General features: G+C 46.4%; 12 protein-coding genes, 2 long non-coding RNA genes and 2 pseudogenes across 19 annotated transcripts; 13 read left to right on the forward strand and 3 right to left on the reverse strand.

The window, feature by feature from the left end:
• The first annotated feature begins 30677 nt into the window (after positions 1 to 30677).
• On the forward strand, positions 30678 to 32525 carry LOC120651510. 2 transcript variants are annotated; one of them, XM_039929004.1, is made up of 4 exons: positions 30678 to 30974; positions 31059 to 31162; positions 31252 to 31344; positions 32097 to 32525. In XM_039929004.1, the coding sequence occupies exons 1-4, from the start codon at positions 30738 to 30740 to the stop codon at positions 32143 to 32145; spliced, it is 483 nt and encodes a 160-aa protein (XP_039784938.1). In that variant the 5' UTR covers positions 30678 to 30737; the 3' UTR covers positions 32146 to 32525. The 2 variants fall into 2 exon arrangements, with proteins under 2 accessions (XP_039784938.1, XP_039784937.1); XM_039929003.1 differs by having other exon boundaries at positions 30680 to 30974; positions 31252 to 31336.
• Positions 32526 to 33686: 1161 nt separating this feature from the next.
• LOC120651511 lies at positions 33687 to 35603 on the reverse strand. Its single transcript, XM_039929005.1, has 2 exons — positions 34830 to 35603; positions 33687 to 34729 (listed from the first exon to the last, which is right to left on the reverse strand). The coding sequence occupies exons 1-2, from the start codon at positions 35324 to 35326 to the stop codon at positions 33922 to 33924; spliced, it is 1305 nt and encodes a 434-aa protein (XP_039784939.1). The 5' UTR covers positions 35327 to 35603; the 3' UTR covers positions 33687 to 33921.
• A 4202-nt stretch (positions 35604 to 39805) lies between these two features.
• On the forward strand, positions 39806 to 42476 carry LOC120651513 (probable NADH dehydrogenase [ubiquinone] 1 alpha subcomplex subunit 12). Its single transcript, XM_039929007.1, has 5 exons — positions 39806 to 40008; positions 41077 to 41103; positions 41193 to 41284; positions 41615 to 41724; positions 42075 to 42476. The coding sequence occupies exons 1-5, from the start codon at positions 39920 to 39922 to the stop codon at positions 42234 to 42236; spliced, it is 480 nt and encodes a 159-aa protein (XP_039784941.1). The 5' UTR covers positions 39806 to 39919; the 3' UTR covers positions 42237 to 42476.
• Positions 42477 to 42894: 418 nt separating this feature from the next.
• On the forward strand, positions 42895 to 47244 carry LOC120651512 (D-xylose-proton symporter-like 2). Its single transcript, XM_039929006.1, has 14 exons — positions 42895 to 43068; positions 43245 to 43393; positions 43769 to 43847; positions 43959 to 44018; positions 44132 to 44198; positions 44299 to 44423; positions 44546 to 44647; positions 44729 to 45097; positions 45323 to 45370; positions 45846 to 45908; positions 46116 to 46196; positions 46320 to 46418; positions 46635 to 46772; positions 46918 to 47244. Exons 1-14 carry the CDS (start codon positions 43024 to 43026, stop codon positions 47044 to 47046), a joined length of 1554 nt encoding a protein of 517 aa, XP_039784940.1. The 5' UTR covers positions 42895 to 43023; the 3' UTR covers positions 47047 to 47244.
• Positions 47245 to 53455: 6211 nt separating this feature from the next.
• On the forward strand, positions 53456 to 57446 carry LOC120648017 (prostatic spermine-binding protein-like). The gene is made up of 2 exons (XM_039924801.1): positions 53456 to 53743; positions 57108 to 57446. The coding sequence occupies exons 1-2, from the start codon at positions 53456 to 53458 to the stop codon at positions 57444 to 57446; spliced, it is 627 nt and encodes a 208-aa protein (XP_039780735.1).
• A 2305-nt stretch (positions 57447 to 59751) lies between these two features.
• Positions 59752 to 65687, forward strand: LOC120651514 (CSC1-like protein At1g32090). Its single transcript, XM_039929008.1, has 11 exons — positions 59752 to 60254; positions 61968 to 62120; positions 62271 to 62406; positions 62624 to 62725; positions 62854 to 62973; positions 63083 to 63163; positions 63400 to 63740; positions 63845 to 64090; positions 64308 to 64632; positions 64730 to 64963; positions 65070 to 65687. The coding sequence occupies exons 1-11, from the start codon at positions 59938 to 59940 to the stop codon at positions 65445 to 65447; spliced, it is 2433 nt and encodes an 810-aa protein (XP_039784942.1). The 5' UTR covers positions 59752 to 59937; the 3' UTR covers positions 65448 to 65687.
• Positions 65688 to 66677: 990 nt separating this feature from the next.
• LOC120651515 lies at positions 66678 to 72465 on the forward strand (annotated as a pseudogene).
• Positions 72466 to 75979: 3514 nt separating this feature from the next.
• Positions 75980 to 78906, forward strand: LOC120651516 (choline-phosphate cytidylyltransferase 2-like). Its single transcript, XM_039929009.1, has 8 exons — positions 75980 to 76294; positions 76746 to 76859; positions 77438 to 77533; positions 77626 to 77668; positions 77759 to 77914; positions 78014 to 78082; positions 78239 to 78349; positions 78500 to 78906. The coding sequence occupies exons 1-8, from the start codon at positions 76098 to 76100 to the stop codon at positions 78596 to 78598; spliced, it is 885 nt and encodes a 294-aa protein (XP_039784943.1). The 5' UTR covers positions 75980 to 76097; the 3' UTR covers positions 78599 to 78906.
• A 2084-nt stretch (positions 78907 to 80990) lies between these two features.
• Positions 80991 to 85622, reverse strand: LOC120651517. 5 transcript variants are annotated; one of them, XR_005666219.1, is made up of 7 exons: positions 85230 to 85622; positions 84956 to 85025; positions 84683 to 84745; positions 83931 to 84022; positions 82786 to 83741; positions 82378 to 82432; positions 80991 to 81524 (listed from the first exon to the last, which is right to left on the reverse strand). It is a non-coding gene; the product is annotated as an uncharacterized LOC120651517 (long non-coding RNA). The 5 variants fall into 5 exon arrangements; XR_005666220.1 differs by having other exon boundaries at positions 84956 to 85030; XR_005666217.1 differs by having other exon boundaries at positions 83555 to 83741; positions 84956 to 85056.
• Positions 85623 to 88653: 3031 nt separating this feature from the next.
• On the forward strand, positions 88654 to 92324 carry LOC120651518 (plastidal glycolate/glycerate translocator 1, chloroplastic-like). The gene is made up of 8 exons (XM_039929010.1): positions 88654 to 89316; positions 89412 to 89727; positions 90229 to 90490; positions 90580 to 90695; positions 90844 to 90953; positions 91066 to 91243; positions 91685 to 91814; positions 91926 to 92324. Exons 1-8 carry the CDS (start codon positions 88951 to 88953, stop codon positions 92074 to 92076), a joined length of 1629 nt encoding a protein of 542 aa, XP_039784944.1. The 5' UTR covers positions 88654 to 88950; the 3' UTR covers positions 92077 to 92324.
• A 672-nt stretch (positions 92325 to 92996) lies between these two features.
• On the forward strand, positions 92997 to 94711 carry LOC120651519 (probable methyltransferase At1g29790). The gene has a single exon (XM_039929011.1). It carries the CDS (start codon positions 93135 to 93137, stop codon positions 94362 to 94364), a length of 1230 nt encoding a protein of 409 aa, XP_039784945.1. The 5' UTR covers positions 92997 to 93134; the 3' UTR covers positions 94365 to 94711.
• Positions 94712 to 96144: 1433 nt separating this feature from the next.
• On the forward strand, positions 96145 to 100106 carry LOC120651520 (26S proteasome non-ATPase regulatory subunit 13 homolog B-like). The gene is made up of 7 exons (XM_039929012.1): positions 96145 to 96224; positions 96338 to 96568; positions 97446 to 97892; positions 97985 to 98065; positions 98473 to 98669; positions 98751 to 98850; positions 99557 to 100106. The coding sequence occupies exons 2-7, from the start codon at positions 96422 to 96424 to the stop codon at positions 99740 to 99742; spliced, it is 1158 nt and encodes a 385-aa protein (XP_039784946.1). The 5' UTR covers positions 96145 to 96224; positions 96338 to 96421; the 3' UTR covers positions 99743 to 100106.
• Positions 100107 to 105370: 5264 nt separating this feature from the next.
• LOC120648716 (protein MAIN-LIKE 2-like) lies at positions 105371 to 106273 on the forward strand. The gene is made up of 3 exons (XM_039925403.1): positions 105371 to 105488; positions 105562 to 105770; positions 105842 to 106273. The coding sequence occupies exons 1-3, from the start codon at positions 105447 to 105449 to the stop codon at positions 106221 to 106223; spliced, it is 633 nt and encodes a 210-aa protein (XP_039781337.1). The 5' UTR covers positions 105371 to 105446; the 3' UTR covers positions 106224 to 106273.
• A 12-nt stretch (positions 106274 to 106285) lies between these two features.
• On the forward strand, positions 106286 to 107281 carry LOC120648718. Its single transcript, XR_005665056.1, has 2 exons — positions 106286 to 106791; positions 106913 to 107281. It is a non-coding gene; the product is annotated as an uncharacterized LOC120648718 (long non-coding RNA).
• Positions 107282 to 122555: 15274 nt separating this feature from the next.
• LOC120648018 lies at positions 122556 to 129068 on the forward strand (annotated as a pseudogene).
• LOC120651521 (cellulose synthase-like protein D1) lies at positions 128684 to 133202 on the reverse strand. The gene is made up of 4 exons (XM_039929013.1): positions 132241 to 133202; positions 130975 to 131791; positions 129840 to 130895; positions 128684 to 129746 (listed from the first exon to the last, which is right to left on the reverse strand). Exons 1-4 carry the CDS (start codon positions 133128 to 133130, stop codon positions 129039 to 129041), a joined length of 3471 nt encoding a protein of 1156 aa, XP_039784947.1. The 5' UTR covers positions 133131 to 133202; the 3' UTR covers positions 128684 to 129038.
• Positions 133203 to 139892: the final 6690 nt, after the last annotated feature.

Raw genomic sequence — 139892 nt, forward strand, 5'->3', positions numbered from 1 at the left:
GTGAAGTTGTTCAATTCTTCTTGCATGGCTATCACCCAATCCGAGTCCTCAAGAGCTTCCTCTATGCTAGTGGGTTCAATACAAGAAACAAACGAGTAATATTCGCAAAATAAAGCATGCTTAGAGCGAGTTCTTACTCCCTTAGAAGGACTATCAATGATTTGACCAATTGGATGATCCTTGGAGATGCGACCATGCTTCACTAGCGGTACTTGCGTGGATGCTTGTTGGGGTGGATCATGGGTGACTTGTGCTTGTGGTGGAACATTTTGCTCTTTTTGTTCTTGGACTTGGGGTGTTGGCGTTGGCACATTTTCTTGAGGTTGTGGATCATCTTTTTCTTGATCTTCATCATCTTGGGGCGCCGTGGAGGTGCTTGGTGTAGATGAGGAAGGTCCTCCCCCTTGATCATTACCTTCATGCACCTCTTCCGGCTTGATACCCCCAATGGACATATTCTTCAACGCTTCATCAATCTCGTCATCACCTACATTGTCATAGCCAACAACCTCCTCTTGGGAGCCATTAGATTCATTAAACTCTACATCACATGTTTCTTCAACTAACCCGGAGGTTTGATTGAATACTCTATATGCTTTGGAGTTTGATGCATAACCAAGAAAGAAACCTTCATCACATCTACTCTCAAACTTACCGAGCATTTTCTTCTTATAGATGAAGCATTTGCAACCAAAGACTCAAAAGTAGGATATATTTGGTTTCTTCCCGGTGATGAGCTCATATGGAGTTTTCTTGAGGAGTCGGTGGGGATACACTCGGTTGGATGCATGACACGCCGTATTGATTGCTTCCGCCCAAAATTTCTCGGACGTGCCATAATCATCCAACATTGCTCTTGCTAGAGTGATGAGTGTCTTATTCTTTCTTTCCACCACTCCATTTTGTTGAGGCGTGTAGGTGGCGGAGAACTCATGCTTGATGCCCTCTTCATCGCACCATTCTTCAATCTTCATATTCTTGAACTCGGTGCCGTTGTCACTCCGGATCTTCACAATTGGGGAGTTGTACTCCCTTTGAGCGCTTCTTGCGAATGTCTTGAAGACTTCCGGAGTTTCACCCTTATCGCCTAGAAACATGACCCAAGTATAGCGTGAAAAATCATCAACGATTACTAGGCAATAGAGGTTACCACCAATGCTCTTGTATGTAGTTGGACCAAAGAGATCCATGTGTAGTAGCTCGAGCGGCTTGGAGGTAGACAGCATCATCTTGTTGGGATGATGTGTTGCAACTTGCTTCCCGGCTTGACATGCTTTACATAACTTGTTCTTGTCAAATGTGACGTCCTTCAAGCCGGTGATCATCCCTCTCTTGTGGGCTTTCTTGAGGTTGCTCATGCCAATATGAGCAATTCTTCTATGCCAAAGCCACCCAAGAGACGACTTGGTGAAGAGGCATGTCATGGTGCTTGTTTGCTTTGAAGAGAAATCCACCAAGTAAATGTTGTCATGCCTAAACCCCGTGAATACCAATGACTTGTCTTCTTCATGAGTTACTATAACACCATTCTTGTCAAAGGTACACGTTAGTCCAAGGTCACATAATTGAGCAATAGAAATAAGATTAAAACTAAGTGCTTCTACAAACAAAATATTAGAAATAGATAAATCTTTAGAGATAGCTATTCTACCCAAACCTAAGACTTTCCCCCTTGAGTTATCACCATAGGTGACATGTTCATGATCGCCGGGGTCTTCAAGAGAGGTGAACATGCTATCATTGCCGGTCATGTGTTGAGAGCCAACTCCCTATGCTCTTTTTTAAGCTTTTTGTGGCTCTCTTCAACTTTCTTAGCAAGTACAATTGACTCATTGTGCTTTTTGAGCAAGTCATTGTACTTGCCAAGCAAATCGGAGTGGGCAAGCTCTAACTTGGCATGAGTGCTCTCAAGAATCTTGACTTTGCCCTTTTCCCTCTTGATAACGGATGTATACTCATTAATGAGGTTAGTGAACTCATAAGGGTCAAGCTCTTCATCACTATCATTGTCACTATCCACCTCACATACCTTTGTTTTACCTTTTTCCATGAGGCACATGGGAGGTGGAGGTAACGATGATTCTTCATTGGTGAGGGCGATGGTGACGATATGTTCTTCCTCATCACTTGACTCTTCGCTTGATGAGACATCGGTCACCCACTCTTGTTTTTCTACCAAGAAGCTTCTCTTGGTGTTGTCCTTTTTCTTTGGGAAGAGCTTGGTCTTCTTGTCTTGGCTCTTCTTTTTCCCAAATTTCTTGTTTTTGTTCTTCTTCTCATCTTTATCATCATCGCTTGAATCATGGCGATGCTTGCTCTTGTTGTCCTTCTTTGTTTTGTCTGGCTTGGGGCAATTTGGAGCAATGTGACCTTTTTCTCCACAGTTGTAGCAATTTTTGTTCTTGACATCTCCCCATGGCCGGAACATTCTTCTTTTAGGGTCAAAGTTGAAACTCTTCTTGTTGATCTTGTCATTTAAGCGTGTGAACTTTCTCATCATGAGAGCAAGTTCTCCATAGCAGCAGAAACAATAGGTGCCTGCTGAACTAGTTGAGTTTCAAGCATCTTGTTGAAGCTTAGCTGCTTCTTGATGGCGATGGAGAAGCCATCCATCTTGGCATGAATGATCTTCAAGGATTTTTCATCGGCAGCCAACTTCTTCTGAATTGACTTGTTGATCTTTGCTTGGCCGTAGACAAGATCTCTCAAGGTAGGTTGGTTAGAATTAAAATATATAATTTGAATTACCATTACCTCCTTGATAGTATGGGCATGGTTGAATCCACCCTAGCCTCCTTGTGGACAATTGTGACAGAACCGGCCAAATTAAACCGGCTTAAGTGCGCTAACTATCATTTTAAGTATTAATCAAGCCACCGCGCACTTAAAACGGTGTAATCCGGCAGCCTACTAGGTTAAGGATCGAAAACACCGGAAGTCTCACCCGAAGGCGAGCACAGATGATTACATGCAAATAGAAGTTTCTCAAATTTAAATTACAAAATAGAGCTTAACAAAATGAGTTTATCTAAAATATCAGAGTTCAAAAAGCAGCGGAATTTAAATAGAAGTTTGATTCAAAAACCATGATACTACGAAGACGTGAGGATGTCACATCGAGCCCACCAATGTGAACTCTGGTTAGCTCCAACCAGCAGCAGCTACCTGAAAATAGGGTAACAACAAACCCTGAGTATATTAATACTCAGCAAGACTTACCCGACACGGGTATACTTAGCCCACTATCTAGACAAGCAAAGTTTTTTGGCTCTGGAGTTTGTTTTGCTGAAAAGCTACTAATACTGGATCATTACTTTCAATATTTTAGCTCAATTTAAGTTTATCAAGTACCAACTAGATTTGCCTGAACATCTAAAAAAGCATGGTTGATCACATTAATCTTTACAGAGTACCACAAACATATCTCATCACACTTCTCTTCTCATTTTCACTTCTTTACTACGATGTGACACAGTGACCAAGGTTCTCTTAACCGAGAGAGACGGCGAATCGATCCGATTTAACCTTGCAAGGTGGGCCTAACTCACACGACACGTGCAGCCACGCCGGACCACATATGTCAACCGTTCCCATCATTACCCCGACGTCTGAATCACGCCTGCCAAAACCCGGGTGAAGGGTCCCTCACAGCGAACTCCTAGAGAAATAGGAGGCGACATACACTCCAACACCCGCCATCATCCCACTCTCAGAGGAGCAGGTCGCGATTCAAAGTATCGTTGCAAATCATGTATTTAGCTTACCGGTTTCGACTACCTCCTACTTCCGGCATGTGGTTAGTACTGTTCAAACTCGGTCAGCAATGCCAACAATAGTACGGTCCTCAATCGACATAGGCGGAGGCTTACTTTCCATCAATTTCATATCCAGAACCAATTCATCTCCGCCCGGTCTTCATTTCTCTTTCCTCATTGAATCATTCTCAAACCACATTGCCACAAGTAACAAGATCTTAAATCTCGTGAGTGACAGGAATCACTCGACTTCTACCGAGATCCTACTTAGCAGAGCATTTCTAACAACATCTGCATACTATTATTGACCCTCAGGTACCTAGGGAGAACATGCATACTAGAGTTCCATACAACTCCTAGAACGTAAATGCATGAAATATTTAAATAAACATTAAATACTTAAAATTAGGGTTATGCTCCGGGGCTTGCCTGGGATAACACTTAGTCAGTGTTCGTACTAACAAGGCCTTGGGCCCTTCTGACTTTGAGCCTGGTCTTCGGTTGCTCTAGCGGGTTCTTTTCTCTTCAGGATGCATCCGCCCAACACCGTCTTGTGGTTCGATTCCGTCAGGACGTGCTCCACGTCCACACGTGGTACATCTAGCGTACCTAAATGAGATGCTGTAAGGATCGATGGACCAAGAGGGGGATGAATTGGGCCTTTTTCAAATTTCTAAAACAAGGTAAAGCAATCTTAACCTATGCAATACTAGTAAGGCTCAATTCACAAACCGGCTAGCTAAGCAAACTACACAAGCTTACAAAGATACAACTAGATATGAAACTAAGCAAGGTAGAGCTAAGCTATGATCTCTAAGGTCAAGCACATGATAAATTGCATGAAAGTAAGTGCTTGAAAGTAAAGAGTGGGCAAGAGACAACCGGATTTTTTCCCGTGGTGTCGATGTGTTGGCACACACCCCTAATCCACGTTGTGACACTCACTAAGAGTCTTGTCACCTCCCAAGTCACTGAGACGAGGGCGCTCACAAAGAGTCTTCGTTCACCATCCCGGCGTGGTGGAGCTCAAGCCACGTACAAAATTTTTCAGGCTCCCACAATCGTTGGCAAGCTCCGGAAGAAACACCTTCAATCACCATGATCGCCTAGGTGCTGCCAATCACCAAGAGTAACAAGCTAGGGCCTTCACTTGAGCAAGAACCGATCACCAAGAACGGATGCACACAAGCTTCTCTCTACCCAAGTCCTTAGTCTTGCTTCTTGATTGATTGAATGAACAAATATGTGGAAGATGAAGCTCAAGATGGCTCTCAGCAATGTATGAGTGTAGAAATGTTGCCTGGTGTTAAGAGTGTGCAAAATGACCCATTGGAGGGGTATATATAGGCAGCTCACACGAATAGAGCCGTTGGAGAAAAGCTGCCAGAAAACTGCGTAGCGCCGGTTAATCCGACGTACCTCCAATAGTCAGCGTCGGTTTAACCGATGAATGTAAACTGCCCCTTCTGAAAACTAGCCGTTACAACTTGGGCAGATTAACCGACGTATCATCGGTTTAACCGGTGAGTGTAGTTGTCCACTGATCAACTGAAAAACCAAGTCTCTGGAAAACTGCACCGATGTTAACTCAAACCTATCGTCGGTTTAACCGGTGAGTACAACTTCTGAAATCCTTGGAAAAACCATCTCACTGGTCAATTTCACCGACGTCTTAATTCAAACAGCGTCGGTTTAACCGGTGTATAGAACCTTGAAACACCCTGGAAAAATCAACTCTGGATTAATGCACCGATGTTAAATTCAAATACGTCGGTTTAACCGGTGTATTGACTTGTCCAGACTCTGCCGACTTCGTTTAACCGACGTATAGAAAAATGAAAGCGTCGGTTAAACCGGTGTATAGACTTTTTCCTGATTTTGCCTTTTCTGATTTGAGTCTTGAATGAAATCCAAATATTCTTGAGATATAAGTTGAAAACCACTTATTTGAACTTCTTGAAACCTGAGTGACCATAGTGTGCATCCATTTTTGATTGGCCATGTCAATGCTCAAGTTACTTGGCCTTAACCCCTCTTAATAGTGCGATCACTACAAAACTATAAAACCTATACTAACCTAAGTGTCCTTCTCAACCTTACGACACTTAGGACTAGAAAGATCATTAGTCTTGTTATAATCTTGAGTTGAATACCGAGATCGCCTTTTTGAATAATGAAATTGAGGGGCCACTTTTGACATATGATCAAATGAACGATAATGATCTATTAAGCTGCATAAACTCATTAGTCACAATAATGGTTGTCATTAATCACCGAAACATACCTTGAGGGCCTAGAGAGAGCGAGAAAGATAAAACAGTATAAACACAAGCAAACTCGAAAAAGGACCAAAGAGCTCAACGGCTCAAACGAAATCCATAGATATGTCTCAAACCACAGCAAACTCAAGCGACAAATGTACATATTCATGAATTAACATCAAATGATATAAAACATCAAGGTCCTGATAACTACGAGCTCTCTCTAACTCTACCCTCCCCGTGACTCCAACTCCCCCTGACTCTCTCCCCCTTTGGCATCAAAGCACCAAAAAGGCGAGCTACTGGTCCGGCTGTCGCGGTACGGCGAGGAAACGGTCCGGGTCATCGTCGTCGTCGTCGTCGTCGTCGGACGGTGAACCCTCGGTGATGGATGGGAGCTGCTCGTCAGAGCTGACTGGGGGTGTAGCCGTCGTGGAGGCTCTCGTGCTGGCACTGCCTGGAAGAGGGTCCGTAGAAGTGGTAACCGGCTCAGCAGAAGATGTGTCAACATCTGAAGTAGTAAGTGCTGAAGCTGCCGGCTGTATCGACTGCTGAAGTAAAGAACCCTCTCCTCCTCCCCCCTGAAGGTAGTGTCTGTAGTGCGACGGGGAGGGCGACTGACTGGACTGCCGAAGGAGACTCCTGGAAGAGTGAAGTCGCTGGCAGTGGTGAGAAGAGTGGACGACCGGCAGACCCAAGTAGTGCGGACATCAAGAACATGGTATCCGGTGTCGCTGAGGTAGCTGGAGCTGCAGTAGGGGCTAGAGCTGGAGTGACTGCAAGCTGAGGTGCTCCAACACCCTGAAGGCCTGGCTGTCCTGGCTGCTGCGGGATGAGTTCGGTGTGAGTGTACAGCTGAGTAATCATCCTGAACATCACCATCATCCCCTGCTGCATCTGCTGGAACTGAGCGTCTGTCCTCTGTGAAACTCTGTCGATAAGCCCGACAAACCGCTCCTCCGCTGCAGCACGCTCTCGGGCGGCTTCCCTCTGTATTGCTGCAAGCTGAGCCTCATGGGCTCTGCTGGCCTCCTCCTGTGCTATCCGATCCTCTCTCTGCTGAGTTACGAGCTGCTGTAGGAGAGAGGTAAGCTCGGACGGCTGAGTCACCTGGGACTTTGTAACAGTAGCAGCTGTCGGTGACTCTGGTGCTGGCTCTCTGGACCCCCCTGCCTCGTGGTCGTGACTAGCTGGGGCTGCTGCAGGAAAGTACTCAACGTCCTCGGAGGAGTCTGACTCAAGCTCAGACCAGTGTATGTCAAACCTATCGTCGGTTTAACCGGTGAGTACAACTTCTGAAATCCTTGGAAAAACCATCTCACTGGTCAATTTCACCGACATCTTAATTCAAACAGCGTCGGTTTAACCGGTGTATAGAACCTTGAAACACCCTGGAAAAATCAACTCTGGACTAATGCACCGATGTTAAATTCAAACACGTCGGTTTAACCGGTGTATTGACTTGTCCAGACTCTGCTGACTTTGTTTAACCGACGTATAGAAAAATGAAAGTGTCGGTTAAACCGGTGTATAGACTTTTTCCTGATTTTGCCTTTTCTGATTTGAGTCTTGAATGAAATCCAAATATTCTTGAGATATAAGTTAAAAACCACTTATTTGAACTTCTTGAAACCTGAGTGACCATAGTGTGCATCCATTTTTGATTGGCCATGTCAATGCTCAAGTTACTTGGCCTTAACCCCTCTTAATAGTGCGATCACTACAAAACTATAAAACCTATACTAACCTAAGTGTCCTTCTCAACCTTACGACACTTAGGACTAGAAAGATCCTTAGTCTTGTTATAATCTTGAGTTGAATACCGAGATCGCCTTTTTGAATAATGAAATTGAGGGGCCTCTTTTGACATATGATCAAATGAACGATAATGATCTATTAAGCTGCACAAACTCATTAGTCACAATAATCGTTGTCATTAATCACCGAAACATACCTTGAGGGCCTAGATGCTTATAGATGCACCAAGGCAGATGTTTGAATGCATGGAAGTGCAGTAGACGATACCGCAAAAAGGACAAGCAGGGTAGGCACAAAGTCACGCTAGGATGGGCACAAACATGATGCAATGCAATGCGATACGATTAGGAATAAAGACATGACTGGGCAATCATTTATCGAGCAAGCACCGCATACACACTCAAAAGGCAAACTGGGTTGGTGCTACAACACGAGACTTCATTCAAGTATTTTAGCCTGAAGTTTTTCCTACTAAAAAGCATTACTAGCTTGCTTAGAAAAGGCTAAGTAAGGATATAAAGCAAGAAAGAACAATTAGGACAATTTATTTAACCAGCAAGTCACAAAAGTAAATTAAATAAAAGCAACCCATGAACTAGTTCTCAAGAGGTTAACATAATTTATACAGGACTAACACAAATTGTTGGAATTAACAAGCAATCATGATTTTCCAACATTTATTGATAACAGGAGGTAATTAAATTAACCCCAACATGACATACAAGATAACTTAAATCAAATCATTGCAAGCACTCACCAAATAAGGATTAGCCAAACCTATCTAGCTAACAAGAGTTAATATACTTCACCCAGAAATGACATAACTTGATGGATTGAAACATGCAGAAAGGAATTGCTTAGCAATGCTTTTGTAAAAAGAAGTTATATGTGGAAACTAAACAAATACAAAAACTTAACTTGCAGCCATGTTTCAGTAACAAAAAATTAACTGGCATGATAAAATATTGGTAAAGGGTGTAACAAAAAATTATTAACATTTATCGATGACAGAAAACATTTATTTTAGCCCTAGGATGGAAATCCAACAATAATAGATCCACAAATATGCACCCAGGCTATGCAACTGAAAATTTTCCAGTGAAATACACATGCAAAGAGTAGGCTACCACAAAATTTTCAGGATTTTTAGACAAACAGAACAACAGATACATAATAAACTAGATTAAACACAACCCAAAATTTTAGCAGGGGCAAAATTGACATCTCACATGCATGAGTATTTTTCCTCTGTAGATCTTGATTTAAGAAACCTAAAAAAATTTAGTTTGCATTTTTCTATTTTTTCTATGATTTTTAATGGATTTTAGAAGTTCACTGTTTTTAAAACTAAAAAAAGAAAAAGACCTTTGCAAACAGGCCCCTAGAAACTTGCACCGGGGTGGATGAGGTAGAGGGGACCTAGGGCTACCTCTGGGTGGTTTCAGCGCGAGCAGAGGTGGCTGGAAGAGGGCACACCAGTGAGGATAAGGGACGGCGGCGGTGGTCACGGCGGCGGCGACGCTCCGGCGTGGCTGGGCGGTGGTGGCCGGGCCGACGAGCATCAGCGGGGGACGGGGAAGGTCGCTAGCGGGTCAGTGGGGGCGGAGGAGGGTCGGACAGGTGTCACAGAACAGTCCAAATAATACCGATCAAGTGCACTAATTAACCTTTTGACTTAAAACTCCGCTACTGCACTTCACCAGTACACCCAGACTGCCTGCTTTAACCAAGATCGATTGCACAGGAACTCTCGCCAAAAGACGAGCACAGGTGATTACAAGCAACCAAGGTTTCAAACTTAACTTACAACCAGAGTTAAACAAAAGTCTTCAAAATTAACTTACAATAAAGTTTTACAAGCCAGAGTTACATTTCGAATACAGAGTTTAAACGCAGCGGAAATACAAACAGGTTTGAAACAAGCTTCAAAATACACTACGATAAATAACGTCGATGACCAAAAGACGAACTTCACATCTTGCCCACTGATGTGAGGCTCACCTGCCTTCACTTCACGGAGAAGACGGAACCCACTCGACCGTCCAACCTGGAGGAAGAGGCTGACCACTCCAGGACGCACTAATTTCCTCGAAGTTCTCCGGAATACAACCTGCTCAGAAGGGTTACAACCAAACCCTGAGTATTCTAATACTCAGCAAGGCTTACCCGTCTATGGGTATACTTAGCCCATTACCTAGACATGCACAGCTCTTTGGCTTTGGGTTATTTGCTGAAAAGCTACTAAAACTGGATCCTTACTTTCGATATTTTAGCTCCAATTGTGTTGATAGCTAGAAACTAGGTTTGCCTAATTCTCTAGAGCACACATGGTTAATCATATTATCTTTTCAAGAATAACAACAAAAGTCCAACTTTTCTCTTTCTGACCTTTCAATCCTTACTACGATGTGACGCATTGACCAAGGCTCTCATATCCGCGAGTCACGGCGAATCGATCCGATTTAACCTTGCAAGGTGGACCTAACCAACACGGCACGTATATGCCCCGTCGGGCTATACACACCAACCCTTCACATATGCACACCGAATAGGCGAACTGCCCTGCGACCCGGGACTGCTAGCCCCACCGATACCAACGAAGGGTCAGCCATGAGTTTCTGTACTAGCTCCACTGGTGAAGACAGTATCAAGTCCGCCTACCGGTGCGCATATGATACTGAGCTTACCGGTTTCGACTACCTCCTACTTCCGGCATGCGGTTAGTACTGTTCAATCCTCAGTCAAAGGGCCAACAACGGAACGGTCCTCAATCGACGCAGGCGGAGACTCAACTTTCCTTACTCAAAAATCATATCCAACTTTACCTCCGCCCGGTCTCCATTTCCATTCTCATAGTATTAAATTCTTACTTTCTTACTGAAGTATCAAACCTATATCTTGCGGGTGACAGGAAATCACCCGTCTTCTACCGTATCCTACTAAAGCATGGCAGTGCTATCGACCTATCATGCTAGGAAAAGACCGGGTATCCTAAAGATAATGCATTCAAGGTTCCAAGTAACTCCTAGAACTTAATGCACAAGTACTTAAATAATACATTGCATAAGCTTTAAAGTAGGGGTTATGCTCCGGGGCTTGCCTTGCAGGTCAGCAGGGTTAGCGGTTTCTCCGGGAGCTTGATTAACGACTTCTCCTGGCTGCGGTTTTCCTGCGAAAGGCTCCTGGACCGGCCCGGCAATCAGCTTGTAGACGACGTCGGTTTTAGCGTCTACACGAATAAAATATGCCATGCATGAAACTCATGAAATGATGCAACGCAGTGCAGTAAACATACAAGAAAGCATGGATAAAACACAGCCCTAACTATGGTTCAAAAGAGATGGTTCAGCGCTGAGACGGGTTCCTGGTTCAAATGTCTTTTAGCCTGAAGTGTTTCCTATCAAGCAAAAGTTACTAAACTCGCTTCGAAAGATTTAAATACCACCCTAGAACAACATGGATCAACTTAACTAGGGATTTGTTTTGTTGCAAAACACATGCATGCATGAAAGAATTAAATACAACAACTATAAAGAAAAGAGCCTAGCTAGGATCAAATTAAAAGCAATACTAACCTGCAGGTATGATCAAGCCACAAGAATTATCAGAATAACAATGATCTTGGTAAAGCATGCCACATAAAAATCTCCAACATTTATCGACGATGGAAGGCATTTACTTTAACCCTAGCCAGTTAAACTAAACACAATTAAACTTACACAAAAGTGCACAGCACCCACACCTGAAATCTTTATAGAGGATTACACATTCAAAGATTAGGCCACCGCATAAATTTCATGATTTTTAGACAACAAAACAGCCGATACAAAATAATCTAGCTTAAACGCAAACCCTAAATTTAGCAGGGGTAAAAGTGACATTTTTCATGCATGAGTATTTTTCTACTGAAGATCTTGATTTTAGAAACTTAACAAAATTTAGTTTGTATTTTTGGGATTTTTCTGCATTTTCCTACAAATTACCAAACTTCCACTCAAATCACACAACAAGAAATCAAAAACCACCCTAAATGGAGCTGTGGGCCCCACCCGTCATCCAAATAAAGAGAGAGGGGGCAAAGCTCCCCTGCTCTGCTCTGCCGCCTGCCCCGGCCCGCACGCCGGCGGCGCGCCTGGCGCGCGCGCGGCCGTTGGCCGGCCGGCCGGCGGGGCAGCGCGGGCGGGCCCACGCGCAGGGCTAGAGCGGCTGCGGCCGAGCAGAGGCGCAGGTGGGGGCGGCCCTGGGCGCAGGCGGAGCGGCGACGGCGGCAAGGGCAGAGCGGCGGCTTGCGGCGTCGGCGGTGGCCGGCCGTTCCGGCGGCGAAGAAGCAAAGCGGCCGCGGGAGGGAGCGGCACGAGGTTCAGGGAGACGAGGCGGCCTTGGGGCGCGCGGCGACGCTGCACAGGCTTGCGCAGGGTGGTCCCGCGGCATGAGCACGGTGGCGGCATGGCGCACACGGTGGCGCAGCGGCGCTCCGGCGAGGGTGGTACCGGAAAGGGAGGGGGAAAAAAAACGAGGAGCTAGAGGAGAGCACGAGGAAGCTCATCGGACCTTCGATTTGGGCGGAATACGGCCGGAGGTGGGAGGTCGACGACGATGGCGATGCTCGGCGGCTCGGTAATGGCGGCCGGGGTTCTGGAGCTTCGATTCGGCCCGGGATTGGCGCGAACGAGTTCGTGGAGGGACGGAGGAGCTTTGGGGCAAGGTCACGAGGCTTGGGGCGCGGCGAATCGGGCGGGGGTGGCGAGGATGGCCGTAGCGGCGGACGGCGGCGAGGCTCGGGCGGCTCTGCTCCTTGCTGCGCTATGAAGAAGAAAGGGAGAGGAAAACGAACACGGCTCCGGGAGAGGGATAAGGACGACGCTCGAGCGCGGTGGGCGAGGTTCGCCGACGTCCGACGCGTGGCGTCGTCGTCGCTGTTGCCGTCGGCGCGCGTACGGCGTCGAGAGCACAGTAAACTAGATGACTTCATTTCATTGATTTTGACCAACGTTTGACCGCCCAAAACTTGAAATTTCATAAAGCAACTTGAAATTTGATCAAAAAGGAAGTTGTAGAGAACAAGATGATCTACAACTTTTATTTTGGGCGCAACTTGATTTGAAGCTCAGATCAGAGACAAAAACGCGATCGAACACTGCTAAATCGATGTTTACCGCGCGAACACGATTTACGCTAGCGACAAGATTAACTCCTAATTAGCGAATCTAAGCTCATGATTAGCGCTCAGTAACACTGGGGTGTTACAGTCTTCCCCCCTTAAAGGAATCTCGTCCCGAGATTCATGCGCGTAAGTGACAGATAAGGAGGGAAGATGTTCGTTAACCAAGGATATTAGCACTATCCTAGTCTTACCTTTCCCAAACTGACTTACCTTCGGAAACTTTCTTAGGGGTAGCGCATTCAGCGTGAACCATCCCTTCTCGATGGTACCATGTGCCGGACTCGTTTCTATCGCATTGCTTATTTGACCTCTGACCTTGTGTAGATGGTTCATACTGTGCAGCTAACATCCGAAGCAGATTGCTTGAGTCGCCTCCCGACATACGAACACTGGATAGTATCTTCGCCCAGTTCGGATTATTAGAGGTGCTATCCGAATTCAGTGGATCTTTCCAAGTGGATGAACGGCAGTCCCGGATAAAATGGCCGTATTCGCCACACTTGAAACAAGGTTGACACCCGGTGCAACGACATTTCTTCTTTGATCTCATTGAGCTCCGAACCGGTGAACGAGTTCTTGCTCTCTTAGCTGGGTCGACATCAGTAGTACTCCTAACTTGCCTTCTACCACGTGGAGAGAATTCTGTGCATGTAATTTCCCATCCACTCAAGTCTATGCTGCCTGCGCCGAGCTTGGGAGTCTGACAATCTACCTGGTGATCTTTAAGTCCTATCGGAAGTCGCGATGGTGGCATTAAGGAGTCCGGATAAACATTCTGCGTCTTTTCTTGCTTCCAATTTATTTCCGGTCTGGGGTTAGTATATTCTTCAAGTACTTCGCTGTGCTGACTTTTCTTTTCTTTGGAGCTGCTTCGTAGACAAGGGCGGTTGTACATCTTGCAACAGTGGCAAGGCTCAAATTGCCTCATTGGTGCTTCGGTTATCACGACGTCGGAGGGTAGAAGGTTGATGTGCCCCTGACCAGGGTCCTTCCTACTACTTCCCGCTGCATACTCCATTATTCACCTGAGAAACAGAATTAAGTGGAGACATCTTTAGCAGTAAGACAACTTCTATTTCGGGAGGACCCACACAAACCTCATACACATAAATAGCTATACACAACATTGCATACACGAGTTTCTAGCCCAAACTAAGCAAGGTCGTTTAGGGAACTCAAGATTACACATGCAGTCCAAAACCATAATTTCCTACTAAGGTGAAAGGAACTTCCTCTAACCAGAATTCGCACTTGCTGAGTTTAGCATACAGCTGATGTTCCCTAAGACGCTAGAGTACTATATGAAGATGCTGAGCATGTTCTTCTTCTGTCTTGGAATAGATTAAGATATCATCAATGAATATCATGACGAATTTATCCAGCTCTGGCATGAACACCGAATTCATGAGATACATAAAGTAGGCTGGGGCATTGGTTAATCCAAAGGACATGACCAAATACTCATAAAGGCCATAACGAGTGGAGAATGTTGTTTTTGGTATATCCACCGGTCCGATTTTGATTTGATGATAACCAGATCGTAGATCTATTTTTGAGAATACCTTAACTCCAGCTAGTTGATCATCTCGGTAAATTAACCAAGGTCCTTTGTCTACCACATCTTGTAGTCTTCTAGCATTTTCGTCCATTAGCAGTTCTTTGAAAAATCAATCCCCTTGGTAACTTCGGAAGAAGGACTCACTAGATTTAGGTCCGGTATAGATATTTCTAGGCAGAACGGCGAACGATAGATGCGGGGAATGCCCATGAGGAGATATCACACCGACATAGTGGTATAAGGGATCATAATTAGCACTCTCCATACCAGCGTGTGTCGAGTAGTACAAGCATGTGTTGATTGCTCAGAGTAGGCTCTTGGTTTCATTGCGGTGCCGTCAGGCATACTTCCAACGAGAATCTCTTGTAGCACATATAGATCGTGCATGTATAAGCATTACAAGACGGAGGGATAGCAAGGAGGCGATCCAAAAACGGGGCATAACATGAGAGCAACAGGGATTAGCTGCCACGGACTGCAGGAAATAAGATTCTTGCTTAAGCTTCACGTACAACTTCCGTCCACCGATGAGATTACCTGATTACCGATCAACAGGGGATTCGGTCCGGTTGGACAGCAACATGAGATTAAGTCTACTAACCATTCAAGAACCTACGAGAGCTATAAACGAAACCAGCAGACACCTGGAAGAAAACTGATCTACCTTCCAGAGACTTACCTGATAAGGTAATGACGTGATTTACAACGGAACGATTTTGACGCTAAAGGAGAAAAGGAGATTAGCATTACACAAGATCATTCTTTACATGCAGTCAGGGACGCCTCCTGATGACGACGATGATTTTAAGAAACATCCGGACTCAATTCTTGCGAGACTCTTCGAGTAGAATAGATAATCAAGTAATGTAAGATTTTCTGCTCAAGAAGAAAAGGTCAAACAAAGCAAGGAATAATGCTGAGACAAGGTAATCAAGCCCTCGCAGTGCAGAGATCTCAACACGAGGAGAGCAAATGTCATTGAGATTCATTACAAGGCTCATGGATAACAAGTGAGGGTAAAACGGAAGGATTGTTTAGGCGGTGTTTTCGAAATATCCTTGCTCAGGATTATATTATTTGATGAATTACACAAAACATGCTTCTTTATGCCAGTACAATGCCACCATACCAAGGAATAAAGATAAAATGTTTCACCCATAGTGCAATGCTTGATAGCTCGGATAATGATGCACTCCTGGAATGCATGATTGCAATGCTGGTACAACACGATGATAAAATGTTCCATGCACAATGGAATGGTGCATATGAATTGATGCATTAGTTATGATGCTGGCCCAATGATGCATACACCATGGTGCAAAGATGATGATGCCCATATTTTATGCATATAGGAGGTGCATAAAATATGATGCTTACACGCATGAGTTTGCAATGCACACAATACAACACGCGTCTTAGGACCGTTCTCTTGCGCGAGACTAACCTCTCGTTAACCCTATACCCTTGAGAGGGATTAGAAGTTAGGACACTAGTAAGGTTGCATAAAAGGGGATTGCAGTGAGTTAGGTCACATATACCTTGGCACCAGCGCGCTCCTAGTGGCTCAATCATGTGGCTGCAGCACACATGAGACCCTAGGTTCCGTCGCGGCATCAGGGTTATGTAGCTAAACATAACTGCAAGAGAAACCTATAGTAGCAACCCAACAGTGCCAACAGCAAGAAAAAAATTAACGAAACCGAAGACACCCGAAGTGTACTCGGACACATACCCGTTAGTCAGCCTACGCATTCTCAATCATGATGCAACACAATGCACTGACCAATGAGGTGATGCGGGATGTTACAATGACTCTACTCAAAAGTTATCATTATCATAATTCTTTTTAATTTCTCCAAAAATTAACTGAGCAAGAACGAAGGTTCACGATTTCAAATGTTGGAATCAAAATAACCAACATTGAGAAGATTCATTGGACCATGGATCGAAAGGTTTTGTTGACCGACATCAAGGTTTAGACAGCCAAAAGAGAAAGCAACAACACTTTTGCGGGAATAGGTTCGAGGTATAGATCAAGAGTTTAGATTTGAGCGACAAGCTAGACTACTGGTAAGGTTCTCACAAAACTCGAATCCCCTAACTTACAAAAGACCTTCCCAACTCAAGATAAAACTAGCAGATTACGTTGGCCTACTACCACAACACGAACCTAGGAAGACATTCAGATAAAAACAACACCTTTTAGTAAAACAATGCAACAAGCAAGGTGATCAACCAACCAAAGATGAGATGATGCATGCACGTGCTATCGTTTCTCACCCAAGCAAGTACCAAAATGGTATACGAATACAACTAGTGGCACAAATACGTACTCTCCCTATATATACTAGTCGTTCCTACGATCAAGGATTTCATAACGCGCTTAACGAAGTTAGTGTTCCTGCAGACAAACCAAGACAACAAGAGAGATAGATATAAATATCCATTTCTGGACCCTTCGTGCCAGCATACACGAACGGCCCCCATGTGTCCTACGCCACACGGGTAACGCATATGCAGTTTCCCACATATTCACACATACATTACCATCCACTATAGAGATGGCACCCAGACGTTCGACGCTGAATGGGCAGCGCTGCATACGTCATAACAACGTATTCACTTCCCGTACACTCGCCTTACGGGACATCCAAGGGTAGACGTGTCCCAAGGGTCACGGTCATGGCCAACCGCATGACAGGTTTACATCTCGTAACATTGCCTTACGAAATGGCCGTGATCACAATCACACGGCATGAAATCCGCACTCCATATCAGGCGGCAGATAGCGACAGGCTCGTTTGAATTGAGCCTTATCACCTCCTCGTATGCTCATCATACGGGACCCGCGCACGTATGAAACACGTGGGCTATTCTAAGGACTACCAGAATGCTTACCTTGCTTACCTCAGCGTAGGTGCGTCGTTACCGAAGTAAGGTTTAACAAAAAGTAAAAGCTGGAAGTGCTGGAATAAAATAAAAAAAAAATAGATACTTAGTTGCCACCTAACTTATAAAACATAATTAGGGCATACGAACTATCTATTCTATTCCTTAGCGCATCTAGCGTCAACTTTTCGAAAAACCCAAAAGTTTTGTAGTTAAGCACTTAAGTAATCACCCCCCAGTGCAATTAGCTCTGATACCAGCTGTCACAGAACAGTCCAAATAATACCGATCAAGTGCACTAATTAACCTTTTGACTTAAAACTCCGCTACTGCACTTCACCAGTACACCCAGACTGCCTGCTTTAACCAAGATCGATTGCACAGGAACTCTCGCCAAAAGACGAGCACAGGTGATTACAAGCAACCAAGGTTTCAAACTTAACTTACAACCAGAGTTAAACAAAAGTCTTCAAAATTAACTTACAATAAAGTTTTACAAGCCAGAGTTACATTTCGAATACAGAGTTTAAACGCAGCGGAAATACAAACAGGTTTGAAACAAGCTTCAAAATACACTACGATAAATAACATCGATGACCAAAAGACGAACTTCACATCTTGCCCACTGATGTGAGGCTCACCTGCCTTCACTTCACGGAGAAGACGGAACCCACTCGACTGTCCAACCTGGAGGAAGAGGCTGACCACTCCAGGACGCACTAATTTCCTCGAAGTTCTCCGGAATACAACCTGCTCAGAAGGGTTACAACCAAACCCTGAGTATTCTAATACTCAGCAAGGCTTACCCGTCTATGGGTATACTTAGCCCATTACCTAGACATGCACAGCTCTTTGGCTTTGGGTTATTTTGCTGAAAAGCTACTAAAACTGGATCCTTACTTTCGATATTTTAGCTCCAATTGTGTTGATAGCTAGAAACTAGGTTTGCCTAATTCTCTAGAGCACACATGGTTAATCATATTATCTTTTCAAGAATAACAACAAAAGTCCAACTTTTCTCTTTCTGACCTTTCAATCCTTACTACGATGTGACGCATTGACCAAGGCTCTCATATCCGCGAGTCACGGCGAATCGATCCGATTTAACCTTGCAAGGTGGACCTAACCAACACGGCACGTATATGCCCCGTCGGGCTATACACACCAACCCTTCACATATGCACACCGAATAGGCGAACTGCCCTGCGACCCGGGACTGCTAGCCCCACCGATACCAACGAAGGGTCAGCCATGAGTTTCTGTACTAGCTCCACTGGTGAAGACAGTATCAAGTCCGCCTACCGGTGCGCATATGATACTGAGCTTACCGGTTTCGACTACCTCCTACTTCCGGCATGCGGTTAGTACTGTTCAATCCTCAGTCAAAGGGCCAACAACGGAACGGTCCTCAATCGACGCAGGCGGAGACTCAACTTTCCTTACTCAAAAATCATATCCAACTTTACCTCCGCCCGGTCTCCATTTCCATTCTCATAGTATTAAATTCTTACTTTCTTACTGAAGTATCAAACCTATATCTTGCGGGTGACAGGAAATCACCCGTCTTCTACCGTATCCTACTAAAGCATGGCAGTGCTATCGACCTATCATGCTAGGAAAAGACCGGGTATCCTAAAGATAATGCATTCAAGGTTCCAAGTAACTCCTAGAACTTAATGCACAAGTACTTAAATAATACATTGCATAAGCTTTAAAGTAGGGGTTATGCTCCGGGGCTTGCCTTGCAGGTCAGCAGGGTTAGCGGTTTCTCCGGGAGCTTGATTAACGACTTCTCCTGGCTGCGGTTTTCCTGCGAAAGGCTCCTGGACCGGCCCGGCAATCAGCTTGTAGACGACGTCGGTTTTAGCGTCTACACGAATAAAATATGCCATGCATGAAACTCATGAAATGATGCAACGCAGTGCAGTAAACATACAAGAAAGCATGGATAAAACACAGCCCTAACTATGGTTCAAAAGAGATGGTTCAGCGCTGAGACGGGTTCCTGGTTCAAATGTCTTTTAGCCTGAAGTGTTTCCTATCAAGCAAAAGTTACTAAACTCGCTTCGAAAGATTTAAATACCACCCTAGAACAACATGGATCAACTTAACTAGGGATTTGTTTTGTTGCAAAACACATGCATGCATGAAAGAATTAAATACAACAACTATAAAGAAAAGAGCCTAGCTAGGATCAAATTAAAAGCAATACTAACCTGCAGGTATGATCAAGCCACAAGAATTATCAGAATAACAATGATCTTGGTAAAGCATGCCACATAAAAATCTCCAACATTTATCGACGATGGAAGGCATTTACTTTAACCCTAGCCAGTTAAACTAAACACAATTAAACTTACACAAAAGTGCACAGCACCCACACCTGAAATCTTTATAGAGGATTACACATTCAAAGATTAGGCCACCGCATAAATTTCATGATTTTTAGACAACAAAACAGCCGATACAAAATAATCTAGCTTAAACGCAAACCCTAAATTTAGCAGGGGTAAAAGTGACATTTTTCATGCATGAGTATTTTTCTACTGAAGATCTTGATTTTAGAAACTTAACAAAATTTAGTTTGTATTTTTGGGATTTTTCTGCATTTTCCTACAAATTACCAAACTTCCACTCAAATCACACAACAAGAAATCAAAAACCACCCTAAATGGAGCTGTGGGCCCCACCCGTCATCCAAATAAAGAGAGAGGGGGCAAAGCTCCCCTGCTCTGCTCTGCCGCCTGCCCCGGCCCGCACGCCGGCGGCGCGCCTGGCGCGCGCGCGGCCGTTGGCCGGCCGGCCGGCGGGGCAGCGCGGGCGGGCCCACGCGCAGGGCTAGAGCGGCTGCGGCCGAGCAGAGGCGCAGGTGGGGGCGGCCCTGGGCGCAGGCGGAGCGGCGACGGCGGCAAGGGCAGAGCGGCGGCTTGCGGCGTCGGCGGTGGCCGGCCGTTCCGGCGGCGAAGAAGCAAAGCGGCCGCGGGAGGGAGCGGCACGAGGTTCAGGGAGACGAGGCGGCCTTGGGGCGCGCGGCGACGCTGCACAGGCTTGCGCAGGGTGGTCCCGCGGCGTGAGCACGGTGGCGGCATGGCGCACACGGTGGCGCAGCGGCGCTCCGGCGAGGGTGGTACCGGAAAGGGAGGGGGAAAAAAAACGAGGAGCTAGAGGAGAGCACGAGGAAGCTCATCGGACCTTCGATTTGGGCGGAATACGGCCGGAGGTGGGAGGTCGACGACGATGGCGATGCTCGGCGGCTCGGTAATGGCGGCCGGGGTTCTGGAGCTTCGATTCGGCCCGGGATTGGCGCGAACGAGTTCGTGGAGGGACGGAGGAGCTTTGGGGCAAGGTCACGAGGCTTGGGGCGCGGCGAATCGGGCGGGGGTGGCGAGGATGGCCGTAGCGGCGGACGGCGGCGAGGCTCGGGCGGCTCTGCTCCTTGCTGCGCTATGAAGAAGAAAGGGAGAGGAAAACGAACACGGCTCCGGGAGAGGGATAAGGACGACGCTCGAGCGCGGTGGGCGAGGTTCGCCGACGTCCGACGCGTGGCGTCGTCGTCGCTGTTGCCGTCGGCGCGCGTACGGCGTCGAGAGCACAGTAAACTAGATGACTTCATTTCATTGATTTTGACCAACGTTTGACCGCCCAAAACTTGAAATTTCATAAAGCAACTTGAAATTTGATCAAAAAGGAAGTTGTAGAGAACAAGATGATCTACAACTTTTATTTTGGGCGCAACTTGATTTGAAGCTCAGATCAGAGACAAAAACGCGATCGAACACTGCTAAATCGATGTTTACCGCGCGAACACGATTTACGCTAGCGACAAGATTAACTCCTAATTAGCGAATCTAAGCTCATGATTAGCGCTCAGTAACACTGGGGTGTTACAACAGGGGAGCTCCGCAGTGAGCTCGGCGGGGGGCGGCAGCCATGGCGTGCGGCGCTTGGCTCTGGAAGCCCGGCGGAGCCGGCGCGCTCGGCGGCCAGCACTGGACGTCACTCCCACGGCCCGTGACGGCAGTGGCAGTGGCGAGTTCGGCCGGCATAGCAGCGGCGCAGCTCGGGCGCCGACAGGCGGCCATGGTGCGCTCACAGGCGGGCAGCGGCGCGGCGATGGCGTTTGCGCGAGCAAGAGGCCTCGGCTTGGGGTTCTGGGGAGTGACGGAACGAGGGGAAGGAGAAATCGAAGTTGGCTTCGTAGACGACTTGAGCGGCGGCGAGCTGCACCGGCGCGGCGATGCGTGTCTGGGCACCAACGTCGAGACGGCGACGGCGTTGGCGGTGTGTCGAGCAGAGCACTCGCGGGGGCGCGTGGCGAGCGCGGGAGAAGCCAGGGCGAGCGGTTTTGGGCGATACCGGGGGTGCGCGAGGTGGATTAGGCTGGGGCGCGGTGCATGGCCGACCAGTGGCCGGCGCCGGCGGCGAACGGCGTCGTCACGGCGAGAAACAGAGAGGGAGGAGAGAGGGAGATGGTGGTGAGGGTAGTTCTATAAATTAGATCAAAGTTCAAAATTTTCTTTTGTAAACTCAATTTTTCTCCATTTTCATGGCCAAATGAAAAACTTTTGAATACGAAAGTCGTTCAAAATTTTGAGATCTTCAATTTTTGCTTCAGGCAAAACTTTATTTGAGATTTGGTTTGAAAGTTAAATTTGAATTCTGGATGATTGTGCAGAATTGCCATATTCCAGTTTAATTTAAATTTTTCTTAACTTTTTTGTATAGAAACTTGAAAATACTTGAACATGAAAGTTGTTCCACATTTAAAATGCTACCACTTTGCTTTTGGGAAAAAATTCATTTGAACTATATTTAAGAAATTATTTAAAAGCAGATTGGTTTGAAATTTGAAGATAGTTTAAATCTTTAAAAACCATGATTCAATGCTAATGATGATGTTAAACACATGATTAATCCTAATTACTTGGTATAACACCTGGGGTGTTACAACAAGACCCTAACTTTCTGGGTTTCTAGGCAATCATTGCCCAAATGTCTAGTGTTCCCGCAGACCTCGCACGCCATGCAAGCATCCAAGGCTTGAAGTGTCTGCATTTGAGCCTTATCCTGGGAATAATTCTCAATGTTTGCAGTGAGCATGTCCGTCTCCTTGATGGTGTGCTTGCCCCGCTAGCGTGGCTGGAGTCATTCGTAGCTTCACCATTGGTTGGACGACATCTTCTCGATCAAAGTTGTAGCTGTATCAATAGTTAGCGAGAAGAAGGCTCCACCCGCAGTAGCGTCTACATGATCACGGGCTGTCAGAGTCATCCCGTTGTAGAAGTTCTGAAGAATGAAACAATTATCCATCCCATGCTATGGACACACCAGGATGTACTCCTGAAGCCTCTCCCAAGCTTCAGGTATGGTCTCATTGGGCGCTTGTTGGAAGCTCGAAACTCTTCCACAAAGAGCATTGGTTTTGCCCATTGGGAAGAACTTTACGAGAAATGCGTTGTTGCAGTTGTTCCAGGTGTCTACTGAACTCTTGTTTGCATAATCCCACAGCTTGGATCTCCCTAGAAGAGAGAACGAAAACAGTCAGAGTCAGTTCGCATCTTGCGAGACTCCCTTGATCATAAAAGTATTGTAGAGCTCCAGAAATTGCTGGAGATGAGTGCTGCCATCCTCATTGGCCTTGCCACAGAAAGGGCTGGCCTACACCATCGTGATAAGACCCGTCTTGATCTCGAAATTTTCCACTCCAGTGTCTTCTGGGCGATAGCATTAGACCTCGGGCCCAACAGGGACAATGGTGGCTGATGGAGCAGAGTAATTACGGATTGTCTTTTGGGCCATAGCATTGGACGTTGATCGCGCACCAGTGACTGGTTCCGCCGCCGAGAGTGAGATCTGAAGAGGTACGACATGGGGTCGAACTCTTCTCAAAAGTGATTTCGGATTCTGAGTGAAATTTTGGGGCAGATCAAAACCGGTCATACACTCCTATTTTCACATTAAAGAGAAAACAAAGCCAAGTTAGCCTATTCAGACAATGAATACCAATTTTGATTTTTTTTCATAACTTTGACTATTTTATTAACCCATGCCTTCCCCAGCAACAATGCCAAAAATGCTTGTTGGCGCTCACTAGCGTCACCGCCAGGTTGGGTTTTCCTAGGCAGCAGTGCCCGCGAGCGCCAGGGGGGTGCATGTATTTCATAAACCACGAATAAATCTGTAAGCACACAGAATACTGCTATAGCATTTTACCCGGGAGTATTTCAGGGTGTCATTTATATTTTCGCAGGGAACGTGACGGTTAATGTATAGGTAAGTTAATGAACTAATCTTAATTGGATATTCAATTGAACAATTAGGGATAAGATAAACGATGGATATAGGTAGTGTGACACACAAGTTTCATGCTCACACAAAATAAGATAAAGGCAGGGAGAAAGGAAAAAGATAGAAACTTGCTTTCATGTACTTTAGTTAATTATACAGCTTCTATTATATGTTACACCATACACATGATTATCCTAGCTCTAGTCAACCTAGCAAGTACAACCAGGAGACAGCTTATGATCGATAGATAGGATTGTCGACCATTACGCTACTTTAATGGACCTCCTACCCCCTAACTGAACGTGGAGGATTATGAAGGCAGAGATAGGGTTGTCATCACCTGCTGGCTACGTCTACAAACTGTGGAAAAAGGCGACATCCAGCAATATTTAATCAACCCGGACACCATACCTACATTGATATACGATACTCTAGTATCCCGCGCGGAGCCCCACCCTTCGGATGGACAGACATCGTACTAGAGCAAACATTCGAATACTGAAATAGACTAAAGCTAATTGTCTAATCATGTAAAGCATAAAGTAGGCATACAAACTAATCATAAAATATATGTCTGACACCATAGGATATAGATCATTCTAATATAAATAGCTATAAGATATGTCTGTTATAAAGGATATAGGTCATGCTAATATAAATAATTATAAGATATGTCTGTTACAAATATCCAAGAATTACGAAGGAGAGTAAGAGATGAAACCATACCGAAACTCCTGAGCAACCTCGGGGACCCGAAGACTACCACTTCAGCCTAAACTCCACTAACCTATAGACTAAACAAGAGCTTGAGCTTGAGCTTCAACTTGTGGTGTGTCTCAATTCTTACCCTCCCCGTCTCATATTTATAATGGGGGAACCAGAGGTGTGCATGGTGCAGAGCTGCAGCTGAGCCTTCTTGAATCAACCTTCTTGACCAATGGGGAGGCACCACAGCTATCGACTGGCCTGGCTGGTCGGCCGAGCCCATGTTGGCTCCAACCGCCCCTAGCTTAAGGTGGGTGGGTGCCCTGTGGGCCTCAAACCATCCCCGGTTGAACTGTCCCTTGTCCTAAGATGGTTTCACCAGCAGATGGGCCCTTTGATCCGTGTGAGTCTGAATTCTGCGCTCTGATTGGTCAGTGCATTTCTACCTCGAATCAATAGGTGCTTGTAGCTTGCATTTCTGCTTATTTTTCAACATTGCATATTTTCCAAAAGCATGGGTTTTGACATTACTTTAGATATAAATGCAAACTCTCATGATTTTCTGATCAAATTGACGCCTGAAAACAGTCGTAGCAAGCATCAACAGTGGACAATCGTGCTCTTTGTGAGCTTCTCAATGGAGATGTAGTTTCCTTAGTGAGAGTGAACTTTGGAAACAAATCATGTGTCACTTGTTCTTATTGCTTTCATATTGTTCATGTTGACATCGAGTTTGTTTTGTCCCGATCTACATTTGTGTGGTTCCTTTGATCGAGATCACCTGCAGGTTACTCTAGGACACAATGGTGAACTTTTGATTCAAACACATTTTTCAAGTTTTTCTAGAACTTAGTATTTCGTGTAAAATTCTTACTCTTGTCAGAAGTTACGGTTCATCGGAACTTATTACACAGTGTTGGAAGTTCCGACTTACTAATCCACTACGAAGAATTTTTTAGTTTTTCAGGTTCACCTATTCACCCCCTAGACATCACCAAAATCCTTTTACCGGTGAGAGAGAGCCAGCCACCAGAGGAGCCCCAGCGTGAGGTGGGCCAACCGCCTAGCCAAACCCGCTGAGGGGGCCAGATTGGCCCAGGGGAGCCCAGATCCGGCGAAGGGGATGCTGGATTCGACCCTCGGCAGCCAGCAGCTGGCGACAAGCGGTGGCATAGGGAGGACCAAAGTTTGCAAGGTTGTGGGAGGAAGGAGGCAAGCGGAGCCGGCTTCAGCTCTGCTGCCGGCCACCACCGCCGCTGGGCCAGTCACCGGAGGTGGCCTAGGGGAGGAGGTGGGTGGGGTTGCGGCGTCGCCCCTAAGTCAGCCATGAAGGACGTGGGCTAAGCAATTTCTTTTCCTATTATATTTAGGGGTAAAGGACTTTGAAATTTGACTTACATAATCTAAGAGCCAAGCCAAAAATATACTAGGGCCAAGTTGGATCGTGAAGAAACCACTATAGGCGCATCATCCGTTACCACCCCTAATTATCTCCACAACAACAATAGTAGTTGGATATGGGAAAGAAAAATACGGGTATTCTGAAAGATAAGATACCTCCGCAAAAGAATGGATGGTTTTGTTGTCTAAGAACTTTAAAATTTTCAAGAAACAGTTCATTTCACTATCTTTTCCTTTGTTCATTTGAATCCCCGCCATATTTTTGACTCAATTTGCTCCTCATAATTTTTCTATTGTTTTATTTTGCGGGTAAATGGGGCGCTTTATTAGCTAGACAGAATAGTTACAATCATCTGAGATTAGGCTCGCAACGTAGGCGCACTGCCTAACCAAACTACGGAATGAATATTTCTTCTAACTGAGCTAATTCGTTTGCAACTTTATTGCCTTCCCTCTTCACCTGAACTATTCTCCAACGCTCTTGCTTTGCATAGCTTGAACGATCCTCACAGAGTCACACTCGATTAGGATGGTTTGTGTTGTGGCACCACTGCACCGCCAGACGCCAGTCTTATGCCCTCAACACATTCAGCTTCCGCTGCTCCAGCGCATTGAAAGAGGACACTCCATGATGTGAATTATTGAACATCACCATTACAATCTCTGGCCACAACTCCAAATCCTGCTCCCCCTGATGCTTCCACAAACGACCCATCGACGATTATCTTAAGCCATCCTTCCGGTGGAGGAGACCGCCTAGTAGACTGTCGACGATCGACCCGTCGCCCTCCTTCCTTGCGCTTTGAGTGAACAGAAACCTACTTCTTGCCCTTCTAATTGTCAGTATCGTATATATGGCCCTTCCATTGGTTTAGTATACAACTAATAAGATTTGCATTTTACCCTCTTCGGCTACATGTTGGCTTTTAAGTGAACATTCTCCCTAAAATATTATTTTATTTTCCGTTTACCACTGAACAGAAACAAACTTAAAGTTCAATGAATACGCGGAGGAAAAGCAAAAAAACTCAATAGGATGTATTAAACCAATTGATTAAGTCTTACACCCAGGCCAACACCGCCGCCGCCCCTCCCCAACCTCGTCCACACCTCGCCGCTGCCTGAGCAGGGGTCCGGAAGTCCGCGTCTCTCCTAGGACGGCGGCGGCGGGGTCCTTTCCTCGCGTATGGGCGTGGCTCGCGAGGATCTGGGAGGTCTCGCGAGTGGCCTGCGATGGCTGCCGGCTTCAGGTGGATCTGCCGGATCCGGTGGCCACGGAGCAGAGGTCCCTCGTTCGGCACCTGCGGCGGGCAAGGCGGTGCCGCCGCGTCGCTGGGCCGCCCGCGCGCGACCGAGGGCGGCGACGGCGGCAGAGGCCACGGGCTACAGCGGTCGGGCCCCTCGAGGTCTTCACGCATGGGAGTCCCGCAGCCAGCTGCGGGCGTGCGACTTCAGCGGGTCTGCGGCGCGGCTGGATCCAGATCTGGCACCGCCGGCTCTGCGGTCCCGTCTTCGTGGGATCTCATCGGAGCGGGCCTTCACTGCAGCCACAGCCGGCTGCCGTCGGTGCGTGGCCCAGGCAGCGCCGGGTTTGCATCCGGATACGGTAGCCCCGGGGCAGGGGACGGTGCCCTCGATGGGGGGCTTGCACAGAAGGCATTGAGGCGTGGTGGCGCTGGCTTCACGGAGTTGGAGGTGACCTCTTGGGTGATCTCACTGGCGTTTCCGACGCAACATGGAGGTCTCGTTCTTCCCAGCGCCCGACCGCTTTGGCAGTTCCGTGTGGTTCGCGATGGATGGCTTCGGGGCCCTCGGATGCAGATCTGACGTCGGCTTGGCCTCCAGTGGTGACTCCTCTCCGGTAGATGTGCCTTCGGCTTTGGTGTTGGAAAGGCTAGCTCCGGACTTTGCAACTATTTTTGGTGATGACATCTTCAATTTCACCTTTGTTTTTCATATAGACCAAGAGACATGAGTCACCTTGGCTTCATTCGCGGATTCTCTTACTCGAAGACAGATTTCATCTGCACTTTGTTCCGGTGGATTATGCACGGGTACCCAGTGGCTACTTTGGAGCATGGTATCTCAGGTTACGAGTTCAGATGGTCTGCGGACTTGGAGTTCGTGGCCGTTCGAAGTGAGTCAGGTCTGGTCTATATGGAAGCATTGGCCTGGTAAGAAGGGGGAAGCAACATGGTCTGACTTTGTTGTGGTGGTACTTGTTACTAATTCACCGGTTCCGGGAAGAAATTTCTATGTCTGATCTTAATTGGTTGAACCTGGCAGTGACCTTGTTGAAGGCATTATTTGAATTAAGATGAATTGCTCCCTCAGGTAAAAACCTTTGATCTGGCCTTAATTGGTTGGGTCACTGCAATGTCGGCACGTGCGCGTGCCGTTTTCTCGTTGGAGGCGTTGTCTCGGGAGCCTACTTCATAGTCCAAGAGCTGTTTTGGTTTGCGAAGCGGGTGAAGGTGAAGTCGTTTGTGGTAGTTTGCTGCGGCATGATCTTTAGATCATGGCGTGCTCTTTTTTTTCATAGACTGTGTGCATCTTAGTTATGCAGAGGTCGGGATAGATCTTATATAATTGTATCACCTTGATGTAATTGTCTAAGATCAATAAAGTTTCCCTTTTCAAAAAACAATTAAACCAATTGAAATAGTTTGGACGTCAAAATTCTTTTAAGTGGATAAAATGAATTTCTCGGGTTGTAAAATGGACTTCTTTCAAAAAAAATTACTAGAGGTGCTTTCAATCAGCTAATATGTTTCATTTGTGGCCTTAAACATTACAAAACTAGTTTATTCAAAACATTACAAAACTACCCCAGGTTGATCCCCACCATCTCGATAGGTATTTCATATTTGGCACACACCACATTATACTCGAGGAATTTACCACATGCTCACCCTGTGATATATGCATCATTTTACATTCATATAATATAATAGGGCATTTGCGTTCTTACCCCTATTTTGAAGTGTAATTGTGATTTTGCCCTCATTTTTTTTAACTTTGTGATTTTGCCCTTTACTATTCAAAATTTTGTGCGATGTTACCCCAGTCAACCGTCAAAACAGGAGCAAATACGCAAAGATTAAGGGCAAATAGCAACAACTTATGAAAAATAAAGGGCAAAATCACAAAGTTAAAAAATGAGAGCAAAACTATAATTGCACTTCAAAATAGGGGTAATAAGAACACCAAAAAACCTAATATAATAGTCATGGGTGTGTAAACTATAGGCATTAAGATTTGAGCATTGGTATGTGGAGTTACAGCCAAAGCCTCCATCACCACACTAAGAAGTGTTTCATACAAAGACAAACAACTTAAATTAACATTCAAATCTTACTTTAAACATGAGTTGTTTACTTGTTTTAAATAAAGCTCATAAAAATTTGGATTTCATAGCGGGTCATGTGGCATTTACCCCTAGGTTTGATTGTACAATTGCACAATAATTTTCACACATTTGCAACTTGGTGTCATTATATGGTGGTGTTTTTATTGACAGATTTACATGCCAGACGAATGTTATTTTGCAATCTATCAGTTGAAGTTATGAACATCTGCCCATGTTAAAAAAATGTTTTGCATGCTACTTGAATTTATGAATGTTCTGCTCAAGAACCAAAATGTTCTAACTTCGTGAGAAAAATGTTATCGGTTAAAATAAAACACTCTGTATGTTGGCCCACTTATATCCAATGGTAAAAGTCATATAGGCAAAATATCACCCGTGACACTTGGAGTTACACGTACCATGAAATGCACGATTGAGCGGCACTATGACCATCAGTGGCGGAACCAGGATTGAGTCGAACCCGGGCCGAGTTTTAAGTATAGATGTCCATAAACTCACAGTTCAAAAAATACATAAAAATATAAACGGAAAAATAGATAACATACAAAAAGCGCCATCGCAAAATAATATATTTATTCTTCTTCAGCAATTGATCCAAGTCTTTCTTCAGCAATTGATCCAAATCCAGAAGTAGAAGATACTGCAAAATGAAAAAAAAATGGGCCGAACCCCGGGCCATGGCCCGGGTGGCCCGGGGTGTGCATCCGCCCCTGATGACCATAACACCAGGTTTAGCGTGAGGCAGCGTATCTTATGGAAACCAATTCTCTTTTGCAAACTTTGAAAACTCCGATCAAGACTACATGATCCTCGTCCCTTGGCGGCGGCAAAGTCCCACAGCGCGGGCGGCGAACGGCCTCGGCGGGAATCGAGGCAGGTGGCGAATTGCGGCGAGGGAGGCCTGACGAAACGGGATCGGGCAAGGATCGCGAACTCGTTTCGTCGCTCCGCCGGCCAGATGAATGGACGTCGGCGTCCCTTGACAGCGGCGAATCGTGCGCGAGGGAGGGAGACTAAACGACGAGGTGACCGACTTGCGAACTCGCGACGAGGGCAACAACCTGTGATGTGTGTGTGGGGGGGGTTGGGGGGAGATAAATTTGGGATTAGGATGGGATGAGTGGGGGGTTTAAATGCAAAAACAACCCAACTCTGCACATAGCCCTCGGATGGGCATCCTGTGGGCTGTGGTCTTGATTGGAGTTTCCAAAGTTTGTACGAGAAAGTTGATTTTCATAGAATATGCTCCCTTAGCGTGAAGCCCTAAAACATGATTAGATGCTTTATTAGTAGATAACAATTCTGCTCATCTGTGTGCATACAAAGCTCAATGCAGCGAAAAAAAATTGTAGAACAGAATTTGTCTTCTTTTTTAGGGGAAACAAAAATTGATCCCGACTGTTGGCAGGCCCAGTTCGAGATGAGACACTGAGGCCCAAACGTTGGCCTAATTAGATCAAACAGGCCTTGAAAAATTTGATGGGCTGCAAACGGAAGGAATAATGATGATGGATCAAACATAGCATGACGAAATGGACGAACCCTAGGCCCGCCAAACTCGCACACTGAAACGGAGAAGCTCGGATCGATGCGGCGGTGGTGGTGCGCCGCCGGCGGCCTCGGCCGCCGCGTCCTCTCCTCCTCCTCGGCCGCCGCCGCCGCCGCCGCCGCGTCCCATGCCCGCCCGCTGCCCCCGCCCCTGATCCCCAAATCGGCCTCCTTCAACGCCCCTTTCTCCGTGCCCTGCCGCCGGCACCACTCCCTCCACGCGCCCCTGCCCCGGGGGCTCTTCCACCCGGCCATCGCTTCCGCCTTCCGCCCTCCGGTGAGCTCCCGTCCCGTCTCGTTCTGTTCGAATGCCTACTGCTTCGATGCTGATTTTTTGCTCCGTGGATGGCGTCGCGCGCAGTCGGGGCTTCCGCAGCAGGTGCGGCACTACGCCAAGGAGAGGTCGCGCGCGCCGCTCACGCCCACCAAGTCCAAAGTCAAGAAATACAAGATGAAGGCCCCCTCGTAATTGCCCAGTCGTTTTTTTTACTGTGCCCTTCTCACCTTCTCGCGCGGGCACCCCCGAGCAGCTGATTTTTTGCTCCTTTTGCTAGGTCCCTGAAATTCAGATTCAGAACCATGAACGACGGGCAGATCCGCAGGTGGAGGGCGGGAAAGCGCCACAATGCGCACCTCAAGGTACATTGGTACTAAGCTACTGACCGTGCTTTTCTTCATCAATCAATTGCTGCAACATTTCTAGGATGCTGTATTGACTTGTATACTTATATGGATTGCTATGTACTGTGAACCAAACCAAACTGAACACCATGATCAACAATCTTTAGAATTTGTCCCCGTGAAACAAAATTGTTCTATCTGCATTTCACTGAAGCAGAACCTTTTAGCTAGCTCTCTATATTTTCAAATCCATCTTGTAGAACCACAGTGGGGGCTTCCCCCGCTGTATAGCTTTCAAAAAAAAAAAATCCATCTTGTAGACTGCCTCGTTAAACAATGCATGCCCTCCTCTTGGATAACCTATCCATGCAGCATAATCTGAAAAATAGCCATATGCCTGTATATGATGGAATCATTGGATAATTTTTCCCTAGTGCATAATGTGCTATTGTAATTTCTAGTGCAAATCAAGTTAATCATTTCAGTAAATGGCTTTGCCTTGCCCTGCAACTTATAGACAGAAATCTGCGTGCTTGCATCCTTTTTTCTCTTGTACACTGTTTAAACTAGAAGCATGCTCATTTCCACAGTTTCTTATTCTTCTTCATTCTAGCTGTGAAAATGATCAAAAGAAATTCGCAACATTTTGATGCACATGTAGAACAGACTTCCATGTTTTACAAATTGTCAGCATTGCCTATAATCTTTTTACCAGTGATGCATTTATACATTATAACATTGCTTGTATGTGATCTTCTTATGAATTATGGCATTGCAGTCCAAGGAAGCAAAACAAAGACTTCGGAAGCCTGCATTGGTGCATTTAGCTTATGCAAAAGTTATAAAAAAGCTCAACTTCTGCGGGTAGGATATGAAAGCAGATACGGTGGAGTTTGGCATGGGAAACAAGGAAGCTCAACCGCTGCATCCACATGCAGATTGTAAACGCTGGAATCTCATTGGACTAGTTTGAATTCTTGAATTACTACTTTTTTGTCATTTGATGCTTTGTCTTCAGGTGTTGTGCTTTATCTGTTCAGACACTACTGATGCGAAGCCGTTTGTTTTCGGCTAAATGATAAAAAGTTGCGCTGCATTCTGTTATGTAAACAATCTCAGAGAAACTATCGGGGTCATGTGGGAAATTGCTTCAGTAAATAAAGAGCTCTGCTGCAACATCAAGTGGCTATATTTTTTGATGTGGAAATTCAATGTTCAGATGTTACTTTTCTGAAACCGTGGCCAGTAAAGTGTTTCACTATGATTATATTGCAGACTTTTAGTAGTTTTGCTGTGTGTTACTGCAATCCTTTTGGTCTGGAGGCTTCTGGTGAGAGGTGAGGCCCCGTTTAGTTCCCAAAAATTTTCACCTCCCCTTTGAACACATGTATGAAGCACTAAATGTAATTAAATAATAAAACTAATTACACAGTTTGGATGTACACGACGAGACGAATCTTTTGAGCCTAATTAGTGCATGATTAGCCATAAGTGCCACAATAACCCACATGTGCTAATGATGCGGTCAAAGGCCTCAAAAGATTCGTCTCGCGGTTTCCAAGTGAGTTCTGAAATTAGTTTTTTAATTAGTGTTCGAAAAATCCTCCCGACATCTGGTCAAACATTGACGTGACACCCAAAAATTTTCACCACAAACAACTAAACGCCCCCTGGATGTTGGTTGTGGGCGGAGTTGGGAGTGGAGGGTTATTAAGACATGGACTCGAACGAAAGCCTTTGTTTTTTTTTTTTTGCGCATCGTCCAGTCTCATCGACAACTATGAGCAACAGCGATCGCATATTTGCAATGTGGTAAGAAGATTCTTGTTGTCGTTTGAGCTTTTTATCTCAGCATTCTGTCCTCAGGTTCTCCTTTCATCCTGGTCCACTTTTCCTTTTCTTTTTACTTTAATTTTTTTTTTGGCTGAACAGTGTCTTTGGACTTATCTTTGGCATTCAATCATTAGAAGGCAGACTATGGAACTGGAAGTGACAGATCGAGATTCAGAAACGAATATTGTTCATTCTCTGTTGTTTTTCTTATCACCAAGATTAGTTTTCATGAATTTGCAAATGGATTCCATATGTTCACAAGTCAGTTTTGAAAGTGCTTTTTATTCAGCTCCATTAAGTTTGACTCTGCCCACATGTTTAACAATCATCCACGGTACTAGTACATCTGATACCCACACACTATGCTAATGGCTCATTGATCAGTCCTTTTTCGGTTATATTAGAAATGAAAATGACACAATCAACAGAGATTGTAGAATTGAAAAAGACTACTCCATCCGCTCCAAATTGCAGGTCGTTTTGGTAAATTTGGATATGTAATTTTTGCTATGTATTTAGACATAATGTTTATTTAGGTGCATAGAAAAATTTGTATATTTAATTTGCCAAAACGACATACAATTTGGAACGGAATGAGTAGTAAAACTGCAAAATAAATATCACTAAGATCTGTTGGCGCGCTTAACTTGCATTTGAAATTGGGCGGCCTGGCTAGCTGTATTTATGCAAATTACTAGGAATTTGCTTGATCAGTTTTCTATAGTAAGGTGAGTATTGACTCATGCTGGGTTTGGCAGCAATTAAGCCATCTAACTGTAACCGCCTTTATTTGCTGCTGCAGCCTCTCCAACTCCAAATGAAGCGCCCACCCAGTCGAAGAAGCTGAAGCTGAAAGGATCCCGATCCAGCAGCAGCTGCTTATCTTCTTCCTCCGGCAGCTCCTCCGGGTGACCAGCAGTGCCATACTGTTGCTGCTTTTCGGAGTAGTGGACGAAGCTGGAGGCGCACAGGGCATTGAGGGCGCCGTCCACATCCGCAATCATGCCGCCCAGGTCATGATCAGCAGCAGCGTCCAGCAGGGATGGCTCGAGGTTATCCGTGTCGAGCACCTCCTGCTTGAGCAGCAGGTGATGACGGACACTAGCGGTGATGGAGCCTGCTACCGGCGGAGTAGCATTGCAATTGTCGGCGACGGCGACGTTGCCGGCGTGACGGTGGGGCGGTGGTGTCGGATCAGGAACGGCATCAGCAGCCGCTGATGAGCGATGGTGGTGGTGGTGGCTCTTGGCCGAGGAGGCGGGCGGCCTGATGGAGCCGGCGAGCGCGTTGCGCTGCGTGGGCCATGGGTGGTTGTGGTCGGAGGTGTAGGTGATGACGAGCATGGAGGGGTCGGTGCGGCTGCGCTCCACCTGCTTCCGGGCGGAGCAGCCCTTGGAGCTGCTGCACCGGTAGTAGCCCCTCGGGTACGGCGACCCCTTGATGGGCTTCTGCCCGTACTTCCTCCACGCCCACAGGTCCGACGGCACCACCTCGCCGCTCGTGCTCGCCCGCCCGCCCACCCCCGGTGGCGCCGCCACCGGCGCCGGGATGCACACCACCTTCTTCGTCTGGCTCTTCCTGCAGTGTGCCAGCAGCATCGATCGACCTCCTATATATGTCACTCATGGATGCATGGAAATTACCAAACTTCTGGTGATGCGTAGCACACGATTCGAACCTTCGCTTGATGGACGGGCCGGCATGGGGGTGAGCGGCGGCCATCGCCGTGTCCAGGCCGGCGAGCTCTTCCGGCGCTGCTGGAGCGTTGGCGGCCGCGTCGTCTCCCCTCTCGGCGAAGCTGGAACTGGAAGCGCACAGCTGTGGCTGCGGCGGCGGCCCGGACATGATGAGCTGGGGAATCGCTAGCCCCTCTGCCTCTGGATGGTGCTGTGGATACACGGCGGCGTTGCTGCCAACCACGAGCCCCATCCCGCCATTGCCGTGTAGCAGCGGCAAGTGCGCTTCATGATCGTCGTCGCGGAGGTTCACTCGGCCTTGCAGCAGCAGCTGCGCCTCCTCTTCCTCCAGCAGATGACGGGAGCCATGGCTGCACACTGCGGCTGGAGTGGCCGGCAGCCGAAGGTGAGGCGGCGGCTGCTGCTGCTGCAGGCTTGCCCGGACGACGTCGGAGAGGTCGCCTTGATCGGCAGGCGACAGCCAGAAGAAGTCACACATGATATCTATCTAGCTAGTACTGCTACAAAGATTCAGATGAACAATTTGTCACTAGCTGGGTTACAGATTCAAGGCAAAAGAGAGATTGCCAGAACAAGAAGCTAGTAGACGAATTGGCAAGCAGCTAGCGATCGATCGAGCATGTACGCATGGAGATGCAGATCAGTTAAGTAACTGTCATGGTCAGGGCTGACTTGCTCAGGCAGCAAACAGCAGCACAGCTATATAATGGAGCCAGAGCCAGCGTTGTCACTCGCTGTAGGCTTTAGCAAAGATAGAGAGCTATCTAGCCGGTGACGATGAGCTAGCTACAAGCAATGCGTGCACGGGTGCAGGGGTCCAGATCAACGACACTATGCTGCCACTGACACGCTCGGTAACATCACCCGATGTCCCGATCCATCAACTATCTACCCCATCCATGGCATGCACGCCCAATGGTCGACGTACACATACGTGTACAGTAGTGTGCGATGAGCAGCAGCAGCAGCTAAGCTACTACGTGCAACAGTGGCCTACTCCTAGCTATAAGCTATCTGATGCTGCCTGCTGGTGTCTTTTCGTCCATCTTTTCTGTGCTCTTCTTTTCCCACCCTAGCTTTACTGCCTGATTCGCTGGGAATGGGATGGAGAGCGGCGGCCACCTTTGTTTTCGTATCGGCGGTCCACATCTCGATCAATCCATGGATGGAGAATTGCCGTTTCATTTGCTATCATGCGCTCAATGTAGCATGCAGCTACATACCTTTCATCCTATCTTCGATCCATCTCTATTAGCATCTGCACACTCCTGAAAGCTATGCCACTTTGCCTTTTACAAACCGTTCTTCCTATTTTCTTTTGCGATGATACAAACTGTTCTTTCTCGCTGCTCACCATTTTGAAAAAAAACGATGTATGTGCATAATTCAAACTTGTTTTCTTTTTAATATTGTAATTGAATAATTAAATTAGGGAAAAGCCTTGAACTATCATAAAAGTTCAATTTTCAACCTTCAAATACGACATAGGATAACAAAGGCTATCGAACTATTGAAACCGGGCAAATTTGGCACTGGTTTTGAACGTGGTTTTTTTTTTCATTTTATGAGAACTCAAAATATTCAAACTTAAACTAAAAAAATCGTAGGTAATTCATTTTAAGTTAAAAAATACGAAATGAGTATCAAAAGTTTTCTAAAAATGTAACCTATCTATTGGCATGCATAATACTTGTCAGTTATTCAGATCTAATTTTTTTATGTTCTTCATAATTGGTTGCTTGTAGTCATGCCAATTATTTTTGAATAAATAAATTTTAAATAGAGCAATAATAGATAGGTTACATTTTTAAAAAATGGTACTAGTTTTATTCTTTTTTTGATATAAATGAATTAGTTTTAATTTTTTAGATCTAATAAGAATTTCGCCGGTCTCGACAGTTGGATGATATTTGCTATTCAGTTTTATAGTTGAAGGTTGAAAATCATACTTCTGCTATAGAAGAATGTAAATCATACTTTTCCCATTAAATTATGTTCCTATAAGCATGTTTTTTTTTGTCCACGTAGTTTTCAATGATCTATGTTCTACATGTTAAGCATTATTTCAAGGAAGTTATCCCGAAAAGGGGGGTTGTGAATTTCTCATCCAATTTACCTATTTATACCATCAAGTCAAATTCTAAAATTTTACACAGCTCAGGACATGATTATTTGGATCCTTTTTTTCAAAATTTGGGATTTGAATTTAAGGCTTGGGAGCTGCGGGACACATGTCATTAATGCATTATTTTTTTCAAATTCGTTTGGAAGGCAAGAGCAGAAGATTCAAGACAAGGGGGGCTACTCCATATGGATGCAGTTCGATGCAGCGAGGAAGTACTCAGAAGACACACCTTCATGCAGTTTGGGAGAACTAGAAGACACCTCCAGTACTCGACTATGAAGAGCTCAGACCCAAGACAGCGGGACTGCTCACAGGCGTAGATTTTTTCAGAATAAGGGATGAGGCATGTTCCATACCTTACGCCATTGTAACTACTCAAACACAAGTAGAACTAAACTTGGTCAACATTAAAGAAATTTGATTTAAAACAAAACTAAAATGGCCTACATACTCTCAATACTATACAGCGTGGAGAGGGAGGGCTGGGAGCACTCGGGTGCTCCCAGAGCGACACGTGGCTTAGGGAGGGAAAGCTGAGACGAGCCCCGGAGGGAGACGACCGACGCATGCCATGGATTTGCCGCGCCCACCTCCCGCGGCCGCAGCGCGGCAGTCCCGCCGGGGTCCTTGGTTTCCATGCGCGATCGACCCGAGGCAGCGCCTCTTCATCCGCAGTCGAGTCGCCCTCTGCGCCGACTCCGCCCACGCTCGAGCCGCCGCCCGCGCCCAGGCAGAGGCAGGCCGTCCCCGGCACCGACGCCGCCCGCTGCCAGACGCCATTCCTGGCACCCAAGCTGCTGAGGCGGCGGCTGTCCGACGAGAGCGGACTCGCGGTGACGGGTGCGCAGCTCCCGGTCGGGGAGATGGCGCAGCGACGGGTGCGCGGCTCCCGGTCGGCAAGATGGCTCGGCAGAGAGAGGGGGGAGGGGAGGTGGCGGCAACGGGCTGCAGCAGGGAGAAGCGCGCAGCTGCCGACGCGTGAGCGAGCAAAGCAGGTGGACACCTGCAGCGTGGCGGCGGAGGGTGGCGGGAGTGGACCGGCACGGGCACCGGCGACAAGGCCAAAAAAAGGGAGCAGTTCGCGGTGGAGCTTCTTTGTTCCAAGACAGAGGCCGTGGGACGACGATGGGAGACGGAGAGGATAAGGGAGAAGGGAAAAAAAGAAAAGAGAAAAAGAAAAAATAGAAAAGGAAGGAAAAAAGAAAGAAAAAAATAAATAAAAAAATAAAAAAATGGAAAACCAAATGAGTGCGGCGGAGCGCACCATATACCTAGTTTTAGTACACAGACGAAATGGCATTCTAGGTGTCACATTAACCTTTCACCGATGTCCACACACATCGCCATCAAGCTAATCAGCACATCAACCATATCATGAATTGAGAAACCAGCGATTCAATCAGGCGCTGTACATTATTATTGCAAAGCGCAGCGGACGGCGCGTGGTTTGAAGGAAGGATGGTGCTGTTTGGTTTTCGCTATAGAAGTTCTAGAATGGACTTTGACCGCTAATTAGGGGTATTAAACAAAGTCAGTTTACAAAACTAACTATAGAACCTCTGCGCTAGGAACTTTGACGAATCTAATGAGGCTTTTGACCGCATGATTAGAGCATAGTTACTGTAATATCACTATAGACAATTATCAATTAATTATCGTCATTAGATTCGTCGTGAAAAGTTACGCTCATTCGTAAAGAGATTTTTCAAATAGATTTCATTTAGTACTCTATGCATGTAAGATTTTTTTCTCGGCTTGTGTATTTTAAGGAACTCTAGATAGAACCAATCGATCAGAATATGACCGGTGGCAGGTAAGAATTGAAGCTAGCACGATCGTCGACGACGAGGACGACGACGACGACGGTGAGGCGAACATGTAATAGTGATGGATGCGATGTAATGCGCGAAATGAATGAGTTGAGAAGCAGCGAGGATTATCAAGATGGCTAGGTAGCTAGGATAGATCGATGGAAGAGATGAGGTGGAGACGGATATGATTAGACTGATCGTGTGGACAAAGGATTGGACGACATGCCCCCAGCTACTAGAGGCCGGTAGCCGCATTTCCTGCCTGCTTTACCACTCGACGGCTCGGAGGATCGGAGTGCATGGATGCTTACAATTACTTGACCTTTGAAACGTGTTGCGCCGGCCAGAGCAGCCGGCTTCATCTACATCTGTGATCAATCGGATGATGCAGAGGCCGATTGAGTGCGCAACTGCGCATGCCAATCAATTTCTGAATCTGATGATGCAGCTATTAGAGTAGATTGATCGAGCGATAGACAGCCAGCCAGTGACTGCTGCATGTGTACATCGCGCTTCATGCCTCCATGAATATTGAACAGTATCACCATCCTTTTTTTTCCTCTTTTCTTTTCCCTTTCCGCATTGGATTGGATGGATGGTGGACCAGACCGAGAGATTCGGAACACAGGTGGGCTCCTTGAGCCACTAGCTGTAGCCAAACTTCCTGCTGCCGCTTGCTCGCGGGCTGCCGCTGCAGTAACGACCTCCACTAGCAGCAGCTGCCGTTGCACAGCTGCAGGAGGAGGAGAAGAACCAGGACCTCCATTTTTATCAAAAAAAAAAACACGACTCCATTAGCAGCAGCTGCTGCTGTTGCTGTTGCACATCGTGTCATCGTCGTCTATTCGATGATGTGCAGCAGACTCGGGATGAACAATGGATGAAGCCCAGCCCATCACTATTTCTGGCAGCTTTCTTTGTTCAGTTCGATGGGCCGGCCTACATGAAGAAGAGGTGAAGGGGGCTTGAGAGACCCACAACTAATTGGGCCCAGCGTGCAATGCGTCCATCTCTAGGCAGCCCGCGACGCGACGAGACGAGCGAAGCGACCGACCAGACCCAGTTTCCAGTTTCCACCACACCCCACCTCTCTGCGCTCCGGTCCGGCGGGCGAGTTGTCGTGTCGCCGGCATCGATGGCGGCGGTGGTGCGCGGCGTCCTCAGGGGCATCAAGGAGAAGGGCCTCGCCAACTTCCTCCGCGACGCCCGCGAAGAAGGATACCTGTAAACCCCTCCATTCCCTTCAATCTTCTCCCCGCGCGGATCGCACGCCCCCCGGCTGCGATTGCGATTTCGATTCGATTCAGATCCCTCCGCTCTTCTCTTGCTCCGCTCACTCATTCGCCGCGAGTATTCTCTGTTCGTTGCGGATCTGACGGCTTGCTTATACATAGACCTACCGTTTTCGATTCGGCTCCGCTTCTTCCTGCGTTGTGCTGTGGCGCTGGGGAAATCAAAATTAGGTTTCCTTGCTGAAATCGATCAATCATCACTAGATACCTTTGAATCGAGGTTTCTTCCACGGTTATGGTGCCAATAGAGCTCTGCCTTATTACTCCACACATCACATCTCATACTGCATATGTAGTACACCGCTTGATATACTAGCGTGGACGCAGTCCCAGCACAACTAAATTGAACTAAACATGTACATTTCCTGCATGTTGCTGCTTGTTAGATTGACTGATTCCATACCCGCCTATAGTTGTTTTTCCTTGCAGTATACAAGTCACATCTTATCAAACTTTCATGAAGTTTAGTTAAGACTATATGCAATATGAATCTAGCATTGTACAGAAATTTTTTTTAAGACCGTGGACAAATCTGTTGCCATGGTTTGGACGAACACCCAGTGTATTTTATGTTTTCCTGTACAGATTACATACATATGCAGTTGGATCAAACTACTTGGGAAGACATCCCATATTAAGTTACATCAACTGTGAAAGCAGCCTGATCTGCTACTGTGCCAGTGGTAACTGTAACCAATGTTGATGGAATATATTTCAGTTGAAAATGATATTACTTACTTCTTACGACTTTCATCTCGAGTCCTTTTAAAAAGATGCAACTCCCACCGACTCCAATTTTTGAATGCAAACACTAGGCATAGGCACTTGGCTGTCTTCTATCAAAGGATCTTGTTTGTCACATGTTTATGTTTCCGGGACTCTTTCTATTTAATCACTTTGTTCTGTGCTTGATATGAATTCTCAGTTTTGGAGATGTAGCTAAATTCTATATTTATTACATTTGTAGCTGTGCCTTAATCTAACATGCTGTTGTTTATAGGAATTGCCTTCTGGATGGGAACCTTTTGTAAGTGGCCACCTGCCTCTCTTCCTCCACTTTGCAGGAATGGATGTGACTATGTGTCTTAGCACAGCTAATCCCCCTTTTCTTTCCAGGCAAACAAAAATTCACAATATTGGCGCAACACTCGTAGGGGTTGACAAGTTTGGAAACAAGTACTATGAGAAACTGCATGACACTCAGCATGGTGAGTAAATACTCTATTGTGCTAGTTGATCTGCTACAGTTGCTTCTATTGTGGAATTCTTCTGTGTGGTTGCAGTGGAATTTCGATCATGAAGGTGATGCTTTGTGTGTTAGAAAGAACAAAGTCAAACTCTATAACACCGACTGCAATTTTATTTCAATACTTCACATCTTGTTTTCTTTCCTCCAACCTATGAGATAATTAACTTTGCTCTTTAAAGATTGGGCTTGGCTGATGTGCATGTCTTTATGGGAGCAAAAATTGCTCTTGTGCTGCTGGCCGTTTCCCCTGATTGTACACAAGAATGATAAGCATTGGTAAATTTTGCAGGAAGGCATAGGTGGGTAGAATATGCAGAGAAAGATCGTTACAATGCATCCCAAGTGCCTCCTGAATGGCATGGATGGCTGCATCACATCACAGATAGCACTGGTGATCAGGCATGTTTTCCTCTGAATATTGATTGTATTAAATTCCTAATTGCTGTTCAAGCTTTAGTCTTCTGACATGCTTACAGTATTGCTTTCTCCCTTGTTTCTTTACTTTTATTATGTATAGCAATTAAGCACATGTATTGATGATGTGCGATTTGTTTCGCTCTCTAAGATTTCACGCTTACTGCTTGCTCTGATAAACATCTATCAAACCATGCGTATTTTTATTGGTGGGGAATGGGGATGTTGCTATCCTTTGGAGCAAAGAGATTGAAGGCTGTGACCACAGTATCTGGACATTGAAGGAACTGTTTGGCTTATATGGCTATCTGTTACTTTTCCCCCCTGTACTGCAGCTGCTGGCCCAGAAGACTGCTAGGTACCTCGTGGAGCACAAGCAGAACTACTCCGGTGAGGGCGAGGAGCTGATCTACCACTCCAAGGGGCACGCCCTGAACCCGGGACAGAGGGACTGGACGAGGTACCAGCCCTGGGAGCCAAAGAAAGAGCAAGCCTAGTAAAATGTCGTGTCTGATCGGGGAGGAACGCCCTGTTTGTGTTTTCTCGCTTTCTTGCCTTGGGCCAGGTGTTGCTGAGCTGAATAATCAATCAATCAGCGAGTGACTTGTTCGGCCTCGGGTCCTTGGAGCGATCCTGAATAATGTTGTACTGGACAACAATACTGTATAATCCGATCATCTTTGTTTGATTTCAAAAGGTTGCTGTTGTTACTGCTGTATAAAAGCTGATTTGCTGAATCTCTTGCGGTCTGGCTGTGATGCTAGTACCTCATTTGGTTATCTCTGGATTGTACTACGAGAGATCAACCTGTTCTCTTTTTTTTTTTTTTGAAAAGATAGACCAACCTGTTCTTTCTTTTAGGCTTTGGGGATCAATACTGCATCGAAGGAGTGGATCTGTGCTGTTGGTGTCTTTTTATGATTGATTGAGGTGGGTTAAGTGAACCGGAGAAAGGGTAAGCTGTTGTCTCTCTGCTCCACGTGAATCAGACGGCTCTGCAGCCCCGTCGATGCTTGCTGTGGTGCGTGGTTGTGAGCCTTGGGACCGATGGGAGAGAGCCAGAGAGGGGGCCACGCCGATAACTGAACACGTGCCTGGAACCGGACCGGAGGCGGCAAACGTGCCCGGCTCCCGCACCGGTCTCCCTGCTACCTACTCACGCACGCCTCTGGCCTCTCCGTTCTCACTTCTCAGTCCGCAAAGTCTCAAACCCAGACGGGGACGAGACGTACCGAGGGCCATCTCAACGTGTACGCGACGCGACCAAGCTCAGCTGCTGCTCCAATGGCCTCCCACCCTCCTCCCGAGCCTTCTTCCAACTCGAACAAGGTAGGGACGGCCGCCGCCGCCGCGTTCGACGCCGTGAATAGCTGCTAACTCTTTGGATTACCTACTTTCCTTTTTAAAAAGATTTTCTTTTTGGCGTTTTCCCGTCGCTTCTTCTCACTGATCGACGATCCATGCTTGATGCTTCCGCTATCTTCGATTGAGCTTTGCGTCGGCAGGGGTGGGGCGAGCACGATGAGATCCACGTCTCCTCCGGCGGCGTCCAGGCGCACACGGACGACGACGCCGACTGCGAGAGCAGGCGCCCCTTGCTGCTCGGGACTCCAGCCCCCGCCGAGTGCTACTCCGTCTCCGCCGCCGCCCTCCCGTACGTTTGCCTCTCCGCTCCATTCTTCTCCCGCCGTACCTCTCATGATTCGCACCGCGTGCTACCCCCCTACCCCATCGGCCGGTCAGCCAGTACCCCCAGACCCTGCTCTCAAAATTGCGCCTCATGTCTCCAAGGAATGGATTAGGATTACAACTTGTCCTCAAGCAGACAAGCTGCTCGCTCAAAAGCCTACTCTGCCTGATATATATATATGCACAAATTTTCAGAGACTCCACTTTTACTTAGCATATCACTCATATAGTTTGTTACAGATGAAATGTCTGACAACAAACCTTTAGTATTGCTGCAAAAACATGTACAGTTTAGTAGTTTACCTTACCAAGGTCTTCCACTTTGGTGAATTTGTTGCAGGTTCTTCTTTCCAGCCTTGGGAGGCCTTCTCTATGGCTATGACATTGGGGCAACATCCGGCGCGACCATATCGCTCAAGGTAACACTGTGCCCGCTGGCGCTTATTTCTCAGAAAATGCCGCTTTACAGCTTGCGCACACCGGCTGGGTCAACATTGCTAATTTATCTGTCGATAAATCTACTTTTGCAGTCTTCAACATTCAGTGGTACAACCTGGTACAATTTATCATCTGTGCAAACTGGCCTTGTGGTAATGCTTTATTCCGTATCCTGTAAAAAAATTATTTGAATTTCAGTAAGACTGGATTGACTAACTAGCATCCTGTTGCTAAATGATCTAATCGCGGGTTATGCATGATGCAGGTCAGTGGGTCATTGTATGGTGCTTTGATCGGCTCCGTCTTGGCATATACTATTGCAGACTTTTTAGGTCTATCACCCCTCTTCTTTTCCATGCTACTTCTTATATATGGTGCAATTTAGTCTGGTCTTCTCATTTTTGTTTGGTTTGTTCTAATTACCTTCCACAGGGCGACGCAAAGAGCTTATCCTTGCTTCAATCTCATATTTGATTGGAGCCCTTTTGACAGCTGTAGCACCCAACTTCGCTATCATGGTGGTTGGCCGCTTGTTATACGGAATAGGAATTGGATTGGTAATGGGATCTTTTTGTCACAGTTCCCATTGCAAACCATGTGATCATGCACATTTCTTCATGAGGCCTTATGTTTTGTTTTGAAAAAAAAATATGAGACTTATGGAAGCTGCTTTTATCAGGCTATGCATGCTGCTCCAATGTATATTGCAGAGACTGCACCAAGTCAGATAAGAGGCATGCTCATTTCTCTGAAGGAGTTCTTTATTGTTCTTGGGATGCTTGTAAGTGTATATTAGTTTTTCTCTCTATATATCATCCCTTTAGTAATCTTTTAGACTTCTTATTTATTTGTATTTGTGCAGCTTGGTTATATAGCAGGCAATCTCTATGTGGAAGTGGTTTCCGGTTGGCGTTATATGTATGCGACCAGTACACCATTATGCCTCATAATGGGAGTCGGAATGTGCTGGTTACCCTCGTCACCTAGGTGGCTCCTGTTATGTGCCATACAAGGGAAGGGAAACCTGCCAGAGACAAAAGAAATTGCAACCCGGTGCTTATGTCGATTGAGGGGTCAAGCTTCACCTGATTTGGTCTCAGATCAGGTTAACTTGATTCTGGAGGAACTGTCGTATATTGATCCAGAGAAGCAAGTTGGCTTCAGGGAGATCTTTCAAGGAAAATGTCTTAAAGCAATGATAATTGGATGTGGTTTGGTGTTCTTTCAGCAGGTGATCTCTTATACCTTTAGTTTCTTTCCCGAAAAATGAAAAATTTTATGGTATTTCATAAAAAAAGACTTGACCAGGGGTAGAGATGTCCCCTTGATTGTGCCGTCACTCGAACCCGGGCTGGCTCAGCGAACGAATCGCTTCTCTGGCATGTTCGGCTGACCAGTTGCACTGTGAGAGTGGCTTTATGGTATTTCATCTGATGCTGCCTTATGTATATGTCAGGTCACTGGTCAACCTAGCGTGCTATATTATGCTGCTACAATCTTTCAGGTACTGACGTACTGTTGCTTTTGTAAATAGAATTATCAATTGAAGCATGTTTGGGTACTCTGGAAACCCATTCGTGTTAGGAATTCTTTTTTGAAGAAAAAGGCAGGAGCAGTGCCATGTCATTAAAGGAAGAGAAACATGCCTGGAATTACAATGAACGTTTACATCAATTAAACCTAGCAACTCGAACTCCAACTGAAGTAAACTTAACATGAAAACTAAGATACACTCGGGCTTCCCCAGACTCATCGATTCATGTTAGGAATTGCTATGATGAACTCCTGTATGGGGTTTGCTCTCAAAAAAAAAAACTCCTGTTTGGGGTTCGAGGCTTCAAAACATCATCAATCTAACTTTCAGGGGGGAAGCAGTTGCCAAACTTGTATGGGCAAATTGCGCTATTAGGACCTTTTGCATCCCAGCATTGTTACCTTTCATTCCTGTATCACTCATATCTATCGTTGTTTGCAAGCAGAGTGCTGGGTTCTCTGGGGCATCTGATGCCACTCGTGTTTCAATTCTTCTAGGTTTACTGAAGGTACATGTCAATACTTTTGCTACTTCCATCTGATTTATTGTCACCCCTGAAAAGGCTTTTGGTAGTTCAATTTATGATTACATCATTACAGTAGAAACGAAGCATATTGTTTCTAATCTTAGTCCAAACCATTGTGTGTCTTCCTTCCCAAGTTTCCACATATTCTATTCACTGCCCGCTAATGATGTTATGGTTTTCATACCGCAGTTGATCATGACTGGAGTAGCAGTCCTTGTGGTTGACAGGCTTGGCCGAAGACCGTTACTCATTGGAGGTGTCAGTGGAATTGTAAGTCTGCATTCAAGTAGATCATCAATAAGTTGACAATCTGTTAGCTTTTTAGTGGAAAAAAAATACAAATATCTTCATGGAGAGTGTTCCTATGGTTACTGAACTTACCTGTTGATGCAGACTGTTTCCTTATTTTTGCTGTCCTCCTACTACACCTTACTTAAAGATGCTTCCTATGTGGCTGTAATAGCACTTCTATTGTATGTTGGCTGTTACCAGGTATTTTCTCTTCCTTGTACATTGCTCAAATAGTCATATTACCCTATTTGAAAAATCTGATGAGGATTACTCTAAATTTATGTCAGCTGGAGCTGTAGGCTTTGAAAAATTGTAGTTGAGGATTACCTAGTACCAAAGTTTTATTAGTTGACTTGTGCTTTTTTATCGTTGAGTTATATGTGGCAATCTGTCTGACGTGGGGAACTTGCTGTACAGCTATCATTTGGTCCTATTGGCTGGCTTATGATCTCGGAAGTTTTCCCATTGAGGCTGCGAGGCCGTGGACTGAGTGTTGCTGTTCTTATCAATTTCGCGTCCAATGCGCTAGTCACCTTTGCTTTCTCTCCACTGGAGGTATGATCCTGCCCTGCGCTGCCCTTTTATTATTTCGCCAAAGATTGTTGTAGTGCACTCATCTCATCTGCTAGATGTTGCTATGTATGAAATCCGCTGGCTGTTCAAGTGCTCATGATAGTTGTGTGTATGCATGGTGGTATAGGATTTGATTGGAACGGGGTTGCTCTTCTGTGGATTCGGGGTGATCGCAGTGGCATCTCTCATCTTCATATTCTGGATCGTCCCGGAGACGAAGGGACTCACCCTGGAGGAGATTGAAGCGAGTCTGTAGTAGATTAATCCAAAAGAATGCTCATTCGTCCAAGTTTCAGTTAACTGAAGGAACTGCTGGTATCATTTTGCAGTCAGCCTTCTGCTGTAGCTAGTTTATTCATATTTTCTACAAGTTGTTGTAGTAATACTTATTACTGTTTCCTGGTAAAGATTAATTCATGAGATGTTCTCATCAAAGGAGCATTGCATATTTGCATTGTTGCTGTAGACTGTAGAGCTAGCACTGGGGTCACTCTTTGAGCAGTAGCCGCCTAGCCCGCTGTCTGCTGTGGGCTACAATGCTTGTAGACGGGCCAGTTTATTATGGGCCTCATGCTAAGTGATGTTTGCACCTATCTGGGCCGCCCACTATTTTTTTAGAATTGTGCATTGATGACAGAAACTTTTCAGAATTGCGCTCCTAGCTAGCTAGCTTTGTAGTGTAGTTGATAGTATCTCCTCCTCCCCTATCTCCATTGTGGACCGCTTGCTAGCTACTAGTATTTTTTTTTTCTAGAACACGCAGGAGGGCTGCGTATCTTTGTATTAAGAAGAAAAGAATAGTCCAATTACAGAACCCAAATCCCACCTTGGGCTAGGAATGGGGTTGGTGACTAATTAGGAAATAAAACTATTACAGGACTAACTGGAAGGACTATACTAGCAAGTGCCAAGTGCTCCTCCTCCCCTGCCTCCATTGTGGACCACTTGCTAGCTACTAGTACTAGCTTTGCAAAGATAGAAGGTCACCGCGAAAACAATCAAAAGTATACTCCGCCATGTGATCAGATGCACAATTGCACACGCATATCAGAGCAAACTTGTATTTCTTGTTTACCAACAATTAAGGCCCTGTTTGGTTTCTAAAAGTCCCGGGGCTAAAAAACATCTATGGGCTAAAACTTTTAGTCCCTACCTATTTGGTTCTATGGACTAGAAGAACTAAAAGTCATTAAATGAGGTAAAGAAATTACCATAAGCCTAAGGTCGCTAGCTCGGTTGGTCGAGGGCGTCCGGTGGCACCCACGCGGCCGGGGTTCGATTTCCATATGGAGCGAATTTCCGGTCCATGGGGTAAAAAAATCCCCTCGCTGTGCTCGCCGCAAGGCTTGGCCCTCTCGGGCATGGGCCAGGGTTCGGGAGTTTTTCCGCGGCCTAAAGAAGCCGTAGTCGCTTCCTCTTAATTAAAAACGGTGGGGTCCATTCACCCCGCGTTTTTTTTACCCCTGCATGCATGCTGCCATGCACATGCGCGCACCTGGTAGGGGAAGGGGTCACGAGTGTGTGTGGTGGGGGTGGGGCCCGCAGGAGTAGGGTGGAATAAGTCCAAAAAAAACTCCTCTTGAGAGTTTTTTTTTCTTTAGACTCAAAGAGACATTTAGCCAAAAAAGCCCTATTAAGTTTAGTAATGCAAAAGTATTAGAATTGGTATTGTCTTCCAAGGTACATTTATTTTCGAATTCATAACTAGTACTCCAAGTAACTCCATGGTTCTAGAATATACGCTGTCTTGATCTGTCATAAACAGAACTTGTCTAGCTTTGTCCATGTTTATAGAAGAATATATTAACATTTTTTGTACAAGATAAATTATCAAGACAAATTTCATGATGGATCTAATGTAACTAATTTGATGTGTAAAGTTTGCATTTTAGTTTTGGTCAAGACTTAAAAATTCCGTATCAAGTCAAATTATACCGCATTTAAAATAATACCAGATGGACTGACTATAACTATTAGTTAAAGTTGACGAGCAAGCAGAGTAGTAGATTACAGGGAGAACTGTCGCCTGCACCTCTGTTTCTCTCAAGCAAAGCTTCTACGGCTTCAGCTCGGCCCAGCATAGCTCCGGAGAATGCGCGTGGTGGTGTGGCTGATGTTCTACCTGTCCGCATTTGACGGTGCCGCGTCAGGATGAGACGAGGAACATCAACGCAGCATGGGGGCCACCTTTATCCTTCCCCATGTGAACCATCGCATCACATACTCTTATTACTATCAGTGAGCGACGGGAGCGTTCGGGCACTCCCTGGACGACAGTGCCAGGGAGAGGGCGCGCGATGCGGGCCGTGGAATCGGCATCCTCTGCTGCGCGCTGGCCCCACGCGGCTCCAAGATTCTTTGCTCCGTCGTTTCGCCGAAGCGGTGCGTCGCCCTCTGTCTCCTCGCCCTCTGCATGTGGGCCTGCCTGCTGCCGCACCGCCTCCGCTACGCGTGTGGGCCTTGCCTGCAGCTTGCGCCGCTCGCTCGCTCCCCTGGCAGTCTGTCACGCTAGCTTGCCGCGCCGGCGCCGGTCGCCGCGACGCCCTGCGCGCAACGCCGAGCACGCGCCGTTTCCCGCGTGGCCACGCCGCCTGGCCGCCGGCCGCCGCCGAGCCGAACAACCCGAGCTAAGCTGAGCGCCGCCGAGCCGAGCTGAGCGCGACGCCGAGCACGCGTCGTTTCCCGCGCGGCCGCGCCATTGGCCGCCGGCCGCCGGCTGCCGCCGAGCCGAGCAGCCTAAGCTAAGCTGAGCGCCGCCGCCGAGCAAAACATCCCTGCCGCCGCGCCTCACTTTCCCATCTTCTCCTCCCCTCCCCCCGCCAAAGAATCCCCGGTCCGTGACAGTCTCGCACTTGCCTTCGCCCTGGTCGACCATGGCGCTCCAGGCAGCGACGTCCTTCCTCCCCTCGGCCCTCTCCGCGTGCAAGGAGGTGAGCCGAGCACCGGAGCTCTATTTCTTCGTGCACGCGTTTCCCCCAGCCGGCGAGCACCCCGGCCGCGGCCGCGGTGAGTGAATTGTTGTTGCGTCCGGTGGTGCTGACTGCGGTTGCAATTCTGGTGCGACGGTGATGACTGCGGTTGCAATGCTGGTGCGGCGTGCAGGGGTCGGTGAAGGACTCGGCGTTCCTGGGTGTTCGTCTCGCGGATGGCCTCAAGCTGGAGACCACCGCTCTAGGCCGACGCTCACCCCGAGTTGAGCTGAGCGCCGCCGCCGCCGCCTGCAGTGCTCGCCTAGGGTTTGGGATTTGGGAATTGGGAGCTCGAGCTTGGAGGCAGTGTGAGGGAGGTAGGGGGCGACGGGCTGGGGTAGTGTGGGGTGGGGGTCGGGCATGGCAGGGGTGGGGGCGTGTCGTGGGCTGTCCTGGGCCGCGGGGGAGGGGGGCAATGTGGGCCGGTTGATGGGAGGAGAAGTTGGACTGATTTTTCAACCTGTTAAGCTATTATGCTGTTTTTTTTATTTTTTCCTTCATATACATGCTGAATACCAATGATACATAGTGGGCCCGCCTCTATCAAGGAGGACTTGGCGATATATGCAACAGCCAGCCCATTCCACGCCCTCCAGTATACTTCTCTTCTACTCTATACACATACGTAACCATCAATCCATCTACCATTTTGCTCCTTATTTCCCAGTACACAAGCATAGCAAGAGCCCAACCCGCAAGCACCTGACGGCCCACAAACATACTCCGATCCAAACAAAATAGAAAACTTCAGCCCACTGCCGTGATATCCGGGTGAGCGCGGCGTAGCGCGCTGCTGACCTAGTGTATGTTCACACGCCAAGCCATGCAAGCTATCAGTATTCATGATAAGTATGTGTGGAATTGCTAGTTCCATGTTGGTGACCTTTTGTGGCAATATCATTATCACCTGGATTTGTAACCGTCTGTCACCATTCCACGCTGTTAGAATATTGGATCCTCCCTAACTGATGTAATTGATATAGTAGGTTTTTAGCTAGCTAAAGATTGGCTAACTAGTTATTAGTTGGATCTGTTTAGATACACCAACTAATTGCTCATTGTTAGCATGAATAGACCATACTACCCCAACATTTTTTGCGCAATGACTTCATCAGCTCTCAGTTGGGGGTAGTAAGGTCTTTTGATTTTTTTAGCTGGGTTTATTAACTGGGCAATAGGATTACACTATTTCAATTAGCTCAGAGATCTTTACTTGCTCAATTATCTGCCTTGTCTGGATCCACAACAGCTAAATTTAGCTAGCTAACCATTATCGAAAGGATCCTTATTAAAGGACCATAGTGTTAGAGAAAATATGGCGCTTAAGAGCAAAGCTAATAACTACTCTATCCGTCCCAAAAAAGAGTCATTTTAAAAATTCTAGGACAAAATAACAAAAAAGTAAAATGACCATATTTGCCCCTATTTATTGCCCATATTTGGCATTAATTGATTCTCACATGCATATGTATTTTCTAAATATGGTAAGATGACATGTTTTTTGAACAAATTTTAAATTCTAGAGTGACTTGTATTTTGGGACAAATGGAGTAGCCAGCTGTTGGGTATATTGTTGTTGCCATATGAATCTTAAGCTAATATAATAGCCAACCTATACAATAGCTGATTGTATAGGTGGACTGCACCATTAATACTCAATTCATCTTTCTTCTCTCATTGTGTCACCAAGTTTATTGGAGTCGGCATAGCGGCCGGCTATGAGCAGGCTGTAAACTTGCAACTCATTTTTTTTCTCTTACCTCCAACTTAACATAAATATGATATGGTACTCCATTTAGTCTACCTATAGCTCGCGGCGTGGCGAGCCATGGCAAAGATTCAAACATACCCTAGGATAGGTGGTTGCAGCAGAAATCCACACACTCTAAGAGAGGTGGCTGTGCTAGAGATCCGAACACTCTCTAAGAGAGGTGGCGGAGGCAAAGGTTCAAACACAGTGTAGAGGTGGCTGGGATGAAGATCACACGCTGGCAACAGTGATGAAGGATAGTGAGAAAATCATCGAATCCGGGCTCTTATGCTATCGAGGCTCGTAAGGTTGGGAAAGCGTGTATCCATGGATGCTGAAAATGAAAAGAAAGAAAAATTGACGGGGAGCAGATGGAGGCTGGTTCCGGAGGGCTTTAGACCTATAGCATCAAAAAGAATTTTATTATTTAGAAATATTAAATAAAGTTTAATTATAAAACTAATTGCAGAAGTTTTGAGCAAATTTGCGAGATGAATCTAATAAAAGATATTAATTCATTTTTAGTAGATGGTTACTAGTATTCTCGTAATAAATTATAGATTAATTATACTTATTAAATTCATCTCATAAATTAATGCTCATTAAATAGATTTTATTTAATATTTCTAAATACCAAAATTCTCGTTTGACGTGAAGAGGGCTAAATTTTTCCTATGTAGGAACCAGATGGCGATCCTAAAATTCAAATGTCAATTCCTATCTGGTTGGCAAGTGACGGCATTCTTGTCCGTCCAGGGTCTGAGTGTTGGGATTTTTTTTTATTTTAATCCTTTTTAATCTAATATTTTATAAATAATCCGTACTGATCTAAATTTTCGAAAATTAGTCCTTTTGGTCGCGCCAAGTTACGTGGCGTGACTCCCTGAAAGGTCACGCCACATGTTTTGGCGTGACCAAGCTGTCACGCTGGCACACGCGCGATGCGGTGGATGACGTGGCAAGGCGGAGTCGCGCCACATGCTTTGGCGCGACTGAGTCGCGCCATGCGCCGTGGCGCGACTCAGTTGAATATAGGCCCACCCGTTGGACGGCCTCTTCCTCCACCTCCCTTTCTTTTTTTTCCTTCACTCCCCACCCGACCTAAGCTCCATGGCGCCGCCCGTCGCTGTCCCCCTCTAGATCCACTCGATCTTCCACCCGATTCAAAGGGGAAACGAAGGGAAATCGATCCCTGAAGGTATCTCCTCCACTCTATCCGATTGGTTTTCCTCCATTTCTTGGTTTTTGTTAGGGTTTGAGTTGGCTAGAGTTTAGATAGGGTTTGAGTTGAAATGAGGGATTGAGTACAAATCGGGTAGGATTAGTTGTGGTGTATGCAATTGAACGATGGTGACACTTTTGTATCGTGTAATAATTGCTGCATGTATCAATTTGGAGGTGATAGTGTTGTTTAGATTTTTTTATTACAAAGAGCTATAAAATGTGAATAATCGTCATAGTAGCAAATCTATTTTATGTGTATTTTGGTAAAAATTCTTATGTTATGCTATATATAGTTATATTATCTTAATCATGTATGAAGTAATGAAGTGTGTTGTACTTATAATAAAGTAATGCCATATATAGTTATATTATCTTCTTCATTTTGTGTATATGTATATGTGTAGATGGATCGTTTAGTTCGTTTATTTTCGGGTGGGACGATTAAAGAAAATGGAGAGTTTGCAAGAATGAGGCAAGAAGTAGCAAGATTTGATGTGGCACCTTCATTCGATGATATAATGTGTCGAGTAAATTCATTATTCAAAGTAGAAAATAAGCGCATGGAGTTAAGACTTTGTGGTAGGTTTGATGCTGGAAAGGAAAGGTCACACTATGTGATGATGCCAATTGGTTGTGAGAATGATTGGTTGTTTTACAAAGAGTTGGTCAGAGGTTCGCAAGTGGGTTGTGCAGAGATAGTGGTTGATGTGTGCAATCGTAGTATGGATGCCCCTGCTGAAGATGGTGATGATTACCCCATTGAACATGTAACTCAAGAAGCCATTTCACCGGATCATGATTCCGATGCACCCGAGGAGGAAGATAAAAGTTATGGTGATGATCTTTCTTATGACTCAGATGATGATGACAGTGGTGATGAAATTGGGTTTGACACATGCCGTGTAAACAATAATTTCGATGAAGACGACTTTGACAATGAGGAGGTCGATGATGATGACATATCTCAGGGCTCGGAAGAAAATGAGGGTGGTGGATACGACAATGATATGGTACTTCCAGAAACAGATGGGACACATATTTGGCAAAGACATCTTCGGGGTCCGAAGGTAGATCCTCGATGTGGGTATCGTCCATTGCAGCCTTGAGCTTTAGCCGTGTGTTTTGCTTCAACCAGTCCAAATATATATTGAACTGGGCCTCACGGTGAACACGGCCACCATAAACAATGTTGTTGCCTCGACCATTCCAAGCATTCACATATGCAAGGTGCTTCTCTTCCCAATTTTTGGCACCCCGCTGCTTCCGTCGATCAGTTCTACATATAATGTATGCAAGAATTAATGTAATTGCAAAACATGCAAATATTTTCCATACAATGAGATTGCAGAAAATAAATAACCATACCCGTGCAACTCATGGCTAGTATTAATATACTCAGGCGGACAAGACTGAAGTATTCCAAATTGGCGCATCACCCGATTTGGAAGGTGGTGCTCAACAATGTAATAGCAAATAAGAGGGCAAACTGAGTTCCAGTATTCATTATCTCTCATGCATTGCGGACTAAGATTCATGTTTTCCACCTCCATGCGATTGTATGGTTGCCATTCAACCTAATACGACATGTTCAATATGATTACAACAAATTGAGGACTATATATTACATGAATTGCGGTAGAGGAGGTGGTTATAGACTTACGTGTGCAGCATTTAGCCAATCAAGGGCATTGCTGTAGTCTATGTACTGCCTTCCTGGACTACTGTGCACGGTACCAATATTGTTCCATAACCAACCCACTGTAGCCACAGCCTCTCCCTCGTATAATGGCGTAACCTTAGATATAACAATAAATAATGACATTAGCGAATTTTGAAGATTACCCAAACCTAACAACAACAATGCAAAAGTGAAAGTGATCTAGGCCCCTAAGTGGGTTTTGGTGTATAATGACAAAACACATGTATATTTAATCGTGTAATTGAGCATGTGTGCAGGTGATGAGTTTGTATAGGTGAAACGAAAGACGACGTACGACCTCTCAAAAAGGAAATGAAAAGGCGTAATTCATGCATGCTCAAGGAATTAGATTTTATATTTGAAATTTGAGTATAAGGACGCCGTACTATTAAGAGGACTTGATTCAAGGGTTTCGATTTAAATCTTGTGCTCAAGAGAACCTAGACAAACATCTGAGAGCCACAAAATACACTCAAAAGAGCAAAACTTGAGTTTTCATCTTGCCTAACCCGGATACCCCGGGTATAGGGCCGGATACTCCGGACCCCTTTTGCCCGGAGTGTCCGGGTGCTGTTCTCAGGCCGAAAAGTTAGGGTTGCCCGGAGTCTCCGGGCATATACCCGGAGTCTCCGGGTAACTGTTCGCCCAACGGCTATTTTTAGGTCAAGGGGTATAAATACTCCCTCCCCTCCTTCAGTTCTCTCTCTTGCATTTCCTTCGAGCTGAACTCCTTCCATAGCTAAAAGAGAGCTCTCTCACTCCCCTCTCTTCATTCTTGAGTGATTCCTTTTGAGGGATTTGAGTGAGAAGCAAGGAAGAGCAAGGATTCGTGCTAGTGAGCCTCCTTTCCATCTCTTGAGCACTTGGTTTTGGTCTAGCCCGTGGATTCAAGTTGTTAGTCTTGGAGCCTTGGGTTCCTAGACGGCTAGGCGTGCTTGTGACTGCTCAATCAAGATTGTGAGCTGCACAAGAAGTTTGTAAGCTCCATTCCTCGCCGAGGAATCCATAGTAAGTGACCTTGGGGCTTGAGAGGTGATCTCGCCCTTGGGAGATGAGCATAGGGGTTCTTGAGCACCGTCTCTCGAATCCTTCCTCAACGGAGACGTAGCACCTTCGGGTGTGAACTTCGGGAAACAAATCATTCTCTTTCGTGTTGACTTATTTGATTTCATTGCTATTTGCTTGTGAGACTTCTTTTCTAGGGTTTGAGCTCGATCTACTCACTCACGAGTTTCTAGTGAGTTTTGTTTGTTGGATATCAACCTTAAGGAACCCCTGGTACTCGAACTTTAGCTCGATCTACTTTTCATACACAAATTCCTGCAGTTTATTTTCAGGTTGTTCATACCCGGAGACTCCGGTAATAGCTCCGGATACTCCGGACCACAAAACCCGGAGTATCCGGGCACATACCCGGAGTATCCGAGCTGAGTCTGCATCTGACAGGTGTTTAAGTGTCTGTGAGTTACAGATTGCCTATTCACCCCCACCTCTAGGCATGTTAAGGTCCTTTCAAAAAGTAATGAACAAATAAAATACTTACTCCATGAGTATAACGCTCCGGCCGGCTAACAGGAAGGCGCTCCCACATCCACAGTTGCAATAGGTAAGCACAACCACCAAGATTTGCACTATCTTTGCTCCGCCTACAAGCATCACACAGCCAACGGTACAACCACCCAAGTGTTGCATTCCCCCAGCTGAAAGTGGCAATGTTGTCCCAGTCTTGACCAATTAGTTCTAGCCATATCCATGAGATTGTGTTCCCGCTCGAATCAGGAAATAGAAACCCAGCGATCAAATGCCATAGCCATGCCCGAGCGAACCTAGCAACCGTCCCGCCATTAGCATCCGCTCCAAGTGGTGTACCAAAATGTTGTGTCAACCAAGCTGAGGTCACTCCCGTAGGCCTCTTATCCTTCGTGTCTTCCGGTGGTTCTGGTGGGTGCACTCCAAACAATAGCTCCACTCTTTCTCTCCATCCATTTGGACAGATGCTACCAGTTACGGCTCTACCATCTATACGAAGCCCAAATAGCATTGCCACATCTTGGAGTGTAATTGACATCTCACCGCTGGGAAGGTGGAATGTGTATGTCTCAGGCCTCCACCGGTCCACCAGAGCTGTTAAAGCTGCATTGTCCATACCGGGGAGGCCCTCCTTGACTAGCCACGCCAACGGGAGGAATCCAGCCCGTTTTAGGTACGGGGCGTACGCTCTTCTTGTATCTTGCCACGGTGTCGCTCATTGTAATGCATCTCCAGGAGATGGTAGCGTGGGTGGTGTGCCATCTACATACAAAAAATAATATATAATAAGCAATCCCTTTGTTTTGTCAGACTTGTACTATGAACATTGGTTCATGAATGTAGCTGCATGTTGTGATCATGATTCATGAATGTTTCAAAGGTTCACACTCATGACTCAACCCTGGCCCTTTCAAAGTTCCAAAACATAGCAATGGCCCAGGGAAAAAAAATAGGTTTAGGCATAGTAGGCCAGACTCATTGAGGGAAAAATGAGCACTGGAAAATTGAGAAAAATAAGGTTTAGCCATATTAGCAACTACCAACATTCTGATAATTTATTAGCAAGTAGTAGGTATAAGCAAGCATGAGCACTGGAAATTTGAGATGGAATAACTAGAATCCTCTTACTCACCTCTGTAATCGAGGGAACCAGGGGCGGATCTGGATTCGGCGGCACGAATGGCCCTGGCAGAGGCGGCAATGGCGGCGGCCGGTGGCGGCTGGTGCTCCGCAATGGCAGCGGTAGGGGGTGGGCCGTGCAGGGCCCCGGCGGCCGGTCCGCAGGGGGCGCGCGGGTGCAGGGCGCCGGGGGCCGGTCGCTAGGCCACGGGTGGGGGGTGGCTGCATGGCGGGCGGCAACGCCGGCCGCGGGCAGGGGAGCTTGCTGCAGTGCTCCGGCGGCCGCAGGTGGCGAGCGGGTGGGTGGGTCGCGGGCGGCAGTTGGCCGGGTCCCCGGGTGCTCCTGGACACAAGATAGAAGATAGGGAAGTGAGGAATTGGACTAGGGTTTCTCGGAGGGCCAAGTCAAAATCGGCTGAGTCGCGCCACGGCGTATGGCGCGACTCAGTCGTGCCAAAGCATGTGGCGCGACTCCGCCTTGCCACATCATCCGTCGCATCGCGCGTGTGCCAGCGTGGCAGCTTGGTCACGCCAAAGCATTTGGCGTGACCCTTCAGGGAGTCACGCCACGTAACTTGGCGCGATCAAAAGGGTTATTTTTCGAAAATTTAGATCGGTACAAGTTATTTATAAAATATTAAATTAAAAAGGATTAAAATAAAAAAAATTCCGCGTGTTGGGCGGCGCCGTGCCGGAGCCTTTTCCGCACAGGAGAGAACGCGCCGCGGCCTGGCTGGCCTCCGCGGCGTGCAGTTAACTGAAGCTGGTGGGGAGCACATGGCCCGGGGGCACGACAGGCGGCCGGGCGCGCGTGCCTAACCGCCATGCGGCGTCCGCGTCTCTCGTTCCCCCGGCGGAATGGCAACGCTGCTAATGCCCGGGGCTCGCTCGTGTGTGTTGGTTGACCCTGCTCCGTCGCTCGCTGGCGTCGCGCACGCGGCGCAAATGCAACCCAGCGCTGGCGTCCACGGGCATGTGGTGTGATTCCTCCTGCTCCTCGGCGTCGGCGTCGGCGTCTTCCTCCCGGCTGGCTGCTGCCAATCATTCCTTCCTTCCATGGTCAGGCAGGCACTCAGGCCACAGCCAAGCGAGCCGCGTGATTACCGGCCCCGCGCCGCCCGTGATCGTTCGTTCGCGGATAACTTAAGCCTGGCCTGGCCTGGCTGGGCTGCTGTTGTTTTCTTCTTCGGAGGGAGACGGACGCGGGGCATGTGACGCCGGCGAATGCGGGCCAAGTAGGTGGAAAGCTCCTATAGTTTTTTCTCCCCCTCTTTTCGCTGACACAGGAAGGTTCCAAAAGTTATTCCCGTGCCGTCCCAACATCCATACGCAACTACGCAAGAGGCTGTGTTTGGATCACATCTGAAATTTTTTTCACAAAAAGACGAATGCATGCATCAAACACTAAATGAAGTTTATTTACGAAATTTTTTCATGGATGGATGTAATTTTTCGAGACGAATCTAATGAGCCAAGTTCTATCATGATTGGCTACAGTCATGCTACAGTAACCCCGCCTAATCATTCTTTTATCGTACGGTCAAAGGCATTAGAATAGCACGCTTAGTTTCATTTTCAAAAAGAATTTGAAGGCTCTTTTTTGTTTCGTAGTAGTAGAGAATTACTGGAAAATAAAGGATTTTGTTGTAGAATCCTAAAATAAAGTATTTATTTTATTTTTTAAGTACTTGTCAATCTAGTTATCCATCTATACTCCTGCTAATGGGGCGGGGCTTGATGGGTTTTTTGGGTGGGTTTTAATACGGGTACTATTGGATGGGTGGAAACGGGTGACACTATGAAATGGGTTGGGGCGGGTTGGGTTGACGACATAGACGGGTTGGGACGGGTTGGGGCGCTATGGTAGTAGATCGGCACGTAAGTCGCATATCATTTTCCATCGTGACTTCGGGTTGGGGCGGGTTGGGGCATTGGGCCGACGGGGTGGGTCGGGGCGGGTGGTAGTTAGGGCTTTTGAAATATGGGTAGGGGCGGATTTGGGGTGGGTTCAACCCAATTAGCAGACGTATCCATCTATCTACATATCCTTTCTTTTATTGTAATTGCACTTAGGTGGTCCAAGAAGTATGGAATTCGTTACTGAAACGAAATACGGAATGGACAGAATAGCTCAGTTCGGGGGAGGGAGGAGTGTTTTAAGGGATTGACTTCGGCTCCTATTATCTGCAGCAACTGCTACAGTATCGTAATTGTAGAGATAGTTTCATAACTATACTTTATTTAATACCTCTAATTAGTAGTCAAATGGCCGAAAAATTTTCAGAAAAATATTTTTGGGGGCCATCCAAACACGGCCTCTGGCCTCTGTTAAGAGACAGGCGCCGAAACACAGGGGGGCTAGTCGGGTCGGGTCGCGGCAGGTGAGAAAAGCCTGCCCGGCCGGTCGCTGCTGTGACTCTCTGTCTCTGGTTCACTGCTACTGTGCTACGTCAGCAGTGTGCGTTGTTCCTCCTTCGCCCGGTCCCTGCACTTTTGACTGCCCGTATGAAGATCAGATCAGAGCAACACGAGCGAGGAAAACCCACGACCACGATGCATCCATGGTGAATCCGTGTCCGTCCAAGCCAGTCGGCGTCCGTGCAACGCACGGCCACAGGAACCCAGCAAGCCAACAAAACAGGGCGCTCCACTGACCAACTGGCCAGCACCACTCTGCCCCCTGCGCACGCGGGGCTCCTGCTCTCTGATTCCCATCCCTTCCTTCAATTCCCTCGCTCGCGCTCGCCAACCCACCCCACCGATCCATCGCCCAAGAATTCCCTTCCCTCCCGGCCAGCCGGGCCTCCTCTCTCCTCCCAAGAAGCATCAGCAGCAGCAGGCGGCGGCGGGGGCGGAATGGCGACGCTCGAGGACCTGGGCGTCTCCGCCTTCATCAACATCCTCGGCGCCTTCGTCTTCCTCATCCTCTTCGCCGTCCTCCGCATCCAGCCCGTCAACGACCGCGTCTACTTCCCCAAGCTCTACCTCGCCGGCAAGCGCCACCACGGCGACCACTCGGCGCGCTCCGCCGTCCGCCGCTTCGTCAACCTCAACCTCTGCACCTACGTCACCTTCCTCAGCTGGGTGCCCGGCGCGCTCCGCATGACCGAGGCCGAGCTCGTCGCGCACGCCGGCCTCGACTCCGCCGTCTACCTGCGCATCTACACGCTCGGGTATGCCTCTTAACCACCCCTCTCGGTTCTTCTCCCGGTTCCTTGCCGGTGGTTCTAGATTGCGGCGTCAAGAACTGCAATTCTGCTTTCACTACCAGACTTTTGGTTCGTTACAGGCGCAGCTAGCCTTTTCTTGTTTCTAAACAAATAGATGCAATCATTTCACTTTCGAGCATTTGAGTGACGACAGTAAACATGCATTGTTTTTCTTCACATTCCCCCTCTTTTTCTGAAGTAGCCAGCGAATATGTCTTTCTTTCGTTCTTCCTTTTGCTGAATTCCTGCAGCATCAAACGCCGCCGTTAAGGCATTTTCGGTTTCTCCTCATGACGGTTTCGGGATTTCCCTGCTGCCTTGCCAACTCTGCCTGCCTGCCTCTGCCTGGCTGGATGCATATGCGGGTTTGCGTATGGATACTGCATTCCTTCCACCAACTTGCTTCGTTCCATGTTGTTTGTTTAACAATGCAAACCTTTTGGCGGCGCTTGTGCTCGTTCCATCGTCTCGCAGCCAAGAAAGAAGGCGCCTTCTTTAAAGGTTGCTCTGGAGATTGCCTTCTCGAACAAAGAAAACCGGCACCTTTTCGCCTTCCAAAAAGAATCGCAATATATTTTCCTTCCAAAAAGAACCAGTTTTTTTTACCTTCCAAAAAAGATTTACGTACCCTTTTATTTCGGATCTTTCCTTTGATCATTATTGCGATTGATTTTTTGAGTAATAGCACGATATATTTGTCACTTACATTACATGCATAATGCTTGCTTTTATCTAAGAGAGGGTAAAAATATTCCATCATTCATTGCTTATTCATGTGAGAGAACTACTTAGGTTTTTTCTAATAGGGAATTGCTTGTGGTTGATGACAAAGAGTTGGTGATAATGTTGTCCTTAGCACGTTTCGGCTGTGTTGTTTATCCCACTCGATCGTGGCGTTGAAAATGGTGTCGTCAAATAACCTTCATTTGATCCGCACGATTCCTGGCTTTCTTTCAGGACGGCACAAACTTCTGTGGTTTCATTATTGGTTTCCTAGGGCCTAGTTGAACGGTTAACTCGTTAATGGAGTGCCAATACTATTCTATTGCTAGGTAGTGCTCGCCCACTACACAACAAGGCTTTCGCCTTCAAGGGCCCGCGCAAACTTTGTGTCCGTGTCCCTGTGATTGTAGAGGCACCAAGTGATGATTCTTGCTCTCTCTCAGTCAGTGGGACCGGTTCTTACAACTGGAGATGCTTTTCGTGTACTAGATTGGAAAACTTCGGACGAAAATTCACTCGAAAGGTTTCCTTTTTCGAAGTGCAACTGTGACCAAAGACGGCATGATCCAAATTTATTTTCACCGGGTGTCATCTTCGGGTCTCTACTACTAGTAGTATAGAGTGAACAGAGAATAACTCCAACACGGGTGCTGGCACATGTTGTTCAATTATTTAATTCTCAGCCTTCTGCTTCACGTTTAAGTGTTTAACCTTAATTACACATGGGCAATGCTTGGCATCTACACAAACTGTGTGTGGGCAATTTCAACCCTAGTTTTAAATGCTGTAATCTTGTGGCCTTTTCCCTCTTACTCTTGAGGAATATTTGTAATTGTGTCCCGAGAGAAGGATCCAAGCGCTGTGTTTAAGGTCACTTAAGTGTCATCTTTGTATCAGAAAAAAAGGTTTGTCTCAATCCAATATGCTAACACAAACTTTTTGTCTCCTTGGCAGCCTCAAGATATTTTTGCCCATTGCGGCTCTCGCACTGCTGGTTCTTATTCCAGCCAATGTATCGGGTGGCACATTACTTGATCTAAGAAAAGAAGTTGTTTTCAGTGATATTGATAAGCTTTCCATATCAAATGTAAACCCTGGATCAAACAGGTAAGAATCTTATGAAATCTAACATTTGTTGTTCCTTATACAAAGTTCAGAACATTTTCCATGCCTACAGCCTAATATACTTACAGCGTCGTGGTTGTAAGTTGTGACTCTTTGAAATTATCTGACCATTGTCATTACAATTTGGTTCAGATTCTTTATTCATCTCCTGATGGCATATGTGTTCACATTCTGGGTGTGCTTTATGCTGTACAAAGAATACAGCAATGTTGCATTCATGAGATTGCATTTCCTGGCTTCCCAGAAGCGTTGTGCCGATCAGTTCACTGTAAGTGCATTGATGAAGTATATACGAACCATATACATATGAAGCATGCTCCACTGCAGTTGTTATAGATAACTAGGAAAAGAGTAGTTGAGCACATGCTCTAGTGTGGATTTGCAGAGCCGAACATGTACAGCAGTTGTGCTGACTTAATAAACTCACAATGAGAACCAAGATCCTTAGTAGTTCTGTAGCATTTAATGGTCTTTTGCAATTCCAGGTGATTGTTAGGAACATTCCTCGCATCTCGAGCCATTCAACTTCTGAAACAGTGGACGAGTTCTTCCGAAGAAATCATCCAGACCACTATCTTGGTCAGCAGGTACATGGCCCTCTCCTTCACTTAGGTCTCATTCACCTTGTGCATTCTACTCGGTTTTGAACCAATCACAAGTTATGGTTGTTGAGAAATGTGGTGATTAAAAAGGCAACCTTGCTTTTTATTGTCAGCCTGTTTACAACGCAAATCGATATGCTAAACTTGTGAAGAAAAGGGAGAGGCTTCAAAACTGGTTGGATTACTATCAGCTGAAGTTTGAAAGGCATCCTGAGAAAAGACTAACTAGACGGGTAATTTTTTAATGTTTCTTCTGCTGTTTCTTTCATTTGCTCATGTACCAAGTTCTGTTATTTTGTTTGCAAGAAATCCCTGAGCATGTTGATTTTTCCTGTGTTTCAGACAGGATGCCTTGGTTTCTGTGGCAGGGAAGTGGATCAAATCGACTACTACCGGGCTAGAATCAGCGAGCTTGAGAGGAAGGTGAGTCTGCAGTTCTTGATGATATGATTCGTCATCAATGATACACAGTTCTATAAATCTGTGGACTGGACTTCTGGGTCTGATGCATATCTCTGGTTATAAATTTCGCCATTATCAAAAAATTACTAAAATACCCTACTGAATGCTACTAGTAGAGTATTGTACGCCATGGAAGTCCTCTTTATTTCCTTGCATGTACAATCTTAACGCTCTGTTTACTTTTGTGATATTTTCAGATGGCATCTGAGCGCCAGAAAGTTCTCAATGACCCAAAAGCTATCATGCCTGTTTCTTTTGTGACGTTTGACTCGAGATGGGGCGCTGCTGTGTGTGCACAGACACAACAGTCGAAGAACCCAACCCAATGGCTGACTGATTGGGCTCCTGAACCGCGGGATGTTTATTGGCAGAATCTTGCCATCCCATTTTTCTCTCTCAGTATCCGCAGGTTTCTGATATCTGCCGCAGTCTTTGCATTGGTGTTTTTCTACATGATACCTATCGCATTTGTGCAATCACTTGCCAATCTTGAGGGTCTTGAAAAGGTTGCTCCATTTCTGAGGCCAGTAATAGAAGTGTAAGGTTTCTTTCCCTGTACATTGTTTCTCTTGCCTGCTGCCAACGACTAAGATGGTCTATTTCATGATTTTTTTTCACATGGTTTTCTTGTTTGATTTGCAGAAATGTGGTAAAATCCTTCCTTCAGGGGTTTCTTCCCGGTCTGGCTCTGAAGATCTTTCTCTATATCCTCCCTACAGTATTAATGATCATGTCAAAAGTTGAAGGCTATGTATCTTTATCATCACTGGAAAGGAGGACTGCTTCGAAATATTACTACTTCATGCTGGTGAATGTATTCCTTGGAAGCATAATCGCTGGTACAGCATTTGAACAGCTATACGCTTTCCTCCACCAGCCTCCTACACAGTAATTCTCTTCAGACTTCCTTTCTTTTCCTGCATATTTATGAACCTAAAAGTTATTTTTGCTTGCTATTCAATTTATGCAGTCTACTTGGCTGAAGGTCTGGATAAATATAAATCGCACTACTGCTTCTGCCTGTTAACTTCTCAAAGCTGTGTGGTAAAGAGTTTACGTTGTAAGGCATAGTCATAACCTGTGACGTGGTATATTCTTTTTGCAGAATACCAAGGACAATTGGAGTAGCTATACCAATGAAGGCCACATTTTTCATGACGTACATAATGGTTGATGGCTGGGCTGGTATTGCAAACGAGATCCTTCGAGTGAAGCCTCTGGTGATATACCATCTGAAAAACATGTTTATTGTAAAAACGGAGAGGGACAGGGAGAGGGCGATGGATCCCGGTAGCATTGGGCTTGGAGAAAACCTTCCATCCCTGCAGCTGTATTTTCTCCTCGGGCTTGTATACGCTGTCGTCACCCCCCTTCTCCTGCCATTCATTATCATCTTCTTTGCCTTTGCTTTCCTCGTCTATAGACACCAGGTCAGATATTCTGATTGATGCCACTTTGCACCTTGCCATGCCTGTGATGTCGAATGTCGCTAACCTCAATAACGCTCTTCTTGTCTGTTGATTTCAGATCATCAATGTGTACAATCAGGAGTACGAGAGCGCTGCTGCATTTTGGCCTCAGGTGCATTCCCGGATAATAGCCAGCCTGTTGATCTCGCATGTAACTCTGTTTGGACTGATGAGCACAAAGAAAGCTGCATTCTCCACCCCTCTGCTCATCTTCCTGCCACTGCTAACGATATGGTTCCACAAGTACTGCAAGAGCCGGTTCGAGCTTGCTTTCAGGAAGTATCCTCTAGAGGTGAGCCAGTTTTGCAGCAACATTCTTTCTCTCTGCTACGAGATACTAGCTCTGAAAGCCACCTCTGACCGTTTATTATGTTTGGAATGCTGCATTGATTTTTCAGGAAGCAATGGAGAAGGATAACATAGAGCACGCGTCAGAGCCTAACCTGAACCTGAAGTCCTTCCTGGCCAACGCTTACCTGCACCCCATCTTCCATCTTTTTGAGGAAACGGCAAAGGAGGAGGAGAGTCAGGAGACGGTGGAGGTGAGGATCGACAAAGCCCAGCAGCAGCACCGTCAGGAGGAGACTCATGTGAGGAGCTCACCGCAGTACCACCACGAGGAGGGTCACTTCAGGAGCACGCACGAGACGCATTACCACCATGAGAGCCATGTGAGCCGGAGCACCCAGTACCACCATGAGGGGATCCATGTGAGGAGCGACACGGACTCGCCGTCGCCGCCGCACTTCATCTACCACTACGACATCCAACCCTGAATGATCCTGAAAAGCAGTAGTCTAACTTGATTTGGTTTTCCTGGTCGCCCAGTGAATGCTTCTCTTAGTCGCCTTACCCTTAAAAAGGATGCCGAATTGCTAATGATTGATGGGTCGTTCGATGTACATGCGAGTGTGTAGTGTGGTAGTGCCTCTAAAATCCTGATGTGGCCATGGGCCTTGAACATTGATTCCCTGCACCAAAATGATGAGGAGTCAGCTTTCGTGTTGCGTGTTCTATGATGAGTGTCTCGCGCTGAATTCTGATTCTAGCTGATGGAGAGCAGTTGAAGAATGGGGATGGTTTGTGCTGTGTGGGCAGCAAACCAGCCCATCTTCTTCCTCGTGACAGTGGCATGCATTCTGGTCCTCTGCTTGTGTTGGTGCCACTGGTCAGGACTCATGGGGATCAATGAATACTTCCAAGGCTGAAACTTTTCTGTTAGGCTCTGTTTAGTTCCTAAAAAAGTTTGCACAGTACCTGTCACATTGAATCTTAGGACACATGCATGGAGCATTAAATGCAGTTAAAAAAACTAATTACACGGTCTAACTGATTCATACGAGATGAATCTAATGACGCTAATTAATCAATAATTAGATATTAATTATCTATAACAACGAAATGTGCTACAGTATCAAAACCTAAACTTTTTCACCATCTAAACACAGGCTTACATGAAACTTTTCTAATTACAAAGCAGGATTTTAGAGGACTACCCATCCGGAGCAAAGTCCTCTTTGTAAACAGGAAGAGGAGAGAACACATCATATCCTCGCAACATGTGTATTTGCTAGGCGATTCTAGCATGACATCTCATGTCCTCAGAATTGGCAAAATTGGATTCATGCCATCAAAAGATTGTATGTACGGTGCCCAACTATAGGGAAATGTCATATCTCAGCTGGTGGCACAAAGGCTTTAAGGAAGGCTCAAAACTAGTATAAGAAGGGATTTAATTTGTTCCTTGATTATTCTTGCGCACGCATCCTATACATTTTGGTCGAGCTGCTATGAGCCAACAAACGTGCCCTAACGACTGTCGAGATAGAAATTGTTCTCTTTTTTTCCGCTCTCCGCAGTCCGCACGTGCAGAATTGTCTAAGACCACTCTAAAAAAATAATAATTGTCTAAGATCGGCAGCACAGCATGGGTGAAATTTCGCTCTCTGTTGCATGAAGCATAAGATTTCTCGAGGGTCGGTTCCCCTTGCTTTCTGAAGCTTGAAGCCGTCGCCTCGATCCACCGAAGAAAAGTGTCATCGCATCGCATCCCAGCCGCAGAATCAATCGTGCCTATTTATACTCCGGCATCCCAGGTGCAGGTGCAGCCGGAGATCAAGTGACAGCCAGGGCGTGACAGTGACAATGCAGGGCGGCGTGGCGGCCCACGGCGCCACCGCCAATGCCGCCGCCACCTTCTACTGCGCCGCCTCCGGCGCGTACGCGAGCACGCACCCTCCGGTGCGCCTCCCCGCCGACCCCTCCCTCTCCCTCGTCCCGCACATCTTCGCCCGCGCGCCCGCCGCCGCCGCCGACGCGCGCCCGGCTCTCGTCGACGCCGCCACGGGCGAGGCGCTCTCCCTCGCGGACCTCCGCCGCCTCGTGGCCGCCCTCGCCGCGGGCCTCCGCCGCCGCGGGGGCATCCGCGCGGGCGACGTCGTCCTTCTCGCGCTCCCCAACTCCGTCGCCTTCCCCGTCGCGTTCCTCGCCGTCCTCGCCGCGGGCGGCGTCGCCACCCCCATGAGCCCGTCCAGCGCCCCCGCCGAGATCGCCGCCAGGGCGCGGGACACCAGCCCGGCCCTCGTGCTCGCCGCGCCCAGGAACGCCGGGAGCCTCCCGCCGCTGCGCGTCCCGGTCGTCCTCGTGCCCGAGACCTTCCGCGCCGCGGGCGCCGGCGCCCCCGAGTTCGCGCCCTTCCGCGCGCTGCTGCTGCACGATCCCGGCGCGCCGGCGGCCCCGCCGGTGGGGCAGGACGACGCGGCCGCCATCCTCTACTCCTCGGGCACCGGCGGCCGGAGCAAGGGCGTCGTGCTCACGCACCGCAACCTCATCGCCACGGTGGAGCTCTTCGTGCGCTTCGAGGCCTCGCAGTACGCGGCACCTGCTTGTAACAATGTCTACCTGGCGGCGCTGCCCATGTTCCACGTCTACGGCCTCTCGCTCTTCGCCGTGGGCCTGCTCTCGCTCGGCACCACGGTCGTCGTCATGAAGAGGTTCGACGTGGGCGACGCCGTCAAGGCTATCGACAGATTCAGGGTCACGCACTTCCCGCTCGTGCCGCCCATCATGGCGGCGCTGGTGCACGCGGTCGAGCCGCCGGCGTTGGGTTCCTTGGTACAGGTGTCGAGTGGTGCAGCGCCAACAAGCGGCAGGCTCATCAAAGACTTCGTCAAGGCTTTGCCCCACGTCGATTTCATTCAGGTGCCTGCCTACCTTACCTTACTCTTTTTATTCAGCGGGGCCAAAACATTTGTCAGAGAGTTTACAAAGCATTGCCAAACGTGCTGGCAAACCCACCCAGCCACATACACAATTCCTTCTCGCTCTCTCAAATTCCAGCGACATCTGTCAGCCATGAAGCCACGCTGCAGAGTGCAGAGTACTGCCCCTGACAAACAGAAACCTTCAGTATGACTAACTACTATTCAGACTACAAATCTATCAGACATACATCACCAAGGAACAACTACTCCATCTCCCCCGTTTCTTTTTTTTGTGATCACGAATGAGCTGTGATGCTAAGCCCTGTTACATATCTGTCTACTTCACTTACAGTAGTTGATCCATGCGTCCTGTCACGCCTATGGCCGCCGGCGATCGCCGTTAACATGAGTACATGCACAAGAGAGAGAGATCGGTAACAGTGATCCACACTCAAATATGATGATGTGCCTTGTTCTGAATTTTAAAGTCGAAGTTCCCAGTTGGCATACTCTATACCTGTAACTGTCACTTGGTGATGTGTACTGTTGAGTCCAGCAGTGGGCTTTACACAAATTTTACACTTTCTAGTAGCAACGGAAAAGGATTCTATCACTTAAATACAAAAACAAAGAATTTACTCGAAAGAAGCAGGCATGTGGGAAATTCCTGGTTCTACAAATAGATTGACATACACTGTTCATGATACTAATTGCATCTGAACATGTAGCCATCTTTCAATGGTGTTTAAATTTGAAGATCTGAAATGGCAAACTGGATTTTTTATCTCATTTTCTGTAGATAAATACATATTTTTGGAGTAATTATTCTTTTTAAACTTTGTTGCTGTCCTAGGAGATGTTCTTGGTTGTACTGTTTTTTTGTGTTGCTGCTGAGTCACATCAGCATCTTGTTGTTCCTTTTGCAGAACAACGTTAAATTCTCTATAAGACTGCTTGTTTTTCATTCTTGAACAGAAAATGGGAAACCTAATAGTGAAAGAAAAAAAAAGATCTTACCTTCATGCAACTTAATGTGCACACAGGGTTATGGAATGACAGAATCTGCTGCTGTAGCAACTCGCGGCTTCAATACTTCAAAGCAGAAGAAGTATGCTTCAGTAGGACTTCTGGCTCCAAACATGCATGCCAGAATCGTTGATCTGGAAACTGGTTGCTACCTCCCCCAGGCTCTTGTGGGGAGCTGTGGCTCCATGGGCCAGCTATAATGAGAGGTACAGTATCACGAGCTTAACTGTGATACTTCGTCACTTCATATTAAAAATGTTTAGATATAAATTAGCATTCAAAGGCCAGGGAATTCTTTCAAAGAGATAGGTTGACATATTGCTAATTTTCTATAAAAACTTAGCCTGACTGTGCTTATATCTGCTGAGCTGGTCACTGAAAATCGTAATAAGATTTGTTTACTTTATCTCTCTGTATGCCATTTTGTTTAGCTCCTCAAGATAACAGAATTCATCTCGTTTGCTGCAAGTGATTTGGTTGGTTGTTTTCTTTATAGTCACACTTATTTCCTTGTACGACTGATGTCAATCTACAGGCCTCACTCACTATTGCGGTGATAAGCACATCCATGTAAAATTGTCTGTCTTTATCAGGAACTAAATCTCGGATCTAGATCGATCGGACTGTTGGTTTAGCTTATGTACTTTGAGATCGATCGGACTGTTCGTAGCTTATGTACTTTGAAATTGATTGGACTATTGTTTAGCTAATGTACTTTGATTCTTCTCTCCTTAAACTGAGAAGTACTCGTGGGCCCAATCTATACCGCTCTGTTGTAGTACTATGCCGCTCATTGGGTTCTGACGAATTATTTCTTCACAGGTTACTTGAATGATGAGGATGCACACGCAATGAACGATGGCTGGCTGCGAACTGGTGATGCTGCTTACTTCGATTCAGATGGGTACTTGTACATAGTGGGCCGCTTGAAGGAGGTGATCAAGTACAAAGGATTTCAGGTATGCAGGCTTCCTGTAGCAGAGTAGCAGGCCCAGCTGAAGTTATCCACTTTTGCCAATATTGTGGATATCGTGGGGGAAAGCTTTTGGTTGTACTTTGTAGTAACAAATTGTTGTTCCATTTTTGTTGCCATCAGATAGCTCCAGCTGACTTGGAAGCAGTTTTGGTGGAGCACCCAGAAATTGTAGATGTGGCTGTGACATCGTGAGTTTTAACTTCGCTAGGCCCTGATGTGTCTTGATCTGCAGTCATGCTTTTGAACTAATTCAAAGAATTTCAATTGATAGTGCTGAGGATGAGGAAGCTGGAGAGATACCAGTAGCTTTCGTGGTGAGGAAATCTGGAAGCGGCCTTTCATGCACGCAAGTGATGGAGTATGTGTCCAAGCAGGTAAAGAAAGTGGAAAAAGTCTATATCAACCCCTCAACTATGGGGGTTGGACTACATAACCCCCCAAACTATGAAATGGTCTATATCACCCCCTGAATTTTCCAAAACTGGTCAAATTACCCTCGAAAACAGTTTTGAAAAATCATAGTAAATCATAAAATGAAAAATCCAATTGTGTTAGACTCCAAATGAATAGATCTACACAATGAACATATAATATGATATGCTTTAGTATATTTTTTTTGTTGTAGCTTTAGATCTATGTTTTTCTTCATAGCTATAAAAAATTGTACTAAAGCATACCATATTATATGTTCATTGTGTAGATCTACTCATTTGGAGTCTAACACAATTGGATTTTCTATTTTATAATTTTTCTGTGATTTACTATGATTTTTTAAAACTGATTTAAGGGGTAATTTGACCGGTTTTGGAAAGTTCAGTGGTGATATAGATCGTTTCATAGTTTGGGGGGTTATGTAGTCCACTCCCCATAGGTGTGGGGGTGATATAGACTTTTTCCGAAAGAGAAAATACTAAACCACACACTACACTCATGTGTTTCTGCTTCAACTTGCCATGCTGTCACCGTATAACACAGCGTCTTTCTCCTAGCCATCAAATTTCGGGCAAGTGTTGTAACGGATCTACATAAATACAAATAGATGTTGCTTTCACTAGAAAAAGGACTAGTAACTAACAAGGCGCAGAGATTAGCAAAAGTCTAAAAATTGAGGTTGTGGTTTGTGGGTGCGTGCATGCCCTCCACCTGTACAGCAGGGCTGCCCTCCTCCTGCTGCTGCTGCTAGAAGAGCAGCGTCTTCCTCCTAGCCATCAAATTTCAGGCAAAGCGTTGTAACGAATCTGCATATATACAAATAAATGTGGCTTTCACCAGAAAAAGGACTAGTAACTAATAAGACAGATATTGGCAAATCTGCAAATTGAGATTGTGTGGCTTGTGATTGCCGTGCATGCTCCCCACCTGTACAGCAGTGCTGCCTGCTAGAAGCTGCCATGGTCCATGGGCATGCATCATGCATGCGCTCTCAATCAGTCTCAAGGTAGCAGCACATCCGTAGGGATGGCAACGTATAACTATCTGGGAGTGTGAGGTCAGGTGGTTTGGCAGTAGCAGGCTAGCCTGATACAGCACATCATTCTAACATCCCAAAAAATTCTAGGCTTTCTTCTATTCAAAAAAAAATGTGTGATTAACACATCATCTAGTAAGTACAGACACGCCAGGCTGCCATGCACTCCTTTTGTTGACTTGGGGAATTAGATTTCCCGTTTCCTTGAAGAATTATGCTCCTAGCTGTTACTTGGAGACCTTTTCTTTCATAGCTAGAGATGCACTTGCAATTCTAGCCAAACCTGGCTTTGCGTCTAGGAGTCTTTCTTCCTGACCGTGTCCAAGTAATGTCACCATGCATTACATATTATACTTACCTGTTGGCTGTGGCCGATGGGATTGGTTTGTAATCACTGTCGTGGGTGCTATATTGACGCCTGCCACTATGCCTTTTGGTTAACACTGCATCCTGGGATGGCATCTGTAAACGGTAGTATTTGTTTTTCCTGAAGTGAACTTTGTGAGGTGGCGCTGCAGGTGTCGGCGTACAAGAAGGTGCGGAAGGTGGTGTTCGTGGAGTCGATACCCAGGTCGCCTGCTGGAAAGGTGCTGAGGCGGCTTCTCAAGGGCTCTCTCGCCGCTGCAAACGCTGTTGCTGGTCCGACAAGTTATTCCAAGTCCAACTCCAAGCGCCTTTCGAGACTGTAACCGCAGGCGGGCCGGCAGCGGCAGGCAGGCAGGACCGCGGGAGTCGAAAGCTGCGGCAGCGTTTTCAGCTTTGTTTTGAAGCTGCTGCCGTTGTGTGAATAATGTTCGTTCAGGTCGCCAATTATTAGTTAAGTTAAATCCACACGGTCTGTTGGTGTGTCTGTTTTGGATCGGTGAGCCAACAGGGCAAATGACGTTTCTCTTCTTTTAATCCAAGCGGTCTTTTTTCCCCTTCTCCTCCTTGTTCCATTTCTTTCGTTTGTATTGCCACGTTGACGGATACAATGTTTGTTCATTATTGGTCTGTGACAGTCAAATTTTGCATACTTTGACATCAAAGTAGTCATCAGGTTTATGTTTGCAGATGAGATTGGTTTTGTAGCTATATATACAGATCTCATGAGACATGTTGTGAGAAAATGATGGCCCAAATGAAACAGGCGCTATACGTCCTTTAACCACGAGGACTGAATTGGAATGGATGTTTCAATTGAGTTGCACGTCTCCTCTTAATGAAACACTGAGTCCATGCGTGTTCTCTAAAAAAAAAAGGTCGAGTTGCACGCACGACAAATTCATCAAGCTTGGAAAATGTGGACAATTATACTTTGAACATTATCCTTCCCTTGTAGATTCTCTCGGATCTCAAACGTCAGAATTAAGTTGGCTAGAATTATTACTCATTGTCCGTGAACAATCCACTTGTAATTTAGAAGTTTCCTTGGTCACTTAAGTCATAGTCAAGCTTTCTAGAGAAAGAGCAGATGCCGCAGGGTGTGCACATGTCACAGTCAAGTTTTTCTAGAGAAACAACAGACATGCCGCAGGGTGTGCACATGTATGGTGCGCGCTGCGCTGCTGACGCTCCTTTTTTTTTTTGCTGTAGGTTTGGGAAAATCGATGCTTACTATGCGGATCAGCGGATGACTGATTACGAAGAGGTCAATCGCTGAAGGAGAAGGAATATGCGGTGCTGGTTGTGAAGGTGCTCCCCTCGCTCCCTCCTGCTGTTTGCCCGAGTCGGAATGCGACCAAGAAAAGAAAAGCCGGGCGGGCGGGCGGCAGGTGTTGGTTGGTCACTGGCTGACTTCGCCTGGACCGGATTCTCTCCTCTTATCGCAGCTGCACGCAAATATCTGTCTTTTTCTTATAAAAAAACTGGTGTTTTTTTTCATATTTAATCTTTAAAAGACCTAAAACGGGGGGATTTTTTTTGTCCCCCGTTGAGCCACATCAGCCAGAAAATTCCGATCGTCGAATTATACATGGATGGCTCGGATTATGTAGAAGGTTTGGCAATTTTATAAAAAACCCTCAAACTTTATCAAAATTAATATATAGTCCAGCCCACAATTAGGTAATTTTATAGAAACCCCCTTGAACTTTGTAGAAATAACATTTGCTCAAGCCACCTCGCAAAAATTTAACAGCAACCCCCTCGAGCTTTATAGAAATACAATTTGAGCCGCGTCATATGGAATTTCTCGGCCGTCAGATCGTGCATGGATGGCTCGGATTATCCATGAGGCGCGCCAATTTTATTAAAAACCCCTTGAACTTTATTAAAATTAATATATAGTTCAGCCCACACTCAGTTAATTTTATAGAAACCCCCTTGAGCTTTGCTGAAATAGTATTTGCTGAAGCCACCTCTCAAACAGTTTTACGGCAACCCCCTCAAGCTTCATATAAATACATTTTTAATCCAGCCAACTCTCAGGCAGTTTTATGAAAACCACCGACAACTTTGAACGAATGCCAACAAGGCTGCCAATTTTACAAAATTCCCCCAAACTTTATCAAAATTAAACTATAGTCCAACCACTCCTCCGACAATTTACTGAAACCTCCGAGCTTTTCATAAATACCATTTATCCAAGCCACCTCTTCGGCAATTTTACGCCAACTCTCTTGATCCAGCCACCTCTCAGGTAATTTTATAAAAACCAACCCGCGATCCATGCATTTTTTACAAACCCAAGCTCTACAACAATTAACCCACGCTCCGCATACTTTTATGAAAAAAACCCTAAACTTCCTAAAAATGTACCCACAGCCCGAAACTTTGCAGAAAAGGCCCCCCAGATTTATGACGATCAATCCACAGCCCGTACATTTTAACTAAATAATAGTACCCTAAAGTTTCTATAAATTAATCTATAGCCTAAAATTTTGCAAAAATACATTCTCAGCCTTCATACCAATCACTGGGCTACACGTCATGGCGCGGCAATGCCGCGCCAATCTTTCTAGTATTGACTTATTGAGGTTGTACGCAAGATCAACGCATAATTGCTCGATCTTGCGGTCTTGCTTGATGTGCCTGTTAGTAGGGAATATATCAGGTGTAAATTATTTTTTTGTGCAAATTGTGCAAACTTTAATTTGAATCATCAATTTTTTTTGTGTAAACTGTGCAAACTTTAATTTAGACCATCGAACTCATTAGTAAAAGTTGTTCGTGATCAAATCCGCCGCCGACCCGGGCCAGCTCAGTTAACACCGGCCACTGCATTTATTTTCTTTATTATTCCCCTAGTTATTACAGTACTGCCTCCGTTCGTGCAGCAGGTTGATGGGCATCCTGCATGCTATTGCTGCGCTGCTTCCAGGAACTCCACGCCCCATCCCGCCCCCGTGCACCACTGTGCTCTTGTATACGCTCACCCATCAGCCCCGCCATCACTGTGCTCGATCAGCTGTCGCGGCAGGCCTGGCTGCTGCATGCTGGCCAACGGAGGCAGATGCATGGAGACGAGAGGAGAGGAGAGGAGAGGAGACGAGAGCGTGATAGGTGCAGCCGTGCAGGCGCAAAGCACGAGCACGGCGCGAGCCGCGCACACGCTAGCAGCCGTAGGCGCCGCTCCAGCCTGGCGCATCTCGTGCATGCTTACGTGTCGGCACCTGCCCGGTACGTTGCCGTGTGCGGTGGGATCGCGACGGAGACATCATCGTCATCCTGCTCCTGCCCGGCGCGATCACACGGGCCTGCTCTGCTCCTGCTCCGACCCGACCCAACCCAGTGGAACCGGGCAAAACACATTTAGCATGGGTTGGATCCATCTCCATTTTTTAGCTAGTTTAGATTCAACGGTATTGAATCCATCGAGTATTTAATTGAGGGTTTAGGTGCAATCCAAAATTTTATATAGTTAGAGGAAATTTCAAGGATAGAATGGATGCCATGTTCGCACCGTTAATAAATTATCGATGAATTCACATGTCATCCTCTTTTTTTTTTCTTCCACCATCCGTTTCTTCCTCATCGAGCTCGGTGCCGCCAACCTCATACCTGCGCTATCTACGCATGCCGCCCCGTATCGATCACCCCGCCATGCGCCACCGGCCCTCACGCTGGAGCTTGGCGCCACCCGCCCTGTGCTGCTCTGCCTGCCTGTACACCTTCCGCCCTGAGCTCCTCCTTCGACCCCCTCCTCTCGCTCCCTGCTCTCCTCTAGCACCGCATCGTCCCGCTGACATGCGCCACCGGCCACCGCACCTGCCTGGCCCCGCGCGGCACCGCACCGGCTGCCGAAGTCCTGCCTCTACGCCGCGCCTCCCTCCCGGCGAAGCTCGGCCGCTGCAGCTGCCCTCGCACCCCAGCGGCTAGGCTGGAGCGCCGGCCACCTCGGCCACCCGCGCGCCAAGACCAAATGATCACCTCAACAAGACCAATAGTATTGGTGTTAAACAGGCTCGTATCGATCCCTTCATTTCTTAGAGATCGTTCCAACTCGGATCTGCAGGGTATAAACTCAACCCACCTTCCGTTATAACCGAACGCGGATCGAAATAGATCGAACCCGTCCCGACCCACTCATTGTACGTGTGGACTCGGAGACTAAACACCACCAGGGATACGGCCAAAGACGGAGACGGGCCTGGAGGCTGGAGAGGCACATCCACCCTCGGCATCGCACCGCACACGCGGCTCCCTCCACCGAGCCCGCGCGCCCCTTTTTATTGACGCGCCCGTGCGCGGCCTCGCCTCCCCTTCCCAGGAAGGGGAACCGGGCGGGACTCCACACCTCCTCCTCCGTCGCTGCCGAGAGAGACACAGCGAGATGGCGCGAGTCTCCAATGCCAGGAAGCGGCAGGGCGCCAAGCCCGCGGACCCCGCCCCCAATACCGCCGCCGCCGCCAAGCAGGCTGGGAGCAGCGGCGGCAGCGACGGCGACCGCCCCGTGCGCGTCTACGCCGACGGCATCTTCGATCTCTTCCACTTCGGCCACGCCCGCGCCCTCGAGCAGGCTAAGAAGCTGTATGGCCCCATCCCTACCTCTCCTCCCCGCCTCCCCTCTCTGCCGCGTCTCGCTCCCCGATGGAACGCGGCGGTGCGTAGATCCGCCCCCATGCCATGCCCCTCGCGTCCTCGCGCGCCGCCGCGCCCGTCGATTCGGCTGCGGCGCTCGCGGGCTCCGTTAGATCTGGGCGCCACACCGCCCGATCTCTCGCCCTTCCTTCCCCGTATCGAGTCGCGGGTAATTGCGCGTAATTGCCCGCCACCCCACCCCACCCCGCCAGAGTTGACATTTGAACCTCCTCCGTCAACGGGATCTGGGTACAGTTTGTGCCAAGCGTGCCATCTACTCCTGCTCGCTCAGCTTGATTCGCCCGTGACGATGCAGCTGCTACCATCGTTCTTTAACTCTTAATGCGCGCTCTCCATTATCTAATAGCCACACCCCATGTGTTTTTGTGGCAACCTGCAGGTTCCCCAACACGTATCTGCTCGTCGGGTGCTGCAACGACGAGCTCACCTACCGCTACAAGGGCAAGACCGTCATGAACCAGGAAGAGCGATACGAGTCCCTGCGCCACTGCAAGTCAGTAAATCCAGCCTTATACTGCTCTTATTGCTGCTAGCTAGCTGATTCGGTGCCACTAACTACCCATTTTTGTGATGTCAATTGTAAATTGTATTTTTGCCTGTAAATGGTGCTAATTGAATCATCACACTTTTGCGTACAATTTGTATTCGGTATTCCTGTTTGCCCATATGCTCTGAATGCTATCAAGATCCACCAGCAGTGCTACTGTAGTGCTCTTGTCTGTTTCTTCACCAGATCTTTTTGTTCATTCTGTGCTCCAGGTCTTTTACCCCAACACTCGTAACATATCCCTCATTACAACCTATTCTTTTTAATTAACTGGAAATGAAGGCACTGTCAATTTTTATCACTACTTTTTAAGATTGTGTTAACTGTTAAGCACCTGAGGCAGTGAGGCTGTTGGTTAAGAGTTCGTTAAGCCCCTTCTGTTTAGCTTAAGATGATATATCTTCATAGACGATACCAAAAAACAACTACAGCAAGATTCTGGAAAACTGCTATTTCACGAGTCAAATCGAGCCCTGCTCCTTCTTCCCATATTGATTGTCTGACCATCTCTCCACTGCTTTTAGGTGGGTTGATGAGGTCATTCCTGATGCTCCGTGGGTTCTCACACAGGAGTTCATTGATAAGCATCAGATTGACTATGTTGCTCATGATGCGCTACCGTAAGTCTGACCTGCACAAGGCCTATTTCAGATGTTCCCGTTTCTCCCTCTAAACAGTTCAACCAACTGTTGTACCTTTCTTGTTACTACAGTTATGCTGATACTAGCGGGGCTGCAAATGATGTCTATGACTTTGTAAGTCTCATTAGTCATAACCAAATAAATATTATATGCATTATTCCTTCACTTCCACACTGAAAATATTTCTGCTTGTATGTATATTAGGTTAAAAAGATCGGGAAATTCAAGGAAACGAAAAGGACAGATGGGGTTTCAACTTCGGACCTCATTATGAGGATCTTAAAGGACTATAATCAGTATGTCATGAGAAATTTAGCACGGGGCTACTCTAGGAAGGATCTAGGTGTGAGCTATGTCAAGGTGAGGCACTTCTTTGTTTGGCACATAATGATGGAACGGAATTGTTTTAGAGGTTTTGCAAGTAGTAACATATTTTCCAACTCTTATTATTTTCATCAGGAGAAACAACTGCAAGTTAATATGAAGATTAATAAATTGCGAGAGACTGTGAAGGCACATCAGGAAAAGGTAACCGTGTTGCCCTGAGACTGATCAGTACTTGTTTCAAAAGTAGGTTTACTACTTTCCTTCGCATGAGAGGTTGTCACTTCTTTGCTTTAAGGCTTGCAGATCATGGCCATCAGTTTTACTGATATCTTGCTTTGTGTGAATTATGGCTCCCAGTTGCAAACAGTGGCAAAGACTGCGGGGTTGAATCATGAAGAATGGCTTGCCAACGCGGATCGCTGGGTTGCCGGTTTCCTGGAGAAGTTTGAGCAACACTGCCACAACATGGTAATATGCTTTTCTAAGAATGTAATCTTGCAAAGCTACCTATGTTGAATTTTAAACTTGTCAGATAATTGATTAGTCAATACTTTTAACAAATGGGGTAAAATTACTGGCTTTCAGCTCGAACTGAGTTCCTCTACTTATTGTACTCAGGAAACAGCCATCAAGGACAGGATACAAGAGAGGCTGGGGAGACAGCTGGGCAAAGGAATGAACGCTGGTCTTGTGCAGCAGCAGCCGGTGGCGGCCTAAATGTGTTGCTGCTGCAGTGTAGATGAACCCTCTTGGACCGGTCTAGAGTGAAGTGGACCGATGCTCATCCTCAGGTGATGTGTGGTTTGTCGACATGGAACGTGGATGCTTGTAAGAGTGCAACACAGTTGCTGAGGTGTTTCTAGTTTTGTAACGCAAATGGAAGCCGTATACAAATGTCTACAGGAGAGGCGTTTGGTGTTTTGGGCATGTTACGGCCGTGTTTTTTTTTACTTAATGGTGAAAGCATCTAGTCCTCTAATTCGAGTTTTGGTAATTAATGACAACGGTTTGTGGATTAACAATTTCATTTGAGATAATGAGTATAGGTTGATCCACAGATGAAAGAGATTTGGTTGTGAACGCATGGAGTTTTGGAGATGATGAGCAAAGCTCGGGCTCAAGGCAAATGTATAAAATAGGATTTTTGCATTTTACCGGTCACAAGACGTTTAGTGGATGAAAGGTGACCGGATTTGTTGGATAGATAGCCGTACTATCAAGAGGGGTTGTGTACTCATGTTTGACGGGTCTTTAGTGCCATTTTGCTCAAAATATCTAGGTGCATGCATGAGGGTTAACGACGTTTTGAAAAGATTTGAAAAAGAACAAGTTTGAGAGCTGACTGCACAAGCGCGGACAGTTCGCCCCCTGGGGCGCGGACGCGGACGGTCCGCAATCGTTCTTGAGAGCATGTTTGGCTCTGGTGGTTTTTAGAGATGACTGGCGGACAGTCCGGCCCAGGTGGGCGGATGGTCCGCAGCTCTAACTCAAATTGTCCAGAGAGGGTGTTTTCTCTGGTTGGGCTTATGATTTGTGCGGCGGACGGTCCGCCCCTGAGGCGTGGACGGTCCGCCGGCTATTTGACATTTTGTACCAGAGACATTGTTGTTTCTGTTGGATTTCAAGGATAAACTACGGACGGTCCGCTCCTGAGGCGCGGACGGTCCGCAGGCTAATTTCAAAGTTGCACCAGAGACGATGTTCGTCTCTAGTGGTGTGGAACACTCACTGCGGACGGTCCGCACCTGGGGCGCGGACGGTCCGCCAGGGCTTAACGGCTAGTTCTGACACGCATTAAATGCACTCTGACTCACTGGTTTACAACGGCGATAATGCACTCTGACTCACTGGTTTACAACGGCGAACAGTCCGGTTTTTGAAACACGGACGGTCCGCGACTTCGCAGAGAAGAGTGTAACGGCTAGTTTTTGAAGGGGTGTCTAATATACCCAATGCCCGACTATTAGGTGGCTCTCTTGGCCATTTTGGACTGCATACTTGACATCATAGAGCTAAGGCATCCCTCTCTCACACACACTTGCTTAGAGATTGCATTCTTGAGAGTGTGAGGGCCTTCTAGTGCTTTGCATCAATAGTTTGAGCTTTGTGGCACTAGAGAAACTTCAAGCAAGCGTCATCAACTTGTTACTCTTGGGAGTTGCCGCTCCCTAGACGGCTTGGAGAAGAGGATTTCGTGGAGCACCTCCAAGGAGATTGTTAAGGAGCCCCGATTTCGGTTGTGAGAGGTTTTGTGCTCACCTCACCGGAGTGGTGAAGAGCAACTCTAGTGGAATCGATGTGTGGAGCGGTTCCTTGATTCAATCCGGCTCAAGATCAAGAGGTTCTTGATAGAGGAGCAGTTGATTCTTGGAATCCACCTCAACGTGGATTAGGGGTGACTGTCAAGTCATCGACACCACGGGATAAATTCTTGTGTCAAGCTTGGTTACTTCTCTTGCTCACTTTAATTCTTGTTTTTACTTTGAGCAATTTATTTTAGTAGAGCTTGATTTGTATCTTGTCACCCTAGATTGCAAACCCATCTAGAGATAGTAGTAGCATGACATAGGGCTTTCCTTTGTTACTAATTAAATTTCTCTAGTGTTAGGTTTTAGATTTTAAACCGCCTATTCACCCCCTCTAGTCGGTGTTCTTGATCCAACAAAGGGTTAGATTAACTTTTTTACCGAGATTGTTGTTCTTCGTGGTTATATATATATGACATGGCTAATCTCTATCACGATGGCGAGCCAGCCAGCCCACCGTCGCGATCCCGCCTGGCGCCCCTCCCGTGCCGTTCCCTGCGCCCACGTTCCCTTCTCCCTTCGTTTTTTTTCCTTATTGACTCCGCGTGTCCAGTTTCTGTATTTTTAATCGGTGGTTTACAGGTTTTTTTTATCTGTGGTGCAGGGGCAGCCAGGTAGGCATGCAAGTGCATTTTTTTCCCCAGGACATGCGAGTGTGACGACACGCCATTTTTTAGTCAGAACATAGAATATTCTCATTCTAGAGAAAGAAACCATTAATTCCAGCTGGGATGATCGTTCAGGTCATTGAGTAAAACCGTAACCATTTTCTATCATACCATAAGACTTGTCGCTGAAGCATATGCAATCATAAAAACTTCAATTCTATGCAAAGTAGCAGTAAGTTCTCTTATCACAAAACTGAGAACACTTTGCATTTACATTCACCATATTTAAACCGAGCACACCATAAGAGTTCATAAAAACTCAATGCATTCTGCTATTTTATTGACCCTGTTTTTACAATATGGTAGAACAATAAACAAAAAGGAAATCAGAAACTATCTAGCCAATCAACCATCTCATGTGCAGGTATCCAGCATGCATATTGCAATCTGCATAAGAGCTAAGAATTATTAGTATATGCAGGTTAAAGACAGCCTATACACATTGCATAAGAGCAAATCTAGGGGCGCATGGGAGCAAACAGAGATGGAGGGTGTGTTGAGGAAGCTCCTGAGCAGATGGCACGCCGAAGGAGGATTTGGTTGCAGGATCCGGCGCCATTGGCAGTACTCTCCTAGGGGCGACGGGAGGACAGAGCGACATCGCGGAGCGCCGGAGGAGCACCGGCGACGGGAGGAGCGGAAGCGACATAATCCCAAGCTGGGTGACACCTGCAAAACAGAGGGTGCAGACTAATTTATTTCTTACTAGGAAGTCTAGTGCCACAAGACTAAAGCTTCAAAATAATATGGTTCACAAGGTGAAATGGGCAAGGAGTAAAAAAAGTTACACGAACTATTTTTATTTTTTACTACGAAAGTCTGAACTGAACCAGGATAGCATGCTTGTTCTCTTATTGTCTGAACTGAAAAATGCACACAGTATGTAGCACCATGCCCTTGTATCTAGAGAAAGACTGAACTGGTCCATATTATGCTCATGACAGGGTGGGGGAGCAAAGTGATATGCATAATCAGATACTGAAATTTCAGAATGCATAAGCATGCATATGGACACCTCAGTCTCAAATATCAACGTCTACATATAAAGATGAAGTGGTACCACAATATGCCTAAAGTCTAATAGGTGCAATCTAAGAAGAGATTCTGGCAGGATTTCATAAAACTAACCACAGGTAGTTCGATAGATATATTACTACTATATTATGCCTAAAGTCTAATAGGTGCAATCTAATAAGACATACTGAAAGGATTTCGAAAAACTAATCAAAGGTAGTTCAGTAAGAAATCATGGAATCAACGCTCTGATCTAGCCTTTACTTTGTAAAATAGAACTCTTTCCATGATTATGGCACACTTTGCACCTATGGTTACTTTGTTTTGTAGCAGTCTCAACCAACCAGGCAACCATTAAGAAATACCCATCAACAGAAATAAGTGTTTATACTACCATTTCTGTAAAATTTAAAAAAATGTCATTATCTAAACTTCATCACACACTATATAGCTCAAATATTCATATGGGACATATATTAAATTAACAGTACAAGCTTTATCACTCAACCTATTGATTGGCCTCAGTGAATGGGGAGGTGTTTCCATCTTGATATGACCAAGGCCTGAAACAGAAGCAGATGAATGTCTAATGAACCACTATAGCATGTTGTTAAAAGAGACGATAGGTAGCGAACTAAGGTTGATCACCAACGACAGGCTGACTGCAGAGCTCGCACGAACTTCACAACAAAACACATACACATTTGCGACCAAATTCTACTACATCTGAACATAAGAATGCAATTAATATGCAAATCCTTCGAGAAAATACATGTAACAACAAATCAGTAATACTAAAAAATATACAAGTCCAGTATCAGGCGGAGGGAGCTAGGAACGGGCGAAGCAGATCTGGACGGAGGTTAATGACCTAGGAGGCCAAGATCTCGAATCGTGCGATCGACGGAGGGCTAACCAGCAGCTTGCAGCCGGTGGCACCAGTGCCTAGATCGGCGACGGGAGGAGCGGCGGCGCAGGGATGGGTGGGGGGAGGGGGGGGGGGCGTCACAGGAGGGGAGCAGTGTCGAGAGGATGGAGGGCCGTCGGGATGAGGGAGCAGCGCAGGGATGAGGCAGCGGCATCGCAGGAGGGGAGCACCGCCGGGAGGAGGGGAGCTGTGTCGGGAGTGACCCATAAAAATGAAGAGAGTGACCCATAAGAACATAAGTTATTTGCAACCACACTAGCCTGATAGCAAAATCTATCATGCCTGGACGGATGAAACCTAATGAACTATAAAAGCCACAATTGTCTGAAGCTAACCAAACTGATCGCAATACTTTGATGTGAGACTAGAAAAACTTCAATTAGATGGGATGTAGCAGAGATAGGTTTCTTGTCACAAATAATGACATATATGCACATGCAAAAAAGATACTATCTTCTAAAATGATGCAAGTGTACCATACAAAACTCAGTTATTGGCGACCATACTAGTCTACTCACCAATTCTGCAGTCTACACACTAAGTATAGTATTGTGGATTTGTGGTACATAATTTGCTAGCAGCAAATAACAACATATGTAAATGTAAATAGCTTACCTTCCAAAGACCCTGGTATAATAATACCAAGGGATAAAGCAGTTTGCAGGACCCATCTCATTGAAAAGCCATAAGAAAATGTTGGAGCTGAAGAATAGACTGATGATATTCAAAGGTGCAGGGCTGCAGGCAGGAACCTAACCTATGGTCATGGAAGTTTTGCAAGAAGATGGTGCTGGAGCTCAAGACCTGTATAGAGGGTGTTCCACTGACGGTCAGGTTAGCACCAGCAGAGGTTGGATTCACGAGACGTTGTTTGCCGTCTAGCTGTCGCCTCCAGCAGAGTCAAAATGGTTGTCGCAGCAGGATCGATCCGGTCATCCGTATCCCTCCAGAGACAACAAAAAGGAGATGAGGCATTGGGATTCAACAAGCAATCCAGATGTATACCTCCAGGTAATTAAGATTTCAGGAACATTAAAAAAAGCAACAGAAAAAATCAAGATTGGATAGGGGCAGCATCATGATTAGGAGAGGATCGTTGCTTTTGACCATCCGAGCAGCTTGGTGTCACTGACCTTTTTTTTGCAGAGCTCGTCCATGTACGCCCCATTGTACACCCGCTGTTCTGCAGCCTCATCTCCATGGTCATGGAACCTGCAGTGGCATCCTGATTCAAAAGAAAAAAAAAATTATCTATGCTGCACCAATGCGTATTTTCAACATTCAAGAAACAACAGTGATGGCAATGATATGCAGCATTGATAAAGACAAGCTGATAATATACTGGCAATGCCGTATATCTCTGGGAAATCAGTAGCATTTGTGTCGATAAACACAGGCTGGCTTTACTAGGCAATTAAGCTCACCTCTGTATTAGGCTTTGCTAGAAAAATAAGCAGTGCAAAGTTTAGGAAAAATCACCAAAATATATACGAAAGAGCTTAAAACTGCATGTCCTTTGTAAAAAAGAAAATAATCACCAACTTATATACAAAAGCTACTTCAGGAAATGAATGGTATGTTTCATGAGATAATCATAAAATAATTAATTGCATGGCTACAGGAAAGAAGCAACATGCATGTATCATACACTGGAAGGATATATATAATTTAAATAAAGCTTTGATCTGCCTATGACAGCGCTACTGATTGGAAATCACAGAAAATGATGATGTATCTTGAATCTTGAATACATATGTCTCAATGTGTAATCATTTTCACGTATAAAAGCAATCCAGGTGACATGAATTTGCACATATAAAACCTATTAAACTGGAGCATAATTCTCTAAGTTCTTAAGAAAACCGCAAAAACAAAGAATACATACACCTGCCTGGACAGGAGGCACATTAGAAGATGCTCCCCGGCTCGGTTGAGAACCAATATAATCCTGCATGCAAATCGACATTGTGTCAATGTCTGGTGTGACACGAACAAGAACAGGGAAGGGAGAACTGAAAAAAAAAGGATCAGGTAACGGTTGCAAGTTTGCAACAACCTAAAACCTTATTTGAAAACTACACACTGGACAAATCATCAACACCTACTAGGAAATTGACCAAAACCAATGGAAATCAAGCAGGGTGAGGATAGAGGGTACCTTGTGCCTTGCAGGGAATCAGCAGCATTCATCCAAAAACCTGGATCGCTCCGTTGAGCTGCTCCACAGTCTGATCTAACAAGAAGACGAAAGGATCTGAGCTGCAATATGATCGTGAAGTGGTGATGAAATTAAACATTCTGCCAGCTAAAATGATCCAATCCATTTGCAAATCGCCCATACCTAAATGGGAAATCTAGAAAAAAAATTTGGGGAATAAAATTGGATGGGAATGGGGGCACAACGATGCACCTAGAGTCAGTGGGGGAATCACCTGATAGAAAGCCAGGACGGAGGAGGATCGCCGGAGACGTGAGGATGGATCGGACCGGCGTTGGGAACGGGAGATCGTCGCCTTGAATGCGGGAACACACAGGGGCTGGTCAGCAGCGGGCGGTGGGCGGTGCCAGTCCCCGGATCAGCAACGGGACGAACGGCGTCGGGAGCAGACGCTGCAGCTCGCCGGGCAGGGGCTCGCGCGGGCCGGCGGGAGCAGTCGCTGCAAGCTCGCCGGACGACATGGGCGCCTAGAAATCGCGCGGCCGGCGACGCAGGACGGAGGGAAACACGGGGGCCGGCGCCGCAGGGGAATCGCGGGGCCGCGCCGCCGCATCTGTGAGCTGCTGGAGGGGGCGGGGGAAAGAACCGCTCGGACGAGCTGGTGGAGAGGGGGCGGGGGGAAAAACCGGCGTGGATTGTCTGACTTCATGAAGGAAAGTCACCCGTGACTTTCTCACTCCTTGATCTCATCGACCGCCTATCCTACGGCTGCTAAAGGAATCAGATTTTTTTTATGCACAGTCAGTAGTAATTAGTCCATGTAAGATCCGGTTTGAGAGTGAGATAAGAAGTGATATTTAACAGAGATTTCATTATTGTAGATTTAAACAAACATTTCTCTTCTCCTAAAAAATATTTGACTTAAGTATTTTGCACAGATTCGTTATCCAAATGACTAAAATAATCTTCACTACGCACACTACTACATGAGATAGGTTTATACTAGCCAAAAAGATTTCACAGCTAATCGATGGTTTGAAAATTCCAAACTTGTGTGCTACTTGTGGAGATTTTGTGGATATATTGTTTGTTGTATAAATTTATCTGATGTATTTGTGGCTTTTGGTGGAAGTTACGTTGGTTACTTGGATTTTGCAACATTTCGAAAATACTTAACTAAAAATACTTGTGTAAGTCTTTAATTATTTTTAAGATATATACAGTTCTTCAGTTATAAAGTAAAATTTCTATATTACATATCGCTTCTTGTCTGACTCTTGAACTGGATCTTATTTGAGCTAATAACTATAGCAAAGTTAATTGGTTGTGCATAAAAAAATCTGATTCCTTTAGCAGCCGTAGGATAGGTGATGGATGGTATCGAGGAGTGAGAAAGTCACGGGTGACTTTCCTTAGGAAGTCAGACAATCCACACCGGGGAAAAACCGCTCGGATGTGGGGAGAGAAAACTGGGCACGGGGAGAACGGCGGCAGGGGTCGGGTCGGATGCGAGTCGAGCGCGGGGTGGGGCTCGGGTACTGAATATGTTATTCAATATCCAGGTACCCAATAGACCTACTATATATATATTATGTTCCATCCATAATGCGTAATGACAAACATTCACCGTATATGCTCATCACCTGTAATGTTGGTCTTCATCTCCCTCTCTAGGAAGTACGCTCTTGAATGCTGAATAACCTTCCTACTGGGCTTGGATTGGAATGCTATCCCAACGGTCGGGTGGAGCACTTGGATTTAAGGTTTGTTGATTATGTCTCTCTGGGTTGCCGGTTTTCTGGAGAAGTTTGAGCAATGCTGGCACAGTGCAACATGGCACCACCTCCATCGACTACGAAATTAAGGGCCTGTTTGGAGACTAGTGCATTAGCATTAGCATTAGCATCTCCGAACAGGAGTGCTAAAGTTTACCAAAATATTGACAAAATATTAGATGTAGAAGGAGCTAATAGGTTCCCATTAGCATGCGATTAGCACATGGCTCCAAATAGCATAGCGCTAGCTAAACGTTAGCACTGGAAATTAGCTCCTCCAAATAGGGCCTAACTCGAAATAAAACTACTTTGCTGTAGACATCTATAAATGGCTGACCATATGAGATTAGGTACAGCAGGTGAAAGTGGCTGACGCACCCACTACTGCCATGTTGCAACCAAATTGGTCTTCAGCTCAAGCTGATGCCTCATCGTACTAAGAGTGTGTTCAAATTCAGTAAAAATTTGGACGAAATTCACTGTAACAATTTTTGACCGAAGATTATAAAGACTAAATATGATCTAATTATAAAAATAATTATGTAGATGGACGGAAAATCACGAGATGAATCTATTAAACATAATTAATCCATCATTAGAGGTTGCTTACTGTAGCACGACATTATCTAATCATAGTCCAATTAGGCTTAAATGATTCTTCTCGCAATTACCTAGGGTTATGGAATAAATTTTATCAGTTATCCATTTTTAATACTCCTAATTAGTGGTCAAATGTTCGAAGAAGTTATTGTAGCACCGAAAAAAATTTGGAGTCTAAACACACCTTAATTTGCATGTCCTCAAGACCTGATACAGAACGGCTGGGGGGAGGCAGCTGAGCAAAGGCCTCTGGTGCCTGGTGGTGTGGTGCGAGTACTTCTGGTTCATGCCTTCATGGGAGTATGGAACGAGCGTGATGCATGTACGAGATTTGGTGAGGCGTTCTCTGGTTGTGACGCCAGGGAGTCTCCCTATACTGCTGTAGCTGGACAAATGTCTACGGGAGGCGCGTCTGGCGTTTTTTGCGTGCTGTGAGGAAGGGTTTGGTGGCCTTTTTGTAATGATATTGATCTGCTTTCCTGGCTCTATATGGCCCATGGGGCACAAGACAAATCGGTGCTTGTCAATACACCAGCATGCAATTATTGGATGGTTGTATTGTGTACTCCAGGCCATTGAAGAATAACCTTGAATCGATGAACTTGTTTGTTTAGACAAAAAAAAAACTGTGAACCCGTTGAACCTTGAGGGATATCCAGGGTTGTTGATGGGATTTTTTTTTCTTTTTGGAGAATAGGGATCGTTACGGGACGTTGGGAGCTCGTGCAACTGTTTGTAGAGGAGAGGAGCGTACTTCTTGTACGGGCTGGCCCAGACGCTTGAATGGGCTTGTAGCCCAGGGCCCGCAACCGCAGATGGCACAGGGGAAGGGAGCGCTGGGGCAGCGTGATCCGCGGGCGGGGCCTGCGGGGCGCGCGGAGTGGCCGGAGTCCGTTGATGCCGGATGCCGGCGCGCCCACCCCTCGGTCGTCGTCTTCCTACAGCTCTCCTCGCGCGCGACCTCCACCGCTGCTCCCGCCCCCGCCCCGTCGGCGCCGTGGTTGCCCACCGTGCCTCAACATCCCCTGACATGCCACCGTCTGCAGTCGGCAGCGCCCGCCCGCCACCAGGACGGCCTCCCGCTCGGGGAAATTTCCCCGGCGAGAGCCCCTGTACGTCCTACCCCCCGCGACCCTCCTCTGCTTCCCCGGCGTTCTACTACTAGCGGCTGCCCGGCCGCCGCGAGCGCGCGGCATGTCGCGGGTTCAGATATTCCCATCCATTCGCTTGGTACTCCTGCTGCCGTCGCTGTCGCTGCAAGAAAAGGACGAGGAGAACCAATCATTCAATTGATCGATCAGGTGAAGGTGCGGTGAGGTGAGGGGGTTCTCGCAGCCCAACGGCCTCAATCCCAACCCCATCCGCGCTCGCTTCCATGCCGGCGATTTCTGGCCACACCTCCATCGCCGACGGCTATCCCAGTAGCCCCCAGCCCCCCACCCACCCCAACGCGTCGCATCGAATCTGCGCTCCCGCTACCACCTGCCTGCTCCGGGCCGGCGCGCGCGCCCGCGCGCGAGCGAGGAGCGGGGCATCAGCTGATCAGCAGCCCGCAGGAGGGAGGGAAACTTCGCCTCCTCCTCCTCTGCACACCGCGAGCAACGGCCTCCTAGCTACTCCATGGCAGCGACCGCCTTGATTGGGGTTGCCACTTTACGCTGCCACCACCACCGCCCCTCCGCCCGCTCCCGCACCACGTCGGCCGTCCGCTCCTGCACGCTTCCTCCGCGACATCGATGCCGACGACGCGGATCGGCCACGGCCCATTCCTCTTGTGCCGCGTCCCCCCCGCCCCATGTCCGCCCAGCAGCCGCATTGAGCCGCGTCGCTGCCGGCGACACTGGCTTCATGGGTCCATCCGAACCCGACAATGGCACCGCCGCGCTTCCCCGATCCTCGTCGTCCGACCTTCGCTGCCGGCTGATCGTCCCCAACTCCACCGCCGGCGCCGGCAGTGCCAGCGGCTCATCCGGACTGCTGCCCACCGTGAGAAGATGCTTGCTTTCAACTTCTCTATGCTCTGAACAACCTCTCTTCTTGAATTGAACCCGACCGATGGATGCGTGTGTGTATGCACGCAGATTCTTGGCGTCGCGCACCTGCTCGTGTCGCTGGGCATCGTGGTCGCCGCCGACAAGTTCCTCAAGCAGGCATTCGTCGCCGCGTCCATCAAGTTCCCAAGCGCTCTCTTCGGCATGTTCTGCGTCTTCTCCGTGCTCGTCGTCTTGGACGCGTTCGTGCCCGCTCTCGCCAAGGGATTCCTGGACTTCTTTGAGCCCGCCACGCTGTTCATCCAGAGGTGGCTGCCCCTGTTCTACGTCCCGTCGCTGGTCGTGCTGCCGCTGGCCGTCAGGGATGTCCCAGCGGCTTCAGGCCTCAAGATTTTCGTAATTATCTGTATGTATCCTTCCCGATCATATCGTACCACTCATTGTTTCTCTTCACACAACAAATTAACTTAATTTCTTGCTATCCATCTAGTAATATGAAAGGGTCAAGAAAAACTTGAAATATGACATTATGACACGCACTTACTTACATAATTGAATTAGTTCATGCCCGCAAAAGGCACTAAGGCATAGGAGGTTATCTTCATTTATGTAGGTTAGCAGAACTGCAACCAGAAAGATGACGTTTTTAAAATTGTGAAGTACGAAGCCAGTCTGACTAATGATAGCATCATGATCCTCTGCCTCTGGGTTAAGTGATTGCACATGAAACACATGGTAGAGAAGGAACTAGATTTGCATTGATTACCACATGAAACACATGATAGCATCGTGATCCTCTGGCCTGGTTCTTTTTTTTTTCCTGCCATGGCAGTCTATATTTCCATTTCTGAAAAATAAATTTAGGACAACTACATTTACATGGTTTTCATTTGGCTTTCTTCTCTAGTTGGTGGCTGGTTTGCTTCACTGGCGGTCGCAGGGTACACAGCGCTAGCTGTGAGAAAACTTGTGAAGACCCAGCTTATACCAGCAGAGCCCATGAGCAAGCCATCGCCTTTTTCGACCTCCGAAACCTGGGCATGGGCTGCTATCTTCGTTGCATCATTTGGTGTTGCATATTTCAATCCCACAGCACTTGGTACCACAACAAGAACAAGCCTTCCATTCTTGCTCGCTGCCACTGTGCTGGGATTCATGGTTGGTTCTGGGTAAATACGCTTATGTAAACTCGATCAATAGGATCCAAACTATGCATGCAGCCTATTCTGTTTTTCTTGACGATCTGGGTGTTTTTCAGGTTACCGGCTGGCGTCAAGAAAGTGTTGCATCCAATCATCTCCTGCGCACTTTCTGCAGATTTGGCAGCTGTAGCATATGGGTATCTCTCCGGGTCTGGACTTGATGCCGTGCTAGGTTCATAAGCTAAACCCTACTAGTCCTACAATTAAACTGTGTATTCTTTAGTTCTCAGAAGAGTTGCCTTCAAAGCATTTATGCCGGAGTACCATAGAACATAAACACAATATCATAGTGTTCTCAGAAATTTAAAGTCGTTGTCCAGGTAATTATTATACAAAGGTGCCCTCTAATCCTGGAGCTGGTGACGTTCTAATGGGTTTCCTTGGGTCTGTGATTATATCATTTGCATTCTCAATGTTCAAGGCGAGAAAGGTACCACTGAACATGGCTATTCATTATGTGACATCATTTCTGTTAAGCTCTACTATTTTGCTACAAGTGCCTGTTGTCTGAATGATACCTATTCTATGCTTCCTGATTTCAGCTTGTGAAGAGGCACGCAGCAGAGATCTTCACATCAATTGCCCTTGCATCGACGTTCTCTTTGTACTCAACTGCTATCATAGGGCGCCTGATTGGGCTGGAACCATCGTTAACCATATCGATATTGCCCAGGTGTATTACCGTGGCGCTGGCTTTGAGCATAGTATCTTTCTTTGAAGGTAAACATTGGTTTGCACTATCTTGTGAATTGTCTATATTCCTGTCAGTAGAAATGAGGAGATAAGAACGGGTTTCCTAGCTTGTATTCCCAGGCAAGTTAAATCCTGTTTTATGATGATGAGTTCGTAGCTAGCTTGTATTTGCAGTAAAGGTAACCGTAGGTCAATTAGTTTACCCAAACCTGTAAACTATTTTTTTTTTCTGAAAGGAGTTTTTCGCGACCATGCCTGAGCATGTTTTTCATTAATTTCTGAAAGGAGTTCTACTCTGTTTTTCTTGAAAGCAATAAAATCTCACGGTACAAGAATCTGGGGGATACCCAGTTCGCGAAGCAATAAACCTGTAGTCGGTTGACTCAGTTCTTCAGAAAGAGTTGAATCTTCGTGCCATATATCCTTCCCATAAATTGCTGACCGCTCATGGGCTCTCCTGTGGTTCAGGTGTAAACTCTTCGCTAACCGCTGCCGTGGTTGTCCTTACGGGGCTCATTGGTGCCAATTTTGTCCAAGCAGCTATGGATAAACTTGGTCTGAACGACCCCATCGCCAGAGGAATAGGAACAGCGTCCAGGTAATTTGCTCTAAATGTGTCGGTCCAGCTCATTCTTTTACTCTGTAAGCACGATCAAGATTCAGGCCCTGAATGGTATTGGCATGTAACCTTGTTTGGTTGATGGTGCAGTGCTCATGGACTGGGAACAGCAGCACTGTCAGCCAAGGAGCCCGAAGCGCTGCCTTTCTGCGCTATCGCTTACGGTCTCACGGGGATATTTGGATCGCTGATTTGCTCGGTTCCAGCAGTGAGGCAAAGCTTGATATTCATAGCTGGTTGAGATCAAGTCATGATCAGTGATTCAGGCTCGCTGCTGCGGTTAGCAGATTCAGAGCATTTCTGGTAACTGATGAATTCGACTCTTCATAGAAAAGTTTTTTTTTTCTCTCTCTCTCTCTTTCTCTCTTTAAGAGACTCATGTTCAGAAGATGAGAAAATAACGTCCCAGGTGAAATTTTTGGAAATAATTTACCATGTACAGAGGTTTGAAAAAAAAAGGTGAACTAGATGTTTACTCCTGCATTGCAATTCTCCCGTTGTCATACTAGGGCAAGGTGGACCTACTTTGCTGTTTGAGATATTACCTCTCTCTCTCTCTCTCTAAAAACAAGAGATGCATGTTAGACTTGACATTTTTGAACAAAATAGAGGCAAATTACAGTATGCAATTGGACAAAAATTAGTTGGAGAGCAAGCACCCTCGTTGGACGCCGGTGGACGCATGACTCGCTGGAGATGGAGTGGAGTGAGGCCGACAGTCACTGGCCACCGCGCTTGTGTGTCGTGTAGGTACCAAATCCAGCAGCAAGTGAAAAAAAAACAGCAGACGGAGGTCAAGTGGTCAACAGCAGTCTCCTCTCACTCTCTCAGGGTCTGTTTAGTTCATTTTGCAAAAAAAAATTGCAAAGGAATCTTGGTCATTTGAAGTACTAAATGAAGTCTATTTGTAATTTTTTTGCATAGATGAGTTGTAAATCGCGAGACGAATCTAATGATGCTAATTAATCCATATTTAATCAATAATTAGCGGATGGTTACTGTAGTATCACTGTTGCAAATCATGGATTAAATAGGCTCATTAGATTTGTCTCGCGATTTACAGCCCATCCATATAAAAAGTTTTATAAATAGACTTCATTTAATACTTTAAATTAGCAAGATTTTATTGTAAAATAATGCGTTTACGACGTTTTTGCGTTTAGAGGCAAAGAAGGCCTCAGTCTCCGTTCACACTTCGACGCTTCACAATCCACACTCTCCACTGTACTAGCAATCTATCTCCAGAGTCCAGATCCCCGCCCACATCCTCCTAGGTCCTAGCCGACTACTGTGCCGGCGATGAGGAAGACGGGGGTGACCTCCGCCACCACAGGCGCAGCCGCAGGAGGAGGAGGAGGAGGAGGGGCAGGCTGGCCGTGCGGCGGCGGCCTCAACCTCAGCGTGAGGCTCAACGTGCTGCTGCTGCTGTCGGTGGTGGCCACCAACCTGGTGTCCCTCTACCACCTCTCCCTCCGCGCCGCCACCGCGCCGCCGGTCCTCCTCCAGCAGCGCCAGCAGCAGGGCGGCGACCAGGAGGAGCTGGCCCTGATCCGGCAGCTGGACGCCATCCGCGCGGGCGTGTCGCAGCTGAACCACCTCCGTTCCTCGTCCCCGCCGCCGCCGCCTCCCCCGCTGGAGCTGCTCCTCTACTCCCGCCTCGCTCCCGTCGCCTCCGCCTGCTCCGCGCACCCGGACCTTCTCCACCGGTACATGTCCTACACCCCCTTCGCGCCCTGCCCCGACGACGCCCTCTCCCTCGCCGAGCCGCTCCTCCTCCGCGGATGCCACCCGCTCCCGCGCCGCCGGTGCTTCTCCCCCACCGCCTCCGCGTCCGCGTCCAAGCTCCTCCCCGACGACCCCTTCTCCCCGCTCCCCGACGCCGCCGTCCGCTGGCCCAAGGAGGGGAATTGCAAATCTTTCTCCTGCCTGCAGCCGTCGCTGGGCTTCGACGTGGCGCGCACGGAGGCCGCTCGGTTCCTCCGCGCGCGGAGCGCCCTGGACCTGACGGCGCCGCAGCTCCTGCGGCTGGCGTCGCTGAGCCGCGCGGGGCCCATCCGGCTGGGGCTCGACGTCGGCGGCGGCACGGGCACGCTGGCGGCGCGGCTCAAGAAGCTCGCCAACGCCACGGTGGTGACGACCACCATGAACCTGGGCGCGCCGTACTCGGAGGCGGCGGCGGCGCGCGGGGTGGTGCCGCTGCACGCGCCGCTGCAGCAGCGGTTCCCGGTGGGGGACGGGACCATGGACCTGGTGCGGGCGGGGCACGCCGTCAACCGCTGGATCCCGGAGGTGGCGCTGGAGTTCCTGTGGTACGACGCCGACCGGGTGCTGCGCCCGGGCGGGCTGCTCTGGGTCGACCACTTCTGGTGCCGGAGGAGCGACCTGGAGGGCGTCTACGCCGCCATGCTGCGGAGGCTCGGCTACAAGACCATCAAGTGGGCCATCGCCGACAAGAGCGTCGCCGGCGGCGGCAACGGTGGCAAGGACGAGGTCTACCTCACCGCGCTGCTGCAGAAGCCATTCAGCTAGGTGGGTGGCGCACAATGTGAAATTGAAGTTCATCGATCAATGGAGCATCGATCTTCTTGGCTGAAGACCGAAGCAATGCAGATTGCAGTCAGCTTGTGCTATACGCTTGCAGTTTCTGCAGCAATGTGTGCAAGCCAAGCTGTTGAACTGATGGGCAAGCAACCTTGGCATTTTTTCATCATTGTATGTAAATGGGAGTATTAATGTCATAATTAGCAGCCGTCCTCTAGAGAATTTCGTCCAGTGATTAACAGGCCTCACCATATGACAGCAATTTTTCCTCCACTGATTCCTGGTTTGCAAGTTAAACTGTTTACTGATAGTACAATTTTTGTGTTGGATTTTTATTTCGAGAATGTGGGATCCCCATATGTTAAGCACTTAAGTGAGATCTTTTGGTTACATTAAACTGTAAAATTGGCCAAACAATTCTCCAATACCTCTATTTCCCTGATAAAGTGCCAATATTTGATCATAACTTCCCCAAATAAAGTGAGAGATTCTGCTCTCATTGTCAATACAGTAGTTGTATTGAGACGAGATTGCCGAAGAATTGCAAAGGTACTTCTCTTAGAGCAACTCCAACAGATTGTTTTTTCCCTTTCTCACTATATATGGATTTTTTTTCCCAATTTCAACATATATGGAAGAAGTGCTCCAGCAGATTGCCCCATTTCTATATGGAAAGGGAGACGTGTCTCCCCTTTCTATTGGGGATTGGAGAGAAATTATTGGGGATTGGGAAAAAATAAAGGGGAAAGGGAGATGGAAAATCAATCTACTGGAGTAGGTTTTGTCAACATCAATCCCCTATATTGAGAAAAAAATAGAAGGGGAAAGGGGAGATCAATCTGTTGGAGTTGCTCTTAATATCTATAGCCTCTGTTCGCTGTGCTGTTGCTAGTGGCCGGTACTAATTTATTGTGAGAGAAAATACTGCTGGTTGACTGATGGCTGGTGCTGGTTTGGTGTGAGAAAAAAAACACTCGCTGATGGAATCGAACACAGTGATAAATGTGGTACCTCTGAATCTTCCGGGATTCATATAGCGGGCCTGTAGGTTATACGACAGCGCATCGGAAATTGACACGGGGGCCCATGGGCCGAGTCTGCTCATGCTGTTGGATGGGCCGCCGCGCGCACACATGGGGCAACGCATTCATTGGGCAGTCCGCACCGCAGCAAAGCAAGCCGTCGTCTCCGACTCGTCTCCGTGTTCTCTCCGTCGCAGGGCACGCAGCCGCGGTGGCGTCCTCTCTCTTCTAGGTAGTGTTGAAAACGACGGAAATATTTTCATTTTGATCCGTTTCGTTTTTTATTTTTGTCCGTCCGTTTTTTTAAATTCTGTTTCCGTATTTACGAAAGTAGAAATGATGTTTCTTTTCCGAGGAATCCCGTTTTTACATCGAATTGATCCGTATTTATTCCGTTTTTCATTCTATTTTTAATCTATATAAGATATGTCTAAAAATTGATATGTTCCAATCACTAAGTATGCATGTTAACATGTTAACACTTAGCATACTAGTGAATATTGGACTAATAACTTCGTACGTGTATATTATTTTGTGACTTTGTTAATGTATACTCGAGAATATTTGATCACGTTATTTTTTTCGGCTCAACGTCTGTATTGGTTCGTTTCCGTACTTCTGCGTAACCCGATTCTATTTTCGTACCTGTATTTTTCGAATCCAATCATGTTTCCGCCAAAAAAAAAACATAAAAAAAAGTAGAAATGAGATTTTTCGGTGTTTCCGTCCGTTTTCATGGCTACTCTCTTCTCTTCCTCGCAGTGGAGTCCAGGACTCCACCACCAGATAGATCTGATCGATCCGGATCCTTCCCTTCCATCTGACGGCAAGTCCCCCCCCCCCCCCCCCCCCGCCAGCGCTAGGGTTTTATTTTTCGCATTGCTCTTGCTGGTGGTTGTTGGCTGTTTACCCTCCTCTCCCCCGTCGTCTCCCTCGCAGCCGCCTCCGCCGCAGATCTCCCGCGAAACCCTAACGACTCGCCGGCTCCCTTGCTCGGCCCGGGGAACCGGAGTTGGCGTTGCGATGGCGCTGCAGTACGTGGAGGCGCAGCGGCAGGCGCGCCCGGACCTCGCCGACTGGTACGCCTCCCTCGCCGACCTCTACCAGCGGAAGCTGTGGCACCAGCTCACCCTCAAGCTCGACAAATTCCTGCAGCTCCAGGCCGCACAGGTTCGCTTCCTCCTCCTCCTCCTAGGGTTGGGAAAGGTTTTGCCGACGGATTCCAGATGTGTTAGTCCATGAGGCGGATCTCTCCCACCCGGACACCCTTCCTTTAGTAAGATTTGAAGTTGTGACCGGATAATTTTTACGGGCCTAATCTTTTGAGTTACCTATGTGGGGGGAATTGCATAAAAATTTGTAGCAATCGGGCAATTATTTGTTACCTTTATGGTTCTTAACTTAATTCTATTCCCATACACTGTCAGATTCAGCTGCTTGCATATTGGACCAATAAAACTGCATGCATGTTGTTCAAGCATCCTGCTGCAGCTTTAGTTTGCTTTAGTCATACAGAGTTGAAATGGATAAAATTATCAAAAGAGATTTTCTGGGCCTTCTCTGTCTGCAGTGCACACAACCTCAGTTGAATGATACAATTTATATTTACTGGACATAGGGAATGAATTGCCGCTTCACTTGACTTGGATATAATGAGAGCCGGTTACATGGGCAACTGCTGAAGAATAATGATGTCTAAGGAAAATCTCAGGAAACTGAGATGCCTTTTTTACTCGTTGCTTGCCTTGTTTAATATATACCAAAGTCTTTTTATTGATTTCTCACATACCTGTGTATTGTATCATGAGTTGTATTGATAAATTAAACTGTTGTTCAATGGGCAACTGCACTAGAACGATTTTGTTCTATAGTGGTTATGTTGATCATTTTGATTGTTTATAAGCATTTTTTGTTCTATTTTATGGTTTGAATACCTATTTTGATTGAATGTTTTGTCATTTTTTTCCTTGATTGACATTTTTTCACCTGCTACGATTTTAGACCCTCAGTTTCTTTTGTGACTCTAATGCCATCGTTTCTTCCACAGACCGGAGACACTATCATTCAGCTCTACAACAATTTCATCACTGACTTCGAGACCAAGATTAATCTGCTAAAGCTTGCCCATTTTGCGGTGATAGCTTCTCGCCAATATCCTGACAAGGATGCTGCAATTAGTTTCTTAGAGGGGGTGATCACAAAGTTGCGTGAGACAAGAGAGTCGCGGATGAATGAGCCAATTCTCTACGTGAAGATGCAAATCGCAGCAATTAATCTTGAGAAAGGAAACCAAAAGGAGTGCAAGAATTTGTTGGAGGAAGGGAAAACCACTCTGGATAGTATGACCGATGTTGGCCCCACAGTTCATGCTAGTTTTTACTGGATATCATCTCAGTACCACAAGGCCCGCCAAGAATTTGCTGAGTTCTACAAGAACACTCTTCTCTACCTGGCCTACACAACTGTGGAATCTCTCTCCGAGTCATTCAAGCTGGTATGTTTCATCATCTACATTGTGGATCACAAAAAAAATCATTCAGTTGTAAAATTGAGCTGTGATTTATTGACTATGTTATATCATGTCAGGACTTGGCGTTTGATCTTTCTCTCGCGGCTTTGCTGGGTGATAACATTTACAACTTTGGGGAATTGTTAGCACACCCGATTGTAAGTAGTACTGTGCTTGCGCATGACTTATTCTGTTCTCATCCTTACTCTTCATATGTTGTAGACTTGTAGTTTTCTTTTGATGGCATCCATTTGCATGAGTTTGTGTGCACAGTTATTGGTTAGACAATAAATTCAACCTGTAAGGGTACCACACTATATAAAATTTCCACTTGTAGTGTATTTGTTATTGCAGAGTAATTTCTTTACATTTGTATGGTTGACATTGAAGAGGATGTTGTCTCGTATGAACAAAATTAATTTGGATATTATTCTATTCCAGTGTAAGACAGGCTGACTAACAGGAACATCATTCAATCGAAACTGTAGTTTTTTTCTTTTTGCAAATTATGTGTTTTGATTTGGTACTTCTTTGATCTAAAAGTTTTTTTTATCTCTTCCCACAGATCAATAGTCTCATTGGAACCAAGGTGGAGTGGGTGTACCATATGTTACAAGCGTTCAACACCGGCAACCTTGCTCTCTACCAAGAACTTTGCAGGGTTCACAATGCCGCTCTTACTGCACAGCCAGCTTTGGTGCAGAATGAACAGAAGCTGCTTGAGAAGATCAACATTCTTTGTCTGATGGAGATAATCTTTAGGTAACATTTGTGAAATATTTACTTTTCTAACAGCACCTCCATTTTCTTTTCCTTTGACATCGCATTTTCTTCATGTTGCAGCCGTCCATCAGAAGATAGAACTATCCCATTGAGTGTTATTGCTGAGCGGACTAAGCTTTCTATCAGTGATGTCGAATATCTTCTTATGAAGAGCCTCTCGGTAACTTCATTTCCTTTTTTTTACCGTTGATTTCCTATATTCTTTTTAGCATAAGATATTATTTTCATTTTTGTGGAATTCTGTTGTGATATGGACCATGGATTTTTCGGAATGCTCCAACCTTCTCTGTTTTATCCTACATTTTTTTAAACAAATTTGGTCATTGGAAACTCAATGTATGTTTACATGGTGTGGTTCTGAAACAGCAAGAGTAACATGGTAATACACTGCTATATGGCAGTCCTCCCAACACTTGTGCTAGTCTTGTTTATTATAGTATTCCAATGGATGGTTTTGTGGAACTTCATTATTTGAATTCTTTCATTTTTAATTTTTATAGAAGTTGGCTAATTGTGTGGGCGGCAGATTTTGCTTCACATGTTTGAGTATTTTCGGTTGAAATGTTTGTTGATCTTCACAGACCTGTTGTCCTTATTGCAGTGTTTGTCCAATGCATGAACGAACCTTCATGTTCAAGTTGTTGACTGTAGTAATATCTGACACTAGTTACTGTATTTCTAGCCTTCTGTAAGATATTAATTTTTATTTTAGTCACTGCTTTAATCTTGTTCTTGCAAAAGTGCGACCTGTTGATGCCTGCTATTTAGGTGTTGAAGTATCACTGGAGACTTAGGTGGTCGCTGTCTTGTTTGGCTGACATATGGCTGGCAATCCATTTATAACATTTCTTTCTTTTCCTACTCAGGTTCATCTTATCGAGGGAATAATTGATGAAGTGGACAGTACAGTTCACGTCTCGTGGGTCCAGCCTAGAGTACTTGGAATTCCACAGGTCAAGGCTTTGCGCGAGAGGCTGGATGCCTGGGTTGGAAAGGTGCATATGACATTGCTTTCAGTTGAGGCGGAGACCCCGGATCTTGTTGCTGCGTAATTTTGCGCCTGTTCCACTTCTGCGAGAGGTTTGGTCAGCGATGTCTTGATGCAAAATGAGAGATGCTCTGTGTGTGACGCTTGTAGTCATCATCTTCTGGATAATGAAACCAGCTGCCCTGAGCATTCTGCCTGCCTGTGACTGCGTCCTACTGATCGGGGCCTGTAATTTCCTTTTTGTTATCCTATGGACATGGATGGTTAGAACTTCACGGAGTGTCATTGAGACGAGGCCAATGGATTGGAAATTTCATACTAGCAGGGTGTTACTGTAGTTTCCCAGTTGAATTTGATTTGTAACTGAGTTTATACTCGTCCGTTGGACATGGATGCAGGAAAATCTTGCTGAGTCTTTCAAGTCTTTGTGGCTGATGTTAACATGTTACGTTGGAATTTTTTTTATTTTTAACTTTTTTTAATAATATTTTAAGTTTAACTCGTATTGGTTTTTAATTGCAGGTGCAGCCCGTTTGGTCGCGCCATTGGTTCTGGCGCGACAGATAGTCTCTGTCGCACCAGTGCATGTGGCGCGACAGTGTGGCCACGCTGGCGGCCTGTGCCAGCGTTGCGCCGCGTCTGCGTTGATGTGGTCCTTTCTGTCGCGCCACAGGCTTAGTCGTGCCATGTGGGCTGGCGCGACAAGGCCAATGTCTTGGGCCCGTGTCGGCCTTCTCTCCCCCACCCTTTCTTTCTTTCCCTCACTCCTCCACGACCAGAGCTCTCGTCCAGGGGTTGCCCCCCGCAAATCCGGCCGGGGGGAGTTGGGGGAAACGTTCCCCACCCTTCCCCGAAGGTATTGCTCCCATTTTTTTCTCTTTTAACCGTGCACATTTGTAGATATTAGGGACTTTTGGTGATTAGGGTTTGGTTCTTGATTTGAAAAATAATGTCGTAGCTGATAGTTTTCTCATGATTAGGGCTTTAGTTGATGCGTAGATGGTACTCTGCTCTCGATTTGGACGTGAGGTAGTATGTGCATGCATCGATTAATATGATTTCTAGGATTGAGTAGTGGAGATGTTAATATGGCTTTCACTCATGGATACTAGGTATCGTGAAGAATTGTTTTTGTAGTTTATATAGATTGGTGTTACCATAACCATCTATTAGCATTGCTACTTGGTCCAAATCCTATTATGAGGACAAGTAGAGTTTTGAGAGAAAAACAATTACTTGTACTCCTTTGGAGTTGAGCTTATTAAATTTGCGGTCAGGTTCGTTAAAATCTGATCATCTTATCATGGTTGGTTCAAGATCCATCTAGTTGTTCTTAGGATAAGGTGCAAGCTCATGTGATGTAATACTCGTAATATTGTTTCAAGATCCAAGGGTTGCTAGGCAAAAGTAGGGTTATTAGATTATAACATCTACCAAAATCTTAGCTAATAATGAATGGTTGTTTACTTATCCTCCCTCCATTTTTTACACATCATATTAGGTTTGTCCTAAATTAAATTTATCTAACTTTGACCAAATTTATAGGAAAGATATAATAGCATCTACAATACCAAATTTGTTTCATTGAATTTATTATGGAATATATTTTGAGACATATATTTGGTAGTATAGATTTTGAGACATCTATTTGTGAATATATTATGAATTCGGTCAAAGTTGGATTAAGTAGTGGGGATGTTAATATGGGTTTCACTCATGGATACTAGGCACCGTGAAGAATTGTTTTTGTAGTTCATTTTTTTGTATAAGTGATGAAGGTACTCCGATTTTTGTTGTTGTTGTAGATGGACGAATTAGTTCGGGTTTTTCATGGTGGTATGGTTAAGGAAACTGGAGAGTTTGAGAATATGGTAGAGGATATCGAACTGTTCGATAGTCCTCCATTGTTAAACGATTTGGTAGACCGGGTGGTTTCAAAACATTCATGTGGAATTGATGAAATATCTCTGAGGGGTAGATTTGATTGTGGTAAAGCTAGAGCACATTATGTTTTGATGACATTGGAATCTGAGATGCATTGGAGAAAGTACAAGGATATAATAGCTCGTGCAAATGTGGTTTGTTTAGAGGTGGTGGTTGAAATAACCCGTAGAACAAGATTAGAAGAACCAGTTGGGATAGTAGATGAAGTTCCATTTCGTATTGAGAATATAACTCAAGAGTCAACTGTTGTATAAGATGTCCCAAATCTCACTTGTGCTAGTGAATTTGTTGCGGATTATGATATGGCCGTCGCTTGCGATCATTTCGACAGTGGTACCTTCGAGGAGGAGTATGAGAGGGGTGCTGGAGAGGATGATGATGTTTCTTTAGGTTCAGAGGACAATGAATACGATAGTAGTGATGATGAGGACGATGATGAAGCCGCTGGGGAAGAAGAACCGGAGGGTAATGGTAGGGCGCCCCAACCAGAGCAGGAAAATGATGATGGCGACGGATCCAGCCCTAGTCATGAGAAAATAAGTGGTGATGAGGAGTGTAGGGATGGGGCAATGGGTCGGTCTGTTAATAATGCTGAGGCACGATTTAGTTATAGCGCTGAAGAGTTGCGCATAATGAAGCTAGCCCACGTTGAAGTCCCGGCGGATTCAAATGCTAAGGATCTTAGTAGGATTCATAGAGCAATTTGTGACTCATATGTCTTTGAAAGCGAGTATGTAATTGATAGTGACAGTCCAGAGATTCGCAAGGGCATGAAGTTCAATTCACTTCCAGAGTTGCAGTTTTTCTTAGCTGATTATGCAGTGCGTCATCATCGTCCATTTAATGTGGTTCATTCGGACAAGAGCGTACGGTACGATGTGCTATGCAAGCAGGGGTGCCTATGGGGTGTATGGGCACGGATTGTTAGGGGCAAGCCGGGTCAGTGGAAAATCACCAAAGTCAGACAGCCTCACACATGTGCATCCTCCAGACCGAAGCAAGTTCACGCACAGTGCACGGCACGTTACCTAGCACATCACATTCTTGGTATTGTTCGGAAGGACAGCAACACATCCGTTCCTTCGCTTATGGAGTCAATTTTCGGCATGTGTTCTTACCGGGTGAAGTACTCGAAAGTTTGGCATGCAAAACAGCATGCTATAGCTCTTTGCTGGGGAGATTGGCTTGAGTCATATGCAAGGGTGCCCAGAGTCTTGATGGGCATGTCCCTATACAATCTAGGGATTACATGGTTCGTACACACGGGAAACATGATGCTTCCTTACAATGGAGTGTACAAACATGTTTTACAAAGGGTGTTCTGGTGCTTTCCCCAGTGTGCTGAATCATTCCAGCATTGTTGACATGTGATCCTCGTGGATGCCACATTCTTGACGGGTAAACACAAGGGGACACTAATGATGGCAGTTGCCGTGGATCCAGAGAGGCAACTAGTTCCGTTAGCATTTGCTTTTGACCGAAGGAGAAAACAACGACAGCTGGTCCTGGTACATGAAGCTGGTGCGACAGTATGTCTTGGGTCCCTCCAGACAAGTTTGTATGATTTCTGATCGGCACCATGGCCTCTTAAACTGTGTTAAAGAGCACATGGATGGATTTCCCCCTCTTGTGCATAGGTGGTGCATGCGACATTTTGCAGCAAACATGTGGAGGCGTCAGAAAAAAGAAGGAACTAATTGGAAAACTAAAGTTGCTTTGTCCAGTTCGCACGGAGAAAGTTTTTGAAGAAAAACTTGCAGATTTGGAGAAGGAAATGAATGACACGGCCAAGGAGTGGCTGAAAGGCGAGATGGTTGACAAGGATAAATGGGCTCTTGCTTATGATGAAGGGGGGAAGCGGTACGGTATCATGACCACGAACAATGCTGAGTCATTAAATAATATTTTTAGGGATATTCGGTCAAGACCTGTTGCAGGCATTGTAGAGTACTCATTCGAGAAGTTGAACGAGTACTTCGTCGATAGATGGGGTAAAGGCAGGAGTTTATTGGATAAGGGTGGACAATGGGGACTAATAGCGGAGGAACACCTGAAGGATGCTGAGGATTGATCGGTGAACCAACTTGCAGCGCCTTACGGCCCTGAAAGAATGATTTATGGTGTTAGAGGTGCAGGTGGTACAAATATAGGAGGAGAGAGTCATGGAGGACGCCATTACAAAGTGGACCTCAGATCTGGCGAGTGCACTTGCATGACACCACAGCTGTTACACCTTCCATGCTTGCACCTAATAATGGCATGTAGAGCTCGAGGACTTTGTTTCAAAAGCCCCACTTATTTGAGTCCGTACTACGCTCGGTCGAACACAATCAACATATGGGAGTCCAGTTTTGAGCCTTATCTCGATCCATCCCAATGGCCCGAGTACAAGGGACTAGAGTACGTGCCGGATGCGTCGCTATTGAAACCTAAAAAAGGAAGGAGGCGGAAGAAAAGGCTCAAATGTGACATGGACGAGTCGCAAGGTCGGTCTAGTGCGGGCTATGGCACCGGTGATTTCGATGAGGATAGGAGCCAGAACCGTTGCTCCAAGTGCCATATATTTTGTTCTCAGTGCAAGTGTAAGAAGAAAAATAAATTAAAAAAAGAACGACCACAACAAGCGTTAGAAAGAGGACTAGGCATATCACACAGAGAGAGGTACAATAGTTTGTGCTTAGCACAAATATTAATATATACATACAATATTTTACTTATCATTATTAGTTTGGCTTATACTCATCAAGTTTTGATTCATCATTGCAGGATGGCGCTCCCCACATTCCCCCTACTGGAGACGTTATACGACTCGAAGCACCGAGCACACGTCCTAGTTGACCGTGGCGAGGTTAGTATTACTGTTTCTCAATAGTTCAATTTAACTTTTTAGCTGCCTCTAACGACTACTTTGTTCCCATATTAGGTGTTGGCGCCCCTCCGCGCACGTACCCACTCCCCCCTTCGGTGGGATGAGCGGTATGTGCCGTACCTTCGCTGGGTTGGGATGCTTCCTCTAGCTCGGGTTGTGTGTGCGGGCCTCCCAGCGATGGATGCGCCTCTGCTAACTACTTTTGTGGACCATTGGAGGCCGGAGACACATTTTTTTCATTTACCTTGCGGGGAGGTCAGCATCACTTTGTAAGATGTGGCGATGATTCTTGGGCTGCCTTTAGAGGGAATTGCAGTGACCGGCATTATACAGACTGATGGCTGGAGAGATATGGTAGAAGCACTGATTGGGATTCGGCCTCCAGAACCACCTGAGGGGGTCAAGGACAGGAAGAACTCAGGGGTTAGCTCAGCTTGGTTGAGGCAGAATTTTAACCATTGTCTTCAAGGAGCACCGCAGGAGGCTGTAGAGCGGTATGCTCGCGTATGGTTGTGGCACCTGTTTGGAGGTTTCCTGTTTCCTGATGGTTCGGGAAACACGATTTCATGGATGATACTTCCAATTCTGGGCCAGCAGTGGGAGAACATTGCTCAGTATAGCTGAGGGTCGGCAACTTTAGCTTGGATGTACCGGCAGCTTTGTGACGCATGTCGGCGGATTGCTAATGATTCAAACCTAGGAGGTTGTGCATACCTCCTGCAAAATCTGGATTTGGGAGCGCTTTCCAGTAGGCCAGCCGTACCGAGGCGAACTAGAGGTATTAATTAGCGTTGCAATCTCACTTTTCGTTGGCGGGACACTAAATGATTTTTGCATAACCGTAATTTTCCTCCTTTTGCAGCCGTGGCCGCACAATGATGAAGAGTCTAGGCCCACCGTTGCTTACAGTTGGAAGAACGTGGGAGCTGTAAGAGGGGATCCTGCACGCCGCTACATGCGTTACATGGACGACCTAGACTGCCTCACTCAAAATCAGGTTATAACCTTCATACCGTTCTGTAAATAAATGCTTCTGTCTACATGATTTCTAATGTGTACGTGGTATGTAGATCTTCTGGACATCGTACAGTAGAGCCGAGCTGGACGAGTTGGAACTGAGTGATATTTGCACACGCGATGCCGAACTGTGGAGGACTTGCGTGCTTTTGATTTTTTTCTTTGTAGTCGAGATGCACTTGCCGCACCGTGTCAAGAGACAGTTCGGCAGATTGCAAGACTTCCCTCCGGAGGGAATTTCGACGTCCCAAGCTTTGCATAGGTACATTTTATGCCTTTAAATTCATTTCTCTTTACCAATATTATTTCACTAATACACCGCTCTTATGTCAGTATTGACAGGAAGAAACGGTACACTGAGAATGATTGGCGTGTCAAACATGCACAGCCACTGGCACAGTGGGAACAAAGGCAAAGGATGCACCCGGATAGTGGACCGGCACATAGGCACAACCATTACAAGGAGTACCTTCGGTGGCTTCATTCAGTGTCTAAAGTTTCAGTCAAGCCACCACAATCCACTGAACCTATAGAAGACCACGCGGACACCGACGATGATGATGACATCATCGATGCATACGATGATATCACTCGTGGAGGAGTTCAGCACGAACGGGACCCTTTGCAGAACTACATGGTACATCATGCTCTTTGTTTGACATTTCCTTACGTTTGCACATTTTCAATTATTTTTGGACTAACTGAATTTAAATAGGCACAACGACTCGGATGCCTCGCTAACAAGGCTGGCGTGGCAATGGCTCATGCAAACGAAGGAGACAATGCCGGGGGCCACTTTAGGGCATTTGTCGAGATTACTATCTTTCCTTGAATTCGAATGTAACCGGTTATCTGAAATATAGTTCAACGGGTAATGACTCACATATTGCTCTTTGATACAGAGAGTCCGTCGGAGCTGCAGGCGGATGGCCGCTAGGCTCAATTGCATGGCTCGGCCAGACGAGGCGTTTGGTCCAAAGGCCTATGGTGCGGGAACTTCAAGTGCACGTGGCCCCACTTCCAGCATACGGACACCGATTCACTACGGTGCCGTAACCGCTACAACTCCAGGGCATTCCGGTTCGAGAAGCCGTTCAAGGACCACTTCCAGGACTGGTTCACGTGCCTTGTCAAGGGGCAAAGCTATCCAGTCATCCGAAGGCAGTGAAGAGTCCGACCGCCAAGGCGACTCAGAAGATGAGGACCCAAGCTTTCAGGTGCTTAGGATGTCGCAGATGTTTGATGCTCCCCCAGGAACGTAGACTCAGGGTGAATCAAGCCAGGTAAGCATGTGTAATTGAAATGTTTTAACTTAGAGGAGATACTGCATCATTATAAAGAAAACATGATATTGTACACATTTTTGGTCTTCAACATGCCTCCATATTATATATTTTTGTGCAGGCACCTCAGGATGCACCCGCTTCTCCTCCGCGTCGCCGACAAAGGCGTTCTCGTGACCACATCGATGTTGGTAGCGCGAACGTGCTCCCAAAAGCTCCTGGAAGGCAACGGCGCCCCACCGACCCTTTTAGCCCTGCCGAGCGTGGACGACGCCGTAGATGAAGAAGCACGGACACTTTGTTCTTAGATGTATTGTAAAAATGCTACCTAGAACCTATTTGTGCTTGTCATGAACTATTTATGCTTCTCATGAACTCTTTGTGTTTGACATGGATCACTTTATGTTGTGATGGAAAAGATCCTTGTAATGGACTACTGTAGCTTCTAATGGGCTATGTGCTTGTGTGGTGATGGCTCTCTATTTCTTTATTTTTTTCCTTGTGTGGTAATGGACTGCTTGTTGTGTCTCTACTATTCAGTATTGATGTGCACATATTTGTTTCTTGAAAAATATTTTTCCAGGCAACATGCAGGAGCTGCATATTTCTTGCCGTGAACTAAGGTCTCATGTTGGATTCATCGAGCACACGACGGTAAAGCCAAATGTCTCTAGCAGTTCATCTCTATCTATAACGACCCTCAGCTCATCGTCACCACCACAACACAAGCAATGGCGGCCACACTTACAGCAGAGGAGTTAGCTGGCCAAATTCTAAGGCCTCTAACTCATCCGGAATGCCGCAGCACCAGAAGCAAGCAGCATTGAGAGGCAGCAGCAAGGCAGAGCAGCGAGGTAGTTGGGTAGCAGAATTCTGTGCTTGTCGCGCCATTCCGGGTGGCGCTACAAACCTACACTGTCGCGCCATTGGGAGTGGCGCGACCAAATGGACCTGCCACGCCACCAAGTGAAAAATGCAGTCCTTACTGGGCTTGGCCACACATTGGCGAGGCAGAAGGGATCTGTCGCGCTAATACCACTGGCGCGACAAACCTACGTTGTCGCGCCAATGTGTGCCCAAGCCCAGTAAGGACTGCATTTTTTACTTGGTGGCGTGGCAGGTCCCTTTGGTCGCGCCACTATCAATGGCGCGACAGTGTAGGTTTGTAGCGCCACCTGGAATGGCGCGACAAGAACAGAATTTGACTGCCTTGCTGCTCTGCCTTGCTGCTGCCTCTCGCTGCTGCTTGCTTCTGGTGCTGCGGCATTCCGGATGAGTTAGAGGCTTAGAGCGGCCCTTGATTTCAACAATATCTGAACAAGCAAAAGTTCGAACATAACCTGAAAATGAATGTGCTTGGAGCAGACCTCCAAAATAATTCTTTGCAACAGGATACATCTGCACCAATGGAAACTTGGTCACCAAAGTTCCAACCCTAAAGAGATGGTGTAAGATAAAAATATCTGCACCAATGCAAAAGTATAGCTTTAAAATTTGGCGTTCGAACATGCATGGAAGGTATAACTGGCGGCAGGACATAGTCCAGCACATAAATAGTCCAATCATATATAGAGTCCATACAATTATAAATAAAACAAGCTAATCAGAGTCGCCTTCAATCAAAAGCACTTCCCAACCATCATTGTCATCTCCATCATCTTTGACTACAGCTTTCCCCTTTGTCACCTCAATTTGGGACACTATGACCTCTACTTCCGCTGCATTCATTGCCCACCACTCGTCATCAACTCCATCATCAAGAACGTGGTCATGCTCAGACGCACTCTTCCCTTTGTCCTGCGCAGGTAAGTCTCCTACAATTGACTTAATTGCCTCCATTTGAGTTGCTCTAACACCCAAAACCTTCGTGCTCGCGGATGACACATCCTTCTCAACGTTGGGCACCTTGTGTGGCAGATCGGCAACTAGGGCCTGCATTGCCTCAATCTGAGCCTCCTGAGTTAAATCCTCCATCTTTTCCATTTCTTCCATCCTATTGTTAGCCTCCAATTTCTGAAAATATTCTTCACATGAACCCTTTGGGTATTTGGCTTTCGGATCAACAGAAAAACCTTTCTTTGCTCTTTCCTCCCTTAACCTCTGCCTCTCCATCTCCTCCTGCTTCTTCTCATAATTTGCCAAAAGCTCCCTATCTGTGAGTGGCCGTGGGTACTTGCTTCGGTTCCTCCTCCAATAAACAATACAATCCTCAAGAGTTGCCTTTTCTGCTGCCTTCTTTCCATACTCACGCCGTAGGTCTTGGAGTACAAGCCCTAACAGAAATGACTCAAGGGGCAAAGTAACTTGGTAATCCTTCCTTATCTTCAGTTTTTTATTTAAAGTGTCTCTAGATTTCCAAGGCTCTTTTGTTCTGCCCAATTGCAACATTAGCTCATACCGGCCTTGGAACCACTCGTAATCACACGTTCTTCCCTCCTGAAAAATTATTGACAACCAAACATTCAGAAATGTTAATATACCAAGTACTAGCACAATGACAAAATCATGCGGAGTTTAACTTTGTGGTTAATATACGAACCCAATACTCTCCGTAGCTATTGCCACAGTAATATCCGTAGCCAAGCTCAGAAGGAACTATGCCTTTTGTGGTCACAATACCACACTTGCATCGAAGACTAGAAGTAGTTGTACATGGCCATGGCTTCTTCCCACTCTCAAATTCTCACACTTCGTCTTCTGTCGGCCAATGAGATCTAGGACCATAAATATACTCATTGAAGTCACATGCCGGCCATGCATCCTGCATGACACATAACATTAGCCACATAATTACAGAAAATTAAAGAATCAATTCTACGTTACATGATACTTACTCTAGTCTTTAGCGAGCATCTAAAAAAGGGAGTGAACTTTGGAGGGACACCAATATTAGGCCTTTGAAGTTTGGCACGAACACCACAGTGACATTTGGGAGGATTGTTCACATAGCAGCTTCTTGCTTCTCTTCCTCTGTCATAGGTGCTGGATTTGGTGGGGGAGGGACCCATCGTCTAAACTCATTGTACGCCCACGACTCTGACTGATAATAAGGGAACAGCCGAATTCTAGGATCGTACCTATCCGGACCATCGATCCACTGAAAGAAAAAACAGTGGCAAGGATTCAATGAATCATTCCACTTGCATATGTAGAATGCTGTACCGGCCGTCTTGGGATGCCTCGATTGCTTCACTACTGCCAGCTGATTGCCCGGTTCACAACGACAGAATGGAACTGGAAGGGCAGGAGGGACTGGGGCATCCTCATCACTCTCGGATGGGTACTGTCCACCACCAAGCAGCTTAAACCGGGCATCGCTCATTGCCATGTGTACTGTAGATACATAAATTTCATTGCCATGTGAATGAAACAAAATACTTATGGAATAAAATACTTATGGAATAAAATACTTATGAAATAAAATTATGGAATATAATTATGGAATATGTACATTCATAAAACTATGGAATAAAATTACATGTAACTCATATTAACATCCCCACTACTCAATCCTAGAAATCATATTAATCGATACATGCACGTACTACCTCATGTCCAAATCGAGAGCAGAGTACCATCTACGCATCATCTAAAGTCCTAATCATGAGAAAACTATCAACTACGACATTATTTTTCAAATCAAGAACCAAATCCTAATCACCAAAAATCCCTAATATCTACAAATGTGCACGGTTAAAGGAGGAAAAAATGAGAGCAATACCTTCGGGGAAGGGTGGGGAACGTGTAACACCCCAGGTGTCTGCACAGTAATTAATTAGGTGTCTGCACAGTAATTGTGTAGGTTTGCTATGCATCATGTGCTTGAATTACTTAAAAAGGATCTTTTTGTAATTACGAAAGGTTATATGTGTAATTATGAATTTATGCAAGGTCCTTTATATAGTTAAATATGAATACAGCTTTTGTGGAGGGTGTTTTTGTAAAATTTCAGTGCATTTAATGCATGGCAGCCATTTTTGCTTTTGAGTCTAGTGTTGAAGTGAATTTGCTTTGAAAAAGACAAATTTCCTAGAATTCAAAATCTCTTCAATGATTTTAATTTTAGCTCTTGAATCTTTGGTCAAATAAATTTTTGCACAACATCAAAGTTGTAGATCCTGAAAAGTTGAACAACTTTCATGTTGGGCACTTTTCCATTTGAGCTTTGGTTTAAAAGTTATCACTGGTTTACAGTTTAGTCCCTGGAATTTTTGGTAATTACAAATCGGCCCTTATCACCATCTCCCACCTCCCTGCTCTGCTTCCCGTCGCCGGCCACCGACAGCGCCGCCCGCCGGCGCCTTCCCGGCTTTCCCGGCCATTACTTCGCCGTGCGCTGGCACTAGGGCTGGGCACTTTTTAACCGAGAACCGATCACCGAACCGAACCGAGCCGAACCGAACCGAAAGTGTCGGTTTTTCGGTTTTCGGTTTCGGCTTCGGTTTTCAGATTTTGCTAACCGATGTTATCGGCTCGGCTTCGGTTCTCGTCGCTGGCGCACCGAACTCCCGAACTAACCGAAGTTGGCAGCTCCATCCGCCTTCGGCCAGCGATCCTGCACCCTTTCCAACTTCAACACTCTGCCCCGGCAGCCCATCTAGCTTCTTGGCCCAACAACGTAGCCCAGTCCTCACCCACACAGATTGCTGAACTCCTGTGTCCGCGTTCATTCTATTCTGCCCCCGTACCCTATCCCTCGAGGCTTCTCGTTCTCTCTCGCATCCGTGGACGGCGGCGGCGGCGGCGGCGGCGGCACCCATCCGAAGGGACGCACGAGCTGCGCTACGCTCGCGAGGCCAAGTTGCGCGACGCACGATGGCCGACGGGTCTACGCGAGACCCAAATAGCCAGAGTGCAAGATGGCAAGAGCCGGCGGCGAGCAGGACACCGTACGTCCACGGGCTATGGCAATGATGGCATTTCGAATTGATTTTGTTAGCTTCTAGCCTTGCGTTCTTGATCTGTAAGTTCGATTACTAGCTTGTGATTAGTTTTTGCTCTCACGGCCCTTGATTTGTTGGCATCGACCAGATCTGTTTTGTTCTAATTTCTTGATGCAAGTTCATCTGTAGTTCGGTTGAACCGAAAAACCGAACCGATGAACCGTAAACCGAAGACGTCGGTTTTCGATTTTGACACAGACCGATCGGTTTGCGATTTCTATAAACCGAAATTCTTGAAAACCAGATAAACCGAACCGATTAGCCCGAATAAACCGAATGCCCACCCCTAGCTGGCACCCACGCGTCGCGGACGACCTCCTCCACCGCCCTCTAGCCTCGCGCTGGAGCTCCTCAGCCGTGCCACGCACCCCCGCCGCTTCCAGAACCGCCCCGACGGCCGCCACCGCGACGCCGCCGTGGAACGGCCGCTGCAGAGCACGCCGCCCTCTTCTAGCGAGCGCCCGAGCACTACCCCTATCCCAGGACTCGATTTCGTGCATCTCTTTGCTCTATCCTCGCTCCCACGCCGCAGAACACCACCGCCGCCCCGCTTGAACCCCGGCAAGCTCCACCCCGCCGCGGAGCCGCCACTGCAGGCCCGCTCCACCCCTACAGCCCCCACCTTTAGCGTCGCCTCGTCCTAGCGCAGCTCCCAGGCCACTTCCCCTCACCCGAACACCACCGGAGCCACCCCGCCGCCGTGCTCCGAGCCCGCAAGCCGCCGCTCGCCGTCGACACCCCCTCTCCGACCACCCTAGCCTCGATTCCAAGCACCCAGAGGTGCGCCTTGAACCCGTGAAGCTCCCACACCCCTCCACCCTCGCCGCCGGTGAGCCCCTCGTCGGGAAACCGCCGGTCAAACCCCGCCTTCCCTCTCTGACCCGGCCAGGGACGTCGGTGTTAGAATTTGGAAAAGCCCAGGGAGCTGTCTGCGAAGCTCTAGACTCAGAGGAATAGTGCTCTAAGGACTTGTTTGTAATAGTTTGCTGTGATCTTTGAAATTCAATATCAATTTGTAGAAAATTCGTAAAATAGCAAATCTTGATGTTTTGGAATCCTCTTGAAGAGTTCTATGCAGTAGAACCATAATATGTTAGGCTTTAGTTACAAGTTTTTGCTGTAGATTTTGATTTGTGTTATTAGGTATATAAATACTTGTTCTTTAATCTTTTTCTTATCTGATGCTTGAAAGCTTTTATTGCTCTGAAATTTTTGTGGTGGTTGAATCATGTTACACTAGTTTTGCTATAAAAATTTCATGATCAGTTCTTTGTTGTAGCTATTTATTTGATTTAATCCTTGTTTAGTCTACTTTATTTATGATAAATAGTTTATGTTCTTGTTAAATCCTGAAATTATTCCTGAGTGTTCATCTGGAGAATATTAGCTTGTCCAGGAAGTTTGAGCCTTAGTTCATGAATAGAACAGGAGCTAAATTTGAATCTTGCTAAACTGATGTCTGTTTTGTTTATTTTCTCAGAATTAATTTCTTGTAGATAAAATCATGAAAATTTCACAGTAGATAAATCATCCCTGTGTAGATCTCCTGTTAAATCTTGAGCCTCTGCTTGGCTCTAGTTTGATCGGTATAATTCAAGCTTGTACTAGGTGTTGCCTGCATAAATGATTTATTGTGTTTACATGGTTAAATGTTTTGGCATGATTTTTATAGGGTAGATTAATTTGTTCATGTTCTGTTTAGTGGAATTTTTGTAGAATTTATTACTATTTGTACTCTGATTTGTTGATTTTTTTGCAAACCATGACTTAATTGTATAGGAAATCACCACTACTCATTTTATGAAGTTAGTTAGCTTCTTTTGTGCTGTTGATCATGATGCCTTGTGTAGTTAGATTTATTATTTGACTACTCTATAAACGATTGCCCATGTGTGTTTTTAATATTGTTCTTGCATTACATATAGATACGACTACTTTGTCGGACGGGACGTACGAGTTGATTCCGGAGTCTGACGGAGGTGATCTTGAAGCTCAAGTAAACACTGCGGAACTAACTGAAGCCCCGGACCAAAGTTCGGAAGAGCCTAGGGCTGAAATAGTTAGCAACTACCGAGAAGGCAAGCCCCGGACATAACCTATATTTCAAATTTATATCATTTACTATATTACTTACTTGTGCATTTACAGTTCTTAGGATTTGAATTGAAACCCTAGATGCATGATCCTAGGAACCTATGTACTGAACACTAGACCTGAGTTCGACTACTTGCTAAGCTTATAGGACCGGTAAAAGTCGAGTGATTGCCTGTCACTCGCGAGCTTTATAGGAATTGATTGTTTACTTTCTGTCATCAATATAAGGACGACGGACGGGGTTGTGTTCGATTTCATGATCTTATGTGAGACCCCGTCTGTGTTGATGAACTTGCTAAGGTCGCGGTGTGTGGTAGTGCCGGTTATGTTTTTGAAAGTACTAGTCACATGCCGTAAATATGGTACGCGGCAAGCCTAGTAGCCGATTGGACCGGGGAGTGGATATACCTCCCACTCTCTCTTAGGAGTAGGTTTTATTTTATGTTGCGCAACACTATGACTTCTAGGGACAAGGTTCGGCCTTGGAGCCCTGTAGTCGGGGAGAGTGGCACTATCCACAAGCCGGAAAGAAAGGTCAACGGTTGTTTGGGAATGACCCGACGGTGTTCCAGACGTGTGTGCTAGGTTGTCCTTGCAAGGTTGAATTTCGATTCAGAATCGTCCGCCTCTCACGATGAAATGAGACTGCTTGATTGATCTGCCACACAGAGTAACAAGAGCAACAATATTATGATCAATCTTGATGTTTGCTTAGATTTCTACCATGATTGGATAGTAGCTGCTTACATAGAATGGTTAATCAACTAGAATCTTGAAGCTAAAACTTGAAAGTAAGGACATACTCTTTATTGCTTTTCAGCAAAAGGAAAACCAGAGCCTCACAAAGCCTTGCACAGTCTAGCTAAAGTGGGCTACTTATACCCGTTGACGGTTAAGTCTTGCTGAGTATTAGAATACTCAGCCTTGCTGTTGAAACTCTTTTTCAGGTTTGAGTTTTGAGGATCAGATCGCTAGCTTGACCTATCCTTGCTCGTTGCATCCTGGCTGGTCTGTAGAATGGGATACGTCTTCGGCCGGCAATGACTATGACGAGTGATACCATGCTTGGGCTAGCTTGGTATACTTTTGCGACGTGTTGTAGTCATCGTGTTTCATCTTCCGCTGTTTAGACTCTGAACTTATAATCATAACTTGTATAACTGTTCTATTTAAGTTGGCTTTGTAATAATGTTTTTAACTGGTATGTAATCGTTATTATGCCTGAGTTGTAAAATTGTGGTTGTAATATCTCTGAACTCGCCTTCGTGCGTGGTATGCTTGTTCGATCCGTGAATCGGTGGTTGTATCGGGACGTTACCCGACAGACCAAAAATTGTTCCGTTTGAAGTGCGTTTAAGCTAATGTTGCCTTTATGGTGATGGTTTACGCACTTGAGCCGGGATAATTTAGGCGGTTCTGCCACAGCTGGTACCAGAGCTGCAAGCGTACATCAGAGGTGTTGGAACCTTAAAAACCATTTTTCCATATAAAATTGGAACCATAAAGAATTTCGGAAAACTACGTTGGATACGTTAAGAGTTGTGCTTAGAACGTAAAGTCCTAGGGAATTTATGGGAATTACTAGGTGGTTATTTCTGTATGGTTTATGTTATCTGACTTCCAGCACTTTACATTTTGTCAAACCATACTCACAAGCAACTCTTAATTCTTGTAACGACGCACCTACGTGAGGTAAGATGGTAAGGATCCTCAGTCAGCTGAGGGAGTCTGACCTTCCCGTCGGTGATGCGAGCCGAACGCTGCCCTCAAGCAGTGGCTTACTTGAGGTGCTTTCAATATACCGACTATTAGTTGACTATATTGGAAGTAAAGTGTGCTCAGTCAGCTGAGGGAGTCTGACCTTCCCGTCGGCGATGCGAACCGAACGCTGCGCTCAAGCAGTGGCCTACTTGAGCTGCTGCCAATATACCGACCTTGGTCGACTATATTGGGAGTAAAGAAACTTGTGAATACGCCTCTGAGTAGCGTATGCTAACGTTGGCCATACGGCGGAGATTGTATGGCTGCCGCTTCTATAGTGAGCGGTAATGTTTGGGAACGCTTTCATGAGTGCTGGCATGAAAGGTTCATTGGGTATATATATTTATGTTCTGTCAATCTTATGCAGGTACGCTAACCACGATTCGATAAGATAAGAACGGTTAGAATGTATCGACTAGCTATATAGGGAGAGCCGTATTTATGTATACCACCGTGTTAACCACGTAAGCCCAACCATAGTTGGCAATTGTTTATCTTGTGAGAACGGTCAGGACGTGCATGCATATTTGGTTGATGTTTGATTGGTTCATAATAGTTGAAGTTGCTACATGAGCTTGTTAAGGAATTTCTAGTATGAATCCTTATAAGATAAGTGTTAGTGTGCTAAAAACATGAGTGAGTGAAATTCTGATTTTAGTAGCATGCTTGTAAAATGCTTAGGTTTCCTTAGATGAAAAATATGGTTTCGAGTCATGCCTTCCTCCTAAGCCCCATCTTGTTGTTATAAGGATCTTTTCATTCCTTAGAATCTCAAATGATGAACCAGTACCAATTGTGGTTTATTATTCTTTGAGTTTGGAATCATATCGTCTTGTGAATTAGAATCACATTTGTTTTACCGCAGTCTTCTTAAAGCTTTATTTGAGAAGTCTTGAGATAATTATATTACTCACATTTGAATCCTTTTTGATTCAGATGGCGACTTGTTCCCAGATCTTTTGGGATGAGGAGGGAAATGCTCATACCGATTGTCTGTACTGGGAGGGTTTTCCGAGGATTCTTTGGGATTCACTTCGTATCTTCCACTACCCAGATCCACCCCAGTACACGGGACGCCAGTTTTCGGAGGATGGAATTAAGAAGCAAAGTATAAATGTTTCCGAGTGGATCATAGAGGAGTTCTATGGTTTGAATCTCGACTAGTGGTACCTAAGGATCATCAGCTTAGAAAGCAAATCCTTGATGAAGCACATCTTTCGAAGTTTTCGATTCATCCCGGTGGTACCAAGATGTACCATGATCTCAAACAAAATTTCTGGTGGACTCGAATGAAAAGAGAGATCGCCAGATATGTTTCTGAATGTGATGTTTGTCAAAGAGTTAAAGCTAGTCACTTGAAAGTAGCTGGTACTCTCCAACCTTTATCTATTCCATCCTGGAAATGGGAGGACATCAGTATGGATTTTATCGTTGGTCTACCCACTACTCCTCTTAAGCATGATTCTGTGTGGGTAATCGTTGATAGACTCACCAAGACCGCTCATTTTATTCCAGTACACACAACTTATTCTGCCAAGAGATATGCGGAAATTTATCTCGATCAGATTGTTCGTTTACATGGAATTCCAAAGACGATTATTTCTGATCGCGGGCCTCAGTTTATAGCACGTTTCTGGGAGCAGATGCAAGAATCCCTTGGAACAAAACTGATTCGTAGTTCAGCTTATCATCCACAAACAGATGGGCAAACTGAACGCATCAATCAAATCCTTGAAGACATGTTGAGGGCATGTACTATTCAATATGGCAAGAACTGGGTTAAGTGCCTAGCACTGGCAGAGTTTTCATACAATAACAGTTATCAATCCAGCTTGCAAATGGCACCATTTGAAGCATTATATGGTCGAAGGTGTCGAACTCCTTTGAATTGGTCACAAGCTGGGGAACGCAAAATTTTTGGGCCAGATTTAGTCTCGGAGGCAGAGGAGCAAGTCAGAGTTATCCAGGTTAATCTTAAAGCAGCCCAATCAAGACAGAAAAGTTATGCACACAAAAGAAGAGATCCTTTGCAATTCGAGGTAGGGGACTTTGTATATTTGCGAGTATCTCCTACTAAAGGTGTTCAACATTTTGGCTTAAAAGGGAAATTAGCACCCCGATACATTGGACCATTTGAAATTATCGAAACTTGTGGACCCGTTGCCTACCGACTCCGTCTTCCATCTCAGTTGGCTGCCGTTCATGATGTCTTCCATGTCTCACAACTTCGGAAGTGCACCAGGGTACCTACTGAAATCCTTGAACCACAGGATATCGAGATTGAATCCGATCTATCTTATACGGAGTATCCAATCAAGATTCTTGACACCAAAGAAAGAAGTACTAGAAGGGAGAAAGTTAAAATGTACAAAATCCAGTGGAATCAGCATACTGTAGAAGAAGCTACTTAGGAGACTGAAAATTTTCTCCAACGAAACTTTCCCGATTTTCTTAGAACCAATCCAGGTATCAAATCTTTGCATCCTTTTCTTCCTGTAATCTCGAGACGAGATTCCTTTTAGGGGGGAAGGCTGTAACACCCCAGGTGTCTGCACAGTAATTAATTAGGTGTCTGCACAGTAATTGTGTAGGTTTGCTATGCATCATGCGCTTGAATTACTTAAAAAGTATCTTTTTGTAATTACGAAAGGTTATATGTGTAATTATGAATTTATGCAAGGTCCTTTATATAGTTAAATATGAATATAGCTTTTGTGGAGGGTGTTTTTGTAAAATTTCAGTGCATTTAATGCATGGCAGCCATTTTTGCTTTTGAGTCTAGTGTTGAAGTGAATTTGCTTTGAAAAAGACAAATTTCCTAGAATTCAAAATCTCTTCAATGATTTTAATTTTAGCTCTTGAATCTTTGGTCAAATAAATTTTTGCACAACATCAAAGTTGTAGATCCTGAAAAGTTGAACAACTTTCATGTTGGGCACTTTTCCATTTGAGCTTTGGTTTAAAAGTTATCACTGGTTTACAGTTTAGTCCCTGGAATTTTTGGTAATTACAAATCGGCCCTTATCACCATCTCCCACCTCCCTGCTCTGCTTCCCGTCGCCGGCCACCGACAGCGCCGCCCGCCGGCGCCTTCCCGGCTTTCCCGGCCATTACTTCGCCGTGCGCTGGCACCCACGCGTCGCGGACGACCTCCTCCACCGCCCTCTAGCCTCGCGCTGGAGCTCCTCAGCCGTGCCACGCACCCCCGCCGCTTCCAGAACCGCCCCGACGGCCGCCACCGCGACGCCGCCGTGGAACGGCCGCTGCAGAGCACGCCGCCCTCTTCTAGCGAGCGCCCGAGCACTACCCCTATCCCAGGACTCGATTTCGTGCATCTCTTTGCTCTATCCTCGCTCCCACGCCGCAGAACACCACCGCCGCCCCGCTTGAACCCCGGCAAGCTCCACCCCGCCGCGGAGCCGCCACTGCAGGCCCGCTCCACCCCTACAGCCCCCACCTTTAGCGTCGCCTCGTCCTAGCGCAGCTCCCAGGCCACTTCCCCTCACCCGAACACCACCGGAGCCACCCCGCCGCCGTGCTCCGAGCCCGCAAGCCGCCGCTCGCCGTCGACACCCCCTCTCCGACCACCCTAGCCTCGATTCCAAGCACCCAGAGGTGCGCCTTGAACCCGTGAAGCTCCCACACCCCTCCACCCTCGCCGCCGGTGAGCCCCTCGCCGGGAAACCGCCGGTCAAACCCCGCCTCCCCTCTCTGACCCGGCCAGGGACGTCGGTGTTAGAATTTGGAAAAGCCCAGGGGGCTGTCTGCGAAGCTCTAGACTCAGAGGAATAGTGCTCTAAGGACTTGTTTGTAATAGTTTGCTGTGATCTTTGAAATTCAATATCAATTTGTAGAAAATTCGTAAAATAGCAAATCTTGATGTTTTGGAATCCTCTTGAAGAGCTCTATGCAGTAGAACCATAATATGTTAGGCTTTAGTTACAAGTTTTTGCTGTAGATTTTGATTTGTGTTATTAGGTATATAAATACTTGTTCATTAATCTTTTTCTTATCTGATGCTTGAAAGCTTTTATTGCTCTGAAATTTTTGTGGTGGTTGAATCATGTTACACTAGTTTTTCTATAAAAATTTCATGATCAGTTCTTTGTTGTAGCTATTTATTTGATTTAATCCTTGTTTAGTATACTTTATTTATGATAAATAGTTTATGTTCTTGTTAAATCCTGAAATTATTCCTGAGTGTTCATCTGGAGAATATTAGCTTGTCCAGGAAGTTTGAGCCTTAGTTCATGACTAGAACAGGAGCTAAATTTGAATCTTGCTAAACTGATGTCTGTTTTGTTTATTTTCTCAGTATTAATTTCTTGTAGATAAAATCATGAAAAATTCACAGTAGATAAATCATCCCTGTGTAGATCTCGTGTTAAATTTTGAGCCTCTGCTTGTCTCTAGTTTGATCGGTATAATTCAAGCTTGTACTAGGTGTTGCCTGCATAAATGATTTATTGTGTTTACATGGTTAAATGTTTTGGCATGATTTTTACAGGGTAGATTACTTTGTTCATGTTCTGTTTAGTGGAATTTTTGTAGAATTTATTACTATTTGTACTCTGATTTGTTGATTTTTTTGCAAACCATGACTTAATTGTATAGGAAATCACCACTACTCATTTTATGAAGTTAGTTAGCTTCTTTTGTGCTGTTGATCATGATGCCTTGTGTAGTTAGATTTGTTATTTGACTACTCTATAAACGATTGCCCATGTGTGTTTTTAATATTGTTCTTGCATTACATATAGATACGACTACTTTGTCGGACGGGACGTACGAGTTGATTCCGGAGTCTGACGGAGGTGATCTTGAAGCTCAAGTAAACACTGCGGAACTAACTGAAGCCCCGGACCAAAGTTCGGAAGAGCCTAGGGCTGAAATAGTTAGCAACTACCGAGAAGGCAAGCCCCGGACATAACCTATATTTCAAATTTATATCATTTACTATATTACTTACTTGTGCATTTACAGTTCTTAGGATTTGAATTGAAACCCTAGATGCATGATCCTAGGAACCTATGTACTGAACACTAGACCTGAGTTCGACTACTTGCTAAGCTTATAGGACCGGTAAAAGTCGAGTGATTGCCTGTCACTCGCGAGCTTTATAGGAATTGATTGTTTACTTTCTGTCATCAATATAAGGACGACGGACGGGGTTGTGTTCGATTTCATGATCTTATGTGAGACCCCGTCTGTGTTGATGAACTTGCTAAGGTCGCGGTGTGTGGTAGTGCCGGTTATGTTTTTGAAAGTACTAGTCACATGCCGTAAATATGGTACGCGGCAAGCCTAGTAGCCGATTGGACCGGGGAGTGGATATACCTCCCACTCTCTCTTAGGAGTAGGTTTTATTTTATGTTGCGCAACACTATGACTTCTAGGGACAAGGTTCGGCCTTGGAGCCCTGTAGTCGGGGAGAGTGACACTATCCACAAGCCGGAAAGAAAGGTCAACGGTTGTTTGGGAATGACCCGACGGTGTTCCAGACGTGTGTGCTAGGTTGTCCTTGCAAGGTTGAATTTCGATTCAGAATCGTCCGCCTCTCACGATGAAATGAGACTGCTTGATTGATCTGCCACACAGAGTAACAAGAGCAACAATATTATGATCAATCTTGATGTTTGCTTAGATTTCTACCATGATTGGATAGTAGCTGCTTACATAGAATGGTTAATCAACTAGAATCTTGAAGCTAAAACTTGAAAGTAAGGACATACTCTTTATTGCTTTTCAGCAAAAGGAAAACCAGAGCCTCACAAAGCCTTGCACAGTCTAGCTAAAGTGGGCTACTTATACCCGTTGACGGTTAAGTCTTGCTGAGTATTAGAATACTCAGCCTTGCTGTTGAAACTCTTTTTCAGGTTTGAGTTTTGAGGATCAGATCGCTAGCTTGACCTATCCTTGCTCGTTGCATCCTGGCTGGTCTGTAGAATGGGATACGTCTTCGGCCGGCAATGACTATGACGAGTGATACCATGCTTGGGCTAGCTTGGTATACTTTTGCGACGTGTTGTAGTCATCGTGTTTCATCTTCCGCTGTTTAGACTCTGAACTTATAATCATAACTTGTATAACTGTTCTATTTAAGTTGGCTTTGTAATAATGTTTTTAACTGGTATGTAATCGTTATTATGCCTGAGTTGTAAAATTGTGGTTGTAATATCTCTGAACTCGCCTTCGTGCGGGGTATGCTTGTTCGATCCGTGAATCGGTGGTTGTATCGGGACGTTACCCGACAGACCAAAAATTGTTCCGTTTGAAGTGCGTTTAAGCTAATGTTGCCTTTATGGTGATGGTTTACGCACTTGAGCCGGGATAATTTAGGCGATTCTGCCACAGAACGTTTCCCCCAACTCCCCCCAAAAGGCCGGATTTGGGGGGGGATCTGTAGGGTGGGGCGGCCATCGGCGACGAACTGCTGCTGCTCTGGTCGGGGAGGAGTGAGGGAAAGAAAGGGAGAGTGGGGGAGAGGAGGCCGGCGCGGGCCCAAGACAATGGCCTTGTCGCGCCAGCCCGCATGGCGCGATAGGCTTGTCGCGCCAGTGCATGTGGCGCGACAGAGAGGGCCACGTCAACGCAAACGCGGCGCAGCGCTGGCACGGCTGCTAGCGTGGCCACACTGTCGCGCCACATGCACTGGCACGACAGAGGCTATCTGTTGCGCCAGAACCAGTGGCGCGACCAAACGGGCTACACCTTGCAATTAAAAACCAATACGGGTTAAATTTAAAATATTATTAAAAAAAGGTTAAAAATTAAAAAAAATTCGTTACGTTGCCATATGCCGGTGGTATTTGGTTCTATGCGAGTTCTTGATTAGTATTTGGTCTGGGCTACGTGCCTTGCGGTCATCGTCTTCTGGATAATGAAACCTGCTGCCCTGAGCATTCTTCTGTCAAGTTGGGCTGAACGTTCATGGACTGCAAACTCTTTTTTTTTTAAAAAAAAACTATGGACTGGGATGCCCGGGGGAACAGCAATAAACAGTGTTGGTACAGTGCTGCACAGTGTTCCCTCTGCTCCCGCGACTGCTTAAGTTGCAGTCGAAGTAGCGACTGCACAGGAACTCGGTCCCCCAGCTCCATTCAGCGAGCCGACTCGCCCCTCACCGAAGGAACGCCGCCGCGCTGCGCTGCGCGGCAGCCAACCGGCGGCGTTCCATCCTTCCCTGCCGCATGTTGTCCGCGCTTGCAATGCCAGCGACGACGCTTTCGTCCTCGTCCGCTTGCTTCCATGCTCCACCGCCGCTCGCAGGTGAGCGCCGCCGACTTCTTCGCATCCATGCCCCAGCCCCAGCGTCCCTCGCAGCTTGTCGTCTCCGTTGTCTCGCCCCTCAGACGCGCTCTCTTTCTTCCTTTGGTGCGCCCGCCGACCCGGCCATTTCCACCCGTCCTTGTCCTCCACCTCCTACCTGCCGGCACCCGCCTCGGCACCGCCCACGCGCTTCTCCGCGAGATCCAGTGCCCCGGCTGCCCCATCAAGCCCCAGACTTTCCTTCTCCTGCTCAGGCTCTACTGGCGCGGGGCCCTCTACACTCTCGTCGCGGAGGTATTCGATCAAATGCGTCATTGGGGATTCCGTCCCCAATGCCTTGGCCCGGAACGTCGTCCTCGACATCCTTCTCAGGGAAGGCCATCTCGAAACGGATCGGTGCGATGCGCACCCGGCCGGCGCCCAATTACCTCACCTACGCCATCGTGCTCACTCATCGCTGCAGGGCGGGGAACTCAGAAATGCTGCAGCAGGGATTTCAACAAACCGCTGCTTCTCTCACGGCTGTTTTTGCTTGCTGCAGTAAGGCTGGAACCATGTCCGAGCTTCTGCAGCTGCTTGCTTTCGCGCTTGTCTCTGGTTGCAAGCCCACCAAGGCCATGTGGATTTGTTTGATAGCTTGTCTCTGCCGCGAAGGAAGACTAGAGGAGGCTTCTAGCGTGCTGGCAAAGATGGTAGATTCTGGTACCGCTCCTTGTGCGGTCACTTACACGCCACTTGTCAGAGGATTCTTGCGAGCTGGTAGGCATGACAAGGTCAGCGAGCTTTTGAAAATCCATGGCGTCGGCAAGCTGCAGTCCATACATTGTTCTGTATAATGTTCTGATGGATAGCATGGCAATGGAGAGCAGATATGATGAGGCCCCAGATATTTACATGAATATTCATGGCAGCTAGATAAAACCGGATGCATACGCTTCACTTTAGCTCAGTTATTACGGTTCTCATGGGACATAGATCATATTCGCAGATTGTTTCTACCCTCAGAATGTTGGAAATGTGCCCTAGTGTACCTTGAATATTCATAGATGACAACTTATATTGATAAATGCTTATGTGAAGTATTTGTGTTACTTGTATGAATATTCTAAAATATTCCTAGTCGGAGTTCATGTGAGGACACACATGAATATTAGACTAACACATGTATTAGTTGATTGACTACGTTTCAAAAGTCATGGACATGGGGATGTCAAACTAATAATGTGGGCTCATGTGAGACATGAGATTGAACTGACCCAACACGAGATGATGACTTCTCATTACACAATATGTACATTGTGTCCTAAGACCTGAGATCGTCGTATGTACTCAAGATGTGAACCGACTTACTTATGAGACATCAAACGCTGCACCGTAACTGGGTAGTTATAAAGGTGATTTTCGGGTCTGTCAAGAAGCATGCTGTGAGACATAGTCGGTTAAGATGAGATTTGCCCCTCTCTACAAGAGAGATATCTCTGGGCCCCTCGAGTGATTCGGATCAAGAAATGCATGGCCATGCTAGGGTTAAAAGTTAACCAAGGATTCTGAATCATAGGATCGAGAAAGAGTGGTCGGCTTCAAGCAAGACCAAATATCGTGAGGCAAAGGGAACATCATGTATATGATATCGTGGCGGCTCGTCTGATATGATCTTTGTGTGCGTATAGGAGTTGACATGTCTTGCTAGAGGCTACTGTCTACTATTGGGCCGAGTAAGAGTACTCGGACCATGTCTATTCGCATGTGAGCCCATAGGGTCACATACTTAAGGGAAAGAAGTATGATAAGAATGATATCCGAATTAGACTGGACTTAGGTGCACTAATGGGTCTTTTAGGCCCAAAAGGGGGCGCCCAAGGTGGGGCACAAGGCAGCCCACCTAAGGGGCTATATAAAACAGAAGGGGGGCGCCTAAAAAACCCTAATTGGTACTACAGTACCCGCGCATGAACAATACTACACGAGTGAACAGTGCAGTAGCGTCGTAAATAGTGCCGCCCCTCCTGTGCGCCAAGCCCTAGGTCGCCTCCGCGGATCTAGCAGTCCGGATCGCGACGCTTCTTCCCGTACGTGTGGATACATTGGAGGTGCCGCATCTGCTGCACAAGGACGAGCTGTTCGAGAGGAGGTTCACGCAACTGCACTGCCGGCTTCCATCTGCACTACACCGACGCGCTACAGAAGTTCCGCAACCGCACGTCTAGTGGTAATCCCGTGATCTATAACTACAGTAATCCTGATTTATGTGGTAGAAAATTTTTGTTTCTGCTACCCCATATTCCTACACAGAATAATCTTTTGATGATCTTGTGGCCTGCAATTCTGTGCTGAGTGCTCTGTGCAAATCTGGTTTTCCGTCAGAAGCCATCCAATTCTACATTGATAAAATCGATTCACGCATTAAGCTAGACAGCTACACTTACGTCGGATTACTGGATAGTTTGTGCCAGTCAGGAAGGGTATATGATACAATTTATGCCTACCGTGATGTAACTGTGAGCAATCCTGAATCGAATGCCTATGTTCATGCAGGAATCCTCAGCTATAATGTCAGACAGGGCTGGAGCATTTTGGCCTTAAGAACTTTAAGAGAGGCTATACATGCAAATTATGCTCTTGATTCTGTCTGCTACACTATTGTTTTACATGGTCTTTTCCGTGCTCATCTGGTGGAAAGAGACTTGCGGGCTGTTTGAACAGAGGAAGCAATCAGGAGTAGCACCCACACTAGTACATACAGTTTAATGCATCGTGGACTTTGCAGGACCAGGGATCTGCATGCTGTCAAGCAGTTTATGACGGAGATGGAACATGCTGACGTTGAAATGAACAGTATATCATTCAATGCAATCTCAGTCCTTATTAGGTCATGGCGTGTTGGTTCAGCTGCTGCAATGATCGAAGACCTGCTTAATCTAGGCATGAAACCTAGTACCAAAACCTGTTCTTTACCTGCTCAGTCCATTGGCAATAAACTCGTTCTGGAAGTGATGGGTGATGGATCAGAATCATCCAGTGATCTCCTCGTATGCCTTCATTGGCCATATTATGTCAACTAGACTAGTATATTGTTTCTCTCCCAACTACAGTTGGTCATGCACAGCTGCATAATGCTATACAGTACTAAAGGATGATGAATCCGCAATGGTTTTCTGCCTTTTGTAGGTATTATACTGCCCTTAGAAAAAGGTGCTATACCATTTTTCTTGTGATATCCAATAGTAGCTATCATAATTGTTGAATAGTTATTTACCTCAGATATGAGTTTCTTAAATGTTCTACTCTCATGCCACTTTTCTCATTTTTTTCGTAATTTTAGCAGCAACTATTTTATTTAATGTTTAAATGCAGAACACTTAGGCATGATGGTGTCAAATGCGGTAAAATATCCGATGTAGAAAATACTTAACCCCACCCTAGAAGCAGCTCCAACATCTAGTGTCTATATGATCATAAGATGGGTTCATGCTATGGCCATAAATATAACTGTACTTGGACACCAAAAACATGAAGGATGATAATACTATGCCAATACATAGTTGTTTATTCTAGCTATTCTTCTGTTAGCAAAGCCATGAAGAAAGCATATGACTAAATCCCCATTTTGCTTTGTGCTTATTACTCAACCATTATGCTGGCTTAATTTTGGCAACTGGCATCACCAAGGTGGTGTATTCTCCCATGATACTATGCCAATAAATAGTTGATTATGCTAGCGTTGATTATGCTAGCCATTCTTCTGTTAACAAAGCCATGAAGAAAGCATATGACTAAATCCCCATTTTGCCTTGTGCTTATTACTCAACCATTATGCTGGCTTAGTTCTGGCAATTGGCCCATGCTTATTCTCCCATGCTTATTGCTGCAGCTAATTATTGTTTTCATTTTTGCTCTTTCAGTTTGTACTTATCTGACATCCATCTATTAATCACGTGTATTCTTTTTGGAAGATTGGCTACTAGGGTTAAGTGCATGGTGGCAATTGATGTGCATGTATGCCTGTTATGGGTGGCCAGAGGGCCAGCAATCCTTCACATTGGATGTGTAGTTTGTTTGCTAGGATAAATTTTAGGTTGCGAGAGATTAGACCAGTTAATCGGCATCCTTATCTCTCGACGTGAAGGATATAGATAGGCTGGCCCTCCAGCCACCCAAAACAATGCCAACTTTTAATAACTCAAGAACTACATGTAGAAAACTCCTACTGGTTATTTGGTTCATGCTGAAATACTTGGCTCTAATAATGCAGTGATAAAACTGTGTTCTCTTATGTTTTCCGGATTAGTTTGTATCCGGTTCATTGGTTCCTTATTCATGATCATTCAAATTGTAATAATTTGAATGTAACTGTTCTTGATCCTTTAGTTTTACTTTGATACAGGTTGGTGGATATACTGCGATGAAGCAGAGCCATCTGCAAAATATCACTTCGTGCAGGAAATGTAGTCTGGTACTATAAATATCGGATTTTTCGACTTGCACTCTAAACTAATGGAATTTCACTTGATCTCAGAATGTGAAGGTATGCTTTAGATATTTCACAGCTTTCGCTGTCGCATTGTTACTGTGGAATATTATTTTATTATTGTTCATTGAGAAAGTGGCAATTTTCTTTCCACATTGCTGGTATTTATTCTACCCAGATAGTAAAGATCAGCATTGTATTCAATGTTCTTAAGGCGTCGCCTAGGCGCTGAGGCGTGCTCGGGGAGGTAGGCGTCCCCCTCGCCTTGACAGAACGCCTACGGCGTCCGCCTCAGGCGCAAGGCGTCCGCCTGGGCATCAAAAGGCGTCCGCTGGGCGTCCTGGAGGACGAGGCGGGAGCCATACATAGGTGCCGCGTGGGGACTTGAGCGGGACAGGCAGCAATTCGAGGGGCGGGAGGGAATCGGGCGGGAAACTGAGAGCGGGAGGGAATCGGGCACGAAATCGAGCGGCAAAAGCCGAGTCCTGGCTTAATCAAGAGAGGGAAACAAAGAAGAGAGGTGGGAGAACTCACGGTGGTGGCCTGGATCCTCGGCGAGGCGGCGACGGCGACCCTAGCGGTCCCGCGCATCTCCGCGAGGGCCTGTGCGGCCCCGCGTATCTCCACGCGTCCGCGAGACCTGTGCGGCTCGGCGCGGGCCCGCCTCCTCTGCGCCTTCACGTACCCCCACCGCCGAGCCGCGCGCGTGCTCGCTCCTGCGCGGGCCAGTGGAAACCGATGGATCCGAGCAGTCCACGGCCGCGTGCGCCCCTGCCTCCGTGCGCCTCCTCTGCTCATCTGCAATGGCCAGGTAATCCATCTCCAATCTCCGCTGCCTCCGTGCGCCTCCTCTACTCATCTACGGCCTCCTCTGCTAGACTGCAATGGTCAGGTAATCCATCTCCGATCTCCGGTCTTCCCTTCCCTCTACTCTGGTGCTCGTGTGTCCCTTCCCTAGTTCCCTCTACTGCTTGCGCTTGCTGCCTTGCTCTGCTCTATGCCTCTATTGCTTGCTTGAGTGGTGCGTGGCTATGCTCTTCCATCTAAAATCAACTCATCTGTTAGTGGCTCTATGATTTGTGCCTCTTTTATTTACTAATTGAGTCATGTATGGTACAACAGCTCAACAAAGGTATGTATATGCTACTAAATTTTTTTGTTGTTATGGTATATTTAGAATATGTCTATGGCGTCGCCTCGCCACGCGCCTTATACGCCTAGGCGTTGTGAGGGGGGTAGGTCGCCACGAGTCGCCGCAGCGCCTTAAGAACATTGATTGTATGTGTCTGCTACTACTTAGTTAATGGCGCTAGTCTTCATAGTAGAAAGACACAAATAATGACATTGTACTCAACAGTGAAAAACTTTGTAGAGTAATATTATTAACAATGCTAACACATTACACCTTTTGGGCACATGATTCAACACATTAACAATGCTAACACATTAACAATGCTAAAGAAATAAAAAATCAGAAAGAATCAAAACAGTGGTTCCATCTTTTGATTACTAGAATGATTACTAGAATAGATATATATATGTATATATCCTATGTCTTCCTCTTCCATCTTTTGACTGAGCTGCAAAGTAACCCATTGTCTAAATCACAGGGTATTCTTTAGGTATGCTGCAAAACCTGAATGTCATTAGGTTGCGTTCAGTAATTTCCTGTATCCATCCAGTAAGAGCTATAGATTTGAACACAATCTGTGTCATGGGAAAGAAAACGACCCGCCGAACTGCGAGTTGGCAGCTTGTGATGGAGGTTTGATCGCAATCCAGAGCAATGAGATGGTGATGGAAACGAGTCCAGACCAGACATACACAATAGTGGGTGTCCTTCCTCTCCTGCCCATGAGCCCCTTTGCAAATGGATATAAATGAGCAAGCACCCAGAAGCTGAAAAACACTCCACCAAGAAGCTTGCTCCATTGTGGAATTGTGCTGTAAATCGTTCGGCTGAAGCCAACAGCAATAGCAACAAGGTTGATCATGATGATGGTGAGGGGTGGTATCATTAATGATGTCCATTTCACTATGTAGAGTTCTGCAAATTCATCCTCTACATCATCACCCACTTGCTTTGAAGTGAGTGTAAATGAGATTTCAATCCCTGCAATCACTTTCAGGAGACCTTGCAGCACAGCAGCCAGGTGCGCACTAGTTCCACCAATGAGCCAGAATTGTTCGTTTCGCCACCACTCCTCAAGTGCAATGCCAGACCACTTGATTTCCAACATGGCCAGGAGGCAAAGAGTGATGGTGATGATAAGTAGGTATGTCAGGAAGGTGACATTGAGTGTTTGCACAATGAACTGTCCTGAGAAGAGGGAGAGTGCTGGAAGGAAGCAGTAAACAATGAGGAAGATGGATGTGAAGGGATATATACCAACATTGAGGTACGCAATCCTTTGAAGAACCTGTGGACACAGAAAATTGGTCATTCTTTTGGATTAAGAATCAACATTACATTAGTAAGGGATAGTAATGCTTGAGGGGCATCTAGTGCAAACCTTCATCTTGGAGCTGGCGAACAATGCATTGTTACGGGAGAAGAAGATTTCAACAGAACCAGTGGCCCATCGAAGCACCTGATGAAGGCGGTCAGTAAGGTTGATAGGGGCAGTGCCACGGAAGGCATCACGCTGTGTGACACAGTAAACCGACTTCCATCCACGATTATGCATGCGGTACCCTGTCACAACATCCTCAGTGACAGACCCATAGATCCACCCCACCCTTATACCCCATTCTGTCTTCTCCTCGTACCAACATGAGATCACACTGATTGCTTCTGCTACGATGGATGCATCTAGCACATCACGAAGGATCGTTAGAGCACCAGGTGGACGCCCATTCTTGACAGATGGATGGTCAGCCAAGGGTCTTCCCTGGAATTCCGCTACTGGAATGGAGTCAATCAGAAAGCTTGAATTTCCAAACTTCTTGGGGAACGTTGCGAGGTTCATGCTATCACCATCAAAATCACCCATGCGAAGAGCCATTGTTTCCTCAGGGTTAGCATTGGAAGCTGATGCCTTCCGGCGGCGTGGGAGACAGCAACTGCAGAATCGTGGGCTGTGATCCTTGGAACGAGGTGGGTCAAAGCCATAAAGGGCAATTCGACGGAAGAGGCATCCAGTACCAACGTACACTGGTCCTTGCAGACCATCAAGTGCACGCATGTTGATATCAAAGAACACTGTATTGTGGTTGGCATAACGATCAGAAGGGTCAATACCTTCAAACCGCTGAGGGAACTGCACATAGCAGAGGCGGTCACCACCACGGTCCATCATGAAGCACATCCCCTCCCTTAAGGCCTTTGAGTTGTAGACATAGTGATCACAGTCCAGATTAAGAATGAATGGACCATTGGACATGATTGCTGATGCACGGACCAGTGCATTCATAGCACCTGCTTTCTTATTGTGATCATATCCTGGGCGCTTCTCTCTTGATACATACACCAGCATTGGAAGCCTGGTATCCACTCCTGCGAAGTCAAGAGGTGACTTTTCATTGATGTTCCCATACATCGGCATGTCACTTGGTGGTTTCAGCATAACCTGAGGTACAGAAGAATGCATATGTTAGTATAGTTCTAGACCAGATGGAGGTGATACATGATTGTGATGGAAGCAGCACCTGTATGATTCCTGCGTGATCTCCTCGGGCATGATCCTGTGAGGGTTGGAGCCATGTACCAGGCCAGTGAGTGCCATCAGCCATCCATGTTGCCTTGGGAATCTTCACAGGCTCAAATGGTTCATCACCTCCAGCCTTCATCTTTTCCCTCTGAAGGTTCATTGCCTGGATCTCTTCACGGGCATGGTACGCATCAGAGCGACGGCGGATGGCATCTGGCAGGCCATTAACACGGACCTTGAACTCATCATATTCACGCTTGATCCGCCTTCTGTCCTTGACAAAGTTCGGCTTCACCTTGTTCTTGAAGGGATCTCTCTTCAGGTTGAAATAGCTGTCAGGGTTCCTGGGTTCTATGTCATGCTTCCTGCAGAATGGCACCCAGAGATTGGCAAAGCTCGCTGCTTCAGCCATCGCTTCGAAGGTGAGTAATGCCCCTCCGTCATCTGACACGTAACATGCAAGCTTTTCAACAGGGTAGTCAGCTGCGAGGATGGAGAGAATTGTGTTTGCAGTGACCAAGACTGGCTCCTTCTCTGGATCAGCAGTTGACACAAAGATGTCGATTCCAGGGAGATCGGATTTGCCTGTTGGATTGTTAGGTGTGGGCATCTCAAATTTCTCCTTCAGCACAGAGAGGTCTGTTGCGCGGCTGATAGGGCACAGCTTTGGAAGCTGGTCCAGTACCCATGAGAAGGCAAACCAGAGCTCACAGACAATTGACATTCCCCAGAGCCAAATGGCGTCCTGGTTTTGGTGCTTGATACGCCACATGAGGAAGAAGGCCAGGGCGACCAATCGGATTAAGACGAGGAGCCTGCATGCGAGGAACAGTGTGAACAGCAAGACAAAGAAGACCGGTGCAACATAGTGGCAATGTAGCAGCAGAGACCATCGTCATGTTTTTAAGTGCAGCAATATAATTCAATACTAGTACAGTACAATGTTAGACTTTTTTGGTATTTTATCCCTCAACATTATTTTAGCATAAATGTATAATCATAGGTATATAGTAGAAATAATAGGCTTTGTTCGGGAGCGCAACTAGAGTGCAAATAAATGTAGTGACCTTGTATCCTGTAAATTAAATTCTGTCCAGTTGCATGCAAAATGCCCCGGCTATTCTCATTATTGTTCTATTTTTTGTTAGAAATGCATTGTTAACTGTGGATATGTATACAAGATATGTTATTTCAGGTAAACAAAACTGTTGCCATTTGTTATAGTAAGATAAGAATGCAAGAGATGAATGATAACGATGATCACCTGTAAGGACTGATGACGGCAGCTGGAACCCTGAGTTTGCGGGTGAGCGGGCGCCATGGTTTGGTCAAGAGCTCCTTGGGGTGCCCAGGTCCAGGTGGGGCGCCGCCGTCGGCGTCATCGTCGGCGCCGTCCTGGTGCCAGATGGCGTTGCCGTAGCCATAGGTGCCCTTGGTTTCGAAGAGCCAGCGGTTGTGGTCGAACTCGTCGGACTGGTTGGCGTTGGTCTGCTTGACCAGCGACAGGCGCCTCTCCATCTTGTGGCCGTTGGCGCCGGCGGGCCCTCGGGGCAGCGAGAGCGCCCTGGTGACCTCGGCCCCGCCGGCGAGGTCCTCCCACTCGGTGTTCTTGTAGGGCTCCTTGCAGCCCGGGCAGGCGGCGCCGCCGGCCTTGACGGCGTCCGTGAAGCAGTCGACGCAGATCCTGAAGTCGCACTCGCAGGGGAGCACGACGTCGCCGCGGGCGTCGCGCATGGCCCTGGCGTCGCAGCCCTCGACCATGCAGGCGCCGGCGCCCTTGTTGGCGCCGCCGCGGCGGCCATCCTGCTTGTCCATGACGTGCGCGCGGGTGACGCTGTTGAAGCCGCCGGTGAAGAGCGAGCCGGAAACGTAGCGCTCCTCGGCCCTGGCGGCGGCGGCGGCGCCGCCGTCCTCGTCCTCCATGGGCTGGTTGTCGGGCGTCATGGGGATGTGGACGTGGTAGTCCTGAAAGTCGACGCTGCTGATCTCCGAGTCCAGGTCGTCGCGCGAGTAGCTGATGAAGCGCCCGGAGTCGGTCCGGCGGCCGAAGACGACCGTCGGCGCCGCGGCGGGCGCGGCGGGCGGCTTGCCGGCGCCGCCTTGCGCCGGCATGCGGCTGGAGCCGCTGTTCTTGAGGATCCCCTTGGACGCCATGGTGGCTCTCGAGGACAGTTGCTGGCCTCGGTCCCCTCGTTCACAGCTCGGAGTGGTTTCGCTGCGAGGCTATGGCGATCTGCAGAATCCGATTTGCCGGAACCAAGGATGGAAAACTTTTGGTGTGAGCAGAGCCGTCGCACAAGCGAAATGCGCGTGCAATGGAAGGATTGAATTTGACATGAAAAAGGAAAGCGGCCAAGGGCGATTGGCTCGTGATGAAGACTTGCTATGCATGCTGCGTGAGCGATGATGCAGCAAGAAAGCATGAATGCAGCAGCAGATGGAGTAGCCTGCCTGCTGATGCGTAGCAGAAGTAAACACAAAATGGCAGAAACTGGAGGAATTAATCTAGCACTCGTACTCCTATGAGACTTTTACTGGTAACTCTGTTTCTGAATTTGTTTGCAGAAACAGAGATGGAGAGAGATCAGAGCAGAGCAGAGCACGGAGCGATCCATGACAACATCATACTCGTAGAAAGAGCACATCGTAGGAGTGGATTCACATTAGGAACCAACTAGCAGAAAGCGGCTTACCTTCTGTTCATCATCTGACGACTTGACGAGAGGAATGCATCAGAGGACAGGACGATTGATTGATCTCGCAGAGGGAGACCAAGTCCAAACGGGTAAGAAAGCTGAAGCTTGAACCTGTCCAATGCAATGGATCACTTCAGCAGGCGTCGGTCAATCTTGCAGCAGCAGCAAACAAGGGTTGGGAGGCTGTGGACGATGTGCGTGCGGCGCCCATGGCAAAGCCAGCTGCCCCCCGGCGTGGTTATTTGAATGGCTGGAACTGGAGCTGGAGCCCAAGGGGTTCGTTCATCCCTGATTGGTTTGGTAGGGGGAGGGGAGGCGCCGGAGAGGAAGCGGGGTGGGGCGCACGACACCACCGCGCGCGCCAAATAAGCGGCAACGACCCTGATCGGTGCTCTGGCTGCCATGTGGGGCCCTCTGCCCAACCGTACAGGTTTCCAGTCTGAATGTGCTCGTTTCCAGACTTCAGGCTCCTCGATGCACGGGGTAATTAGTACTAATCCCTATAGACAGCCATTCTGAGCAGTTCACTCTTTTTTTTTTCATTTTCACACCTGATAACTTCACCTGTACTGCGTCACCGTCATTCAGGTGAATGATTGGGCGCCGGCCCATGGTTCATGTGCAGCAGTAATTCATACGTACCAAGGTTCTTTTTTTGTGTTCTGCCATGACGGAACAATGGTCCGGAGTCAACGGGCAAGGCCGGTTCCCAAGAGAATAAGAGAGCCCTGCGCTGCGGCTGCTTCGTGGTCGTGGAGATGAGATGGAGCAAGGGTCGTCCGACGTCGTGCCTGCCACTCCTCCCATCTGTATAATCTGTTCAGGGACCTGACCTCCTCCCGGGTCTTCCTGACGTGTGGGACCGGTCCCGCGCGTCAGTGTCAGGACGGATGCTAGGGAAGACTCGTTCGCACCGCACGCCACGACGCAGCAGCCCGAACGGAGGATCCCAAACCCCCAACCGCTAGCTGCATACGGTGGAGTCTCCGATCCTCTTCCTCTCGCTTTCTCTGTTGAATTCCAAGGGCAGGGTGCGGTGCGAACTTTCAGCGGAGCATCCCTTCCCTTGCAGAGGTCAACACAGGCAGAGCTTCGTCATGCCATGCATCAACCAAAAGGCGCACCTTGATCATGCACGGCATCACTCCACATGTCTCGTGCGAGTTGCGCACACGATCGGCCGAACCCCCCTGATTTTGCTGCTGCTCACAACTCACGCTTTGCATTGGTTTTCTATTATACAGGCAAAAATAGCCCAATACGTCCCTAAACTGTCCCGCAAGGATCACTTTGGTCCCTAAACTGTTAAATAGATCGCTGAAGTCCCTCGTGTTTCATTTTTGGATCAAATTCGTCCATGTATAGACGGATTTGGCATGCCATGTCCTTTTGCCATGTCAGCTGCATGTGGGCACCCTTTCGGTGAGTCAACATGGTAGAATGATACATTTTACCCTTTTTTAACTCATCATATCCGGGACACAATCATGCATCATCCTCTATCTTATCGTACATACGTCTAGCTTTAGATTTTTTGTTGAACTTGTCTATACATATGACAATGTTTAGGCTCTGGTAAAAACATTTCGATTACTTTCATTTTTGGAAGAAAAAAAAACTAACAAAGACATCCTACTTGAGCTGAGTATAACAATTTTGTGGGACAATTTTTTTATGTTTCAAATTCACATGAGATATTATTTATAATTGACCGAAATAATAGGGGAATGAGAAAATTATAACATGATAACTTATCCAAGGATAAATTAAACTGACATGGCACGAACATGTGGCACATGCCATATCAACCCAAGCACCATTTTGATCCAATTGAACAAAAATGAAGGATTTAGATGGACTGTTTGGTACTTAGGGACCAAAGCGACCCTTGGATCAAAATTGAGGGACATATTTAGCTATACTTCACCTTTATTATTATAGACACAGATCGATCTATCAACTCAACGTGCCTAACTTGCTTACCATCGAGGATTATATATTAAACGTGCAAACATCAGATAATGGAAGGATATGTGTAGGAAACATGCAATACTAATTAGTCGATAACTAGTCTATCAACCCATGCTCCCGCACGGGCTAGTTAGAGATATCTAATAATTTTCTATCTCACGCTCTCTTTAACTAATTAAATATTCTAATCCAGTATTATAAAGATACATATTTATCATTATGTAATTGTAATAAATGTGATAGATTTAGTTACTAACAATTTTTTCTCACTTTGCATCATACCTTTATATATGTTTGATATGTATTTAATTGAACACTTTGTTTGAGATATGTGGACAACATGAAAATTGGTATTCTTATCTCTTTTCTTATACATGAATATATGGTGACACACACATTATGGTTAGTATTTTTATATAAATAATAACATAAATAAAATACTAATAATGATAAAAATAATAATTTAGAATTTATATCGATGCGCTTTAAGATTTTATTATATAATATAATTTTGATTCAGATTTGGGGTTTATTTCAATTTTTTATTATGATATCATTGGATAGTATATACAAAAATTTAGGTAGTTATTTGATATTATTTATAATGGCATAAGTGGGTAATTTACATGAAGATTAGGGGGTTACTTTAGATAATTTTTAATAATGGCAGAGGTGAGTAAGTTAGATATATGTGTAGGGGGTTACTTTACTTTATTTTCATAATGGCAAATGTGGGTAATTTATTAGAAAAATATATCAGATCCAATTGATATTATGATTAGAGTTGCCGAATTGATGGTTATATATTTCTGAATTTTATGAGAATTTATAGATTTTTTCTATTTTTTTAGACTGTCCACTTAGGATCTTAGGTGGCATCACCTGAAGGCTTCAAAAGGAGTCTCCAATTAGTAATAGTAAGATAAGATGGATCTTATTCTTTGCAATGAAAAGACAAGATCTTGCAGGCAGGCGCACCTCTTTGCCATGTAGGACGACGACTCTCTGCTGCACTCGTGCAGTTCCACCCTCCACTTCTTCCAATCTGCACCATTGCTTCCTGCATTACTAATTGGAGTACGTTGAAAAGCCCAATGATTAACCGTATCTTCTCGTCTGGCATCTTCAGGATATGTTCAGTCACATTATGAGAGGATGACAGACTGCTCAGAGCCAGCCGATCACCTTCCAAGTTTAGAGCCCTCCAGCAATACTTCACCTGTTCGCACTTGAAAAATCAATGCCCCCCCCCGTCTTCATCCAATCTCCAACAAACAGGGCATCTAGTATCAATATCCATCCCACGCCTACAGATATTCTTGCGAAGTGGTAAGCTGTTGTGTGTAAACCTCCACAGAAAATGTTTTACCTTTGGCGGGCAATTTAATTTCCATATCTTTTTCCAAATGTAGCTAGCTTCTGAATCTCGGACAGGGCTCGAGCTGCTCTCTCCTTGCTGGTGACCGACAGCCAGAACATGGTAATTAGACTTGACAGAGAAAATGCCCTTCTTGTCATAGTGCCAGGCGAGCAGATCATCCATGCCTGCCTTGATAGGAATGCCCAGAATTCGCCCCCAATCTTCCTCCCAAAACACCTCCTCTATCAGCTGTCGATCCCAGTTACCAGTGATTGGGTCTATCAATTCTGAAACTCGTGTTAACAGAGTCTGACCTCTTGGTGTGATCGGCCTCCTTGTAACACCATCCGGGATCCATGGGTCCAGCCAAATATTAATCTGTGTTCCGTCGCCTACTCGCCAAATAAGACCTTTTTTAAGAGCTTGCACACCACGAATTATGCTGCGCCATGAATATGAGATGCCAGGCCCCTCCTTCACCTTTAACAAATCACCATCCAGGAAGTATTTTGCCCGGAGAACACGAGCACACAGAGAGTCCGGGTTTGATAGTATTCTCCAACCCTGCCTGGCGAGCATGGCTAAATTAAATAGATGCAGATTCCGGAATCCCAAGCCACCATCTTCTTTTCGAGTACAGTGTCTCCTTGGAAAGCCAATGCATCTTATGCTCATTACTTTACTGAGCCCACCAGAATCGGCAAATCATTCTGCTAAGGTCATCACACAAATTCTTTGTAAGATCAAAACAGGACATAGCGTAGCTAGGAATTGCTTGGGCTACTGCTTTAATAAGGATCTCCTTTCCTGCCTTGGAGAATAATTTTTCTTTCCACCCTTGCACTCGTTTCCAAACCCTGTCTTTCAGGTAAGCAAAAGTCTTCTCTTTTGATTTCCCCATATATACTGGTAGGCCCAAGTATTTATCATTTCGTGCTTCAACTCTAATATCCAGAGCAGTCATCATTTGCTCCTTATCAACAGTCTTTGCATTTTGACTGAACATAATCAAGGACTTATCTTTATTTATCGTTTGCCCGAGCAATTCTCATACAATGAAAGTATATCTTGCAGATGATTTGCACTCCGCACATCATTCTTCAGGAGTAGCAATGAGTCATCAGCAAACAAAAGGTGGTTAATGCTCGGTGCATCTTGGCACACTTTCACTCCTAATTCTCCCTGTCTTTCTGCAGCAAGGAGTAAGCACGAGAAAGCCTCTGCACACAGCAAAAATAAATATGGGGAAAGGGGATCCCCTGTCGCAAACCACGCTGCGGTGCAATCTCATCAGTGAGCTGGCCATTCACTTTAATACGATATGTCACTGTGGTCACACATTTCATAATAGTATCAACCCATTGTTCATGAAAACCAAGCTTGATCATCATCTTCTCAAGGCAGGACCACTCCACGCGATCATAAGCTTTGCTCATATCCAGTTTGACAGCAGCATAGCTTTGTTTTCCACTTCTTTTTGTCTGCATATAGTGTGTCATTTCATAGGCAAGTAGAACATTGTTCATAATCATACGCCCAGGGACAAAGGCAATCTGATTCAATGCAATAATCTCTGGTAGAATAAACTTTAGATGATTTGACAGTACCTTGGATGTGATCTTGTATACAACATTGCATAAACTGATTGGGCGGAGGTCCTTCAATCGCTCGGGATTTGAGACCTTTGGGATCAGCACCACCACAGTTTCATTCTAGCCCTTTTGCATCGCTCCTCCCTGCAACAATTTATTTAGAGAAAATTCGATTCATGCCACCACAACTCCGTGAAATTGGGTTTCACGTTGAAAATCATGCCACTCAATGGCATGGATTTCAACATGAAATCCAATTTCAAGAAGTTGTAGTGGCATGGATCCAACTGACCCATTTATTTACCTCACGTGTTACATCAGCACCAACCGTGTCCCAGTATTGCTTGAAAAAAAGGGCCGGCATCCATCCATGCCCGGCGCCTTAAGGTCCCCCATGCTGTCCAGGGCCGCTTTGATCTCATCATCAGTGAACTCCTTCATCAGAATCTGGTTCATCGGAGGAGTGACTTTAGGTTCAACTTGGGACAATAATTCATCATATCGGTTCCCAGCACAACTGCAAAATAAATCTTTATAAAAGTTAGTTATAAGGTTGTGGATCTCCTGCTCATCCTCCACAATTCCCCCATCATCCCTCACAAGTTTTTTGATTCTATTTCTTCTCCTTCTCTCCGATGCAAAAGCATGATAGAACTTTGTGTTTCGATCCCCATTTTTCAGCCAATGGGTTTGTGCTCTCTGGCGCCAATACAACTCCCTTCGGGTCTCTAACTTCTCCAATTTGTACTTCAGAATTTCCTCTCGAGCAATATTCTGTGAACTGTTTGATCTTGAACGGACGATAGCAATCAGGAAAACTAGGACAACTCATTTCCTACCGTGAGCAGCATAGCAGCAAAAGGTCTTGTCTTCTCTCTACGCCTGCGAATTCCTCTGCCGTGTCAATATTCATAGGAACAGAGGAAGGAAGCGGATAAGGAAGAAAGAAGAGTCTGGACAGGGCACTTCGTGTAGCAGTAGACAATTTTAGAGAAAGTAACGTGATACAATGATTTGGGAATAGCCTAATGGTCGGCAACGTATTTTATTATGTCCAAAAATCGCATCATCTCCGTGCCACTATAAGGATGAACTCACTAAACACTTTATTGTGTTTCCCCTGTCATGCATTACAATGGGATGGATTCGAATTCGGATTGGATAATTTTTAAAATCGAACACGAACAGGCGTCAGGAGGATTTGCCAAGCATAATGTCCGTGTGTTGGCACGGTTAAAACTAAATACATAATATTACTTGTCCTGAAGACCTTAAATTTTGTTACAATTCTCAAAAC

Source organism: Panicum virgatum, chromosome 9K (genome assembly GCF_016808335.1).
Source record: "Panicum virgatum strain AP13 chromosome 9K, P.virgatum_v5, whole genome shotgun sequence".
Lineage (NCBI taxonomy): Eukaryota > Viridiplantae > Streptophyta > Magnoliopsida > Poales > Poaceae > Panicum > Panicum virgatum.

Bases quoted from the DNA above. Each gene is read 5' to 3' on its own strand.
- LOC120651510 (XM_039929003.1), top strand. From the start codon at position 30,738: ATGCGGCGGTGGTGGTGCGCCGCCGGCGGCCTCGGCCGCCGCGTCCTC. The intron at 30,975-31,058 runs GTGAGCTCCCGT...CGTCGCGCGCAG, and splicing joins CTTCCGCCTTCCGCCCTCCG to TCGGGGCTTCCGCAGCAGGT. The intron at 31,337-32,096 runs GTACATTGGTAC...ATGGCATTGCAG, and splicing joins GCCACAATGCGCACCTCAAG to TCCAAGGAAGCAAAACAAAG.
- LOC120651511 (XM_039929005.1), bottom strand. From the start codon at position 35,326: ATGTGTGACTTCTTCTGGCTGTCGCCTGCCGATCAAGGCGACCTCTCC. The intron at 34,730-34,829 runs GTTCGAATCGTG...GGCACACTGCAG, and splicing joins GGCCCGTCCATCAAGCGAAG to GAAGAGCCAGACGAAGAAGG.
- LOC120651513 (XM_039929007.1), top strand. From the start codon at position 39,920: ATGGCGGCGGTGGTGCGCGGCGTCCTCAGGGGCATCAAGGAGAAGGGC. The intron at 41,285-41,614 runs GTGAGTAAATAC...TAAATTTTGCAG, and splicing joins ACTGCATGACACTCAGCATG to GAAGGCATAGGTGGGTAGAA. The intron at 41,725-42,074 runs GCATGTTTTCCT...CCTGTACTGCAG, and splicing joins CAGATAGCACTGGTGATCAG to CTGCTGGCCCAGAAGACTGC.
- LOC120651512 (XM_039929006.1), top strand. From the start codon at position 43,024: ATGGCCTCCCACCCTCCTCCCGAGCCTTCTTCCAACTCGAACAAG. The intron at 43,069-43,244 runs GTAGGGACGGCC...TTGCGTCGGCAG, and splicing joins CTTCTTCCAACTCGAACAAG to GGGTGGGGCGAGCACGATGA. The intron at 46,197-46,319 runs GTAAGTCTGCAT...CTGTTGATGCAG, and splicing joins TTGGAGGTGTCAGTGGAATT to ACTGTTTCCTTATTTTTGCT.
- LOC120648017 (XM_039924801.1), top strand. From the start codon at position 53,456: ATGGATGCCCCTGCTGAAGATGGTGATGATTACCCCATTGAACATGTA. The intron at 53,744-57,107 runs GTACTTCCAGAA...TCTGTAATCGAG, and splicing joins GTGGATACGACAATGATATG to GGAACCAGGGGCGGATCTGG.
- LOC120651514 (XM_039929008.1), top strand. From the start codon at position 59,938: ATGGCGACGCTCGAGGACCTGGGCGTCTCCGCCTTCATCAACATCCTC. The intron at 64,633-64,729 runs GTCAGATATTCT...TGTTGATTTCAG, and splicing joins TCCTCGTCTATAGACACCAG to ATCATCAATGTGTACAATCA. The intron at 64,964-65,069 runs GTGAGCCAGTTT...TTGATTTTTCAG, and splicing joins TCAGGAAGTATCCTCTAGAG to GAAGCAATGGAGAAGGATAA.
- LOC120651516 (XM_039929009.1), top strand. From the start codon at position 76,098: ATGGCGCGAGTCTCCAATGCCAGGAAGCGGCAGGGCGCCAAGCCCGCG. The intron at 77,669-77,758 runs GTAAGTCTCATT...TATGTATATTAG, and splicing joins CAAATGATGTCTATGACTTT to GTTAAAAAGATCGGGAAATT. The intron at 78,350-78,499 runs GTAATATGCTTT...TATTGTACTCAG, and splicing joins AGCAACACTGCCACAACATG to GAAACAGCCATCAAGGACAG.
- LOC120651518 (XM_039929010.1), top strand. From the start codon at position 88,951: ATGGCAGCGACCGCCTTGATTGGGGTTGCCACTTTACGCTGCCACCAC. The intron at 90,696-90,843 runs GTTCATAAGCTA...GTCGTTGTCCAG, and splicing joins TGGACTTGATGCCGTGCTAG to GTAATTATTATACAAAGGTG. The intron at 90,954-91,065 runs GTACCACTGAAC...TCCTGATTTCAG, and splicing joins CAATGTTCAAGGCGAGAAAG to CTTGTGAAGAGGCACGCAGC.
- LOC120651519 (XM_039929011.1), top strand. From the start codon at position 93,135: ATGAGGAAGACGGGGGTGACCTCCGCCACCACAGGCGCAGCCGCAGGA.
- LOC120651520 (XM_039929012.1), top strand. From the start codon at position 96,422: ATGGCGCTGCAGTACGTGGAGGCGCAGCGGCAGGCGCGCCCGGACCTC. The intron at 97,893-97,984 runs GTATGTTTCATC...ATATCATGTCAG, and splicing joins TCTCCGAGTCATTCAAGCTG to GACTTGGCGTTTGATCTTTC. The intron at 98,066-98,472 runs GTAAGTAGTACT...CTCTTCCCACAG, and splicing joins AATTGTTAGCACACCCGATT to ATCAATAGTCTCATTGGAAC.
- LOC120648716 (XM_039925403.1), top strand. From the start codon at position 105,447: ATGCGTTACATGGACGACCTAGACTGCCTCACTCAAAATCAG. The intron at 105,489-105,561 runs GTTATAACCTTC...CGTGGTATGTAG, and splicing joins ACTGCCTCACTCAAAATCAG to ATCTTCTGGACATCGTACAG. The intron at 105,771-105,841 runs GTACATTTTATG...CTCTTATGTCAG, and splicing joins ACGTCCCAAGCTTTGCATAG to TATTGACAGGAAGAAACGGT.
- LOC120651521 (XM_039929013.1), bottom strand. From the start codon at position 133,130: ATGGCGTCCAAGGGGATCCTCAAGAACAGCGGCTCCAGCCGCATGCCG. The intron at 130,896-130,974 runs GTGCTGCTTCCA...TCTGTACCTCAG, and splicing joins ATCACGCAGGAATCATACAG to GTTATGCTGAAACCACCAAG. The intron at 129,747-129,839 runs GTTTGCACTAGA...CTGTGTCCACAG, and splicing joins TCGCCAGCTCCAAGATGAAG to GTTCTTCAAAGGATTGCGTA.